The sequence below is a fragment of the Strix aluco genome, chromosome 7 (genome assembly GCF_031877795.1).
Source record: "Strix aluco isolate bStrAlu1 chromosome 7, bStrAlu1.hap1, whole genome shotgun sequence".
Classification (NCBI taxonomy): Eukaryota; Metazoa; Chordata; class Aves; order Strigiformes; family Strigidae; genus Strix; species Strix aluco.
Window position 1 is genome coordinate 11349722 of NC_133937.1, and position 144179 is coordinate 11493900.

The 144179-nt window shown below is 41.6% G+C and overlaps 3 protein-coding genes across 5 annotated transcripts; 1 reads left to right on the plus strand and 2 right to left on the minus strand.

The window, feature by feature from the left end:
- Positions 1 to 3040: 3040 nt before the first annotated feature.
- OGDHL (oxoglutarate dehydrogenase L) lies at positions 3041 to 58725 on the plus strand. 3 transcript variants are annotated; one of them, XM_074830479.1, is made up of 23 exons: positions 3041 to 3121; positions 6664 to 6898; positions 13113 to 13292; positions 16926 to 17028; positions 21472 to 21587; positions 23518 to 23672; positions 26628 to 26774; positions 27378 to 27468; positions 27980 to 28159; positions 28525 to 28653; positions 29028 to 29207; positions 29485 to 29637; positions 30988 to 31090; positions 31694 to 31822; positions 34113 to 34263; positions 37512 to 37639; positions 46676 to 46854; positions 49970 to 50041; positions 51363 to 51488; positions 52103 to 52175; positions 54236 to 54399; positions 55030 to 55184; positions 55944 to 58725. In XM_074830479.1, the coding sequence occupies exons 2-23, from the start codon at positions 6692 to 6694 to the stop codon at positions 56065 to 56067; spliced, it is 3045 nt and encodes a 1014-aa protein (XP_074686580.1). In that variant the 5' UTR covers positions 3041 to 3121; positions 6664 to 6691; the 3' UTR covers positions 56068 to 58725. The 3 variants fall into 3 exon arrangements, with proteins under 3 accessions (XP_074686580.1, XP_074686579.1, XP_074686582.1); XM_074830478.1 differs by lacking the exon at positions 3041 to 3121 and adding an exon at positions 3171 to 3261; XM_074830481.1 differs by lacking the exon at positions 3041 to 3121 and adding an exon at positions 6334 to 6436.
- Positions 58726 to 76282: 17557 nt separating this feature from the next.
- On the minus strand, positions 76283 to 108893 carry CHAT (choline O-acetyltransferase). The gene is made up of 15 exons (XM_074831627.1): positions 108826 to 108893; positions 105865 to 106009; positions 103565 to 103756; positions 101254 to 101372; positions 99761 to 99814; positions 96825 to 97005; positions 95667 to 95844; positions 90952 to 91121; positions 88781 to 88881; positions 88452 to 88580; positions 87164 to 87286; positions 85527 to 85668; positions 82384 to 82446; positions 78219 to 78356; positions 76283 to 76552 (listed from the first exon to the last, which is right to left on the minus strand). The coding sequence occupies exons 2-15, from the start codon at positions 105904 to 105906 to the stop codon at positions 76283 to 76285; spliced, it is 1902 nt and encodes a 633-aa protein (XP_074687728.1). The 5' UTR covers positions 105907 to 106009; positions 108826 to 108893.
- Positions 108894 to 111094: 2201 nt separating this feature from the next.
- SLC18A3 (solute carrier family 18 member A3) lies at positions 111095 to 112684 on the minus strand. The gene has a single exon (XM_074830023.1). It carries the CDS (start codon positions 112682 to 112684, stop codon positions 111095 to 111097), a length of 1590 nt encoding a protein of 529 aa, XP_074686124.1.
- Positions 112685 to 144179: the final 31495 nt, after the last annotated feature.

Here is a 144179-nt window from a genome sequence, read left to right on the forward strand (position 1 = left end):
CCCCAGTGGGCAACACGGTGTGTTTCCAAACACAGTTTGGTTCTAGTTTTGTTAAAACATGCTTTGGTTTATTCAAATAGGTTGGTTCTAGTTTTGTTAACTCATGCCCGAGTTAAGACATAAAAGAGACAGAAATAAGTAAGAAAGCACATCAGATTCACACTGACATGCTACAGAAAATGAAGATAAATATAAAAATAAATCATGGTGAGGCCGTGTGTCTTTCAGCACAATAGACAATTTCACATCTGTCTTCCATTTCAACAGTACTGTCATGACTATCCTGTGTTACATATTTTATCCAGTGCAAGACTTCTCTAACTTCTTCAGTGCAGAGCTGGCATGAGAATGATGCTAAGCAAGCTGTCAAACTTGGCTCTGTGTCTGCTATGAAATGCAATTTTTCTAAGTTTTCATTCCATCAATGGACTTTCATTCAGCCAATTTCAAAGTGTAATAGTTTAGCAGGAAGCAAAGCCAGTATGTATCTCCCTTTGGTGGGAGGGAGAGATAAGTATACAAGTGGACACATAAATGGGCAGGGAAATGTGAACTGTAATTGGAAATTGTAATAATTAAAACTAGAATAATGAGAAAATAGCTGATTGTCCGTCACAGGGGCTCACTGGAGAGCAAACAGGTGAGTGGCAAGAAGGTATGGCTTGGCAGGCGCAGACTGGAGACAAAGTGCCACCGAACGAAGGAAAGCCAGCAGCAATAAGGCAGAGCCTTAGTACAGCAACAGCTGGTGGGCCAGGCACCGAAAGCTGAGTGGGAAGGTGGGAGTGAAATCCAGTTACAATAAATATTGGAGAATTTGGGAGTTGCTCCAAAGCACAATAAACCAGAATTTTGCTGTTTTAAGCACACAGATTCTCATTGTGTGAAGAATAAAAAAAAAAAAAAAAAAGACAAACAAAAAAAAAACAGAAAAGAAAAAGAATAGAAATGTTGTGAATGTGTTTGATGGTGGGACTGGATGATCTTCAAGGTCTTTTCCAACCTAGACAATTCTGTGATTCTGTGAAATTGGGTAAAGGCTTCAGGGAACAACATAAGCACTTAAAACATACTGTAATATCTTAGTGTCTATCCAAGCATATTTATCCTCTTCACTGCAATGGTATTCAAAGTCAGATTTGACATGTGGGTTTCCCTCTGAAGTAGAGGGGAGGTCTGCTTGTCCTCACTGTAATTTTTAATTGAATTTATGTTCAGTGAGCATAACATGATTGCTCTAAAGATGGCTTCTGTCTGCTCATAATAAGGTTAAAACTCAATTAGTAGCTGCAGCATCTAACAATATTTCACCACTTGCCAGAAGGCTCAACCAGCATCTGGCCAGCTGCAAGTAACCGGTTCAGCACGCATTTCATTTCGCAGAGGTGATGGGCTCCCCCAGCCAGCGTGGCAGTTGCTCTCCCCGGCAGCATCATCCATGGGACGGCACGGTCCTTCCTGTGCCATCTCCCTGCACGATCTATTCCCTGAACTAAATACTGTATCACAAAAATGTTAACACAAAATCATTCACACCTTCTCTTTGCAGTATTTATTAATTCCTCAAAGACGTACAGCTGCTAGAAAAACTGCTGAGATGATAATGAGGCTTTTGATTTATTTATATGAGGATTAAGATTTTTTTTATCTAGAAGAAATTAATTTTACTCTAATCAACAATTCTAATAACCAATAAGCCTCACAAAAATCTGTATGACCGTTAGGTGACAAAGCCCAGGATGAAGCTTGCTGTGTTCCTTCCTAAGGTTTTTACTTTCCATGTCTGCCCACCTGACCCTGAAAAACTCATTTTTGCAGTATACCCTTAGCACAAAACAAATTATAGCTCTCTTTCTCTCCTTCCTTTTAAGGTGTGCCCAGTTTTCCCATTATTCATATCTTGTTATTTACTCAGAAAATTATCAAACATTGGTATTTATGTGATGGTGTCAATATCTACCTGAAATACCAATTTTAGTGTCTTTATAGATGATTGACCTTGGTTGTATGTACTGTGTAACTTGATTAAGAGCAGGTAAATGACAAGCATGTCATGTTCTGAATTATTACAGAAAATGGATAGACATTTGTAATTTGAAGACATCCAGGAGAAAAGAAGGCTTGGAAGATATAAATAAAAATTCTGCCAGCAAAAAAAGCACTTAAAATTGTATTGTCTTGCATTTTGTATTTGGCCACAAAACCTGGGACAATAACTCACTCAAAAAAAGGCCTCAAACACAGTCACAATCATTTTGTCAAGGTCTACTACTTTGTCTACTTAACATTAAAATTTTGTAGAGAAGGTGTAAGTGTCCTTGGAACACTTCACATCTCCTTTATAAAACTTCCAGTCATTTCTGTACAGGAATTGTCTCCTTTAGATGTGTTTCCCTTGCGTGTTCCCTTCATGGCTATTCATCTGATCGGGGCTTTCGTTTATACTTGCATTTGGAATGAAAACTGTTGGGCAGGGATCACCAAAGGACTTTCTATGTACACATGAAGTTTAATGGTGCCCTCTGCCATTAACGTCACGTGCAGTTCCTTCCTTTGCGCTGCTTTCTGTACAGGCCTGCGGAGCGAGGAAGGTGTAGCACACTGCAAGGCCGGGATAATTTCTGACGTCCCCATGATGCCTCATGCTGTGCAGCTGCAAAGCTGTCCGCATCTACCACCGGTTTTCTTGACAATCTGACAGAAATCTTGCAGATGGATGTTCATTTTCGCCTGCCAGGTAGATCTCCTGTTGGGGACACCCCATGGCGGGGTCCCATCCGGGGCAGCAATGCTTTCGCGGTATGCTGGGAGAGGTGACTGGCGCGACCACAGGCCTTCCAGGAGAGCCCGGCTCCTTGCTGGAGCACCCCAGCTCCGAGGGATCCCCCCGCCTCGCACCCAAAGGGGCCCGCGCCCTCCACTAACATGGCGGCGGAGACGAGGGGCACGGGGGCGTGGCCTCGGGCGGGGGCGTGGCCTCGGTGTGGGCGTGGGCGTGGCCTCGGGTGGGGTCTCAGCGACCGCGCCTGTCGGTGGCGGTGCGGGGGACAGCGCCCCGCGGCCCCGCCCCGCCGTGACCTCAGCGCGCGCACCGTTGCGGCGCGCGCCTCACGTGACGCAGGTAACGGTCCCCCGCCGCGCGCCGCCCCGCCCCGCCCCTCCCCCGGCGCGGCCTGTGTCCCGGGCGGCGGCGGAGGCGGCGCTGCTGCTGCTGCTGCTGCTGCTGCCCACCGGTGGGCCGGAGCCTCCCCGCCCCCGCAGGTCTGTCAGTGCCGGCGAGGGGCGCGGGGCGGTGGCGCCGGCGGCCCGGCCCGGCCCGGCCCAGCGAGGGGGCGGTGGCAGGCTGTGGGCGGCGCGGCGGAGCCAGGCCGGGGCCGGCCCGTGTGAGCATGCCGGGCGGTCGGGGTCGCCGTCCTCCGGGGCGGCGAGGGCCGCTTGCCGTGCGGTTGTGAGGGGTGGTGCCGCAGGGCCGGGCCGGGCCCCGGAGCGCGGCCTTCCGGCGGGGCGCCGCGACTCGGGGTGAGGGGGAAGGCGGCCGGCCCTCCTGGCCCCGCTCCAGCGGTACCTCAGCCCCGTCGTAGCCGAGGGAGCCTTGACAGCCTCGCTGGCTCGGGCCTCTGGTCGCGGCCGAGGCGAAGGGACGCTGGCGTGGCAAGGTTTTGCCGGGTGGCTGTGGAAGGACGTGTCCTGGCGTGGCGAGCAGGGGCAGAAGAATAAACCCGACCCCTCCCAGATATTTCCCCCCTGCTCTTTTGCAGCGTTTTAGTAGCCTAGAGTCTGTGGTGATGTTCCCTTTTGTACCCACTGAAGTCGATTTTTCTGAGGGGACAGTAATATATTGGGTAGTTTTATTGCATGGAGATACCTCCATTGGCCAAGACTCACGGTGCGTGCCTTGTGAACGCACGGCTTGTAAACTCCCTCCAGGTCAACTTTTTGAATGGTGAATTACACTTCTTTATACAGTGTGGTATAACAGTGCTGGAAGGAAAAGAAACATTTAGCATGTGGAGCTATATATTCCTAAAGTAACTTTATTTGATAAGGGTATTTCATGCCTCTCTAGTTTCAATTACCCATTTTTGGTTAATTGAAATTTTTTGATAATTGAATTGGCTTTTGGAGTTACTTCATTATCTTCATCCAATTTTTTCACTTGCCAGCCTTGGTTTATTAGAATTATTCAATCTTAAGAAGAGCTTTAGGAGTGAGTTGTATGGGAAATATAGGAGAAAATGACCATGATAGTGGATGAAGGAGCGTTTGTGTGAAATACGGACCAGATGTATTAATGACTACTTCTGCACAGCATAAAGAACGTTGGTAGCAGGACTTCACGTGTGTGTTAAGAAACTCAGTAAAGGTACTGGCAATACCAGGAGAATACTGATTCATATGATACTAGCCTGTGCAATGTATTTATGTTTAAAGCAATCTTGATAAAAGCTGGATAAACATTTCGCTATCAGAAATGGCTTGCTGTCTCTTCTTCATATGCTTCTATTACCCTCTAAAAACTGGGGTAGAATAATTCACAAGACTGTCCATGACGTTATGTCACTTCTAGAGTTGAAAGTGCCAAGGTGAAAACTACCTCATAGCTTGAGACACACATACCATACTGCAGAACAGCTGCAGAAATTTTCAGCTGCTTAGGGCTTTCATTTACTTCTACCATTTTAAGGGTGCTTTGGTGCATTAAATATCAGGTTGTTCTTTTGGTTCACTGCTTCTTTCTTATTTTTGACCTCCGGTAGAGATTTAATTAATATCTTCCTTTAGGTTGCTCTTAGCTCAGCTTGATTCCTTGCCAATTACTGTTTTCATTTCAGGGTTGATTTAGGAAACATAGCAGAGTGGAACAATCCTAACTGTTTCTGACTTCTGCCTGCTGTCCTGTGTGCTGATTTTTGACTGACAGTCTTAAGGCTGAGTGGGCTGGAATGGTCTATGATCATGCTGGTGGTCTCCGATTTGTTTAGCTGCTGACAGCTGACATCTGTGCTGAAGAGTGGTGTGTGCGAAAGGAAGAACTAGGAAGAAGTCAGTTTTGTTGAGTCAAATTAATCTGTAGCTGAAATCTGACTGGAATTGCATGTTTGGTGGCTTTGTCCATGTTTGTTTCATACATGCATAAAAATGGAGGCATTGCTTTTTCACGAGATGGGAATAATGTCTGTGATAAGTTTTCTTCACCTGTGATCTCTATATCTTCACAGGAGTGACATAGCCCATATCTGCTCTTGTAGTTTGCGTATTCAGTAGTTACAGCTTGAAGTATGGCTCTGACCCCATTTTGGAATTTTGAAACCTGGAGGGAAGTGACTGGTACCACTCATAAGCTCTTTGTTTCTATTATATAATATATAATTTGTATCTGTTTTCAAATCTCCCTGACAAACTTTTGTTATTTTGCTGTGTGTTCTTTGCTAACTGCTGGAAGAAAGATCTACACATTCTCCAGGGCGGATGTATTAGGAAGGAAGAATGTGAAATTACCTGTACTTAAAGCTTGCTGCTGTAGTATGATAAACTGAGAAAAATGTTCCTCTCATTCCCTTCTTTGCAATTCCCATTCCCATTCTTCTCATTCCCAGCTCTTTGCAAAGCAATTCAAGTGAAGGTAGGTAACATTTTAGGGAATGAGTGTCCACCTCTGAGGTATCTGTGCAGAAGTTTGGTAGCAGAGAGTGAGATTTGCATGGAATAAGATAGGTAGAATAATCTTTTCTGGCAGAATGGGCACAGACATAAAGTCCTAAGTGCCATGGTGACCTCTCAGTTCTTACTGTTATAACATGTTGTAATCTTACCAAGTTTAGCAAAATGACACGATGCATTCATAGTGGTTTTACTGCTGTTACATCTTAAAGAGAATTATGTATGCACACTATATATTAATTTGATGCCCTTTGCTAGCACTGGAGCTCATGGTGTTCAGCATTCCCAAGATCCACCCCTTATTGTTTTTCTCATTTGTGTTCAAAATTACAGAGAATCTGCTCTCCTTGTTAAAAAACTCCTAAGAGGTCATTGGAAGGACAAGATAAATGTTGCTAGTTAGGAAAGCAGACTAAACTGAGCCTTTTCTTAGTGTAACACTGTTTGATGTAAGGCTGATGTCAACATGAACACTTAACTAACACTTGAAGTATTTTGTCAGTTCCCTTATTGATAGCATAAATTTGAAGCAGCAGGCTTTTTTTCAGCCAGTGCGTTTGCGGTTGACGCTGCTCATTGAACCTACCCCAGGTTGGCTTGGTAAGAGGCCACAGCCTTCTACAATCGAGAGACAGCAGTTATGGTTGCCAAGAGCTCCGGACAAGTCAGGGATTAGCAGACTCATTTGTTCCCATGGAACCAGAGCTCAGGGGTCCTGTGGTACAAGCAATATCATGATTGCCAGGATGATGTTATCAGTTACAGAAGCTGTGAGGTGAGCTGATTTGATGTGGGGATGGCCATCAGCAGGCTTCTCCTGCGATAAGTGCAACTCCGCAATCAGTCACGGAGTGGCCTCTCCTGAAGAGAACTTCATGCCTAGGCCTGAGCTTTGTCGAGGAGCACTCTAGCCATAAACCTCAGTTTTCACTGTGAGGCTGAAATGTGTCTGCAATTCATTTGCTCTTTTTCTGATTAGGTTTATTTTGTCTTTATTAATAGACTTGGATCTTCTGTCTAATAGACAAACATGAGTCATCTGAAGTTGTTTGCAGCTACACTGAAGTGGCATGGCATTAAATTTCTGGAAAAGCAAGATACAGCCAGAAGGGTGTTTTTACATGGCCAACGGTATGTTTCATCAGGAACCTCAGAACCATTCCTGAGTGGGAGTAATTCAAATTATGTGGAGGAAATGTATTATGCATGGCTTGAGAACCCTAGAAGTGTACATAAGGTGAGTCTAAAACTTGACTGTAAGTGATAATATCAGGTTAATAGCGGAATTGATTTTTTTCTTTTTTAACTTGTTTTATATAAAGTCCAGAAAAAGGTCTCGTATGAAATGAAAAATGTGAAACTAATTTCCCACATATTGATTGTTGTAAGATGTGATATTGCAGCTAAAAAAGTACAGAGGAGCCACAGTCATGGTGAACTGAGTGAAAGGAATGAGAAGTCCAGACCAGAAATAGTAAGCTGCTCAGAAACTTTCAGCATTCCTCTGTGGAAATGCTGTTCAAGCAGTCTGTTAAGTAATTAGTTACATCTAGAATACCCAAGAAATAAAATACTTTTATTTTTTTTTGTTTATTGTAATAAGGTTGTATCAGAGGATATGTTATATTTAAACAGTATGTGTTGACATTGCTACTTCTAAACTGTCTGAAGATGAATGTTCAGTTTCCTTTAGGTAGCTGTGGAAGTTGTAACCTTAAAACTGAATCTGAAATTGTCAGAAAAGCCTTCTTAAGTATTGTGAAAAGTATTTTGTTCTGTCTCTCTCCCTCTCTCTCCAGGCGACATACATTTGTTTGCTTTTTTAAAATTTTAAATCTATTGCCTAAATCCTTTCTTGTGGGCAAAATACATAGACTTATTTTTTCACAAGCTTTCTGCTGACAAGGACGGCTCTCTTATGGTGATACATGCGTAGTAACTTAAGAAGCTGATGAGAAGTCTGATAAATTCTAAGACAGACAAGTAATTTTCTAGAGAAAGAATGCGAATTGTGCCCAAAATGTTTACCAAATTGGCTGTGTATTCCCTTATTCTTGAGGCACATATATCATAAATGTCACTTGGAAGTTGTTGTTCTAAGTTGGATAATCTATCTAGAGCATGAGGAAGTGACACATGTTGAGGGGAAAAAAAAAAGGAGACAAAGTAGTTTTGTAGCTTGGTGGTTTTTTTTTTTTTTTGGAAGTTGCATATGAATTTAGTCTTGTTGAAAGGTGACATATGCAGTGACAACTCTGAAGACTGAGTGTTATTCATATAGCATATAGATCCCAGGTCTTTTGTGTTATGCCTTAACTTGGAACTGGAGAGACCTTCTCCAGGAGTAGCTCCTTCTCCCATCCCATCGGTCTTTGATTCCTCGTTGTGTAACTGCCAGCTAAAGTTGCAGCCAGTGTAGAGCAGGGGGAGCACGTTGTGTGGATGCATTGAATGAATTCCTGAGAAGCCCTCGTGATGTGTTGGTGCTATAGGTCGATATTAACCCCTTATTTTGAGGACACTGAAGGGATAAACTCATGTGTAAGGAGTGTGCATGGTGACATCTTGTTTTCACTTGTTTTGTTTAAGCTCCAGCGATTCACAACGCCCTTCCTTACGAGGAATGAAATTTCCCATTCAGACCCGTTACAGCAGAGTGAATTTTGCTGCTGCGAAGTCTTGCAAATTTCTGATGGGGCACAAACCCCAGTAAATGAGCACAACCGTTAGGCAGGGAAATGAGCCGTGAGCAAGAGGCGGGAGCGCTGGGCTGCCCTCCGGCGGGGCGGGGCAGCTGTCCATGGTGCTGACGGGCCGGGCCCGCCCCGCAGCTCGGCCCGCGTAAAGCCCTCGGCGCGGGCGGGAAGCTTTGCCGACTCAGCCGCCCTAGCTAAGAGTAAAGGCTTCTGCTAAATTTAGACCTGCTCGTGGTTTTGCCCATACTTGGGGGTAGGCGGAAATGCTAGAAATCCTGCCGAAAGACTATCCAGTTCGCCTGACAATTCAGGCACAGTTGGGCAATGGATCTGGTGATGCAGTTTGTAGGTTGAACAGCGACCGATAAATTACCAGAAGTGAATTAACAGAGCAATGTAAATAGACTGGTGGAGTAGGGTGTGGCCTAGTGAGTGGATCTCATCTAATTCAAGATGCATTTTGAAAACGTGTGGATGCTTTTCTGGGTTAACTATATGTAATATACTTAAAACAGTAATGAACTGAAGTAAATTCACTGTGTGACTGGTTTATGAGGCTTAAAAGAATATGATTGATGGACATCATGGATTACTTTACAACTAATCTTGCCTAAATAATTAGGTTTTTCACAGCCTAGAAAAAAGGGGGGGAGGAGAATGATGCTGATTAATTTTACTTATTTCATCAACAAAATTGATTTTTGGTTTCTTGAAAACCATCTAATTTCATCAGCTGAAAGCTGTAAATACCTACCCAAGATTTTTGTCGACAGAAATTGTTCAATTTGGGCTTCACTAAAACAGGTTAAAAATGTTGAGAGTTGAACTCACCCTGTTTTGTTAAAAATACAAAAAAATTCATGTCAGAGTTGTATGACTGTAGGCAAGTTATGAATTTGTGGTGGAAGTGATGGAAAATAATGTCAAGAGACACCAACAACTTATGTGATGTTGGTTATGGTGTTGTTAATAATTTGATTCTCTCTGCAGGCCACTCATATTTCATTGTTTTATCCAGTATGTCCAGCATGGTTTAGAGAGCCACTTTGTGGTAGATGTTTAGACATTACAGTCTCTTTACTCTTTTTCCTCTTTATTTCCTACTTTTCCTTATGTTTCTTCTTGGATATCACCTCCTTATCAGAGGGGATGTACCTCCTTCTAGTTGATGAGATGAAAAAGCTTTATTTTTTCCTAGGCTTTAAAAATCATGCTCTATTCACTTTTACTTAGAAACTCCAGTTATTCAAGTCTCCTCAAGTTATTTACCTCTCAGAAAATTTGAGTGGACATGTCTTCCCATGTATGCTTATTTAAAACTTTGAAATATGGCTGTCATGTTCCAGTGAGCATATTCAGTGTTACCACCATTTTTCCTAAGAATCTCTCCTTTCTGTGTATACCATGGCTATATATCAAGGAATATGCATTTATATCCATAGGAGCTTTTATTCTTTGTGCAAATCCATTCCTGATGATTTCCTGCTTTTCCTTGCTTTCAGATTTCCTATCCTTAGAGTAGCCAAAACAACAATCAGAATAAAATGACGTGTGCTCTGAAAAAGGCATCATTATTTCTCCTTGAAGCACGGTGTCAGGGCCATAGATCATAAGGGAGAAGCTTGACAAGGCTCAGTTATTACTATCACAAGATTAATTACAAAATGGCATGGTTGGATATTGAGTACATAATGCCTGCCATGTTATCCTGTATGTAGCTGCTCTGCTGTGAGTGTGTAATCACTTCCTTGTTTTATGTACTTGGAGAAAGTGTGAGGTTTTTGTTTTGTTTTGGCTTCATATTTTTTCTTAAATGATGTAGTGATGCTCAGTGTGTGTCTTCTATGGCTTTACTGTCCTCACTGCAGTTGATAAATATTGTGATGTCACTAGAAAAAAAACAAACCATCAAGATAACTAATATGTTACTTGTTATTTTAAGTGTAACACTGTTTATTATATGAGAGTAGAATATTGCCACTGAATCACTTGAATTGTATTATATTACTTCAGAAAATAATGGTTAACTACAATATAAATTTGCTGACAGGGGAAAAAAAACAATGTATCATATATCACTATGGTAATTTATTTTTTACAGATGTATTTTTCTATTATAAGTCTTCTCTACCATTTTCTTGAAGAACTTTACTAATTTTGTTGAGAACCTGCAGGTTTGCTGTGAGACTAAGCTGGTCTTCTGTCTGTGCAGTCACATGGCAAATGCTGTTGCCAAAGACTGACATTGATACACAGGACTTGAAGACTATAATCTGGTATCAATCTTGAAAGACACTATAGAAATCTGTAAAGGCTTTGATGGATGTATATCTAGAAAAAACTAATTTTCTGTAGCCAAATGATGTATTTTCCCTCCCTTCTGATTAAATGTCAAGCCTGCCCAACAAATCAATAAGTTCAAAAATGTGATAGGAAAAAATAGTGTGGGTTCCTTCTGTCCCAGATGGCTGCGTCTTCAGATGTAAACGTTTTGAAGGTATTTCTTTCTGAGTTTGCATGAAGACAGGGTCTTATGCTTATTCTCCTTAAACAGGTAGCTTGTTGGGCAAGTCTATTTGGATTTTTTTAGCAGAGCACTTTTCTAAAAACAACTGTTTGTGGGACTGTGCTGTGATGTGCTTACATCTAAATGAAAAGCTTTTGACTCAACAAAGGAATAGTTATATTATTCTCATCATTGTATGTGTATCATGGTGTTGGAAAAAGTGAGGAAGGAACCTTAACATAAGGAAAGCATATTCTTTATTAAAATTTTGGATGAATACCAAATACCAGATTTGTCATGGATCCAAATGTGTGTTTGGAATTTCCTAATTTAATGAGGGTTAATAACTGTGTCTTGCCAGGATGATTCATCCAGTCTAAGTAGCCTTAGTTGTAACATGAGGGAATTGTATCTGTTTTTCCACTGTCAGGGATCTGCAAACTCTCAGATTAGGTGCAGTCTAGGCATGGAATAACAATACTGTTCTTAGTACAGAGTAAGAAGGTGTATAGAGAGAATACCAGAGGAAATGCAGTTACACTAATAGACTCTTATAGACCGTTTATAGGATGTTGTGTAATTCAAATTTCTAATCTCAGTGTGGCTAGCAAGGTGTCACGGTAAGAAGAATATAGGAGATGGGCATAAATGAGAGAAGGGAGGAGGAATGAATTCTTTCATCAGTGTGTCTGGAACTGACCAGCAAACATGATCTGTCTGCCTTAATTTGTCATGGCATATAAAAGTTAGACTGTGTTTAGATCGAGTCTGTGTAAGAGCAGGGTGATAAATTAAGTAAGCTTATCGTATTTGTATCAGTGCAGCTTTGTATTAATAAAGAAGTGAGAGGTGCATTAAAGCAGTGTTTCTCAGGCAGTAGCTTCATGCTAATGCTGAGGTTCCTGCCCACGGGTTCAGTGGGTCCTCCTGCTTCTGTAACTTGAGCTTGAAGGGTTGGGTGCTGTTTAGCTCTTGTATGCTGCCCCTCTCATAGTGTTTCTGAACACCTTAAAGCTTGTAGAAATTTCAATATGAAGACTTTTTGTTACTGAAAACAGAATTTTATAAATATTTTTCTGTCATGTAGTGTTGGTATTATATTATTTTGATTCTTTTGTGTATTCTGTAATGAATATATTAAGTAACGTTCTTATTAAAAATCAAATCTTTGGGCTACCTTTTGTTTTTTCTGGTTCCTTGAAATGCATTAATGCCAAGCTCACAGCCAGGGCAAATAACATGCACTGTACAAAATGATATTTAGCTTTTACAGTTCTTCTATTCCAATTACAAAGATTTTAAAGTTTTGAAATAGCTTTCTTTCCTTACTTAGCCGAATTGAGGAAAGTGTTTTATGACCTTCCATTACCTCTTATGGAACCTGTAAACTAAGGACAAGTATTGATTAGTCCCCTGCTAGTGCAGGCTTTCTTCTTTATTTGGTATAAGCATCTCAGATGTTTTATCCCTTTCTGCTGCTGTCTGTTGTCATTCATATATCTAATACCATTCTAACGTGGGACAGTGACCACCTCATCAGAATGGAAATAGTTCAGGAAAACCAGACTTGGGCAGATGTAGAGGAAGTGGCTTATGTGAAAGTGCAGATGGAAATAAAAGGATCTGTCATTGTCGTGGTTCAGTTTCTGAAATGTACTCTGCTAAAGTTATGACTTGCACCTGAAACCAGGTCTATAATTTCTTTTGTAGTAAGGTAACTGAAGCTAGTGAGGAAAGGATCTTAGACCAAGCGACTCACTCAGAAAAGCTGTAATTGCTTTTAAACCATTTCTTCAAGAAAGGCCCTTAAGGACTGATTCTGATTTAGCATATTCAGTGAGTGTCTTGAAGTATCATAAATTCTGTAAGTCTCATTAAAGGAATGGATTAATTTAATTCATTAAGGTTTTCCATTTTATAGGCTTGATACCTCTTTACCAGCAGCATAATATCATACCCATTACTGCTTGCCTGAATAAACATCTCAGTTAAAAAGAGCTGTGGGAATGAATAATGTACAAAGACGCTTTGCACTTGCATGTGCTGGAGAATTTTCTTCTGAACAAGCTTAGTGTAAGAAGTGAGATGAAAAGGGTTCTGTGTAAATGAAACGCTCTTTTTGCTGGCTGTTAGTGGTACTGTAATGGGGTCAGGTACCACTTGCAGCTTGAAGGAACTGCTTTTGGTTGAGGCTTTTGGTTGAGGTAATAAATTTTCCTCCTTCTTTCCTTCTCTCTACACATGTCCAGTCCTGGGATTTGTTTTTCCGAAATGCTAATGCTGGCCAACCATATGACCCCCACCTACCAGATCAGTTGGAAAGAAAGGCATCATTTCTTCAGAGCCATGGCCTGGCCCAGACACCAGGTAAAGCTGAAAAGCTTGTTGAAGATCACCTTGCTGTGCAGTCTTTGATAAGAGCATACCAAGTAAGTGTACTTTGGGGTTGGTGTGGGAGGGTCTCTTCTTTGCAAGCAGCCTTTTTTCTTCCAGTACAATGTTCTTTGTCTTCTGCCTTAACTCTTGCCTATTGTGTTGCTTCTGATCCAAAATGTCTGGAACTAGACAGTCTTTTCTTCCCTGCACAGCGTCTGCACACTGCAGTTCTGGATTCAGACTGGGATGCTCCTCTGGTTTAGCAAACTCAGGATTCAGATTACCCACAGCCCTGATGCTGGTCATCTGACAACCTGGAAGCTCTTTGTGGAGATAGTAATTTGTGAAAGGGAACATGAATCTTTTGGGGTTTTGCCTGTTTACCAGGAGCAGGAGCCAAACATGTCAATGCTTAGCCTTTGCTATTCTTTTGGCTCACTTGACAAAGATTTTCTTTCTCTGTGTGTGTGTGTCTGATTCAGTAAGTTACTTAACCAAATTGGAAAACTAAGTTATCTGAAATAGTTTTGCTTCATATGAAGGGAGTTGTCCTGGATATACTGGTACTAATGAATCTCCTGATGTGTGCAGTGAAATAAGAACTTTTCCCTCTCTTCAACAGCAAACTTTTCCATGGTCCAAGTCTGTCTTCACCTCTGGGAAAGTTTGTGTTACGGTTATAAATGTTACTACCTTTCTTTAAGAAGGGAGGAAATGTGCTTGCCTTCTCATGCATCTAGTGTGAATTTTGATATTCCTGATTTGAGCAGGATTATAGGTAAAAAGAGAGAGGAGAAATAACAAATTAACCAGAAGTTGAATTTTGGTACTAAGTTTGGGTCAGCTTTGATGAATATCTTTTAGAGAGCTGTTCATCAAATTGACTATGTTTCACAATCAGATTTTTTTAACCCTTTTATTAAATAAAGAAATTAAGTCTAATTTCCTTTTTTCCTCTAAAAGACAAAGGATTTTGGAAATAGGACAGTGGTTTTGGTTAGATGTTTTCTAAATATAAAACAAGTTTAAACATTTTTATTTAAACTTGTGTTTAATATCTTAATTTCAAGAAAAAGCATAAAAACAATGTGAAACAAAGAAGCACCCTGCTAAACATGTAGATCTATGTTGAGCAAAATATTCCAGTCTGATTTTTATTTTTTCCTTTTTTCCTTTTTTTTTTTTTTAAATAAGCATGTAACTTCCCAAGAAGTTGGCTACAGTTTGACTTGAGCAGATCTATTCTGCCCTGCACTAATAATTTTGACTCCTCTGCGCTATCATCAGAGGAATAGAGGAGGAACTTTTTTAGAAAACTTTTTTCTGTACACATTGCGTTGTCACCACTGATTCAGATATGAACCATGTTAATCCAGCTGTAGGAGAGGTGTTGTAAAAGAGTTGAAAGGTTTGTGAATATAAAGAATATATTAAATATGCTTAGAAATAGCTATGTAGAAAACAGCCACTTCAGCCCTGTCACTTTTACCTGCAGTAAAAATTTGTTGGAAGAATTAGAGAAAATCAGAGAATTTTAGACTGCTTTGACACCATTTATTTGAAAACAGTTCAGGGATTGCCATTTCATTTCCTGTATGTGAAAGAGTTTGCTGTCTGACTCAAGTGATGGAACAGAAATGTCTGTATAAATGGCAGGTACCCATGTGTCTGCAACAAACGATGAAAGAGGATTGCCTAAGGCAACTGTCTGTTTTTAAAAGGTATTTAATACCCTCTAAATTCAGTGTTGAAGGGATATGATCAATTTGACCTTCCTTTGCCTGATAATGAAATGAAATGGAGAAGGATACAGAATTTTTATTTTTCAAACCTGTCAGTATTTTATGGTTTTTGTGGTAAACTGCTTTGTGGTCTGTTAAGCTGGCCTTCTGAAAAGGCAGTTAATCTGTTGCTTTTTCTAATGCAGAGCACCGGATGCACTGAAAGAAGGATTTCCAGTGAAATGTGTGTGCTTAACAAAAATTAGTGTAGATAAATTAATTTATTGAGTCTTACTTTTATAATGTAGATTTTTGTTTTTCATCTGTGTCTAGCAAATACAATTTTAAAGTCTGGTTTCAGGTAGTCTGTACTTGCATTTAGTCAAATTTATGGCAATTGATGAAAATTTTCCATACATGTATTTTCACAAGGTTGATCTCTGATTTTTGCAGTTACTGTTTTATGTATCCAGTGAAAAAAGTGGAGTTATTAAAAAATAACTTGAAAATGAGGGAACTACTGTCTTATTTAAAGACCCAACTACTCCTGGAGTGTAATATGGCATAGCACCTTTTTAATTTGCTCTTCTGGGTTCTGGTGTTTGTGCTAATCCTCTTCCTCTTCCTCCTAATACTGCAGAGCAGATGTAGCTTGGGGAGGTGAATTCTTTCCTGTTGATGATGTTTGAGACAGAATTGTTTGCTTAGTTCCAGTCAGATAGACTTTGTGCTGCTGTAAACAATGAGGTGGCACAGATGTTGCCGTGGGCATCGTTTGGCCTGTCAGAGTTTTATTACTGGTGATTCATGAGATGCAAAGAATCTCAGAGGCCAGGATGAATTTATAGGACTGGTGATTCTAAAAAGGATGCCCTGTTTCTGTTTGCTTATGAGTGGAAAGCATTTTGCTATGAACAAATACAAATAGCAAATACAGAACATTTGTATAGTGTTTTTATAAGTCACTTCTTGATGAATCACACCCTGATTACACTCTATTACTGTGTGATGCAATTCATTGTTAATATTGCAGTTTATTAATTTTTTTTTCAGAGGCAATCAGGGTACTAGTACTGTGAATGAAATTCTACCCAAGTGATCTGAATTTCTCCTTAAAAAGAAAAATATTAAAGAAAAAATATTCAAATATTCATCTATAAAAAACTTTTAATGAGATAATTTGATACATGAGAATCACGCTCAAGAGACATTTAAAAAAATCTTTTATTTTTGGCTCTGAATCAGTTATTTATTCTGTAGCAATGTTATATGTTAATATAAGGCACTAGTTTACAGCAACTTGTGACATGCATTAACACCAGTCATATTGTAAACTGAAAGCTGCCTAAATTCCCCATTGATTTTGTGTTCTTTGGTGTCTTGAATGTCAATTTTATCATAGATTAATTTCTTGAAATTGCATGAATGTTATCTGATGTGGAACAGAGCTCATGAAGAGTAATCCCTTCACTTCTAATATAAACTTCTTCAGCACCAATCTATGTTTTAGGTCAACAATGCTATATTTTAGTATTCTGCAGATGCAGAAAGGAGGATTCAGGCAAAAATACAAAATGACTGAATTGGCAAACGATAGGATCTATAGACTAGTCATAGTTTCTTAATTTTACCCAGAGATTTAAAGTACTATCTTTAGTAGTTTTCTTTACTTAGACTTCAGTGTAATTCCAGTTTAAATTGTATGTCAGACAAAATAAAGGTTATGTTCTAATGTGTATTCAGCAATTTTTAATAGAGGTAGTATACATATTCAGAGTTAGAATGATTATTTCCTGTTCTTATGGGAAAACTTGGGAAAGATGACCCTCTCGTGACATTAATGGTGTTTAGTTATTTCACTTCGTGGCCAATATACATGCTATGGAGAGATATCAGTGACTTTTTCCCTTTGTCTGACTTCTGTTAGTGTGATTTCATTTTTGTCTCACTTCCATCCTTTTTCAGATCCGTGGCCATCATGTGGCTCAGCTGGATCCTCTTGGAATTCTGGATGCAGACTTGGATTCATTTGTTCCATCTGACTTAATCACTACAATCGATAAACTTGGTGTGTACACTGTATGCCTTGTTATTTGCCATGGCCATTTGTCTTTTTTGTCTCATTGGGCTGTGGTGAATAAGACCTTTCAGGGAAGCGTCTCCTCTGCTTGCTGGTATCATGAAATAGTTTCTTTGAGCATCTGTAAGGGGGCTCAAATGTCAGGATGATGGAATTTCTACTGTGAGATCACAGGTGAAGTTCCTGTGAATTCACCTTCTGATGAATGATTATGGTTTTGAGCCACACCAGAAATTCATACTAATCAATACATTAGGCCAAGATTCTGGTAATCTCAATTACTTTTATACCATTATGCTTGATACTTGTTTTGACTGAGAACATCTGAAGGCTAGTCAGTAGGGAAAACAGGCAATAAACAAAACACTGGATGGAGGAATTTAGGGTAAATTTCATACCAAATTTGGATTCTAGCCTCTGATACTTATTCCTTCTGTATAACTTGAAGAAGTCTGTTTGAAGGTATCATAAGAAAACACAGAAAGTGTAGAATTCTTGACTTGTGTATATAATCCAAGGGTGATAATTTTGGTTTACTGCTAGAACAGTGTAATACACTAGGGGCTGTTTTTCCAAAGGTTATGCTGGTTGCTAAGAGGGCATCCCTGAGAAATTGCACTGATCAATTTCTTTACTCCTCTCTACTTTAATAAAAGAACATCTGATTGATTTTTTTTCTCTACTCTTCAATCTGGCTGGTTTGTTTAAAAGGTGGTTTTCTTCTTGATAGGCACTGAATCAATTTTTCTTTGATATGTAGGGAAGCTTTTTGGACCAGACATAAAACATAGTGCAAGTAGTAGATAAAACACATTCTGCTTAATTTTACTGTTAAGTACACCTACTGCCTGTTTGCTGCTGTGCTTTCAGGTCTAACCCTTGATCATATGAAGGCAGTGGAGTGCTTAAGCCTGTAAATAGAGAGGTACTTACACAAATCAGGGGTACTCTTTGAAATTTGTCAGCTTTAATTAAAGGAAAGTACCTACTAGAAAATACATTAGATGTTTACTGAGTAAATATAATTTGTTTGGAGCATGGGTGACTGCTAGCATGTCAGTACAAATTTCTTTGAACTGTACAGATAGTTCAGTACAGAGTGTTGTGACTGATCAGAAGGCATCGTACTGAAGCTCTCATGAGCATAGGAAAAATATGCTAGACTTGTGAATGAGATGGGGGGGATGTGTCTGAGAGTGCAACTGAGGTGATACCTCAGTTAATGAGGGGAAACAAAATTTCTAACCTAGTCTTGACAAAGCAAAAAAGAGAAGGATCTCAAATGTTGCCTATCCTTGAATGTTCCAGGCAGGAAATTTATGAAAGGTCTCTGGTAGTACAGAAAGTATTTTAGTATTTGATTTTTATTTTTTTTGTGTGCATTTTCTTTGTTCCACCTTCTCGTTTCTTTTTTGAGAAACCTTCTGGTAGGAAGTTTCTTCTGGGAGTTGCTTCTGAAAATGCAGCTAGTTACAGCTGTACCTACTGCACAATTCAAGTTACATAATTGCCTTCAGGAACTCTTGGATTTTCATAAGGTTGTATCTCTTTAAACATGAGGTGATGCTTCAGTGAATATGCAGTGCTGCAGTACAAAGCACAGATGTTCTGTGTGTGCCCAAATCATTCCTGTACGTGTTCTGTTTTTTGCATGACAGAACATGAAGAGCCTGTGAAGTCTGAGAGAAAGTCAGCAAAGGAAAAATAAAGAGATGTTAGCACTGCTTTGTTTCAAATGACGCTAAAGACCCTGTCATCCCTGGTGTCCCTTCCCCCTCTTCCTTTTTTTCTCTTTTTTTTTTTTTTTTTTATGTTTTTACTATTATAGAATTAATTTGGTGCTGGAAAAACCTATTATGGTACAAAAAAGGAGAAATAGTGATGAAGACTTCTTTTGGTCACTCCAGTTTTGACATTTTAATATATTATTAAAATTAAAAATATTTTAAAATAATATATTTTTAAAACACAAAATATGTTATTACTGACGGTGCTGTATAGTTAAAGTGGTGGCAATGCAGTTCTATGGTCTGACTTCAACTCTAAATCATAGAATCACAGAATGGTTTGGGTTGGAAGGGACCTTAAGACCATCTAGTCCCAACCCCCTGCAATGGGCAGGGACACCTTCCACTAGACCAGGTTGCTCAAAGCCCCGTCCAACCTGGCCTTGAACACTGCCAAGGAGCGGGCAGACATAGCCTCTCTGGGTAACATGTTCCAGTGGCTCACCGCCCTCACAGCAAAGAATCTCTTCCTTATATCTAATCTACATCTACCCTTTTTCCATTTAAAACTGTTACCCCTCATCCTATCCCTACACCCCCTGATAAAGAGTCCCTCCCCAGCTTTCCTGTGGGCCCCCTTTAAGTACTGGAAGGCTGCTATAAGGTCTCCCCACAGCCTTCTCTTCTCCAGGCTGAACACCCCCAACTCTCTCATCCTGTCCTCATAAGGGAGGTGCTCCAGCCCCCTGATCATCTTCGTGGCTTCTGGACCCACTCAAGCAGGTCCGTGTCCTTCTCATGTTGGGGGCCCCAAAGCTGGACACAGCACTGCAGGTGGGGTCTCACGAGAGCAGAGGGGGAGAATCCCCTCCCTTGACCTGCTGGCCACACTCCTCTTGATGCAGGAGGCAGTTGGCTTTCTGGGCTGCGAGCGCACATTGCTGGCTCATAATTAGTTTTCCATCCACTACTACCCCCAAGTCCTTCTCCACAGGGCTGCTCTCAATCCACTCCTTGCCCAGCCTGTATTTGTGCTTGGGATTGCCCTGACCCATATGTAGGACCTTGCACTTGGCCTTGTTGAACTCCATGAGGTTTGCAGGGGCCCACCTCTCCAGCCTGTCCAGGTCCCCCTGGATGGCACATCCCTTCCCTCCAGTGTGTCGACCGCACCACACAGCTTGGTGTCAATCCCACTCAATCCCACTGTCCACGTCACCGGCAAAGATGTTAAACAGCGCTGGTCCCAACACTGACCCCTAAGGAACGCCACTCATCACTGCTCTCTGCTTGGACATTGAGTCATTGACTGCAAGTCTCTGAGTGCGACCATCCAGCCAATTCTTTATCCACCAAGTGGTCCATCCATCAAATCCATGTCTCTCCAGTTTAGAGACAAGGATGTTGTGCAGGACAGTGTCAAATGCTTTGCACAAGTCCAGGTAGATGATGTCAGTTGCTCTTCCCTCATCCACTAAGTTTCATTATTATTTCATCTTTAAATTGCTTCTTCACTTTCACCTTCAGAAAATTCATTTAACAGGGAATATGGTGCACTATTCTATACTGATTTAAGTTATATGCAGGCTTTCATATCAGTGTTAAAGTGGATGCCTGTAGCTTATCTGGAACCAAGATAAAGAGTTCATAATTAAAAATAGAGAAGCTATTTTTAGTTCTTAAAATATTTTTACATGTGCACACACACACATATAATTTTTATGTATATATAAGTTTCTACAACTCTATGTAATATGTTTTATAAGTTTTATACATTTGCTTCTTACTATTGTAAGAAGCTATTTTTCTGTTCTTCATTAAACAGGTCTAAGTTAAACTTTATCATCCAAAGCCTTCAAGTTGCATCAATATGAGTCTTTCAGTCTTTTCTGTTGTGTAGTTTGGCTTTTGAAACTGCATAAAAGTTAAATATTTTCTTAAACCATATTCTCAGCCAGAAAACATTTAGGTATGTCTAAATCAAAATGGGATGCTATGATTAAACAAGCTCTTGTTTTATTTGGGGTGCGGTGTGGAAATCTGTCTGTTTTGTAAGGGGTCGCCGACTGGGAAAGAGAGCTGTACAGGTCATTACATGGCCTGTACATTACATTTCAAACTAACTTCCTATAAAGAGAAAGAGGGTGAACAGAAATACCTTGGAAGTTTTACCAGAGCGTTTTCACAGCGTTATATTAAACATGTTCTGTATTTCCTCTTAGTCTATCTATAACTGTTGTATAAATTAATCCAGTATACTGCCAACCAACTGGTTCTGTCTGTGAAAAGTGATTCATTTTGTGTTTGTTGCTCATGATAGAGCAAGGAAGAAATCCCAGTCATTACAGTTATTTTATTAAACAGTGAAGTGCAAGATCTAATATGGAGAATTGATGGCATATGCTAAAATAGAAAAAGGTTTGGGTGATTGTAATTTCAGTTCTATCGAGCATTTAAGAAAGAATAGTTTGGTACTTCTAATCAAACAATAACTATTTAATTTAAACATTTCTTTTTAAAATCCACACTGAAGTGCATTGTGCTAATGGATGCCTTCAAAATATTTACACTTCCAATTTTTAATCTGGTACCTTCTTTGTTAATATTGCTTTACTAAACTTAACTTGTGGTCATTTGAAAAACAATGCTGGTTTCCTTTTTGTCTGCTGCCCTGCTTCACAAATTGATAATGTACCTGTTGTAGGGTTTTATGGTTTGCATGAATCGGATCTGGACAAAGTCTTTCAGCTGCCTACAACAACCTTCATAGGAGGAAATGAGAACAGTCTTTCTTTACGAGAGATCATCAAACGGCTGGAGGTCAGTGGGACATTTTTTGATTTGGAATTTTTTCCATCCAAACAGAGGTGAACTTTTTCCCGTTATCAGGCACAAAAAACTTACTGTTTTCAATTATTAATAGAGCATGTAAAGAGTTCAAATGGCATTAAAAAATAACCCTTGTGCTGTTTCTAGAGATGGCAGCACCATTAGTTTCATTGCCTTGATATCTGAAACATGCAGATTAAGGATGAGCATAAAAGAGGTGAATATGGTAGAATACTAATTCAGGCCCTAGTTCTGTAAAGAGCTGATGTTGTTTAAAAGGAGTAGAGCCTTTAGAACTTGTCTTTTAAGTGTCCTACCACAGATAAAACACTTTGCATACAGTACTTGGGAAGTGCAGGGGTTGCTCTCAGAGCCCCAGCTTTAGTGAGACTTTTACCTGAGTGAAAATATGAGAGTTGGGTACCAAATTCATGAAAGCCCAACTGTAGCTTGTAGATAGTGATGGCCCTTGTTTTCCATCCTCAATCCTTTTTCTAGAGTTTCATTGTCTGACAGGTGATATGGTTACACCCTGTGAAATCATCAAAGCAAAAATAATTTAAAGCAAAAATAATTTAAAGCAATAAATTTAATTAGAGGGGAACTCCAAATAGCAAAATGGCAAGTTCGAATGGTAGTGAATTTGTAAACTACTGAGTTAGTAAGTATTGGATATTCTTGATTGTGCTTTTTCCAGGATTTTTGGAATGCTAAAGTTGTAGAGATTTCTGTTGCGTGGTAATGAAATCCATTGGAGTAAAAAGGGGTAGGGGTGAGGAAATATTTTAAAGGGTGAAATAGAGAACTGAGTTACAAGAATGTAAAAATAAAATAATTACTGAGCATATAGGAGTTCCTGGCTTTGACTTGTTGCAAGTATGAGAGAATGTGTTGACTTGCATGTTTGACTATTACATTGGCTTAGCTGAAGCATGGTAAATTGTTAAGCCACAAGATATTGTGCATTTGAGCTCTTTATTTGCTTTTTGGTTTTTGCACTTCTAGCATGTCTGTGCAGCAATTTTCAAGAGATAATGCTTAAAATTGTGATGTGCAAATAAAGGGACAAAATCAATAGCAAAATCTAAAAGCCTCAAGGAACTGATTTGTGTTAAAGAGAAATAACTCTCTGGTTTTCCTATTCTCTCCAGAGCTTTGGATTTTTTTTAATTGAAGTCAACATTAAATTCCTTTTAGGAGGCAGTAGAGAGCACACGCTATGTATTCAGAGTGGTGTTGTCTCAAACTCACAATAGGTCTTACTTCTGTTGACTGGTATTTTGGACACATTTTTCTGGTGAAATATTCTTTTTAAGGTAGGAAAAAGAAAATTTTAAAAATGCAACAAAAAGATAAAATTTCTGAAGTGTCTTTACATTTTTTCCTTGTCCTTTCTGTTCTCAGCTGCTTGAATTATTTTTCAGATTTCCAGCCTTCTGAGACTTGACAGTTATCAGATAATTTGCATGAGGCTTCATAGCTGTCTTTTCATCATCTCTGTTGCTTGATTTCAGATGACATTTAAAAAAGACAGGGCAAATTTTGATAAATTACTTGAAATCTTTGCTGGTGCATCTAAAGAAAAGAGTCTATTATGCCTGTAAGCGAGATAGGTGAAATAAGCCAGTCAGTTTAAGACAGGTTTATTGGCCTACTTTGAATGTATTACCAAATGAGAATCTTCCAGATTCAAAATTTTGAAATGTTACTTTGTAGAGAAAGCTTTCTGGCACAAACCTAGATTCAGTAAAATGATTTATTCACTTATAGGATTACTGTGGGGAAGATAAGTGGAAGAGGAAGAAGACAAGATAGCTTTCAGAAGAGTAACATATACAGAAAACACAATTTAAAAGATGTATTTGTTTCTTCATGGCCCATTAACTCCTAAAGCTTCTGTGTTGGTGTTTTCACATCCTAGAATACCTACTGCCAACACATTGGCTTGGAGTTTATGTTCATCAATGATGTGGAGCAGTGCCAGTGGATCCGGCAGAAGTTTGAGACGCCAGGAGTTATGAAATTTACTAATGAGGAAAAAAGGACTTTGTTGGCAAGGCTGGTGCGCTCAATGAGGTACGCTGGGGTGGTGCTGGGAAGCTGATCTGTGACTGCTGGTGTGGGAAGCTGGTGCAGACTGTAAATTGCTGAGGTGGAGGTGAAGAGTCTTAAGTGAAATCTGGAGTACAGGTGGGTGTAGTTAACCTGGCTGTGACATCAAAGGAAAGCCCTGTGAGGTATGTCGGGGTCTGTGTAGTGACTTTTAGTATTCTATTTTCTTTAGAGGCAGGTTGTGTTCTGTAACACTTTGTGCAGCCTTAGTGGCATATCTGGCAATGTTTTCACTGGCTTGCAGAGATCAACTGGGAAAAAATTGTTTCAACAGATTAGTAATATGCACCTGTGTTAAAGATTCATAACCCGTTTCAGAAAATAGGTGCCAGAACAATGTTGGATACTGATCTTCTGCTATATTCTATCTACTGTGCATCTTTCTAGTAGCACATGATCAAGGGAAAGCATCCTAACAGTCAGCTTAAGGAGAATTTTTAGATGTGTGATATGTTGACATGAGCGTTGACTTGCTGGGATGCTAACAGTCTCTTTGGAAAGCTGTGCCAAGATGGGACTGGATTTGAGAGGCGTAATGTGATTTAAAGTCCTGGTTTTGCCCTTTTCCTTTTGACGTATGCCAAGATGTGCTGTAGTGTTGCATGACCTGGCAGCAGGAGTTTTGGTCTTTGCAATATGTGAAAGCATGTTTGGAAACAGCTTGTTGATAGCTCCCATTGGGACTATCTGTATGGAAATATGTGATCCCAGAGACTGAATTACCCTCTCACCCCTAAAACAAGACTGTCTTCTCAGGCGTAAGATTTATTTCGGTTCTTACAATCTGAAACAGTTTGCATATTCTTTGATAAACATGAGTTAGAGACTTATAAAGACATATTTTTTGGTTAAGCTTCCGTGTTCAAAGACTTAAATGAAGTGCTCATTGGAGATGTTGGAAGATATTTTTGCCAAGTGTTTTGTCAATATCATAGCAAGATTGTTTGTCTGGTTAAAAGTTTAATTTAAACAGAAATAAAAAAAAAAGTCACTTAATGGTCAAGTGAATATTGCACTTGAGTAAGTTTTTTTAACAAGCCCTCAGTATGAACCATCTCCATTTATCTTGAGACAAGAATTTGTGCTTTTATTCCTGCCTGTCTAAGCTGTGGAAAGATCTGGGGTTTCTAGTAGCATGAAGGAGCTGAATATTCATCTTCTGCCAAAGTAATTGTCTTCTGAAAATGGAAGAAGAAAGTTTTACATAAATTTCTACCTAGCTATCTCTAGCGTGTGACTTTTTTTTTTGTCTGAAAATGATAAAGAAAAAAATCTGCTTTTGTGGAAAACTGGTCATCCTCTTGAGATTTGGACTATATAAAGCAGATGGTCATCATTTTGCTCAAGAATACCATTTTCAAAAATGATCATTCCAAGTACTGCATATTTCAGGTACTTGAAACTGTATTTTAAAGTAGGATTTTTCATCCTTTGTGGTCTTCACTGATAGGTTATTGAACAGAGGGTCATTTTAAACTCTTCCTCATGTTAAATACTCACTGTGTATATGTTTGAGCTACTTTGTGTGCGCATTAGTAAACATGTTAGACCCTGATTATGTAGTCTGATCTGGGCATCTTCTTAAGCCTGTGCAGGGGCAAGCATTTCTAGATTATACCTTCTGAGAGCAACCATCTTTCCTAAGACTTGCTCCTCACTGGGTACTGAATACATGCAGTGACAGTGGATGAGTTGTCAGCCTTTGTGAACTCACAGTGGCATATATGGGACTTGAAAGATGTGACTCTGAAATATTGTAGTTTTGCACACTTAGTGGCAGTTTGCCTCAAGTAATGAACTTTCTGCTTGTCCACTACTGGCTTAACTTGCAGCTGTAAAGAGGAGGAAGACAGCATGTACACTACTTTGATTTGTCCTGTAGGACTTGCTGTTCGTATGGGGCCCCACTTTCAGTTTATATAAATTGGCATAGCCCTGCAGACTTCCCCGAGGAATTCTGGCAGCGTAGTTTAGCTCAGGGTCTGGCTTGTTGCTTAGATGACTGAATTGTGAGGGTATTGATGGGCGAGCTAACAAGAGTCTTTTGGCCACTCGTCATTTCACTGCTTTTAGGACTTCAATCGAAAGAGGTAAATGTCAGCATCCTAAGTGAGGAATAAGCTGAGTATTAATGGATTATGGCAGTGTTGTGAGTCGAGGCATTGCACAGATGATGTAACCAATACAGTTATTTTCATGAAGATGTATTTTCCTTGCCGGTTGTATCTCCAAGCTTTCCAACATGTAATCCTTTCAATGTTTGTTAAAAGGTACTTTTTAACCACTCACATTGCCGCTGGCCCAAATGCATTAAAGAATGAAAGAACATAGAGCTATCAAGGATTGAAATCTTTATCCCACTGAAGCTAAGGCAGAGCTACCAGTGCCCTAGTTCTTGGCACATTACCAACCGTTATATCACACAGTCTGAGGAGCCTTGCTGTTGAATAGGACCTATGAAATAGGCGTGTTTTCTACTGTGGTTTTCTACAAGTATTTTATCATTACTTTCAGAAGATACAGGTTCTCTGTTATGTTTTCTTCAATCCATAGAAGAGACTTTGCTGTCACTCTGCCTTCCCAGTGGTCAGTATACATTTTGTGTACGTGGAAAGGAGCAGAGTTTAACTTGGGGAAGTGAATTTTGTCTGAGGTGAAGACTCTTCTTCTTCCTGTCTGAATTTTTTCAAACTCCTGGTAAATACTTTTCAGATGGAGGAGAAAGATGACTTAATTGTCTCCTATGTCTGTCTCCCTACATGTGACTTACCTCTGGAGGCCTACAAACATGTCTTCACAGATGTTTTATAATGGTGTAATGTAATTTTATTTGCTAAAAGATGTTTGACAATAAGTATTTGCTACATCATCTTAATACAAGCACCCTCTCTTGGTTTTTTGGGTTTCTTTTTGTCACAGATTTGAAGACTTCCTTGCTCGCAAGTGGTCTTCTGAAAAGAGATTTGGTTTGGAAGGATGTGAAGTAATGATTCCTGCACTTAAGACAATAATTGATAAATCCAGTGAAATGGGAATTGAATATGTTATAATGGGGATGCCTCACAGGTAATGTCAGTGGAAAACCCCCCACAAATGGGTTTATTGTCTTAAGACAAGTTTTGGGTTCTAGAATTTAGTTAACGAAGTTGGTATTAGGGAAGCTAGGGTAGCAAGAGTCAGTCATAGTGAGTAATGGGAACACAGGACTGTAACAAATACCTGTCGGTGAGAGGCCACAGGTTTCGCGGGTCAATGCTAGTGAAACTCACTTCAGTGTACTTTGAAGCTGCAAGCAAATGTGACAGCAGCCATGGTATCTATCCCATTGCATAGAGTCTAGAACTGAGAAAGCTTGGCAAGCTAGTATCAAACTTGCTTTTGCAGTCTGCCTTAATGAATTAATTATTAATGTCATTATACTAAGACTGATAGCTACAAAAGTCATTGTGCATACTTGGATAACTGGGTGTTATAAAACATCTGTGGGAATGCGTTGGAGGAGCTTTGCAATGGGAATGAGAAGGGTAGAATGAAGGGTTTCAGGTTCAAAAGTTTGAAGTAAACCTCTTACTTGCAGATTTCTGACAGAGTGGCATGTTGATTTTACAAGTTTTATGCTGTTAACGCTGTTACTACCATTTTTGACACATAACTGTGGAATTTTTTTAGAGGTAGGCTGAATGTATTGGCTAATGTAATCCGAAAAGAACTGGAGCAGATCTTCTGTCAGTTTGATCCCAAACTTGAAGCAGCTGATGAGGTAAGACGCTTCTTCAACAAGTCTGTGTGGAGAGGTCAACGTTCAAGGTAGTTTTTGGTAATTTTGGTCATGCTTATTATGAAAATAGCATTATCAGCTGCTAAAATGCAGTGTTGTCTTTTCTGGTTTGAGGAATATGATTTGGTGAAATTTCTTAACAAATTCAAAGACTGTACCATGCCTCTAACATACAGAAGGTATCTCATGAATGATTGTAGATAAGTAAGCTCAGGGTCATTTGACTGAGTTCATAATCCCTCATAAGCATCTTCGTTTTATATAAATAAAATAACTATCAATATTCTGTAAATATTCATCCATTATTTGATAGTGACACTAAAATAATAAAATAAGAACAGTGTTCCAATTTGAAATTATGGTGTCATACCCATAGTGCATACTGATGTACTAGATGCATTTTTTAGATTGAAGCACAAATTTTAAGTGTAGTCAATCGGGTGCAGCTGATATGAATGACATTACTGAATCGTGACTACATCTTGCATGTTAGGGATCTGGAGATGTAAAATATCATCTGGGAATGTACCATGAGAGGATCAACCGAGCAACAAACAAGAAAATTACTCTGTCCCTGATGGCTAACCCTTCTCACTTGGAAGCAGTTGATCCCGTTGTGCAAGGAAAAACAAAAGCTGAACAGTTTTATCGAGGGGATACAGCAGGGAAAAAGGTAAAGATTATTTAATATCTTAACTCTTACTGCTAGTTTTTCATATTATTTTTAATAAAAATAGTTTACCAGCAGTTTTGTATCACAGAGTCTTCCTTTCTTCCTCCTTCACAAAAGGGATATATCACCTGTTGAACTAGATAAGGTACCTCAAAGGTAACTTCAGGAAGTAGGCTTAAAACTTTTTCATTTGTGAACTGAGCAGAGACAGCAGAATGCTGAGAAGTCTATGGTTTATTATAAAAATACAGTTCTATTTTATAAGTACTGCAGAAATATAGAGCAAAGAAATCCTGCTGAGAAGCTTAAATTGCAGTTCTGCTTTCTAACACGTGTGGATATGTGTGTATAATCCTCCCTCTTAGGTTATGTCCATATTATTACATGGGGATGCTGCCTTTGCAGGACAAGGAGTGGTTTATGAGACATTTCATCTTAGTGACCTGCCATCCTATACCACGAATGGTACTATTCATGTTGTGGTCAACAACCAGGTAACAGAGTGTTTTCCAATCGATTTGTCTGCTGAGTAGTTGCTAGTTTATTTTTTTTTATTCTTGTTTGTTATTATCTGGGTGCATTGACTGCTTTGTTTATTAGAATGGTTAGGATGTTCCTGAAAATGATCATAGTATCTGGCAATGCTGAGTGGATAATATTTTATCACCTACATTTATTTCGTTCAATTTGTAACACTTAATTGGATTAGGTTTGCTTTGTTTTATTTTTAAGGGAACAAAAAGAAGCTAGCTAGCCAAAATTAAAAGATGATACTACTGCTGCATAAATGACTATTAAATGGAAACCTCAAGCCTTCAAAACAATGAAATGCCCAAATTAGATTAATGGAAGTTTCTGGAATTTTTAGATTGGCTTCACCACAGACCCCCGTATGGCCCGTTCATCTCCATATCCTACTGATGTTGCTCGTGTGGTCAATGCTCCCATTTTTCATGTGAACGCTGATGACCCTGAAGCAGTGATGTATGTGTGCAGTGTAGCTGCAGAATGGCGAAACACATTCAATAAAGATGTGGTGGTTGACTTGGTAAGTCTTGATTTTCTTAATTTTTCGTTCTGTGTATTATGTACTACTCTTATTTTTCTGTGGCTTAGAAGACCCAGTCAAGAAACGTATTTTGATTTTAATGGTCTTTAGTTTCTTCATTAAAAAAACCTTAACAGATTACACCTAACAGATTACAAGACTCCATCAATGCTTTTATACCATAAACGTCCTAAAAAATCTCTGAAAAATTATGCAATTGAAAGATTTCATTTTACATTTTTTGTTACCAACAGAAACAGTCTTTCTCTCTTTGTAGGTTTGTTACCGTAGGAGAGGGCACAATGAAATGGATGAACCAATGTTCACCCAGCCTTTAATGTACAAGCAGATTCATAAGCAGGTGCCAGTGCTGAAGAAGTATGCTGACAAACTGATTGCAGATGGGACTGTAACACTGCAGGAGTTTGAGGTACATGTCAACAGGGTTAAAGGGAACTTAAGAAGCTGTCAGTAGGAAGACACAACTGTCACTGTATGCTGTCTGCTTAAAAACTTTCCTTTCATTACTGTGATAAGTCTTCACCCTTTGGCACTTTCTGATTCAATTTGGTTTGGGTTTTCATGTAAAATAGTGTTGTAACAAAAGGACTGAAAGTGCTGTCAAGTAATTAATGCATGTTGCACAGAAAAGAATTTGCTTCAATTCTGAGATTTGTAAAAGGTGATCAGATGTGAATGTTGGAGATGGAGGCATTTGTCAGCTGTTCTTCATCTCTAGACTCTTGATTCAGCAGTAAGACAGTATTTTAATGCTCATAGGTATAACTGTAGCTTCATATTGATAACCTTGGCAGGCGTGTATCTAGCAGTAATGCAATAAAATCAATTTAACCTTTTTATTTTCTTACAATAAATCAGCTAAGTTCAGGGATCATTTGAAATATTCCAGAATGATGAAGCGTAGCATCTGGTGCCTGCATTAAGCTGGTTAGGTCTTTATCTTAATCTTTTTGAAAGGTAGCATGCAGATGCAAAAAAGGACCTTCTGAGAAAGTGTGGCTAACTGTGTAGTGACACAATATTGCAGATCAACAACAAAGCAGTTTGTGTGGGTGCATTCTGTTATCCGCTAGAACAATCACAGCTCATGCGGTGCGAGCTCTCCTGAATTGTAACAGCGTGCCAGTAGTGGCATGGACTTTGGTGAGTGGATCCTGGATGGATATTTTGCTGTACAGACTGAGCTCAGCACTGCTGTTAATTACTTACTATTTAAGATTAGTTAACTCAATAATTTGAGTGTGGTTTTGGATTGAAACATAGATATTGTAGAGGCATTCTGCCTCCACAGAGTATGGCTCTGTATCTGTTGCCATTAACGGGTGTGGCCAGCAGATTCTTAGATAGGCTCTCCAAGCCAGACTAGTTTCCTAGGAGATTCTTTTCTAGTCTTTAGTGGCTTCTGTAGCCAGAAGTATGAGAGGTGAATAATGCTGATATTAGACATATGACTGTAAGCTGTATTTGGTACTTCAGAACTGTCTCATTCTAGAGTACTGCTTGCAACTTCAGTTCTTGGTACTCTCCTCTGTAACACCTGTCCAATAAACTAAATAAATTATTTAGTTTATGTGGGTAAGTATGTTTCTAGAATGCAATTTGATCCTAGATAAAATGAAATTGTTTTTTTGCATAATTGTAACTAAATGTTCTTCAGAAGTTAAATAAGTGTTTTTATCATACTGAACGATAGGTGTCATCTGTAAGATACAAGGCTGTTACTTTTATCTGTTTCAAACAGAAAGTTTTTGTTCTACAGGAGGAAATTGCAAAGTACGATAGGATATGTGAAGAAGCATATACTAGATCTAAGGATAATAAGATTCTACATATCAAGCACTGGCTTGATTCACCTTGGCCTGGTAAGAAGTGTCCCTTCACTTATCCTAGTGTTAATACTACTGTGCTTTTATTTTGAGCCCATATTCTAGGACTCAAATGGTTTTTATCAGACAGTGTTCCTTTCAAATAAAATGTGACCTTCAGTTTGCCCCTGTTAATAGTAAATAAAACATTCTACCAGACAACTTGAAAGAGATGATTTTCTTAAAAAGCATGCAAAGGTGTGACTTCGAAAAAGACATCTTTTCAGTTTAGCAGAGAAGTATTTTGCCTGTAGTGTTAACTGTCTGTGCCTTCAGGCACAGAGTATGTCTCATGCTCCTTTTGGGTTTTTTTAGGGATTGAGGTGCCAAATGCCTTTTATTGACTGTCTCTGCCCACATAGTTGGACTTCACAGGGAATGAAAGCAGAAACAAAACAGATCATTGTGTGTCTGTAAGATCAAGTTCCGTTGTCATACAGACAATCAAAATGATTGTGTCTCCCAGTGAAAGGTGAAGAACTAGATTTAGGCTGCTGTGTAGAATGTCTTTTAAGAGTTGTGAGTTTTAAAATAAATTGTAGATAGTGTAGACATCTCTTAACCAGTCCTTGAACATCTCACCAAATCTTTTACTTCCAGGATTCTTTAACATGGATGGAGAACCCAAGAGCATGTCTTGTCCTCCGACTGGCGTTTCAGAAGACCTGCTGACTCACATTGGCAATGTGGCTAGTTCAGTGCCAGTCAAAGACTTCAAAATACATGCAGGTCAGCTGGAGTCTTTGTTTCTCCTAGTGGCTACGTTTCTTGCTCAGATTTTATGTTTCTGCACACAAGTTGCTGTTGGGCCATTTCTCAAAGAGGAAAATGCTTGTGACTTTTATTTTAACTCTTCCACCCAATGGGCAAGGAGAATGTGACAGTTAAGGTCCTGCTGCTTGTTCTCAGCATAATGTTCTTTCAGTATCACGCCACTTCTGTTCCCTACCTCATTAAAATAGATTTTCCTCTGAGGGAGGTAAAAGTCTCTTTTTAATGTTAAGTTAATAGCTCCTTTCATTCTTCAAGTCCCTGTGGAAAATGCTTCCTCTATGCAGCACATCTGTGGGACTTACGAGGAAGCGAGACACCCATCTCAGGAAGCACTATTTAATGTTTGGGTTTTTTAATGCCAAAACCAGTGGTAACTTGAGGTCCGTTTAAAACACTTTTCCTGTAGTTAGATAACTTTCTACACAGGAATATAACTTGGCCTTTTCAGACCTGGCAACACTGCTGATATACTTAGGAGCCTAATTTTAGTACAGCTGAATGGACTCTATGTGGGCAAATTCAGATAGTTTCTCTTTCAGTTTACCATTTAGCGTTGATGATAGTACAAATCCAGCATTTTCTCAAACAGTCTTAACTTTTGGTCTGAAGAGATTCAGTTCTGAATTTGGCATCTATTCCAGTTAGAAGTTAAATGTGCTGGTCTCCCTGGGGAGCCCTGACACTGTGTCAAAGTCCTGAGTTAATTCTTTTGCTCCCTGGTCAGGTTGAAGTCTAGCAGCTCTACAGGGAGCAGTAACATGTTAATTCCATGGGGGAATGTGGAGACACTTTGTTTAGGGATCTTTTTTCTTCTGTTGGCTTGTAGGGAATGTACTTAAGATCAGGAGAAAGAGGGGTTTTTTTCTGTGTAAAATCTCTAGCTAATCTATCTTCTCCAGAGTCATCCATCAGGGAATAAAGTGTGTCTGCTGTGTTATATGTGTTTGTGTTCCTTTGGGACAATTAAACGCTGTTACAGGTAATGATGATAGGGTATTCCCAGTTATCAATTGCAAGCTTGTTGAGCAGATACAGTTAATTGATGAACTTTAAAACTCTTCTACACATTTGTGCACTTTGTTGTGACACTGATACATTTGAAATAATAGTCAGCCAATAAAATTTCATATTAGACATTTAATTAAAGAGGTGAGATAGTCTCTCTTTAGTGACTTGATTAACCATTGACACTATGTAATACTTGCCAGTATATAAGATAAATTTATGGTTCAAAGCAAACTTTGGTCTGGTAGATTCTTTTATGCAGTTTAAAAGACCATGAGAGAGAAAATTTTGGGAGAATTAGAAGGGGAAGAGCACCTTTGTCCTTCCACCAGAACAAAACAGCTTAATATCTTGCAGTCTTTCAGCAAACAATTGGAAGATTATTTCAGATTATCAAATGTTTAGTATATTCTAAAGAGAAAATTTTCAAGATTTTTTTTTTTTCTTAAAATGCAACAATTTTGATGAGACAATAGTTTTATGTGGAAAGCAAACAGGGCAATTTTTTTTTCAATGGGGAAAGTAGCAAAGGGAAATATGAGAAAATAACAAGAGCTTACTAAAAGCATCAGTGCAGATGTGAAAATAAGATGGTATCAAGTGACACTGAATACACTAGCCTTATAACCTGAAAGCTGGAAGCACCTGTGTGCATCTTTGAAGCTTTATTCCCTTTAAAAGTCACAGTATGTGACTTGTGTTTTGGCTTACCAAGTTATAAAATCTTCACTGTAAAAAAACAGCTATTGGTACTAACTGAAAATCCATTGGCAGCTGCTACAATTTCCTATTTATATGATATTCATATTATTGATTAAACCAGCCTGTTTCATTTTGTAACATCTCCAGAAGTCCAATAAGACAAATGCCAAGAAAAAATAAGAGAGAGAAGAAAAAAACATGAACCCAATAGCTGATATTTTCAGTCTCTGATAAAACAGTACTTAGAGATATGAAAATAAATCCTTAGGAGGAAGTATTTCACCATGAGGTTTTTTAATTGTCCTCAGTAGTTTGACACAGCTGATCTTATTTTCTTCTTCTAAAACAAGGTATGAACATCATGCATAATGCAAGTTATTTTACTTTGCTAGCAGTTCAGTTCTAGAAGAACAATTTGTAGACCCTATTAGGATCTGTGTTTAACTTAGCCAGTGGGGAAGGAGAGTGATGAATGTAATGTGAATATAAAATACCTCTGAAATAGGTCCATTGATTTCTGATCTTTATTCCAATGTAGGACTGTCTCGGATTTTGAGAGCCCGCTTGGAAATGACCAAGAACAGGGTTGTTGACTGGGCCTTAGCAGAATACATGGCTTTTGGCTCTTTTCTGAAAGAAGGAATCCATGTCCGACTAAGTGGACAGGATGTGGAGAGGGGTACGTTTAGGTGAGTACTGAGATAACTGTTAAATGCTGTCCCATACTTAAAGAAACATCTTGGCATTTTTTAAACAATATGGTCTTCTGTGGGGAAGGGGAAGCTGAGGCTATTCAGCATCAATCTGAATATTATAGATTCTGGCAGTCAAGAATAATCAAATCTCCTGTATCTCTGTAAACAACATCTTAAAGAATTGTATTTAAGGCAAAATAAATGTTCTTAGATACTTTCTTCCTTCTCTTGATGAAAAGCAGAAATTTTTTTTTCTGCTTTTTAACTAAAAATTCAGCTGCAATCTATCTGATTGCTGAGAAGTAAAAGAAGGGTATTTTGTTGCTGCAGATTCTGAAGTCTTAAATACCATTCCAGTGGTGGCTGCTTGGAACTTGGGTATCCTGTGCCCAAACGTGTTGCCAGTTGACAAGGCTTTTTTAAGTGAAATAAGGTTCATTGTACCAAGACTTTTAATGACTATGGAGCATGAATGAACGCTGAATCTGATCACTTGGTAAAATATATACAGTTCTGCTGCCTTACCTGATTCTCTGTGGAGTAAAATGTTAGTGATGTATTTAATTGAAGCCTTTGATGCAAAGTCCATTGCTGGGGGTGAATGAACTGGAAGCTGCACAGTGCTTCATTGTGAACGCTTGCAGAAAAGAGAGAGAAATCTTGGTGCCTGTCTTCTCTGATACAGTGCTCTGTTTCTGTGCTGAGCTTCATTTGGTATCCAGTCTTTTGGGCTTTCTTCTTTTTGCTCCCATTCTAATGGTGGTTTAATAAAATCCTTTAAACAAGACCTGAAAACAAAACTGAAAATTGGGAGATTTCCTCTCCAATTTCTCATCCTCCTTGATTTCAGTACCATGGTCTTGTAAAGTGGTGACCATCTCCAGGGAGAGGAACACACGTGCTCATTGTTTAGCAACCTACCCACCTGTTTCAGGTGAGTGCTTAGTCATGTCTAGCACATGCTTATAGACTTCTGTTGAGAATACTGATTCTCTGTTTTCCCAGTTCTCTCACTGGTGGAAGAGGATTTTCCACAAGTATTGTCCAGATTTTCTTTATGTTTAAGATAAAAATAATTGTTTTGCTCACAGTAATACAGGGAAAAAATAAAGAATGTGTTCAAATAAAAAGCTATTTAGACTGACAAAGACTAGCTAAGGATTCCTGTGCCATCTGGATTTTATTATTCAGCCTTTTAGAAAAGGAGTAAAAAGGTGTTCAAACAAATTCTTATGAAGTTTAGAACTGAAGCTGGTACTGCAGATGTTTGATTTATAGTAACCTGGTTCTGCTTTACCGTTGAGTTTTGAGTTTTCCTGATGGGTAGTGGAATGTACAAAATACTAGCCTATGGTGTGATTATGAATTCTTGTTATGGATGTGATGGGGCAGTTGGACAATAAAGGGTGAGATTAAGAAAAAAGCCTTGGACCTGAGGAAGTCAGAGAATACTCAACTACTTTGTTAAACAGAAGACAATGCTGTAGAAATATATAAGACAGCCTATTATTCTGTATTCAGGCTTATTTCATCAGAGGAATAGGTAAAAAAGTTAACATACTACAAGCACATCTAAGAGATACTGCAGTTTTCAGTAAAGCTGCTCTTTTTTAGCTGTGGTTGAGTTTGTCACTTATAATAAAGGTGAGCAAATTCCCTAACAGCTGAAGACATTTGCAAATGCTGGTGCATTTTTATTGGAAAAAACACATTGCAAACACATGGAAAGTATATGTCATGGTATCCTCTCTCTGTACTGAGAAGACCCTCCTTCACTGCCAAAAATCTTTGAAGTGCATAATGTCTCAAATCTCTGGGACTAATTGAAGAGGGAGTGTCGGCTAGAATTTGGGAAGAATTGAAGATAGTTCGTGGCCATCATGAAGACAGCATGATGGGAGTGCTTTCACTGTTTTGGAGCTTCTGAGGTGCTGTCTAGAAAATAGCCCTTTCTGACAGTATTCAGTGTGACAGCTTGCTTTCTTCCCATTTCAGTACTCAACATTACAAACAAATTACAACAGAAGCTAGATAAAGTTGCAGCTAGGAGGACTGGGTCCCTTCTCATGTTGGAGACACACTGTGGAGAAGGGAAGGAGGAGAGAGACTTGATTCTGTACTGGTTTGATGTCAGTAAACCTGACAACCGCACAACAGCAATATCTGACTTCTATGTCTGTGTATTTCTGGCTGTCCATCTATGCTCACTATAATCACCTTTTGCTGGGGAAACACAAAACTTTGTGCTAAAGAAGCTTATCACCTAGCTATGCCTTCTATCTTTGGCTGAATGACAAAAAGAAAATGACACTAGCAAAAATTATTTCTGCCTAACAGCTGTCTGGTGTGTGTACTTTCCCCTTTCTATCTACTTCCCTCCCTATGCTGTTCTTCAAAGATTCTGTCTTTTCCTGGCTTTATATTGTTGACTTCTAAATAAATTTCAGAGCCCTCTTGCTGGCATTCATTATAGCAAAGGGAAGTACAAAAAGATTCAGTCTTCAGTTCAGTGTTGGCAGCTATACAGCACACAGTAGTTGTTACCAGTATAATAACTGTCCTTATGTTAGCAGTTGTAAAGCTGGACATATTGGTGTGATTCACTCAGTTAGTCTGCTCAGAGAGTTAATGGATTACAGTAATTACTTCAGTCATCTATGTTTTGGTATTGTTCCTGGGTGCCCCATTCTAATGCTGATTAATGGTGTCCTAGAGAACTGTAAATGGTGCATGTGAGTGGAAATAGCAGAAAAGAGGATACAACTGCTTCAAGTCTTGTGCTGAGATTAGATTAGATTAAATTTTTGCATAAAAGACAAGAGTTAGTTTAAGGAAAAGATTAATAGAATTTGCCAGGGAGTCAGTGTGAAATGTTTTTAATAATTTTCTTCTTCTGTTGTTTGTTTTGGGTTTTTTTTTACTTTAATTGGTCTGTTTTATAGCAACAACCTCCCCACCCATTCCCTTCTCCCCAGTTCTTCTAGTGTTGAGGTATTTTTGGTTTTCACGAGTGCTTGAGAACAAGCCTGGATAGTCAGTGAAAGTCCTTACGGTGAAGCAATTGTATTTAGACATGTGATTCTTTTGCTAGGTTTCAACCAAACCAGGGTGTGGTGTAAAGCAAAGATAACTGTGTTGCTTGCATGCTTTCTGGAACATGGCTTTGATGGTTTATCTTTGAAAACAGCCCTTTTAAAGCCCAAAGTTATTCTTAGCTAATTTCTTGTAACAACTATTTGCAGCCATCGTCATCATGTGCTTCATGATCAAGAAGTTGACAAGAGAACGTGTGTTCCCATGAATCACCTCTGGGAGCAGCAGGCCCCCTATACTGTCTGCAACAGCTCCCTTTCCGAATATGGTGTCTTAGGTATGTCTCGGGGTAACTATCTGACAGATCTGCTTTTGTTTTAAGAGGTCTCAAACAAGATGTAGGAAATGATGAGTGCTAATTAAGAGGATTTTTTTTTTCAGATTTTGCTTTAATGGGGGTTAAGCCTTCTGGCTACAAAGTTTTACTTTGTTACTTGAGTTTGCCAAGCCTCTAAACAAACAAAAAAAAGTCTCCTCCTGCTAGTGGCATTTAATGATAAACAAACTCTGTATTTTTACGTTGTCATATTCATAACAGTTTTGTATCGGGTGGGAGCCAGGAATTGCAGAACAGGGAACTAAAATCCAATCAAAATGCCTAAACTGATTCTCCCTGACCCCCTGAAAAAAAGTAGCTCTATCAAGAGATTCAATAAATTTACCCTGTTCATTGTGAGATTTGTCCCTTATTGATTCTTTACCTTGAAGGGTTTTTAAGAAATCATGGTAGTATAAACTTTAAGCCAAACTCCTGGTTTTTTTTTTTTCCTACAGTGTGCTATCATGGGTCTCGGTTTTAATGTATTTAGTTTTAAAATTTTAGAATAAATTAAAAATTAAAGGGGAAAACTCTGAGTCTGTGTTTGTGTGGTTTTTGTTTCTTTTTTTTTTTTTTTAAATTTTTGAATGTGTTGCCTGTGGTATCAGGCATATTAATTTGCAGGTTTCAGTGTGCTTGCAGCGCAAAACTTTCTGCACTCTTCAAATGGTACACCTGCTTGTTTAGACTGCTTAGAACCTGCTTGTACTTCGACATAATAAACTGGGAGACTTAAGCAGCTTTTGGTGGAAAAGTCACAGAATATGCTAGCATTGGCGTCTTTAGTATTTCACAGGAAATTACATAGTAATGACAGAAGATGAATTTCAGAGAATAATGTAGCTATATAAGAAGCAGAGCTCAGCAAGAAAGAGAAAGTGGAGAAAAGCTGTAAAACAGTTATATGTGAAATGGATATCAAAGCTCTCCCTCTCAGGTTCTGGCATCTCTTAAACAAGCATCCCCACATTTTACAATTTTGGGCTTCAGTTGAAAGTATCCATCTGTTGTGGTTGTTCTTGGCCATGTTGGAACATGCACCTAATGCTTTCTCAAAAGCGGAGAAACTGTCAAATGTGAAAGTGACAAACTTCTGGGTATGGTTGAAATGTGGTTTTGTTCCAAAAATTACACGTTAATAGGTTTAGGAAGCCTAGTGTTAATAGGGTGTGAAGGGCAATTCTTATTGCCACAATTCTGTTCTTCAAAAAATTAACCAAATGGACTCTCTTTCTCTTTCCTGATCTCATCCTGCTCACTATTGCTATTCTACCTCCCCCGGCAACAGAAATGTGAAAGTTGATTTAAAAACTTTCATTGAATACAAGCAATAGGGCAAAATACAGATTTGTTCATATGCTGAAAATGAGTGTAATTTCTGTGCAATTCTGCTTCAGCAGATGGGATGACAGGTTCTTCAAAACTAGTAATATTGATGTTTTTAATTATTAAGAACTTTAAATCTCTTATGACTGAGATCTTTTCTAACAGTAAATTAGATTAAATTGATAGAAATAGTTGATAAGTGGTGATTTTTTTTTTAACTATTTTTTTTTTTACTACAAATGCCATGTTTCTGTGGTGAAGTGATTTTATAATTAAGTTTCCTCTCCTGTGGTAGCTTTTACATATCAACTTTTTCCAACATGTTTACTCTTGTGTATTGTATCCATAGAGAGGCAGCATTGGGATATGCAGCAGTGTGTGAATGTGTCTCTTCTAGTTAAGCATCTCAGTCAAAGAGGAGCTATTAGAATTGCTACCTGTTTGGCTGGTAGCATCACCGGGTCTCTTTTTTAGTACATGGAAGAATAAGTGAATGCTTGCAGTTCAAGGAGCTGATTCTTCAGGAGCAGCAAAAATCCCCAACACTTTATTTTCTCTAACTGCTATTTCTATTATATAAACCTGTTAAGTGAACAGTTTGGGATTAGTGCCCTAAAGTATTTGGTGGCGGGGTGGGAGGGTTGTGAGATGATATAAAGGGGGGGTGGGGAACCAAGTGTTAAGAATTTAATTTATGACTGTGTTAACATGCAGTACCTCAGAAGCATTTTGGGAATTCCCTTCATTTTGTTGAATTAGACCTAAGTAAACATGGATTGAATAACCCAGCATGATAAAACTACAGATTATTTCCTTGGCAGGCACATAAGCCAAGAGCTGGCATCTGTTCAGAGCTATGAGCTTTGCAGCAAGTTACTGTTGAGCTGGTTGAGAACACCTGGGGTGTAACTGCTCTGTTAAAATGATACTCTGACAAGACTGATTTCACTCAGAAATAAAACAAAAGCAGTCTTAACTTGTAGTTCAAACAATTGCTTATGTTTTGTATACAGGAAGCTGTGGAGTGTGTGTACTGGGGCATTAAATCAGGGTATTTAACAACCTCTGATAATTTTGTTTTACATCCTATGTCTACTATTTTTAGCTATATCCAGATTATTACAATTTAGTTGTGCATCCACTCGTCTAGCTGTAAATTTTCCCTTTTACTGAAACTGAATGTCTGGGAGTATAAGTGATGGATGTGTGAAGTCATTTAACCAAAAAAGTTTGAGTTTATTTGCTGATTGATCTAGAGGAGAAAAGCAGAAGTAACTTACAAGCACTCCGTGCTACCTCTTCACCATTCTTTAAATACTTGAAAGTATCTCCTGTCTTTCTTTACTGCCTTCAGAATGACTTGTGTGGTGATGATTCTCCATCCAGGAGATGTGATTCTCTCTGTCAGGTTCAGTACTGGCTTTGAGAGGTCTTGGGCTGTAGCATCCTGTACTGGGAACTTCAGGGAACATCCAGGCAAGATAGACTTGGAACTAGTGCGTAGTTCAGCCAATTCCTGAACCATGAGACCTAGAGTACAGCTTTTTCAAGGGGGAGGGTCGTGTTTTAAAGCAAAAGATGAAGGGAAGAGGACAGGTACTGATTTAAACTTTTTTTTGCAATACACTCCTAGAATGAAATATGTAGTATTACTACTCATTCAGACCAACATATTTTTAAGGTTAGGAGTAGCAAATACAATTACCTGTCAGAAACTGTGCTAAGAAATAGGATAGACTGCTGTAGTAACCAAGGACCAGGTTCTCAGTGGCGTCTGCGTGGAGCTTTAAGAAGGCATCAGTCTTTCTGTTTAATAGTCAGCCACCAGATGGGTATTAACTTCACTTCCTCTGGGCTGTGTTTGAGTTTGTGAAAGGATGCATGTCCTTCTGTTAGTCCCTATGCTTAGATTTTCTGTTAAACATAGCACAAATCTGTCTTTGTAACTCTCCTCATTCTGACATTAAATCCCTCACTGATAAGCCCTCTATAACCATTAGTTAACATTCATGCCTTAAGTCATATTGAATTAAGCTATAGTCTTATTAATTGAAAAACTGCAGTTCTTATAACAACGTGAAAAGTGCTGTGGGGAAAACCACAGCATAATATGCTGTGTAAGCTGCCATTTTGCTTGACAACACCTCTTTCTCTGCCACAGCGACAAAAAAACACTGAGAGCACAGCAGGAACTGGACTAATAGAAACAAGCATTTCTGCTATGCCTGTCATCTAGGGACCTTAATGAACTTCAGCAGTTAAAGCATTAGTTTTGCAACCTTAGTCAAGTGCTGTGTATTCGCCTTTCCTCTCTCCCCTCAGTTTGGAAGTTTACCGAACTGCTGCGCTGGGTCCTGGTCCCCTGTGCCCTGGTGTGCTCCGAGCCCTGAGTGGCTGCCTGGTGTTCAGGAGCTGGCTGGTGGCTCTCCGCCACCCTTTGGGTCTGCAGATTCTTTACCTGTCGTTCTTTGAAAGCTATGTCTTGTAGACTTGTTGTCTTGGCAGTGGATTTCCTCACAGCTTAAACCTGTTCTCTGTGTTTCTAGCTGTGTAAGAGTTAATCCTTTAAACTCATAATGTTTGCACAGCATTCTGAAGAAATGTTCAGTTCTTGTCTCTGCAAACACAAACAATAAAAGTTTGCAAGGTGTCTGCTGCAGTTTTTTTAACGCTTTACTCTGGTCTGAGGTTGAGCCCTCGTGAGAGGCCTGGGAAGGAGCCTGCTCTGCTGCAGTTCATGTCCCATCTCTAGAACTGTGGAGTCTTTCTAGCTTGGGTCACTGTCCTGACCTTGACTCATCTGGTGACCCAACAAATCCCTTTCAGGAGAAGCACCTCACCCTCTCCTGGGTTGTTCACCTTGCATCTGTCTAGATGTCTTTCCACCAATTTTATTTTTTTTTTAAATTTAACAGTTCAAATCTTGCTCTTTAAATGCCTTTTGTCCACATGCAGGTAAGGAGTAGTAATTCTTGACAGACTCCCTAGCAATTGCTATAATTGCTGGTGGAATAACTTTAATGTTAGGAACTCTCATTGTCGTTTGCCTGGTGGAAAAGGAGTTCTGGTATACCAAAGATGGGTATACCACAGACAGATGTTCCATGAAGTAGTAGTCTTGGCAGAATTAATTTCAAAATATTAATCAGAATGTATAGATTACATTTGGATATATTTTTCCAGATATTTTTATGGCTGTCAAAAAGTTTGCAAAAGGTATCTGTGTTAGGATCACACCTTTCAATGCAGCTTCACCTGGGACATTGTCACATTGTGGAGATTATTAGCATGAAGTGGGCAATCAGATAGGAAATGAGAAATGACACTTTTTTCCATGTGAATTTTAGGGGTGATTTTGGTATATGAAACAGAACTATGTGTGTGCTCTGACCATGTTTTAAATATGCGTAGAGCTCCATACTCTTTGAAAAGCACTATGTGATTATTGATAACTCCAAGTGGTCAAGACCTCAGTTTGTTCTTCTCTACAAGCTAGATTACCCCATCCTTACAGAGAGCAGCATATGCGCAAATAAGTCTTGAACATATTGCATATTTTCTCAACCATGTCACCCAATCAGTAGAAATGGTCTCTTAATGCTTGTGTAAAATTAGAATGGGAATCAAGCCTATCTAGGGAAATCTATTTTTCAGATACCTTTGGGAACACACACTGAAGGAGTTGTGTAATTTTTCCACTGTTTGCATTGTGTTAAAAACAATAGAATCACACAAATAAGGAGGACAGAGGTTTAAAATATGTTCTGAAAGAAAGGCCGTTCAGGCAGTCAGGCCAAAGGAATGGTCAGCAAAAGCTATCCTCTTTGGTAATGCACTGTCATGATGACTCACAGACAAAAGGCCCTCTATCTAACTTACCAGTCTCCTTTTGGCCTCTAACTTACCAGTTGCCTTTTGGTGTGAACATGATTATCTGCTGGAGTTATGGATGGACTGTTCAGAGTTCAGCAGTCCAGAAGCCAAGTGACTCAAAGATTTCTTGCCTTGGAGGTGGTAAACAAAAAGCTGGGTTGGAATTACCGAGGAGTAGACTATGAAGACACACTATTAAAAAGTATGTAAAACTTTTCTCTGGGAATAAACAATTTCACTTGAAGCTCTTGCTTTTTCTCTCATGGGGTTAATTTGTCCTGCAGTTGTCCTTCTCCTAACCTTCCAGGAAAGGTTGTGTACTGACGTTGACTGAACAGCCTGTTCCTGTAGCAGAAGAAAGAAATCCTGTAGTTCCAATTTAGCTGTAGTCATCGAATTAAGCTAAAGCAATTTCAGTTTCATGCATAGATAACCTATGTCAAAACTTAATGTCAAGTGTTGGAAGGATGTTCTTTTGATACATGACTAATCTCACCAGTTTTGTTGAGAGTTTTCCTTGTGGAACTGGACAAGTTAGTTTCAACTTTCTGTTAATTAGTTCTCAATTTTATTTCCTGTTCATTAGTTCTCAATTTTATAAGGTGGAAATGCTTGTCCTTCACTGTCTTTTTTTCTTTTTCTTTTTTTTTTGTTTTCCAGTTTGACAGTAAAACTTTCAAGGAAGGAACTACTCGTGTATGTTTGTGGCACCTGGCACACAAAGACCTCAGTTTTAGCTTAGAGCTCTGAGTATCTCTCTGACACTGAACATAAAGTAAAAGTTTAACAAAACCAAAAAATGACAAAGAAGGTTTGAATAGGTTTGACTTGATCCTGAAATCTTTCTCCATAGCTACGTCATCTACCTAGCACTGATAACATTAAAGTAACTCGTATGCTATATGTACTGCATGCTGTTCTCTTCTATCTCATAATATATTAAATTTTTTTTAATGCCTGGAATGCCAGGCCATCTTAAGGTAATTTAGGTATTTTTCTATTATTGCTTATATATTTTTTTGGTATTATAATTCTTTCTGAAGTAATTCTCTTACCCATTGAATTCCACAAAGGGAGGCTCTCCTATAGGGACTGCAGCCTCTAGTCACCAGGGTATAAATCACAAGTGGTAAGTATATGAGACATGTCAGCTGTCACTTGCTAGTGACTCCATAGCAGTAGCCTTCTGTGGGTGGAGAATGTCAAGATGGTAATCTCATCTCTTCCAGGAAGCCTGAGTTTTTTGAAGTTCCTGAAACTTTTCTAATTAAAAGAGTTGTATAGTGGGTTTGATCAGAGTCAGAAACCATGGTTCCAATGACTTTGGCTTTTGTCATGGCTTTGCGACAGTTTACTGTAGTTTACTAATTGCCAGTGGTCACAAAGCAGTATTGGATTTTGCTGATACACAATATTTAGGAGGCATACTAGGTACCTGACTTATGGTTGTATTTGGGCTCATAGCCACCTTTGGGTCTAGGAAATATTATCCACAACATGAGGTTTTACAGATGGATATTTTTATCCTGTACTCCTGAGAATGTCTGCAAGTTAAAAAAGGAGGAGGAACCCAAATAAATGCATAGTATCTAGATAGGTGTACCATCCTCTCAGATATGAAGGGATTTCTCTCTGCATCCCAAATGCCAGTCTTAGATGCATTTCTGTCTTAATTAAATGTATGCTACTCTTCTGACTGTTTGGAGGTGGGGGGAGGCTGGGGGCCAGTGGGACAAATTAAGCAGTATGGATATTTTGTTACCAGAACTTCATTTTTTGCCTAAGCTGGTTTTGCTCTCAAGCCTATATTGTAGAACAGCATTTGAGTGGCTACCATGTCACAGTAAGGAAAACAGGCAAAAATGGAAATTAGAGTGACTTCTACATAACAAGAACATGAAGCTGAGTTCAGTGTAAATCAATGGTAGAGGGATGGGACTCTCTGCAACTTAGTTACACGTGCAGATCTTAAGAAGCTGGAAAGAGATAAGAAATCCATATCAGTCTGTTAGCTCACTCTGAAGTTTTTAGTCTTGCAATTACGCAGGAAAGAGTTGCAACTCATTATCGTAGGTTTTTTAATAAAATTTGTTGTTGTGCTGGGGTAACTGTCAATGAGAGTCTTCCCATGTTGCAATTCTGTGTTTGAAAGCAGATCTTTGTGTTCTGTTCAGAACTTTGAAAATTCGACATAAAACATTTATCCATCAAATGTTTATTCTCTATGTGTATTGAATCAGTTTTCCCTCAGTCAGAACCTCTAAATCCAGAGCAGTGCTACATAGCACTGTTTTTTACTGAGAGCTTTAAATTTTTGGTTTAAATCATTCCATACTATAGGTGTAGAATATGAGTAGAGGTATTTACTCAACACTCCAGGCTCAGCAATATCGAAGTGTCAAAGAAAAATATGAGCAGAGATCAAATATATATTTTTATATTATTAGAAACATTTAGGTGTTCGCTATAGAATGTGGTGTAGAAAAATACTTTAAATTTAAGTGTAGTCATTGAACTGAGACAGACACATTGCATATAGCTAGGTTTTCATGTTCTGACTTGACACAAAATTCTGCATTTTTTTTTTTTTAAAGCTACACAGCAGAGGCCATGTAGCACATGCAAACACCCCTGTAGTTTTCTGTCTTTTGCCTTTGCAGAGCTACTAGAAATCAATTACCTAGCTTACACTGCAGTAGCAGTTTAGGTTTCTTTTCTCTCTTTGCCAATCATCTCCCCAGGTCCTGTTGAAGAGCTGGGACTTTATCATACTGCAGCAGGGCTCTGCAACAATTTGTTTCTGCCTTTAAGAGCTATTCATGGAGCCTGTCAAGAGCCTTCAGTTATGTTTGGGCCTTGACAAGTTTTAAGAGCAGACAACAAGCTGCCTGGCTTGCTCAGTGCACAACACCTGAGCTGCTGTCAGCTGGGCTGCTGCAGGGCATTTGTCCTGCTGTGTTAACCTTCCATGGCTGAGTAAGTGGGAATGTGTGGCCCTTCTGCTCTGTATGGAGTTGATGGATTTCCAGTTCAAACAGCAGAAGTTTAGGGAAATTTCTGCATTTACCTGCTACTTTAAACCACATGAAATCTTTGATGCAGAGTGGAGAGAGAGAAGGTTATGTCCTTCTGTTTTCATTAGCTGAAGTAGTGATGTCCTTCCTATGAAGAGCACTTCTGGTCTCTCCTCTGCCTCTGAGGCAGACCCCTAAAGGGTCCTTAACCCTGTCAAAGAAAGTCCCAGATGTCTCCCATGCACGTACTATGTTCAAGTTTTTTTGAAGATCCAAAGACTACGATCCTGCCTATAGACTGAAGGTTGATGTCACCAATAATTTTGTTCAGCGTGTGCGTATGAGAGGGGGAAGAAAATAAAGAGAATGTTGTGCAGGGCTGTACAACTAATAAAATTAACAAGTAGCTGCTTGAACTAATAATGGGCTGTAAGTGGATTTTTACAGGAAAAGATGGTGCCTACTTTAGTGAGCTCTCGAAAATGTCACATGAAAGTCTGAGCTGAGGGTGGGGTTTTAGTTGTTCATTTAAAAACTCCTATGATATTTAAATGTTTGAGAAAAAGTTTGAAGGATTGGAGTCAGGATTGGGAAAATGTTATTTGCTAATATTTCTGATGGAAATGGTACTACTGAAAACTGCATAATTTATAACAGGGCTACAAGAATCTAGTTCAGGCTCGAATTTTGTTTTTTTGTTTTTTTTTTTTTTTTTAATGAGAAATTAACAGAATTCTCAGCAAGTCTGTTTCTTTGCTAATTCTGTTTGTTTGGTTCTCAGGTTTTGAACTTGGCTTCGCTATGGCAAGTCCCAATGCCCTGGTGTGCTGGGAGGCCCAGTTTGGTGACTTCCACAACACAGCGCAGTGTATCATAGACCAGTTCATCAGCTCTGGCCAGGCTAAGTGGGTTCGTCACAATGGGATCGTCCTGCTCTTGCCACATGGAATGGAAGGAATGGTGAGGGCCACTGGCTGATGCATGCAGGAGGGAAATGCTGGCTACTGTGACTTCTGCTGCTGTAAGAGCAAAAGGTGTCTTGGAGATCCAATGGTGATACAAAGCCAGGGGGAGGAAGGCACTGTCTAGCATGTTGGACTGCTTCAGTGCTACAGAAAAGAATGTGGATAGATTGATTGGTGAGAACCAAAAAATCCTGATAAATATTTCTGGATTCTTAGTGTTCAGTAAGAAAGAGATCATTAGGGTCTAGCAGTACTTGCTTGGTTTTATTTTGCATGAAGTATGTCTCTGTAAACTCTGCACTAAATTATCTTGCAATGAAATGATATGAAACAACTTTAAAACATCTTCAAAAATCATTGACATTTGGTAACTTTGATATAATAAGAAATCTCCCTCTTTCTGAAAAGGAAAATGTTTGCATTAGCTCTTTTCTGACTCTCTTTTCTTTGGTGGCTAGTAGGAGGAACTAGACAGCATCTTAGAGGGAAAGGGCACGGGCACGCTCTGTATGTAAAGTTATATGAAGTTCATATCAGCAGTAGAATTGTTCTTCAGCTCTTTTAAATTATTTTTAAAGGTTACATGAACATCATGTCAGGCTAGGTCAATTTTCTCCTTTTCAAATGCATTAACATTCATGAATTGATGCATGTATGTTTTTAGTTTTCAATTAAGAAAAGCATAGTATGTGCCACAGTGGCAATCTCCATCTGTATAAATACTCTAGACCCTTTCACTACAAACTGCGTCATTTCCATTCTCACAAACAATTTAGTTTATTTCCATCCAATTATAATCCTGTCCTGATATACTGGGGTGTATTCATATCTTATGAATGGCTTTCCATATCCATTTGTGTGTAAAGAATAAAGGGTCTGATGCTGTTCACAAGAGTTTTGATAAATTAATTTCATTTTAAATGAATCCTGAAGGACAGCCTGAATGTGCCCTCAGCAGGAGGTGTGGTCCTCTGCAGGGAAACACTCAGCTGAAGGGAGCTGATTCTCTGCTACTTACAATACAGTTAATCTTTCTTTTCTCTTAGCCACTTGGCAGCTAAGATTTGCCCAGATCTTCTGAAACATGCTTGTTTTGCTACTAGTGTCAGGTGTTTTTGCAATATTTAAGAATCCCACCAGGCTGTTGAAATCCGTTATCTTCCCAGAGGAGCTTTCCACTACAGGAGTGTTATTCTCTCTAACTACAGTGTTGGGGACAGAATGATTTGGGGAAGGATTTGTAACGAGATATGGATCCCTTCACCTCTAGGTCATGCACTCACAGGCAAGTTGGCTGTGATTGAAAGACTCTGCTGCCTAATGGCTCTTTGGGGACTCATCTGAAAGTAGCTAATGGATTCAGTACAGGTCTCGCTGGATAGGTGGTCACAGTAGAGACAAACCCTATCCCATCCCACGCAGCAGTTGCTGGCAATCTGACTGGCGGTGTCAGCAGAAAAATCAAAGATGGATGTGAACATCAGGCTCTGGATTGAGGTTGTTGCTGGGGCAGTGTATGCATGTGTTAGGGAAGCCTCGCATGCTCTCCTACAACTGTTTGCTAGTAGCATCTCTGTCTCCAGCATACTGAATTCAGTGTGCTTAGGAAGCACTATGTTTGTGCATGCCTAGGTTGTACTTAGTGTAGGATTTGATTTACAGCAAATAGATGTTTACAGCAGAGGTACTGCAATATTGGACTGTTACTGTGCACCATAGTTTTGTGTGGCTTTGCTTCTTGTTCTCAAGCACTTACCTATCTATGACCAGATTACTTGGCACCTCAAAAGTGGAGACAGACTTCAAAAGAGTAATTATGCAAGGCACAGTTCTTGGCTGTTTGTGTTGCTCCTTTGTTGCCAGTGGAGTGTTTTTTCCTTTGAATTCTCTTAGTCCATGGAGTAGAGTGAATCCTGCACTTGGAATCAGGGAGGATGATGTGTTGAAACAAGGTGGATGACTAGCTGTCAAAATAATGAGTGATTTTGGAGATCACATGTTAAGGTTTCAACAGAAGAAGTTATGATCTGAGACGGCCATATAAAGAAAAAAGCTCTTTATCAACATCATTAGCTTAGGAGCCACAGAGAAATTTGAGAGGTATAATAGTTTGTGTCTACTTTGCAACTGTCTCCAAAATTAAAGTCCTTCCTAACAGTAACTGTCACTTGAACAAGCAAAGGCTGCCAGCATTAGCAATAAATAAAAAGCACACTGCCTTCTCGTACTTCTTATAGCTTTCTCTCATCCTTTATAAACAAGGACATGAGAGGGAAGATGACAGATTCTGTTACACTCCTTATTCCTGATATTGTCTGTGACCAGCATGAATCTTTTGCTAGTGTAAAATGGATCTAATGACGTTTGAGCACTAGAAGGAACTACCTTAGGTACTGCTTGTGAGACAGCAGATGTGAGTGTTCAGTACTTTTACAGAATGTAAAACTTACCTCCTGAGGAGGCAGAAATTAATCATAGGTTAGTCTGGTAGATAACATGTACATGTATTTTGACCCATTTTAGCTGGAGCATTCATCTAGACTATTTTGTCCTGTGCTGAACAGTGAACAACGGTAGGAGAGGGATCCTGAGTCTGCCTTTGTTGCTAACACAGCAAAGGTAGTTGATGGTTAACTTTGCGTTTGCTCCTGTTCAGCATGCAAGTGTGGTTTGGCCCAAAGAAGTGTGAGTCACTGCAGTACAGGGAGGCATGCAGTGTTTCTCTTCCTGACATTCCTCCTGCTCCTTTTTGCCCTGCGTTAGCAAGGTCGTTCTTGTGCCCACAGGGACTTACTGCCCTTTCACCAGTCTTCATTCTGCAGCAGTACTGAGGCTAGAAATTACTTGCAGCTGGTAAAAGCATTGGAAATCCATGTGAAACCTAATCTTCTACTGTGAAAACAGTTTATGGAAGACAAAGAATTCCAGTCCTGCAGTGTGTCCTCTCTTCTCACTGCTGCTGCTGTTGATGCCTTTGGCTGGGGGGGCAGGTGTGCAACCTGGTGCAGAGCTGCCAGGGTGACAAGAGGTACTTATGCAGTGAGTGACCTAGGCTGATATCTAACTGCTGATTTGGCTTTTCATGTTGTTTTACATGATACCTTTACCAGGGTCCAGAGCATTCATCAGCCAGGCCTGAGAGGTTTCTGCAGATGAGCAATGATGACTCTGATGCTTATCCAGTAAGTAGATTTGTCAAAGGCCATGTCCTTTTTTAGCTCTTCATGTCTCAGAGATTTTTTTTTTTTTTGTAAGAAGCATCCTTTTAGCTAACTATAGAGGTTTAAGATTTAGCTTCAAGACTTGATGTAACATTAACTTGATCCCAGTAAAAGTAATGGAAGTATGCAGTATGTGCTGCTTCATTGCAAATCTGAGGTCATAAACAATTAATCTCTGGCATCATGATCTCTTTATGGCTGTTCCTCAGGGCCACTGATCCTGCTTGTTTATACTGCTGGGCGTACTGCAAATAGGTGTCTCTAGCTAATTTCTAAAGGAGGCCAAGTGAGACTACTCATGGCTTTTTGCAGTGGAGCTAAATTGTACTGTGGGGAGCATGAAAATAAGCAGATTCTAAATTTGATTCAGGTAAGACCATACTTTGGTCATTCATTTCTACAGATAAAAGTACATTGCTCTACAGGATACTGGGTATCCACTTCCCCACATCAGATTTCCTAAGAAACACTGCTATACATTAATTGGAAAGCCCACCAATTAAAGCAAAGTAAAATGAATGTTTTGGTTTTGGCCCTGAGTTTGTTACCCTTGGGGCAACAATTGTTCCAAAGTCATGTTCTTCCTTATCTAAAAGTGATTTTTGTCAGTGTGCTGGCAGACCAAAGACCTGTTTGATTGACTACATTTAAGCACTGTCAATGGCACATAGTTATAAATTTTATCATAGAAGGTAGGAGCTCAAACCATGGACCAGGAAATCATGTTAGGTGCTGTACCAATCTGCAATGAGATTACTGTACCTATACCTATATACATGCTTACTTAATATATATGTATGTAGACATGGATTTAAAAAACCTATATTTGTAAAACACATACATACAAAACATATGACATTTATGTATTAAAATAGTATAAGAGGACAGGACACCTCCCAAAAAGTGGGAGAGAGAAAGAGTTAACTATACATTCAAAAAATTAATTACAGTTTTAAGATTCTTTCAGAGGGGTTCTATTTTGTGTCTTCCACCTACTGAAGTCCTAGTCCTCCTCACCCTTCCTTCCTGGACTTCCCAGCTTGCTGAAATGAATGGAAGCTTTTTGCATTTATTTACATATATTTTTATGAAAAATTAGAAACAGAAGAGAATGATTTGCAGGGATGCTTCCCTACCTAATAATATAATCTCAGCAGAGATCTGCTAATTATGTTTTTTTGAGGAAGGGAGTTGCTGAGAGTCAGAAATAGAAGAATGGCTTTCAAAGCCTTTTTTTCTGATCTTTTAGACATTTTTCTAATGCCTTTAATATCTCTCTCAGGAGTTCAGTGAGCAGTTTGAAGTTTCCCAGCTGTATGAATGCAACTGGATTGTGGTGAATTGTTCAACTCCAGCCAACTATTTTCATGTCCTCAGAAGACAGATCTTGCTGCCATTCAGAAAACCGGTAAAGTTACTGTAATGGACTTGATTATTCTAGGTATATTAACCCTCACATAAAGAGGGGTCTTTGTTTGTATATGACATACTGCTGAAAAGAACAAGAATCATTGGTGAAAAACCTTAATTGAACACAGGTTGAAGTCGCTGATTTCATGGAATGAAATCAGCTCTGACTTACTACGATTCTAAAACTTGATTTTCAGCTTTACTTCCTTCTGGCTGTGCAGACCTTCAGATGAGCTTGTCAAGACACTATGTAGCTAAGAGGCATAGCTATAATCTGCATGTCTAATTGCTGGGACTTCAAAAACCTAAGATACAACTGTTGGATGTGTTACTGGTTCATAGCCTGTGATTTGATTTTGTTCTCAAAAAGAAGCATAAGCAGTGACTTTTGAGAACCTTTTAAGGGAGTGGACTACCCAAATCTTTTGAATAATTTTGAAACTTCCGAGGCTTTCAAAACAGGAAAAAATAATTTACTGTGTTTGCTATTCACATTAATTTTATCTATACCATATTCAGTTTGTGGTTTTTGTTTGAACAGTGTTACAAATGTTGCATGTAATAATGTAGATAAAGCAGCTCCTGAGTGTTGGAAAAATTTCTGTCTTACAGCTGATTGTTTTGACACCCAAGTCACTGCTGAGGCATCCAGAAGCTAAATCCAGTTTTGATGAAATGGTGTCTGGTAGGTCATGTTAAAGTATTACGGAAAAATAATTAGCTATACCAAGTCACGTGTCAGACTGTGAAGAAGAGAATCTGCTCTGGAGAGTTTGCCTTTTCCTTTGGTGTAATTTCTGTGGAGCTGTCGTAGTGAGATCTACCATGGACTTTTGCTGAAAAGTCTGCTTTCAAGTATGGCTTCTTATTTTAACAGGCTTATCTTGTAGTCAACTATTAATCAGTGGAAAGTGCATTCCCCTCTCTGCGGGGATGTTCCCCTCAATGGGCTATTAGGTCCCTCTGCTCTTTTTCTCTTCATATAAAAATTGAATTGTTCTTTGTACTGCCTCCCTGCCCCCAACATGTGATGGATAGGTTGTAATCACACTGTGCCCATTTGGAAGAATGAGGGGCTCATTTCTTCTTACAATACTCAGTTCTGGGGCTGCCATGTCACACCAGTGTTCTCAAGTGAGATCAGTGAGTTCAGAGCTGTAGGCTACCACCCTAGCTGTTGTTGGCATGCCATCAGCACCAAGAGAGATGTAGCAACTGCAGAAGTAATACCAAAAACTGGAGTGATTTGCCTTGCCATGCACTGGTTAGAGCATGTTAGAGTGGCATCAGGAAATGCAATGAAATGTAGTGAGTGATTAAAGCAATTGTTCAGAGTTGAGAGTGTGAATAAGTGTGGTGGTCTCTAGTGGGTGTCTTGACTGCTTTCAGAAAAGAATTTTTAAAAGCAGATTAGAGTGTATAAACATGCTTAAATATATATTGCATTATCTCCTTTTTGTAGGTGAGTAAAGTTTGCTTTTCAAGCAAAGCATTTGCTGTTTTGGATTACTGTTTAAAATCTTTGTAGAATGAGTCAGATTAGAAATTCTGTAGGGATTGTGATTTTTGTCTTGGGAGTCTCTTCTACTTCAGGCTAACCCTCGACAGTGGCCAAACTCCTAATCAACATTGAATTCTGACATAGTTTCGTGTTCCTGCTGAAGAGGACAGCAAGTAGTAAAGTATTGATGACTCTGAGCTAACTCTTTTTGCTCTATTTTTAATGGAAAGCTGAGAAGGAGAGGAAGACTGACTCCAGCTGACCCAGTGAAGTGCAGATTCAGTCTTTTTTAATGATGAATTCTACTGTTCAGTGAGACAGGATAATTCTGACATAAATCAGTTCCTCTTTCATATGTTTGTGCTGCTGCTTTTCTTTCCCCAAGATAAATGGTTCAAACAGAAGCTTATTCTCCTGGTAAGTGGGTGTGCTGATTCAGACTGGGAGGTCATGCTGCTGTCTGCTACCTTGCAGTTGGTTAATGTGGGAATAGTTCTAATCAATCATATAAGAGAGCAAAGAAAAGAATCTTTTAGACCATCAAGTCCCTCTTCCAGTTTCATGTATCCCAAGCAAATTGTTCTCCTGGGGGATGATGTCACAGGGGAAAAGATACCTAGCAGTGAGGATATGCATCTGAAATTGTATCGTATCACTTATACATATGGCTCAGTACTGTGCTAATTCTTGCTTTGGCTAATGTCATTTTAGGTCTCAGAAGGTTAAATCACATAAAGATTTGGCAGTAATGTGTGTGCTTGTGTAAATATTTCTGCAGTTGCCAGATTTAGTTGCATTATGAATATGTGCTACGCTTTTATACAAAAATGTTCTTAAATTTTCTAAACCTGTATTAATGTTACATGGCTGAGTTCATCTTGGAAAGAAGAAACAACATTTCAGGTAAGTCTTGAAAAAAAAAATGGAAGCAAAGGTGAACTATCCAATCAGTTTAAAATTAGAGGCGTAATGCACAGCATAAAGCTAAAAAATGATTTACTGTTAACATGTTTCTGTCTATTACATGTGAAAGAGTGGATTACTGACAATCTTTTAACTTCTTGAAACTAAACTGCTGAAAGTCACTTTAACAGAAATACTGGTCTGAAAAGTAGGAATAGAGAGGCAGCAGAACCCCATGACCATTGCAACTGCTGCTTGGTCAGTAAAGGAATGTTTCTCGGGCTGCCTTATTACAATGTCAGTTCCACTGAGAGCACTTTTCTAATTTGTGCTCTAACTAGGTACCACTTTTCAACGTGTGATTCCTGAGAATGGGCTGGCAGCTCATGCACCACATGAGGTCAAGCGAGTGATTTTCTGCACAGGAAAAGTATACTATGATCTTGTGAAAGAGAGAAAGAATCAAGACCTGGAGAAACAAGTAGCTATAACCAGACTTGAACAGGTGAGCTCTGTGATCCTCGGAAGACAGGGTCCTTGAGGAGACTTTCAGCAAAGGGTTCCTGTGCTTTTAAATAGATAATACTTGCCAGAAAGGATGGTGATAGCATTTTTATAGCACTTTGCGTCTTACAGGACATTATCTAATCCTTCATGGCCTTGTGGAGAAGGAACACATCAATAGTAGACTGGACAATGAGATCCAGAAAGCTTGATGACTTTTCCAGAACAACGTCACAAAGTGATGGTTGCAGTATGATGGCCCTTTAAATTTGTATATCCAATCTGCTAGATTTAAATGTTGTGAATAGTACACTTTGCCACTGTACCATCATTCACTAATTAAGGACTTGTATTGTTGCAGCTACTTCACTAGAAAAACTGTAGGAATGCAGGAGATCTGGTCTATGACCTACTTCTGGTGCAGCTATAAAATATGTGTATATTCACTTCTGACAGCATGAAATCAATTAAAGAAATATGAGTAATTTTAAAGAACATATAGCCTTTATATTAGGTACTAAATGGTTAATTACAATGGTTGGTTGTAATACCCAATAGGTAAAAGACTTTCCTACCATGGGCTAACAGCATGAAGGAGAAAGCTTTGCCACTTACTACCCTTTCTTTCCAGATCTCACCATTCCCCTTTGACTTGCTGAAAGAAGAACTTGAGAAGTATCCAGGTGCTGATCTAGTTTGGTGTCAGGAGGAACACAAAAACAGTGGATATTATGATTATGTCAAACCTCGTTTCCGCACTATTGTGAACCACACTCGACCTATATGGTATGAGACTTTAAACAATTGCTCTATCTCCTGCGCTGATTTGCTTGCTTTTAAATTTGGTTGTTTTTCTTTTAAATTTGTTTTTGATTTAAGGATGTTATTCATGGGGAAGTCAGCTTCTTCACAAATCAAAACCTCTGAGTTTGGGTTCTTGGGTGAAGGAGGGAAAAGTCTAGATGACTGTTTCTCAAATACATCATGTATTATCTTGCTCCTCCTTGTAGTTCTAAAAGAAAATCATTAGCAACTAGCTCTATATTTATTGCCACTAGCACAGAACTTAGCTCTCCTGGATCTTCCTCCCTTGTTGTCTAAGATTCTGTCTTTTTTAAGAATTTCACTCCAAATATTAGGTTTCTGGAGGAAACAGTTGTTGTAAGAGCTCAGTCTGGTTACCTTTGCATTTGTTTTAGGTGATTGACTCTTGGATTTGCCCATGCAGCTGTTGCAGGAATGAGAGTCTTCATGCCAAAAGCAAGTTATCTAATTATGAGACAGTGTAGCTGATTGCCCTGGGAACGATGGGGGAGAAGACACAGCTTAATATTGATGGCAGGGGGAAAAGAGGGGGAAGCTGACTAGACAGTATAACTGATGGTGGAACTTAGATTGATTTTTATTTAAGAAAGATTGATGATCAAATGTCCAAATATGCCAAGCTGACTTGAATGAATTTAGCAGCATGTTCTCATGCTTGTTAGTGTCAAAATAGTGTCTCTTCTCACCTCATTTGTCTGCCCAATTCCTTTTGTCACACAGGTATGTTGGCCGAGAGCCTGCTGCTGCAGCTGCCACAGGCAACAAGAACACGCATCTGGTGTCGCTCAGAAGGTTCTTGGATACAGCTTTCAACCTGGAGGCCTTTGAGGGAAAGACATTCTAACTGCAGGGCACCTACCCATCTCTGACTAGTAGTCTCTCAAATCACGGCATCCAAAAGAGGAAATAAAAGTGGGAGAAATACTGGAAATTATGGAAACTATGTATTTTTGCTTTACCAGATAAAACAATCCAGCAGCTGACTTCATCAATCTGCACCTTGCTCTCCAGTTTGCAAGGGGAAAAAAAAAAGAATTCCTACTTAGCTTCCACCATTTTTTGTCACTTGTCTATTTAGATTGGGACCTCTTTGGCCAAGGAGAGTCTCCTATCCTAGGATGCAGTGTCTAGCTCAGTCAGGCTCCAATCTCAGTCTGTAGGCACTTACTATAAGTAAGTAGAGTAGGCATGGACAGCATGATAGTTATGCACATCCCTGAAAAAGAAGAGAGTACGTTTGGGAGCCACTAAGGAAACAAAATGCATTGTTACAAGGAAGATGGTTGACAGTTATTTTTAGATATATTGAAGAAGAGTCATGACACCGACAAGCAAAGAGTTGACAGATGACTTTGGTAGAGAAATGTCCTGGCTGTGGATGTTGGAAGGAGATGGTAAGGTAGCCTCGTGATGTGAGGAGGAGGCTGGAAATAGGGAGTCAGATTACAAAGTTTCTAAACTATGGGTGATAACAAAAGTGGTGTGGACCACTTAGGTATAAGGTGGAGGAGGTTGATGAAGGCAGAAATAAAAGGGACCAAGAAGAGTTTTGTTGGGGTAGCTGAGGAGGGAAGAAGTCTACACAAGACGAGCAGTGGGTGATCAGCAGGAGAATTCAGCATTAAATGACTTCAAAAGTAAGAGGTGACAGTACCAATTGCTCCCACTCCTTGGGCTGCCTGCTTTGATGCTCTGTGGCATTAGGGAGCTATGGGGTCCTGTGAACATCCTCATTTTGGATGAACACTCTTTCCCTCACCACACTACTAGGATCTGCTTTTCTTTGACCTGGTAGCACTTGTGTTTGGATGAGAAATCTGTGTTTGTGCAACAAGTAGTGGGCTCTCTGCTTTGCCCAGTGCTAATCCCTGCCTCACATCTCCTTGCTGATACTAATTCAACTCTGAAGTGGCAATTCCTGATTTAGTCACCCTTTTTTATGTTAAGAGGAAGGTGGGCAAGCAACAGTTGCTGATTGACCAAAGGCACGTGCTGTGGTTTTGTACAAGTAGTGATTGATTTTTTTTTTTTTTTTTTTGTCCCTTGTGTTTGTCAATTAGGATATCAATTGCCATGTACTTTCAGTGTGGATATAAAAGTGAACCTCTTGGAGAGCTGGCTCTGTGTAAGGTGGCTAACGTACAGCAGGCGCTGGAGGGGAGAGAACAGCGGGGGCTGTTTCTCTTCCTGGGCCGTAGTGCTTGGCTTCCTGGGAGGCACTGCATGGCAGGGTGGTCTGAGTGCCGCTGCCTGTGCTTCCTCCACAGTGCTGGAAGGCCCGTGGGCACTGCTTTCCTCTCCCCTCTTAATATAAGAGCTAGTGTTGTCAGAAGTCCTCTTCCCTTTGCCCCAGGAGAACTTGGGTCTGGGTGAACCTTGTGACTGCAGGTTTCTGGAGTGGACTGTAGTGGCCAGAGACTTCTTCCCTTCTTTCTGCTGGCTGGCATAGGAAATTGCTCAATTAACAGAGTAAGTGGTGTAGTAGAACGCAGAGGGATGGCCATGCCTGAGTTGAAGCAGGAAGCAGTAACTAGCTGTACAAAGGCCCTGTCCCCCTGCAGTGCCTGGAGGGTTATGCTGGATCTGCGGAGCAGCCACTTCAATACATCACAACAAGTGACTGAAAAACATATAGATGAGACTTCATCCCCACCTCCTGAGCGTGACCTGAGACATACTTGTGTTCTTGGGAGTAAGTTTTACCCAGCTGCTGCTGTATTGGCTGTGACATAATAAGACTTGACAGTCGATGCCCGATTTATAGTCAGGTGATGCTGGAAAGCTGCTTGTCTCGTCAAAATAAAAGCTGTATCAAAAACTTTTTGCTGTGATCAGGTGCTACGTGTCCAAGCAGGTTATCAGAAAGGGATGTGTGCCTTAGGCTGTCCCTTTATTTGGCCTGGAGACAACATGATGGTGAAAAAAATAATCCTGTCAGAGCATAAAATTGATGTGGTAAGGTATTTACCATGGGATCCAGAACCAAACTTAGTGTAATGTCCGTGAAACTCAGTAGCATCCTTTTAAATCAGGCTGGTTGCCTTGAGCTTTTTCTCTCGTTGAAACATTGAAGCTAATTCAGTGTTTTGAAACCTAATGAACTTGGAAAGTACTGCAGTTGACAGCTGCAAATACTGTCTTCTGTCCATTTCTATAGCTCAAAACATTAAGCTGATAGACAGTAACCATTACCCAAAGTATATTTAATGCTTTTATGAATACTTGTTTCTGTGGCAAGAATTGAGTGCATCTAAATGTTGCTGGCACCGTTTATTGTATTCTCAGTTTGCATAAGGCAGGTCAGTGCTGCATGAAATATGATAAATGCACTTATGCCACAGTATATGCAGAGGTAGAAAACAAAATTAACATAGAAATGTAAGTGGTAAATGACAGGTTTCCATTTTCATTGTGTATCTTAGATTGTGGCATAATAGTTGCATAAAAATTCCATCAAAGAATGTAAAAAAACCCAATAAAATAAAAATATGTAAGAACTAAATTCTCAGTTATAGCTGTTCTTTTTGACAGTTTCTCCTTTGAGTGCTGGCATTAGCATCCTGTTTGTAAGGGTACTAGGGCAGCTCATTTTTCTGTTTGTTTCCTCAATAGTAGCTTATTTAAATGTAGTAGCAGTGAGGGAGACAGTGTTTGGACTAGAAAAAGGTAATTATTCAAAACCATTGGGTTAAAAGTAGTAATAGCATTGAGATTATATTAGAATATTCTGGTTTATGCTATTCTAATTTTTTAAAGTAATAAGTGAACACATTTCTATTTCAAGCAGAATTTTTAAAATACTGGAACTAGACTGGAATTAACTTCACTAATTTCTAAACACTGAAATTCATTTCCCTAAACATGTTGGCTCAACATATGTTTCTATTGAATTACTCTTCCTGTTGCCTGCACTTTCAGATAGTAAATGTTCAAAGGCTTACTAAAGCATTATAAATTGCTAAATGCATAGATTATACTTATTTGCAGAATTCTGCTGCTTTTCTTCACCAAGGCCCCTTGAATAAAAAAATTCTTACAGAGAGTTCTTAAATAGATGCGCATTAAATAGGCGCATTATCAACAATGAATGCCAGTTTCTGTAATGGCAGCTTTAAACCAGGTTAAGAATAACTCTCTGATCTCAAAGAAAACAAATACTTTGTTAGAACTAGCTGACAAGTCAAATACTTTTTACATAACAAATAGGAATCAATCTTTGGAGAATGTTTGAAAAGGGCTGAAGTATTACATAGGCCTCTTCTGCAAGTAGTCTGCACTGAAATTCAAATCACAGCTTTGCAACTCACAAGGAAGAAACAGCAAAGGTGAGAATCAATTGACTTCATTGTATTGGTGGGTGAGATACAATGTCATATATGCTCACAACATGCTAAGACAAACAGTTTCTGTCACAGAACTATTTTCATTTCCTAATAGCTACCTGATGAACTGCACTAACAGCAGGAGTGTGCGTGGTGGAAACCTTTGCTCTGCCCGTGGTGCAGTTGGAGTCAGTCTGCTAGAGCAGAGTAGCCGCCTGTTCTCCGGAAAGGGAACCATCCTGCTTGTTCTAGGAGATGAATATTAATGTATGAGACTAGACAAGAAACAGGAATGTGTGTGCATTGGTTGAACTGAGTAGATAAAAGTGTGTGTGTTGGGGGGGGGAGGTGTTTGTGTGTCTTTTTTTTTTTTTTTTTAAGAATGGCTTGGCTAGGCTCTCAGGCTCCTGTCTCAAGAGCTCTGGTAGCTCTTACCTTGGTACACAAACAGCAGGCCTGCTGCCTCTGATACAGAGCTGGGAATAACCATTGCTGCTAGTAATAACGAAATGAAAGCTTGGGAACCTCTGCTCTATGCACCCACACGCACATACTTATATATACATATATATTTAAAAAAAGACTTTTTGATTGCTGTTAACTTTACACAAGTGTCACAGCCTATTGTTGCTTGACCTATCTTTTTGCCAGTGGCACAGATTACTTTGAACATTTTTTTAAAACATGAAATAGAGGTGTACTCAAAAATCATAAAGCCAGAAAATCCCTAAAAGCAGATGAAATCTCTTTGTAAAGTTACTGTCTGGTCAAAGGTGGAAGAAAAATGTCTGCTATTGTCTTATGTATTGGTTCAGTGAATGAACTTAATGTTTTTAATTTTACAAGCAGCTCCTCAGGTTGGTACTGGGCTATGGGATGCTACTGGGGGGGGGTGTCAGGGCACCTGCCAGGCTAATGAGTTACCCAGCAAAAGTGACCACTTAATTATGGCTGATGAGACTGGCCTGTGTAGGGGTGGCCAAGCAAATGCCACCTGCAGTTAGCTGCTTAAAGCCCAGGTTTTGGTCCCAGCTGGCCCATCTCTAGCTCCTTTGCCGTTGTCCCCTAAATACTTCAAATTCTTCACCTTGTTTTCCCAGAATGGAGGGCTGCAGCCTGCATGGGCCCCTGTGGGGCACTGCTGCCCATTTCTGCAGTAGGAAGGCCTACAGCTAAACTATGGTGAAGGAGGGTGAGGATGGCTGCTGGGAAAGGCTCAGGAGGGAGGGGGGGCTGCAGGCTCCCAGCTGCTTGTACCTTCTGTGGGCAGGTAAGAGACCTGGCTGGTGGGAACTGGGTAGGGGTGCCTCATCCTGACCTGGGGTGGAGGGAACACCATCCCTGGAATTATCATCAGAACTTCTGAGGGCTTCAAGGCCTAGAGAAAAACCCATAGTGTGGCCGTGGATTTCTGATGCGAGCCATTGGCAAAAGCTGCTCAGGATATAAAGTTCTGCCACTGCCCAACAAACCATGAGGTTTGTTAGGAAAAGGTGACAAAACCTTTGAGTGAAAGGTGATAGAGAAATGCATGTTTTTTTTTCAAAAAAAACCCCCAACAAAACCCTTTAAGAATCAATTCTCCTTCCTTGGGTGGAGGTGAAGAACGACGTGCATTTTGCCAGGCTGCAGCCATCATTCCCAGGCAAGGTGTGCTGGGATGGTCAGACACTGGACCACTGCTCTTCCCTCTCTCATGTTCTGTGGACAAGATTGCAGGTCCTGGAGCTTGGATCAGTATCTGTCATACAACGTTTGTGTGCTGATGAAAACACGGACCATTATAGCACACCAAAAAAAGTCTTTGTGGATGAGGGTAATTTTGCATATGTCTTTCTGCCCTTGTCCTTGAGTAGTAAAAGTTACTGAGTAAAATAACTACAACGTGAAACTTCAAATGGCAAAAGGCATTCAAGATTTCTATTAGCTCTGATCAAAACATTTTGTGTATTTTTTTGTTCCCTTTGGTCATTTAGTAGTTCTGTGAAGTCCACTTGTGTAGCAATAGGGGTCTTGATTTGATGGACTCTACTGATTAAAAAATTATTATTGAAAGTTTTTCTTCATGTTTATGCAGAACAAGGACAGAGATTAAGTGGGTACATTTTCTTCATCATTAGTGTAAGATATCAGGAAACAGCATGCATACTGAAATAGAAATTCAACATACTTGCAAGAAGGAAACGGATTAATAGTGGCTCTTCTCTAATTCTTGCTGCTTTTTAAACTGTTGAAACCACTTCTGATTTTAGATAATTCTCAACTCTTATTTCAGCTTGTGCTTTTCTTATTGCCATTATTTACAATGTAGCCTATTATCCAAAAGGAATAGAAGAACAAAATAAAATTTATTTGGGAAAAATAATATTTTAGAAATGTATTAGCTTTGATTGAAAAGGTTTCACAGACTTCTACGAAGTTGCCAGTTAGTAATAAGCACACCAGGCAGTTCCTTTGTGATATTTAAGTGATGCCGTCATTAATGGCAAATGGAGATCTAATTTGTTTAGAGGGGAAAGCATTGTAGTTATCACTAAAGATGCTGCGTGAAACAGTGAAATATAATTTCTGTTGCAGAAATCTTTACTTCCTATTCAATAGTCCATAAATTCACTGATACTGTCATATGGGAGCACAGAGAAACTTTCTGTCCATGTCGTACCCAGCCAGCTTTATATTCTCCTCCCTTCAGGACGGAGGATGTGCTCAGACTATCACAAGTGAAGAAGCTCTATGTAAGAGCTCAGCTTGGCTCTGGATTATTTTCCTTGGATTATTTTCCTTGGATGGACATTAAACATTATCAGTATAATGGGTTTGGTTTAGTAGTGGTTTAATTGACTGCATTTCAGTTGGCCTTGCAGTGGAATAGCAGCTGTCTGCACAGGGACTTGGTGGAAGGGCAGTGATGTTTTGTGCTCTCACAGATTTCTCCCTGCACCTGCGACACTACCTGGGGTAAAGGAAAAAGTGCAAGTCAATGTTAGAAGGTGCCTGAAAACACACCCCTAGTATCCTCTGTCCAGAGCTTAGCTGTGCCATAGAAGAGAGCTCGGTTCTTCTCTCTAGTCTCCCAAAATGACCTTGCCCAGATTGTGAGGTCACTTATGCAGTGATGCCTTGGGTAGGCTTGCTGGGGTTTCCAGTAAAGCTTCTGTATCTGTAGTAAGTCAATTCCACAGGAGCAGGAGAGGCCATTGAGTGAATGAGAACGGTCACTGTGTGCTGGCCAGGACTTTGCAATGGTAAATTTAATTAGTAAAAAGCAAAACACGTTTAAAGAAAGAGTATGTTTCTCCACGTTTGAGGAAATAGTGTATTTCCCCAAATGAGTGTCTCCGCTGCTGTGGATAAAATAAAGAGGATAAAATAAAATTGTCTAGTACAGAACATGATAAAATGACTGTATATAATTCCCCGTGACTAGAAATAAATGTTTAACAAACTGCTCCCAATAGGCTTGTTAAAGATGAAATATTTATTACTATATGTTAATTACAGGGTTTAAGCAGTACTTAAGTAATTTAAAGGGATTGGCTTCATCTTGCTTTCAAGAATTGTATGTGATTAAATCCTTCTTCATCAGTTGTTCTTTGTGCTAGAGTGGTTTGCACAAACATATCCTTAATGACAGTGTTTGCAATGATGATTATGTTGCATAGGATGAATAGTGGACAGTTTTCTTCATGAATTTCATGGCCCAAGCAAAATCGAAGTCCATCAGAATTAATGTTTTTGCACGTAGACTGAAACACAATAGCTTTTCAAGTCTAGAAAAGTCTTATTAATATAGTAAAGTTGTATGTTACTCCTGGGATATTAGTCTCTGACACTAACAATCAGTTTTGAAGAAGTCTGCGTATACTTTCTTTTTTTGGGGGTGCAATATATTAGAGAAATACATGCTTACCATGGAAATCATCTTCCTTCCCCTGAACAGCTTAAGATATCAAAAGAACCATGAAATATTTTGCATCTTTACATCTTAAATACTGTTTTGTGCCAGCATATTTTGCACAAAATTACCTTGAGGAAAATTTTTGGTTTATCAGAACTTCAAACTATTGTTGACAAAACTCTGTCCTCTTGGAGTTGATGAAGAGCTGAAGCTTTGTGTTGTTTAGAGACTCTTCATTGCAACAACCTACTGCCTATTCAGAAGGAAAGATAAACAGAAATAAAGCAACCTAATCTCCAGTGATTCTAAACGGTTCCTAGTTACACTCTTAGATAATTAACTTCTCCTGTGATGTGCTCATTTAATAGATACCTGGTCATATGTGACCATGTTTATTTAATGTGCTCTGCAATATTTATACCACAATACACCCTTCTCATTATAAAACAAACATTCTTTAATTTATTTACACACACACATTCTGAAGCTCTTGCTTAGACAAAACTCTACAGGCTTCAGGAAAATATATCTGAGGATGCATGTCAGTATATGACTGCTCATAAATAGCTTCTGCAGGGATTGTCAGAAAAAAAAATAAATAATCTTTTTCCTTCTCTTCAGCATCACTGTTCTGATATTTATGTGCATTAAAAAATTAGGGATGTGCTACATGAAGCGTGATTATTATTTTTTTTCTTTTTTTTTTCTGAGGCCTTTATCACAGCCCTCAGGCCGCTCATCAGACTTATCAGTAAAACTGTATTTTTCATAATGAGCACAATATTGCACAGCTCATGAACTCAATAGATTTATGCAGAACTTTGTAACTTTGTGGTACCTGTCTCTGTAACAATGCCCAAAGGGAAGTAAACAGAGATCTTGGTAGCATATTCTGTTCCCCAGAATTAATTCCAAAGCCTATGACAAAGACTACTAATTTGTAATGTTTCCATCTATACTTCATATGACCTTGGTGTGGATGCCTCCCAGGGTACACTTACACATACACATGTATGTGAGCAAATATTTATGTTTCTGAATAGTGCCTCGATGCAGAACAAGCTGTCTTTTCTTAAAACAAAATTGATCAAAACTGAAAGTTGTAAGCAAGTAAATGGCCACATTTCAAATTCATCTTAAATTAGTAATGCATCTTGTCTCTCACTTGAATGAGCCTATACTGAGTTATGGGTCTTGTAAATATGTGCCTTGACAGAGCAGAAGGATCTGGCATGTGTTCTCTTGGGCTGTTTTCCACTCATAACATGTGGGCATTGATAGGGAATGTTCTCAATATTTTAAACAAAAATACCTTAAAATAACCAAAAGAAATCTGGACAGTTTAAAGCAACTGTTAGAAGTATTACTTTGTTCCCTCTCTTTTAACCTGAAAAAGAAATTATTTTAAAAAATAATTTACCAGAATAAAGCACTTCCCTGCACTAATTGTGAAGTGCCATACAACTAGTACAGCACTTTTTACTGGAGAACTGGAAAATGTTTTAGGGAACACAAGATCTCTGTGACTCAAAGTTGTTACTTCCATTTCAGAGGAAGGAGATGGAGAAGTGATTTCCTACAGACTGCAAAGCGAATCTGTCACAGACTTTCTCTTAATATGTAAAAATGATGCATGGAAGTTCTTTGTGCTGCCATGTTTTATATCATGTTACTGGATAGCAAATACATAAAATTAACAGGAAGGAAATTTAACTATGTATAGTGTCATTGATTTTTTTTTTTACTTATTAAAAAAACCCCAACTATTAAAATAATTCAACTTTGTTCCTCTAATGAAGTTTAAACTTTTCTGAGAACTGTGCTGATATCAGCTGTATGTTGTTTTATTTTTCTAAGTACACGATCAGAAGTGCACCCAGGGGAAGTTGATGATTACCACTGCACTGTCACTTTAAAACAAGCAAAACATGCCCGAGAATAAATTGGATCTTTTAAACTCATCTTGAGTAACTGCATGGAGTGATTTCCTTCCCATGCACCACTTCCATCTCCACAAAAGTGCTCCTAGGACTTTTTTTTTAATCAGGCTGGTCACCATGAAAGTGTACATGTCTCCCAGCAATAGCTGTGCCACTTTTGCATTAGGCTTCTGAAAATAAGCTAATTGAAAATTAAGTGGCTGCTGTCTTTAATATGATAATGTATAGAATAAACACCTACAACTCTGGTAAGGGGAGAGGTCTTGTTGCAAGTATGGCTTGTGCAACCACTGGGAGTGATGATGACCAAGAGCAAAATCTTCCTGTTTGCTGAGAATGTAAAGAGCATGTCAGTAGTGTGTTGAAAAATGACAGCTTGCTCCTTTTGAAATGTGCTCTTCACGTGAGGAGGAAACTTCATCCCTTTTAATATTGTTTAAAACCAAACACCAAAAAAGTGCCTAAATTAGGAGCCTAGAGATCCTACAGTCCCCATCAGTTACAAGACAGCTCCTAAATTAAATGCTTCAATAAAGTGTCTGCAGTTAAATGTGACAAACTCGGGTTTTGGAGGTGCATTCTGCAAGGGGGAGTGGACTGAGTGCCACACAACCATGCTGCTGCGTAGCCCATGCTTTGTGCAGTTGTTTCAATCTTTTTTTAATGTATCAAGTGTTGTTAATTGGTTTCTTGATAGCTAATGATTTTTTTATTTTCCCTCCCCTTTTGAAGAAATTACTGGAAAAACTGTCAGAATTTTCTGAGCCATTTGCAAAACATAAAGAAACGCGTATGATAGAGCTTAATCATGTTATAAGAGATTGTTACTCTAAAAGGCAAACTATTTTAGTTATATTGTGTTATTGTGCCATTAGTACCGTTTGACTGCCAACTGTGGAGCAGCGGGGCTCCAATCAACGGGAGCCTTTGTGTGCTTTCCATCGCAACTAGTGCCAAGGATAGGAGGGAGAGAGGCTCTTAGTGGTACAATTTTTTCAGTGATTAATAATACTTGAGATCCATTTCAGTGATCAGAAATGTGTCTTAATGAGACAATTAGTCAAACCATAAAAGCTGCATAGCAATTTAGTTGGTGTTACTACTGGAATAATTTGCTTCTGCTGTTTTCTTCCTCCTTGATTTGACTTCATCACAATAGTCTGGATGAAAGTCACTGTAGAGAGGACTTGCACGCTAGGTTTGGTTTTCAAATGGCTATGATTATCTGTGGGGCAGATAATCCCCTTAAAATTGAGGGAGACTTTGAGGGAAAAAGTGGTTATTTCACACATAAAAAAATTAAATGCCTATGTCCAAGTGGCTAGTACAGTGCCTTCAAATATCCAGCTGCCTGCTAGTGCCATGGTAACTAATCACAGGTAGTGTTTGGGGACAGGTACCAAACTGAAAGGGCTACTTCAAATTTGTATTTATTTTTCCCTTCTGTTACAAATGCACAATAATGGGGCCTGAGCTCTCTTTATGCATTCTAGCTGGCTGCGTTCAAAATGTCTGATGGAGCTAATTTTTTGTCTCGCTGGAAGATATCTCACTGTCGTATTAAAAATCTTCTAATCCATCTCTGGTCTTTCACAATTTGGTCACAATATTACTCTAAAGCAAAGTCAGAGCTGTTGTTCTCAACCCATACTTGTCTTGAAGTTTGCTCCTTCTCTTTCAGACCTGAAGTCCTGTGTTCCTCAAAGCCTGTTCGTATTTATTCCAGCTAAACATGTAGATCTATTAAGGCTTAGTATTTCCCTACAAAACTCTTGTCATTCTAACTTGGAGGTATGTCAGAAATGTCCTTAGAGTGATGTTACAGAGGGCGCTGAACACAGCAAAACTAAAACTTTAAAAATAAAACCAGAACTAGTCACACTGGTGAGTTCATCTGCCTGGAGCATTTCCATTGATGTTCATGGTGCTCCATGCTCACGAGGTCTGCGGAATTTAGTCTTCTCTTTTGGGGAGTAAATTCTGCCCAGAACTAGTGTTATTTAAACTAACTTAGACTAATTAATTTGCATTTACCTAAGAGGCCAATAACCAGTTTACTGCCAGAGCTGAAAGCCATTTGTTGGCATCCCACTGACAAATGCAGTAGGGTGGGTTTTTTTGAAGCCCCTCCCTGTGCTGGGAGCTGGCTGCTCTGGAGCTGTGGTGCAGGACTGCCTGCTCGTAGTTACAGGGTCAGTGTCACGGCAAGGGGTGAACTAACTCATTGATCTCAGGAGCAGAACTAGAGCGGGGCAGATGCTGAAACCCCAGTCTACTGTCTGTGTGAATGTCTGCTGCAGAAAGCGCCTTTGTTATCTGTGCCAAGCTTAATTGTATTGATCTTCTCGATATGGTTCAGTCTGAATGTTCTTACTTTCTAATCTTGTTATATCGGAGCTGTAGAAAGCAGAAATATTCATCTTCTAAAGGGACAATTAAGTTTCTGCTTCACTCAACTTTGAGTATTTTTTTCTCACTAAAGAATATTGTTTCAATGCCTCCGTCATCTACAGGTCATTGGAAAGGGACTGTATTTGGACACAGCCATAGTGTTATTTTGACGAGACTTTTGTGTTGGATCAGTATCACTGTAAATGTGGTTCGGTTACTTGTAACTGCAGCTATCTCCCTGCAGGTTACAGCTGATAGGTGATACAGGGTGATAGGATTTCTTTGTCTTTGGTTTTATGCTGGGCAGCCTGTCTCTCCTGCAGCTGCACTAGAATCTGCAGCTTTGCTGCCTAGGGCTCCTGAGCCTCAGCAAATGCAGTGTTTCTTTGTTCACACCACTCTGTTAGGATGCAAAGGCTAACCACTTTTCTTTCATAACTAATTATGGGCCAAACTGAAAATTGCTCAGGGTACCAACATTCTGGCATATGATTATTTGCAAACTGCTGAATTTACCTCAGTCAGAAGTGTTTTAAAAATGAAGTTGAGGTTGAGAGTATGTGTTGACAAATCAGGAGCAAAAAAAAGGTTCATGCTCTAGTTACTGGCAAGGGTGGGGGACATGGAAAATAGAGAGGAAAAGGCAGCATTACTTTTGAGATACCTGGAATATCAGTTGTGGTAACACCCAGCCAGCTTTAATTCTGTCCTTATGCTATGCCAACTTCTTTCTCTCTGTACCTTTGGGCTGTATCTAAGGATGCACAAATGTTTTCTGAGACATTTGTGGCCAAGAGAAGAGCAGAACTGGCACATCTGTATGAATATGTATGGGTTGATCATCAGCTATGAATGACTTTGAAATTATTATCTTTCACACAGGAAACTTTCTAGAAGCTGAAAGAATGAAAGATATCCAGGAGTTACATTCTTCTTTTAATTAAAATCAAATTATTAGAACTACATGCAAATCACAGTTCTACATGAATTTGTAATATTCAGGTAACATATGAGTGGTTCTGGAAAAGGCAGTATATTCTTATTTGGTTGATCCATGGGTGTAGCAAGTAAGATTATCTAGAGCTTCATTAAGAGACCTAGAAATGTAAAGAATCAGCTGTATCCTGACATTTCAAATACCTTTGTAATGCAAGTAAATTGCCTAACAGAAAACCAAGGTAAAAGGGAATGTGTCCCTGTGAATCAGTAAGCACTTAACACTGCTTTTCTGGCTCCATCACAAAGTGGATCCAACTCGCCATCAATTCCTGAAGGAGAAAACCACAAATTACAAAGTATATACAAGTAAATTTATTATAATTTTACATTTCTACTTCTTACCCTAGCATCTATATGCCTTTGCATTCTTCCTCACAGTACTTGGACCCAGGTTGGCTCTACCCTGGTTAGCTGTATAATGAGACTGATTCAGGTTTGATCTGGGTTTGAAACAGAGCAAAAAGTGAATGCAGCAGTGCAGGTGGCTCAGCAGACAGTAGCATGGCCTATTAGCCAGTACTGCACTGTTTAGTGTAGGTCTAGGATTGGGACAAAAAAAAAAGATGTATTTTGTTGGAAGAAATTTCCAACCGGAATCTCCCAGTTCCTGGCCTGTGTGCCTTCCTTGCAGAAAGGTGAAACCAACCAAGCAGTGGTGCTGGAAATGCCCTTATCCTCGGTCAGTTTTCTGGTTTTGCTCCACAAGTCCTGTCCCCAGCCCTAGAAAGGCTGTTGAAAAGTGGGGAGGTGAGAAGCAGTGGCTTTCAGCCTTTCTCTGGAAGCCACTTGCACAGGAGATGAGAAAACTCGAGCCCTGAACTCCTTGTCTTGCCTGCAGCAAAAAATGATAAAAAAATTACTCATTGCAAGGCACTGAAATGGTATTACCTATGTTTTGCTGGGGGCAGACGAGGGGAAGAAAAAAAGCCAAAGAAACTAAGGCCCAAGCAAAGAAAAATATTCGCTATTTTGAAAGCAAAAGGATGCCTTAATACCTCTGTGGACTAAACCTAGCAGGTCTTCTTGTGATTGTGTGCTGGTGCATGCGGGAAGACCCTGAACGGTGTTCTCCCAAGCATGGCCTTAACTCCTAAACCATCCTCTCTTCCTGACTGTGCCCTTCAAACTGCCTCAAATATAAAGGAGTGCAGAGCTTAAAAGTGTTAATGTTGACAGAACCTGGACTGTTTATGCCTTAGGAAGCACTCATTTCAAAATGTAAGTGCTTTCAGCAAGAGACTGTGATGAGTAAAACTGTACTTACCAAAATCCAGGTCATTGATGTTGCAGTGAAATACAGTCTCCGCGCTGATCACCAGCTCTACAGCATTCCAGTCCGGTATCTCTTCCAGAATAAGCTGATGTCCATCTGCCTGCAGGACAGCTGGAAAAGGGCAAAGAAGCAGTGGCCAGTACTGTATTTGCTTGGTTTCCTTTGAACTCTTGAGTATATCTAAGTTTTAGCACTTATGAGGGCAAGGAGCAAAAAACAGTATTAATGGAGTTAAGTGCTGTACAAAACTCCCCACAAATCCTATCAGCTTTAAATCTGTCTTCACTATTACTACATTAATGGATCTCCTTTGAATGAAGCCTTCACCCTCTGTCATTTCTAGCTCTAGCAGTAAAAGGCAAGAAATTCATTATGTACTTGTATTTGCTATTAACTGGCACAGCAGCTGTAAGGAATGCAATGTATTTATTCGTAAGTACCATGGAATAAGACTAAATTCAAAAGAAATCTCCAATAAACGTTAAGATGGTGCTACAGAACAGCTGGAACATTAAGTGAACAACCTTGATAACCCAATTGTTCATTGATGCATAATTTATTTCGCTTCTGCTGAAAGAGTAATTCCTCGGGATGTTAAAGACTCGAGATTTTTTGAAGCTGAGAATCAAACCAGAAGGGACAAAATCCTCTCTCAACCCACATATTTGTTTAGATGAATTAGGTGCTTTTTGGGTTTGTTACGATACATTGTGTAGTATTGTAAATTAATGACAACTGGGGAAATAAGAGATCTGGCTGATAATGCAATCCTAGCAACACAGAAATGCCATGTGCTTCTGCCTTGACCCCCAGAGATTTTTTTTTTTTTAATTTATCTTATTCTACTGACTTGTTTTACAAAGCAGAAGCAGAATCTTGTATAGCCAAACATTCAGGGTCTCACCTTCCCAGGTTTTTACCAGCTATGTGTTAAGGCTGAGACAGGATGCTGACCAATACACATCAGTTATTTTGGCAGCTGGAGGTACCACTCCCTCTATCCTGGCTCCCCTGTGGCTGTATGACTTGAAAGGGTTGGCATTTCTCAAACAGTTAACCTAACCGTGTCCACCTGTGACAGCTGTTTGCAGCATCTTAATTCAATTTATTTAAAAACTACAGAAAAAGGCTGAGGAACGAGTCTGGTTCATAGAGCAGCATGCTTTCAGCTTCTGCTGCTGTTTTGTCATCCTCATCAGACAGCTCTCCCTGATTTCTAGGAAATTTTAATGGCAACCTCTGACAATTAATTTACATTTATAAAATGAATGAAAGAGATGACATCTCTATACCGCTGGCTCTAAATTAGAAAAAAAACCCTTACTAGTTTCCCTAGGTTAAGGCCAGGTCTCTCTTGGTGCATGTCAGGTACGTTGCAATGATCTAGCAACCTCAGTAAGAAAACGTGAATGAGTTCCCAGTAGCTTTGATATTGCATTAACTCACGCTCGTTGTAAGTGTCCAGTGTTAACCAGTGATTTGTCTGATACTGAGTTTATCTTTCTTTTTGGACGCATTGATGTGATCTAAAGCCCTTATAATTACAAAATTTTACTTATTTGAATACTTTACATCACACGTGTACAATTTTATCTTGCAACTTTAGCTAGGCAGAAATTTTTATGACGTATTCTCTTACAGCTGGAAAGCATTAGAATAGCGGGAAAATGTTGCTCATCCCCTAATAAACAGAAAATAGGCTACACCAATCCTTACGCGTGATGAATCGGAAGAAACCGAGCTGCACCTTCTGCTGTGGGCGGTGCGTCACGGTCACCCCGGGGCGGACGGTGACCTTCTGCCGTGCGAGCTGGCGGGCCAAGGCCCCCGGTAGCGGCTCCGCGCCCGCCCCGCCGCGGGGCTCCGGGCCGCGGGCCCCGGCCGGCCCTGCCCGCCGCAGCCGTGCCGCGGGGCTGCCCCGGGGCCGGCGGGAGCTGCCGGCCGTTCAGCGCTGGGCCTCACACCCGAGCCCTGGGCGGCAGGGGTGCTCTGCGCTCCCAAGTCCTTCGCTTTGCAGCGAAATCTGAGCGTAGACGTTGTCATCTTTATGAGTTTACTTGGGACTGTGTCTGTCCTGACACCTGTGTAACTGGGAAAGAAACACCCGCGCACGCCGGTACACGCTGCCTCTCGCAGCCCTGAACGAGGGCAGCGCTGGTTCGCGCCCGCGCAGGGACCCGCTCTCCTCCGCCGCGCACACAGCGCCATGGCACTGCTCCTCCCGCAGCCCGCCGGCTGGCCCCGGCACCACGACACCGCCGGAGCACCGGCCGGCGGGGAACCAGGCGGGCGGTGCCGGGGCCGCTGGGGGCCTCCGCTGGTGCTGCCGAGAGAACCGGCGGCTGCACGGCGGGCGGGCGGACATCCCCGCGCAGATACCGGCCCCCCGCAGATACGGCCCCCCCAGCTCCCGCCGCGGCCCTCGGGCGCGGTTGGCGGCGCGGCCCCGCCTCCCTCTCCCCCGGGGACGCCGGGGCCCGGCCCGGAGGGTGCCCCGCGGCTGGCGGCGGGGGCTTGCACGGGCTGGGGGCTGCCTGGCACAAAAAGGCGACGGCGAGATCTTTCCTTGGTGGTTTTTATTTGCGGTGCGGATCTGCGTCTTTAAATAAGCTGAATTCGCGTTAGCAGCGTACACTTCAGGTCGTATATATTGATATAGACAGATAAATATACTTCAGTAGAGCACACAACATAACAGAAACAAATGTGCTATAAATACACATTTACATTTGTCATAAATCTGTACTATTTTATAAAAATAAAGGTATCACTAAAATATTTTTATGTCTTCTGCAGCTGGTACGCCAGAAGCAGTTCAGCTGTGGGGTCACGACCGCGGCCTGCTCAGTCACAGACGGCCTTTGACAGCGCTCACAGGAGTGAGGTCAGGTTCTTACACCCTTGAAACACCACTGCTTTGGAGTCAAGTTTCTTTAACTTTTGCTCACTGTGAATATAGGAGTTCACAAAAATTGGCTTTTTAATTTCTACATCCCCGTACTGCAAGTATGTGGGTGTACACCCACGGAGAGAGTGAAACAATTACCTTCTTAAAATTCTCTTGCAGGGGGTTTGTATGTCCCAGGTCCCACCAAGAGGTCTCATTAAATCATTGCCACTTCTTACGTTAATGTAATTACACTTAGTTTGTCAATCAAGATTTTCTCCCTTTTTATAATGAACAATCTGTTCCATAGTTTTCTGGCTGGAAACATGTTAAAAGGTTCACGTTTGATTTCCATAAGTGCATGTACACAGACTGTGTATTTTTAAACTTCAGAAGAGAACTTCATTTGTATAATACAAATAATTTTAAATAAGAACCAAAGAAAACTACCTATTTCCTGAAATCCTTAATAGATGTGGCTGCAGCATGAGATCATACCACATAGGTGTAGTGGATTCTGTTAATTGAGAAGAAGCACAGCCCCTTATGAAGCTCCTGCTGGCAAACTGAGAAGTTTGTAATGCCCTATGCCATGAATTTTACCCATCTGTAATTTAATCAGGAACACCGGTTTGAACATACCTGAACTGAGGCTGAAATTTCTTGAACAAAGTGAGGTACTTTGCAGATACTACTTTTAGCGTGGGTAATAACTAAGGTAAGCATGTATGCAAATGCCTTCCTCCGGAGGGACTGAGTTCACTGGAGCTGCTCGTTTCAGGTATTCAGGCCGAATCCTAAAACCAGATCAGTAAGTATCTAAGATACAAGTATGGAATGGTTAGCTAAATAAATCAGAAGTATGGGTGGTCACTGGTTTCTTCCTCAAGTAAAAATAATGGTGTCAGTCTTTTCCACCACCAGTATTTTCAAGTATTGGAGAATCCAAAACACCTGTTATGGCAGCTGTAGACAAGTAAGGGGCTCTTAAGGATAAATTGGTTTAAAATTTCAGGTGTGGCTGTAGTTTCTGCTTGAATTCTCAGTGACTGTGTGTTGAGTACAGTTTCTGAGCTACTGTTAAAATTCCAGCCAAAAAACTAAAATGAAAACACAGGTAATATTTGCAATTAAATATCAGTACCTGTGGAACTAGGAATACAAAATCAAATTATACATTTCATTAGAAGCACATTAATAAATAAATAACTATTCACAGCACTTTTATACTCTTAAAATCTGGTTATAATTTTAAACATACAATTCTATGAAAAAAATCTTGAGATTGTAGTGCCACATTTATGTTAAAAATGCAGAATGCCTTTGTGGTGACATGAGACAGAAAAAGCAAAATTACCGGGAATGTTTCAAAATAATTTTCATAATTATAGTAGAGGAACAATTTAAAGTCATATTTTGAACAGTATATTCATTAGGTGAATATTTGGTTTGACAAACAGTTTTCTTGATTTTTTTTTTTTTTTTTATTTTACATTTTAACTTTGGGGCAGCTTTTATGCCATAATATTATTTACATAATCTAAAAATAGATTTCATCTTTGGTTTGAACCACAGCTCATGGAGTAACAAAACATAGATATTTTTAAATGAATGCATTAACTTTAAAAAAATGAGCCCAGCTCTCAATCACTGTAAATCATCATAGTTGATTCGCTCCAACATAGCTGACTTGTTCCAACTGATTATCAGGCCCACTGTGCTTTCATATATGGGGTTGTGGATAGCCTTTATCCAGCAGAGTGCTTAATTGCATGTATGCAACTCCAAAGAGACAGTAAAATAAGAATGGACATACATAATCTACTGAATCCGTATCTAGAGTTCTTAGACAGAAACATATCTGCACTCTAGTTTACTGTAATAAATCTGTTCTCCTGCTTTTAGGCTTGAGAGTGTGAGTATGTGATTGTTCAGTCTACAAAGGAAGAAGAAACATCTTGACTTCTCCACAGGCAAATAAGCAGTCCCTGGCCAGGCTTCTGAGCGTGCTCCAGTTTGCCTAGCAAGGGGCCTGCGCTGGAGTTAGTAAGGGAGTGTCTTTAGTCAGTGGGTGAGTTGTATTCTAACAATGATGACTGAACACCTCTAAGCAAGGCAACATATTTCAGCTTGAGAGAAAGTAACTGAAAATATTAGTGCTTGGAAGGATCTGTAGGGAATGAAAGAGATAATGGAAAACCCTCAGGATAACATTCACAGAATATGGGAATTACCAGATACTATATTATTTTCCTGATTGAATTTACTGTAGATTGCAAAATATGAAGCCTTACATCTACTATTAAAAAATATAAAATATAAATCCCTCCCAAGTGGGATGATGCAAAGCTGATATGAGTACCAGTACTCTTAAACTGGTATTTATAGCTCTAGCTTGGAGACTTCCTTATATTGCAAGTTTGCCTCTTCATTCTAGTTATTTATTGCTCTTTGATTGTGTATGGTTGCATACACTCTGCTGCTAGTCACAGTGACTAAACTCATTCTTGTGCAAACAAAAAAGGTCTTAAGTAGGATTGAATTGCACTTATGCTTTGCCTCTCTGTCAGACTGGATTTTCCTCACTGATAGAAATAATTAATTCATTACAGACAAAATTCTCCCAGTTCTCTGTGATGGATCTTATCTCCAATATGCTGCTTTCAAAATGGGACTGTGCTTGAGGCCAGTGCAAACCAGAATAAAGGCTAAATTATTTCTGCAGCATTTTTGAATTGGGGGAACTTGCAAACACTAGTATAATCTTCCTGAAATCTGTTTGTGAAAATACACAGCGGCTACTCTTAAAAATGATCTGTTTTTCTCATATAGTAAATAGCATGGTGGTATTAAATACTCTTCATGCAAATTTTCAAGATGGCATCAGCCTATTATTTATAACATTATTCTGAACTTTTCCAATATAGGAAATTTCTTTTTTTTTTCTTTACATGCAAATCTTGCAGGAATAGATGTGAATATTTTAGAACTACTTGCAGGGAATATTAATTAATTGGTGTGCTTTAGTATTTAATTCATGTCATATAGAAACTTACTAAATTTTTCAGGTGATAAAATGGCATAAGTTAATTATGGTTAGAAATGGTAGTACGACACATACTCGTATTACTTCCTACTTCATTTCAGCCAGCGAGACCAAACCTTTTTTGCTGACTCTCAAGCAAGCAATGGTAGATTTAGTACGTACAGGGGTTTGAATGTTGACAACAATGTAAAACAAATGACATTTTTGTTCTACATGAGTATATTACTAGTACTATTTTGCCTTTAAACAACTATGTCATTGTTTCTTCATAAGGTGGATTCAGGAGAATAATTCCCACAGCTCTTAGCGTCTGTAGTCGCTCTGTGGCTGTGTGGCTGCTCCGTGTTTAGCAAGTGACTTTGCCATAGTAGAATTGCATTTGCTGCACAGATCTCTCATTTCTAGGAGGCTTTCTTCCACAGCTTTTGCAAACGCATCTGAGGAGGTTTCTTTACAGTCTTTAAAGCTTGAGATGCAGAATAATATATGCTCTGGCTGAGGGTTATAACATGCCCCATAACCATTAGCCACCACAGGCCCATAGCAGCAGAACATTTCCATGGTGGTTGGAACCTGGTTGCAGGGAGAAAGTAAGGAGTGATCTCTGATTAATCAGGGCACCTGAAATCAGCTGGTTTGGAATGAGGAAAAAGATAAACAAATGTTGGAAATGTGGTGAATTCCCCTTGTAGAATATCACTTCCTTCAGAAGTTCAGACCTCGAGCTGACACTTGGAAGGTAAAAACTGATCTCAGTACAGAGTTTGGTGGCTCTGTTTGCCACCATTTGAAAACTGGTATCATTTGAAGTGGATATAATGCATTCCTTTGCTCACTTTATATAGATCTTTAACAGCTGTAAGCTTTGTTACTGATAGATAGGGAATTTTAATTCTGATACATAAAGCTTCTCTAAGGTTTTTAATTTCTTAAGGTTATGTTAAACTTGTAATGTGAAGCCTGTAATCAATTATAGAAAGTAGTATTGGCCATTTCTAATAATCATTTATAGTTGTGACGCTGTATAAAAATGTATTTTAATGCATCTAGGTGCTATCTTTCTATTACACCTCAGTTTAATCATGGCATAACACAGGAGTGAAACACTTTCTCCTGCGGGAAAGAAAAGATGTGTTAGAGATGTATATGTTTCAGACTTTGTGTACATGGGCCTCCACAAATGACATTTGGCTTTTTAATGGTGTAGAACAAGCCATTAGTCCTGCTAATAGAGCCATAGAATTGTCAGATAAATTTGCTGTGCAACAGCCGAAGGCCATAAAGCTATTCAGAAGCACTCTTTGCTCATGGATAGTTTCTTGGAGAATTTATGTAGTAGTATGTTGGTTGCATTCACTCGTGTCTGAAAGCCTACAGACATTATGACAAGATCGAATTACTTATTAAGGTTTTATGCTGTAGCATGATATTATAAGGGTCTTTTGCTGCATAGTTCTAATCTGTGCAGTTGGGTTAGTGTTTCAGTAAATGAATTCCTACGTAGATGTCTTCTTTCATTAGGACTGCTACTACATGCAATGAAACGTTTAATTTTTAGGCTGTATGCTATAAAGATGTTTCCTTATTCAGAACATTAAATGTAGGAAGCGTTGACTCTTTAGAGTATCTTAGTATAGTTGCAAATAACTGTAAATCCATAAATGTCTAAAATGTCTATAAATCCAAGATGCATGCCTGCACAGGTTGTAGTCTTACTCTGAACAGCTGAAGGCTCTTGAAGATTTCAAACACAGATACTTTTAAGAGTAAAATTTCCTCATGGCCTTTGGCCTTTGTTTCTCAGAGTGGCAGCCTGCCTGGCCTGTGGCTGTACATCTGGAGTAAAGAATTCCCACTAGAGCTGTCACCTTAGGGTAAGGAGGAGAATAAAGGGAATGGAAAGATAGGTAGTTTGGAAAGTGAGGAAACACTAAGCCCTCATGTGAATTTTACTGAGTTTTTTTGCATGCATTTCCAGAATTTCCGGGGAGGGCTTTGGGGTGTTGCAAGGAAAGTGATAACTTCAGTCAGCATTTACTGTGCGGATTTTGCGGAATGAACCAAAACTGGATTAAAAATATGGAGAATTTTGCAGGCTTCTTGATGGTTCTTCATGGTACCAGCTTTTTTTTTGCTTTTTTTTTTTTTTAACATCATTCTCACTGTGAGCTACAAGGTCTGGCAGAGCACAACTGAATTGGCCTTTGATTAGCAACACCAGTGAACAGGAGAAACTCACCTGGCTGGTCGAGAGGATGAATCGATTGCTTGTCAAATACGTCTCATCTGTAAATATCTCTGGCAGTTCCTTCAAGTGTTCCCGTGCCACCTCTCTGAGCCCTAGCAGATGATTGTCTATTGCCATTCCAGTAATAGCCTGTGTACAACATGATAAGACACCAGCATTTAACTGACTATAGAGACATTTTCTTGGCTGTTACTGCCTTGTTTTCTGGTCAGAATTGATGAACTTGGTTTGAGTGATGTAATGCCTCTAACATTCAGATAGTATTCCTGAGTATGTACTTTGCTGATGGTCAGTAACTAGAAATTCATATGATGCTCTGAAGATATAAAAATTAGGAAGGAGATGGTCTTGAGATGTAATATGTACTGGTGTTGTCTGGTGTTCTGGGTGTTCATCATCTCTCAGAGCTGAATTTCATGGGCTTCCAAAGCTGCTGAGGGGAGCATATGGGACACCAGAAATCTCTAAGTGTGTTTTGGAATTTCCTGTGCATGACTTGGATTATATTTCAAGATAGGAGGCTCCAAAACACCTCCAAATTGGAACAAATGAATCTTTCATTGCCTTGCTGCCTGCATCACACTCTGGCAGGTAAAGCATGTGTCAGTCCACAGAATTTAGATCCAGAGATCTGGTAGATGTCTGCAACAGATGTAACAGTGATCACAGAATAACAGAGATTTGCCAGTGGTCTATCACAGATCTACTAGCCTCCCCCACCACTTGAGAAGACTGCGGTTAGGGACACAGATGCCTTCTCAATTTAATTCACTGCCCAAATATCCCAATTCTTTCCACCACTCCCTGTGCTGGTTTAATTGCAGAGCTGGATTATCTCGGGGGCAGTCATTACTTTAACCCTCACTCTAATGATGTAATTGAAAACAGTAAGTGTAGGACAGCATAGTTGGATTGTACCATAGGCCAGGTACTGTGAGTCTAGAATCAAATTAAACAGGGTTTAACAAAGAAGAATAATGTGCTTGACAAGCAAGAGACCTAGAGCAGTTCTACTTGCCATGATGCTCACCCGTGTCTCTGCTCACCATCATTCCCGGTGCAGAACCAGCTGTGCATGCCCCTAAACCCTGCTCCCAAGTGTCCCCAATTTCCTCTCCTGTCTCGTGGTTACAGGCGAGGCGATGGGCAGCGTGTGCAGTGGCTGAACGTTAGCAGCAGGGGCACGCTGGTGGCCAGCTAGCCAGCTCACAAGAACTACTGCCAAGCCTGCAGTAAGTCTGCCATCAGCTTGCTGTGCTTGGGTCTCTCTGCTCTATCCAGCTACCTAATGCTATAGACTTAAGGAATTTATTAGCATTAAGATCTTTGCCCTGATAGCAAATGTGATTGAAGATAGCTAACAGGATCAAAAGTCAGTAGCGGGAGATGGGCAGACAGGATAGTTACAGAGTTTTGTTTCTTTAGGAAACCAAATCAAAATTTGTTCCAACCAGGCAGGAATTGCCTCAGATTAAAAAGTGCATTTAAAATCCTTCAGTCTAAGTTTATTCTGGCCGGTGAAGAGCATTGATCATGAGGACTGAGCTGTAGCTCAACCCCGGTCGCAGGCTGAAGTCATATAGGAAGGGAGTGTTGAACAAGGGACATTGAGCTACACTGATAGCAGAACTGGTATCCCTGTGGCACAGGCCCCTTGTAATGAGGGAAACAAGCAACCTGAGAGAAGGCAGGGTTTTAAAAAGAGCACAAGCTTGGTTTTCCTCTTAAGGGGAGAAAAAAAAAAAAAAGCACGTTTGCTTTTTCTCTTAAGAGAAGAATCCTTTTAACCACTAATAAGTGCCTGAAGCGGGGGGGCTGGGAGTGTGTAATCTTGTTTGGTTTATTAAGGAGTAGGCACCCATGGGTAAAGGGGCTATTTGTTCATCAGCCCAGACAGAGCAAGGATGCTTGCAAAAAAGTAGCATACATCAGGGTAGTATTTATGTTATTTTTCCCATAGAGGGGAACTGACTTGATAATCAAAGGAAATATTTTGCTATCACACAAGATTTATAAGGCTGTTAGCAATGACATTTTTGCAACATAGATCAATGTCATGTCTGAAGAGAGGCCGAGACGGGCTAACGAAATAAACTGTGAGTCAACGCATAGGAAAAAACTGTGCCAAATTGAATTTTAGAGCTCCACATTTAAGATAGCAATGCTACTAGTAAGCCCTAACAAGGGGAAATAAAATCATTAAATTGCTTTTTGTTTTATGAAGTAGATTTCTTTGTTTTTCTTAGGAGCTATTACATTTCAGTCTGTTACACACGGTTTAGTCAGACCGTGTAAGTCTTGCCCATAGTTTAAAGGCACAACAATTACATTCTGTTATTCTGAGAAAGCAAGGGGAGCTTAGTGAGTAGAAATACCTGGAGACCTTTTTAAATTTAAAGATAAATTAATTTTTCAATTGTGATCTTAATATTTTCCCATGAGCTACACTGGAGGCTGAATTTTATAACGGTTTCTGGAACTGAAATGACTCAGAGGGGCTTTTTATGGAAATCTTTTTTTTTTTTTTTAAAGAGATGTTGTACAGAAATTCCATTGGTTGTGACCTAGTAGACTTACAGTATGTTGTGTTCATTGTGAAGTTAACCTTGAGATGGTTCAGGTGAGACAGTTGCCCTGAAATAAGTCTTGCCTCTGCTTTACAGACCATGTGGAGTCTCAGCTTCTAAGAAGTGGGTTCTCAGCACAAGGCTTGAAACACAGAAGTGTTTTTCTTCCCTGCTTCTTTTGTTTCACAGTCTTAGGAACAAATCCTGCCTGAAAGCAACACTTCTCCAGTGCTCTGAGTATACCTTTGAAACCACCTCTGGAAATGAATGATTTCTTTAATATTAGGAATATTTAAACAGTAATCATCAATGTGGGTTTGTTAGGCAATGGTCTGAGGCAAAACCATAGGTAGCAAATTCACTTAACATAGCTGGTTATTAACATTTATCAATTTCATGAGTACTTTGACTTAAGTTGTTTATAGAGTAAGTCTGTGCTTTGTCTTGGCACAGTGGGATGTAGAGTGTTACCCAGGCTGAATTGTCTCATTTTTAGTCAACAGAAAATAAATTGTATTTGATACTAAACTGATTTCTTCACTGGAGGGCATCTCTTGCTTTTATTAGACACTGCATTCAGGTCTCTAAAAGAGAACTTACTATAATAATTCTATTATTGTTAATGACCTTTATTAGAAATGGCACTTTGGAACACCAGAATACACTGGAATACCAGCTCCTCTGAGGATCAGGTCCCAGATAGGGACCTCTCTTCTCTGGGGAAAGGAAACAAGAAAATGCATAAATGATTAGTTTGGGGGGGGTGGGGAGGTGGTGGTGTTCCTCACGTGTTACGACTGTCTTAAGCTTATCTGTAACGTTATAGCTTATGGGTCTAAATACCTGTAAATTTGGGGGATCTGGATTTTGCAGTTGGAGTTTTATTTCTCATGCATGTTACACAGCAGTTAAGCTGGTTGCTTTTAAGCCTTGCTTACTTCTCATCCTGATAAGGTGATCAGCTGCCCACTTGCCATACCCTATTAGAATACCCCATTGCCACTTTTCTTGGCTATCTTCATGGCTAACATTTCATATTGATCACAGAGCACACAGAATAAAGGCTTATTTCATCTGGCTACTGTTCTCCCTTGCAAACCTTTCAATATTTATTAAAAAAATCCCTTTATTAAATTTTGATTGCAAGCTCTTTTTGAATTGTTAATTTGTATACCACCAAGCTTAGTGGAATCCTGATTTGTGGCTGGGACACCTAATAATGACACAGAGATAAATAATAAATTTTTCACAGATGCACATTCCCTGTGAATATGTTGAATACAGCGTCATGTTCCGTGACAGTTCTAGATAAGAGACCTAATGCCCAAGAATGACGGTCTTGCCACTGATATCTAATGCAGAATTTTATTATCTTGATTTCCAGGAACTAATTTTTAAGTTGAAGTTAGTTGAATATGGCTATTTGGAGGGTGTTTGGGTCACTAGAAATTTTTGTGTGACATAGAAGGTACTTTCCTATTTAGAGATGCCTATGTTTTCTGGTGTTTAAATAGTTAATGATTGTATCTTTGTATTTTTCTTGAAAAAACTAACTAGTCCTTATTCAGAGAAAGAAGTGTTTTACTTACCAGAATAGTGTAATTAGTCTGAGCTGCAATCGCATCCTTAAATCTCTGCATCTTCTCAGAATCCTGTTGGGGGAATCAAAATATATCTGTTATTGAATAAACTCTCAAAGAAATAGCATCTTCTATCAATTATCCAGCAGCCAAACAACAAGCACTCCAAATGTCCTTTGCCTCTGGCTCAGGTGTAACTACTCTTTATAAATGAAAAGCCATAGAGATTCAATGTCCTGATCAGCAGTGGTGCCTGGTTGTGCAAGGGTTGAACAGGTTTAGTAGTGGTGGTTGGTCTGAAGTGAAGGAAGGACTTGAAGTCCCTTTTGTGGATTCCTTCCATGAATTTTGGAGGTGTAGATTATTACTAATTGAATTTCTCCATTTGAAGTAGGGAAAATAATTGCCTAGTGTAATTCAGTGTTTTCAAAACAGCCAGGCAGTATATCTTCTCCAGAATGGTTTATCTAGACAATGACAGGGATGTTAATGAAAGCCATTACTGATATTTTACTTGACAGTCAAAAAACTACTCCCCCATGTGAATCTATGGGCATCTAGAATTTTCCAAGGCTGCTCTACCCTCCTCAGATGCCTTGCATTTCAGATAACAAGCTAGTAAATTTTGACTCCTGTCAAATGGCAGCCTTTTATATTAAGGGAACGATCCTCAGAAGTGCTGCCATGCTGTACATCAAGTCCGACACTGCAACTTTGGGAGACCCTGAAACAGCCAGAAATGACTGGTCTCCAGATAAACAGGGAACCTTCAGCTCCTATGGACGATGAATGATCTTTTGAACAAAGAATTCATTTTAGAAGCAATTCAAGGCCACCATCAGGGACCTTCAAAGTAGAGTCTGTTGTTTGGTTTTTTTTTCATAGGGCTTAGAGCTAGGCCTTAGTTCCCTTATACAGATTAAATTACCAAATGCAGTCTTTAAGTCTGATTAATTTACAGCTATTCAAGCAATCTCTGCAGTGTCAGTTGCTGCTTCTTTAACAGCAACTGTCAAATGCATGAGATATTTCTCCTGCTAGAGAATCAATCTGACTCGATCAATCTTTGGTGACTGTGCATGCTATCGTTTGAAGATTATTTTTATTAGCATCAGATAGAAAATTGTTTTAAATTTGATTTGGATTAATAGCTATTAACAAACAATATTTTGGGGAGTTCAAGTCTCCTTAAACCAAGTGATGCATCTGTTTGTCCAAAAAATAGAATTAACACCTTCACATCCAGAGGCAATCTGTAGGTCTAAAGGAATCCCCTTGAAATAGGGTTGTGTTAAGTGAATTTTGTTTCTAATGATTCTGTGATAATACTATATATAGTTTTGAACTGAAAGATAAAGATGTTCACATTAAAACAAAGATTTCTAGAACTTTGTGCGAAAGAACAATCACAGATCAGTTTAAATGTTCTTTGCATCTCTCAGTGGACAAAAATCCAGGAAAACTATTGGTGGATTGGTTTGCATTATGCTTTTAGGTTTTTCAGGGGGAGTGAAACCATTATTCTCCCTATTCAGTACTGCCAAGGCATGCAATATAAAGATTTGGGGGCTGAGACTGACCTCACTCTAGACATGCATGGTATTATTCTGCTTGCTTGTGTGAAGCAGTACAGTTTAGGATGCTGTGAAAGGTGGGCACAATCTCAGATTTAGGTGGTAAAGTGGTGAGAAATGCTGAAGCTTTGGAAGAGCTGCTGAAGTCAGTAAGTGTTGGAATAAGGAAGGTAGGAAGAGATTGTTGGAGGGAACAAGAAGGATCTGGCTAGGAGCAGGCTGGCTCCTCCTAGGGGTACAGTCAACCTGCAGCAATGTGTGGTAGGGCTGGGGGTATGCTGAGTGCCCAAGTGTAGAGAGGAAGGTGTGCACAGATGACAGCAGCTTCTGATGAAATACAATTAAGAACCATGTTGACTTCAGCACAGGGAATTACTTCAGGTTTCCTCTGAGTTATCATTTTAACACGGAACTCATTTGAGTCTTGTTCATCATGAGCTAAGTTCTGGACATGGTAACTTTAAGGAGACTGAAGAAGCAGTGAAGGAACAGAGCACTTCTCTGGGCAAATTTTCCTCATCCTCTGGGACATTAGAGCTTGGTTTACAATATTTCATTAATTTTTTAAAATTAATTTTCATTAATTAATTACACTCAATCTACAGCCCAGCAATACTTCTAGCGATGCTATACTAGATTCTAAAGAACAGCCATGAGGGCTGTTGCCACTGGAGTGGGCTTACTGTGCAAAATAATCTATATTGTGGCAGCGTTTTGCATCTAAACAGCCACCTGGAAATTCCCTGTACAGCAGCGAAGTGCAGTGGGTGGAAGCAGCACACAGAGAGACGTTGAGGGAGGCTCTCCAGGGACAGTGCACGGGACAGTGCACAAAGCTGTTTGTGCAGCTATCGTCTCAGCTCTCTCAGCTGTACCTCTTTTCATCCCCATCTACTATGTACAGTACTCATGCTTCTGGCAAACAGATGGTGGTGTCTCAAAGAAAAGCAATTTAATTTTTCTTTTTGCAAGATGATGTCAGGACAGTTTGGAGAGTTCTTTTATTAGCTTGATGGAGATTTTTCATTATGAATGTTCAGCTCCCTTGAGGATCCTATAAAACTAACTCTATTTGGTAGAAACATACCTTTAAAATAAAAAGGATCAGCCAGAACATATCCACCTTATCAAGGAAATCAAAGCATGTGAATTATATCACCTCACACATTGCAGTCTGCAGCAGAGCTATCTACTGCAGGGGACCTGCCAGGCAGTTTCCCTGGTGTAACAGTATAATGATCCTGAACTTTGCATGTTCAGCCTAGATCTCTTCGGGGAGCTGAATTTGGATCTGATGATAGATCATTCAGAAGACGGTACTAAGTCTAAAATCAGATGTTTTGTTTCTTATAAGGTCATGTTTAGGCACTTCTGAATCTTTTGGAAGCTTAAATAAAAATGAGAAAATATTTATATTTAGCTTAATAGTTGGTTTGCACAAAAACCAAAATCCTGAAAGGCTTGCTACCCTGCCCTATGCCTTTATGTTCTTAGTTAACAGTTAAAAAGTGAGAGTTTTGGGATCATGAATGCGTTAGTGTTTTGCCAAAGAAGGCAGAGGGAGCCAGACCAACATACCGATAGAGCTGTCTTGTCATCAGTCATTGCTTTTACAAAAGCAAATGCTTCCGAGGTAGCAGACCTAATATTGTCGACTCTGCCCTCATCAAATCGGCGTATAGAAGCACTTTCATAGGTAGGGACAAGTCTCCTGTGGCGTCTGAGAGAATGAAGGAAGAAAAACAAGGAATAATTATTTTCAAGGAGTCATAAAGACTAAAAGAAATATGGGCTTGGTACGTTTTATTGTTACAGACATGATTTTATTTTTTTGCATAGTATTCGTCTTAATGTTGATAGAATTCTATAAGAAACTTAAAAAAGATGGATGCTCACTCCTTTGTAATATGAGGAGCTGCATACAGCTGTGTACATTTTAGTTATGCATTGCCAATAAAAAATGACTTGCTGTATAAAAACAAGGCTAGTAAAACTAAAATTTACTGAAAGATCTCAAGGAATGTTTTATTTGTACTGCATCATAAAATAATTGTGTAATTAATCATTTACTTATGGGTTTGAAATATGTTTTATTTAAAACAAGAAAAAATGCACTCTGTGTGTGAATGAAAAATAGAAAACTAAAAGGGAAAAAGGGTACTATTTGAGACTGTGAGCCAGAATAAAAACCCACATAGCAAACAGAACAGAGTATGAAGACTATTGTTTAATTTGGGTCCAGGCATATAGCGACTGTTCCTTGCTTCAGGAGACCTACTGTGCCTTCCAGTTGAAGCAGGGGTCTCAGAACATGACTGTCCCCTAAGGTTTTTATTGCACGCATGGGATTTATATCACAGCTGGGATCCAGATGAAAATCTTGGACCAGGTCATTGTTGGAGTTTGGTTAATGGAATATGCAAAATGCACATTTAACAGATGTTAATAGAGTACGCAAAATGTGTTAGGCATCTCTGGTTTTGACTAGGTAAAGACCACTTCAGGATTTAATTTGACATAATAAAGAAGGAAACCATGCAACTGATCTCTACCCTGGAGCATTAGCTGTTCTGGCAATGTACAAACAAGCTTCTAACTTTGATAATACCATGGAAGTTAGAGGATATTATCAAATCTTGGGTTGTCTGTGAAGAAGGAAGCAGCAGTAGTTACTATGATGTGTAGGAACTCTGATCTGATATACTGCTGTAGTATTTGTCCCTGTGAATGCTTTTCATCCTGCGGAGCAAGGGATGTGTATGTGGTGAGCTATGGGCTACTGCCACGATTCCTCCCAAGCTACCCGCAGCGGCAAGGCAGTGTTTCTGCCCCAAGGACTTGGGACTGCCTAGCTGCTTCTGCTGCTGTGGGTGGCAGGGCTGTCTGCCACACCCTGCACATCCCCTCACCTCTTTGCTGTGCCAGCACAGGGGCAGCTGTGGGGACGGTACTGGCTGGGAATGGTGTGTGGGGGGGACAGGGATGGGAAGCTAGAGCAAGGAGAGGGAAAGGGAGTGAAGGAAAGGAGTGCGGTGTTTTAGAACCGGGTGCCAATTTCTATCATGTCTGATTTACAGTCATTAGGCAAGATCACTCCTTTTCATGCAGGAGGCATTTGTTTGGATGCTGAGTGAAAAAATGGACCCTCTCTATAAAAGACAAATTGTGAATCTCCTCTTGTGCTACCTTGTTCCTATGATTTGAATTAACCTTACCTGTAAAATGCCAGCTGAAGGGCTACTTGAATGTAGGCATCTGGGCTAAACTTTTGTTTCTTAATAAATTCCTTTCCATAGCTCTCAAACTTGTAGGCGATAAAGTCCAGATTTTCTACTATCCTGGAAAACAAGCAGAGGCAGTTACTGTGGGGGGAGATGCAAGAATCTCATGTTCCATTTTCATTTGCAAATAAAACCCAGAGATCATTTTCTGCCTGTACCCACTTGGAGGTGAGTGGGCTCCTGTTCCACTGAGAGTCCTGGCCTTTGGTAACTTTTTCCTAGTCAGTAACTTCTATTCATACAGGTTCTAGACTGGGCTTGTTATCTGCAGTCTTAACATAAGCTGTGCACTCAGGTCATTCTGTTCATCTGTGTAAAGCACTTTTTTTTTTTTTTAAACTTAGTATTTCCACTCCTGAAGCCTAAGCCAGGGCCTTCTTTGTTCTCAACAAATTTTGAGATTTACTAGTGTGAGGAATGAGTGAATTTAAAACCTGATGAAGGCTGTAAGCTCCTTGCAAGTTTCAATTTAGAGGACTACTACCTTTATTTAAAAACAAAAAGGAATTACTCTGCATCCTGTATGTTTTCATACTGTCATGTATGCTTCTAGCCACTTTGAGGTCTCATCTAATGCAGTCTTATGTTACTGCTTACATACTTATAGTTGATCATGCAGACAATGTGTTAATTCTCTATGGAGAGATCACAGGCCTGAATGTTGAGATGAAATAATTTGAAAAAAAAGATCTCTTATTGCCATCCCCACCCCCAAAGATCATGCAAATCCTTTACAGTCTGGAAACACAGTCAGAAGAACTAACCTTTGTAGGAGCAATAAGGATGTAAACAAATTACAGTCCTGAATTCAAATTGTTTATTCAAACCAGTTGTATTCTACTGTCCCATATATGTATCCCCATTGCCCTGACTTCAGCTTTAGTCAGGTCAAACCCATAAAGTCCATCCACAAAAACAGAGGACCTGCACTGTTTGCATCCCGTGCAAATAGGACTCAACCATTTTTCCAGTGGTCTTTGGCTTTCACAATATTTACATGGAAGGAAAACAATGGTAATGCAATTCCTGAATACAGTGAAGTAGCTCCAGCCCACAAGGCTGCCATCATGCAAAGAGTTGCTAGGTATGTCCAGCTTGGGAGGATGAGGACGAGCAGGAGGGCAGGGAGAGCACCCTAGGAGGAAACCCATGCCTGCACACAATATGCTGGGTAGTTCCCAGCTTGCAGTCATTGTTGAGAAAAATGAGGCATCTGTTCTACCTTTGGAGTTTTTCTGCTGATGATGCCAAATGTGACTGAATTTCAGGGGAACATTTCCATCTTAGTCTTCGTGGAGCAGGAAGCTCACTCACTGAATCAGCTCGGACTAATTTCTTGGAGCTTTCTTTCCTGTTAGTATGTGAGAGAAAAGTGATTAAGGTCACAGGAATAATCTAGTTGTTAAACACTGCTTTTTTTAGCAGGTAAATGACTGGTTCCCAACAGTTGTATGGGTCTTAGTGGCCCTATGCACCAGGGGGAATTTGCCACTGGCAGTGGTTTCCCAGGGTCCGGAGCGGGTACAGTAGCTGTACTGAAAGGGGACTCACATGTGCTTGAGCAAGTGTTCAGTGCACTGCACCAGCACGATGCCGTCGAAAGGGGAATGTTCACAGACGGTACCACAGACTCCATCTCTTCCTACCACAAACTAAGCAAGGAAAAGAACAAGTGCAAGATACATAGTGAATAAATCATGTTGTGGATAAGTTACCCGTGATGGCAACCTAACAAAAGATGTTGTCTCCTGTAGTTTTCTTATTGCTCACATCAGGAAAGACCTTGACTTACAGATCAGTGGGTGACTTACAGATTTACAGACTTTATTGTCCTGTGAGTGGTGTTGCATTGGATCCCTTTCATGCTGCTATTTTGGACTGAGTCCTGTGAGAATGTAAATTTCAGCATTTCCCATTGGAGTCCAGAAATTGGATTTACCATCTGCTTTATGGTAGAGGAAACCTGTCACTGGAAAGACAGGCCAGGGTTCTTCTTCCACATTTGGGGGCAGTGCAACTTCTGTATCTGGAAAGTCCCTTAGGATCACACTTTATTACAAATATCATATCAAATGAGCAAGCTCATCCTTATTTGATAACTTTCTCATAGCTTGGTTTACTGTCCTGCTTCCTCTTTACCTTTCATTTGTGGTGTTTTCTTCATTTCCCTCTTACTTGTCTTCATTCCTGATTTCATTGCATATACATGGTATAACTGGTGACACTTAAGCTGTGACACTGTAGTTCTATGATACCCCCATGCAGTTGGTTACTTCTGCATCTCAAAAAAAAGCAGATGTCCAGGACCAAGATGCAACTTGTCTCACATGTTTTCTGTCCTTTTTCTGGACTTTTTCCCCCACTTCTTTTGTAGTGTCCTTAACTGGACTTCTCCCACTCAGCTCACTCTCTGGGTTTATATCACACATACTCATCTTGCCTCCCTGGTTCCCATGAGGTTTTCACAAAGTAAGCATGATACAAAAGGTTTACCTGGATGTTTTCTGATGCCTTCCTGCAAAGTTGGAGAAGAATATGGAGAGAAAGAACAAGTCCTACTGTGAGAATAGCTTACTAAATAATCTGTGTTTGCATGAAAGAAAATGGGATCTTTTTTCCCTAAGAATTTCTCTTTGCCTTTAAACTACTTCTGGCCTGAATATATCTGGACAGATGAAGCTCTCCCATATACTATGCAAATTTATTCACTTTCTGCTACCTTCTGATAGTAAACAAAAAGAAAATCTTGTTTATTCTCATCTGCTTGAAACATCTCAACTAGTGGCCCTGCAAATAACAGAGGATTCTAACTAAAGACAAATGATCTTTAAAAACACAGCACTGAAGTCTGCTAATAATGTCATTTGCAGTGGCATAAATCAGGAATGACTACTGAAATATATTTGCACTGGGGTAAGTCAGTGCAAGTGAAATTAGTTTAGTGCTTTCTTTTTTCATTTTGCTGTTCTTAGACATGGCAAGAGCAACAAGCATTGTGCAAGCAATGTATCAGGTTTTTTTTTCAATTTTTCATGAGGTGTCAACATTGTTGACAGTTGGAGATTAAAACATTGCTTCACCCTGGGTCTGTTGCAAAATGTGAAAATAACAGTGCAAGACTTTCAAATATGACAATCAAAATCTGATTGGGAAAAAGGCTGGAGAAATCAATACTTCCAGGAAAGCCTCAAGAAAGATGTCATTAAATGAGTAAACAGTCTGTTAAGAGAGAACTTAATACTAACTTAAACACATGCTAAATTATAAGCAGTAGTATTTCTAGAACATCAGGAAAATGTATGAGAAGAGAAAACAGAGAAAGCCGTTGTGCTTTTCCTCTTTGTTCTGGCATGCTAGTCCAATGTTTTTATTTCATTTGATAGAATGTAATTAAATGCGTACTGTGGTTGTTGGGTTTTTTTATCGGATGTCTACCTATCTGTATGTCTGTGTATCTGTCTACCTCCTCAAGTGCAAAGGGTAACTTCAGGGAAGGTGAAAGCGTACTTGTGTTGGAGAAGCCCCCTCCACTGCCAGCAAGGCAGTAGGTGTGCTTCCCCTGCCTTGCAAGGAACAGGGCTGCTCCCACCAACCCTGCCTTGGCAGATGCTAACACCACCTCCCCCTCTTTCTCCCACTTGATTCTAAGTGGTCCCTACCACAAGGGTAGCTGGAGTCCCTTGCCACGTGCAAGTAATATCATAGTACTGTAAGATTTTTACCTGCATAGGTTTGTCATACCAACGATTGGCCCCGTTTTTATGGTAGCCTCCCCCATGTAGCAGTTGCAATGCCATGTTTGTATCATTGAGTTCCACCCCGCTTGGGCTGTCCAGGCACACCAGGCATATGCACCGTTCAATCATATCAAGAGAGTCGCGGTTAGTAGAGTCTGGGGATAAAAGAGGGAAATGTTCACATTCTCTTACCTGTAGTGCAGGACTGGCTGGGGAACCTTGCTGCCTTGGGGAGCACTGAAAATCTGACCCTGACTCTGCAGTGAGCTGGTGTTTGCAGAGCTCTCAACAGCAGAACATCTCAGTGCAAGGAAATGTTACACCAAGGCATTCATTCATGTGTTAACTTTTGCAATATCTCTGTGTATCTTTCATATGATTCAATAATATCCACTTTCTTTTTCTGCCTTTCATTTCCTGAAGTAATTATATTACAAAATAAATCCATTTTACTCTTAAAGCCAGCAATGCTTACTTATTTTATATATAACGGTTACAGAGACGACAGGGAAAACAGAGGATTTCAGAGCTCACGCTACTGGTGCAGTATTCTGCTCTGGAACAGCAGGTCCTGTACTGGTTTTGTGCTGTTCTCCCATTAAAACCCTTTTCTGGACAAGGAACAGCAGGGCCCATGTTGGTTTTGTGTTCTAGTATTAAAATCCTCTTCTCTCTCCTGACCCTGGTCATTTCTTGTACTGCACAGAAATAAGCCCTGGACTGGGTACATTGCCTACATCACATGAGGAGACATCTGTGGATGAGGTTGTGATCATGTGGCAACGTGGCACATGTGGCAACATGGTATGGCCAAAAACATGGGTTGCCACATTCCACTTCCCTTCTATCAGTAGGGTACTGTTGAATAAAATGTGCTTTTTCTGGCTCTCTTTCTCTGTTTCTTTTCCCTATCCTGTCACTCTTGCTTCTACAGGTGGACTACCTTGTCCTCAGTGCTTTCCTCCTAATTTATAGTGTATTTATGCGGGTTTTTTTTCTCAGTTTCTTTAACTCAGAAATATTATGAAGGTAAAGGTTTGTTTGCTTCTGAGGGCCAGTTTGAGGCATAGGAAATATTTAATTGTGAGCACTTAATATAGCTCTTAATTGAAAAAATTGTGGAACCTATAACAAGAACTTGTTTTATTCAAAAGCTTATAACATCATTAATTGCTGTTAAATGATTGTTAACAAGATCAAAGGAAAAAGGGCTTTCAAAAATCAACTTAAAATTCCTTCCGTTCTTAACAGATCAGCTCTCATCTGCTGGTATTGTTAGATTTTGGTGAAAATGTTTTTCCTTTCAGAATGTTCTTAACTAAATATACGATTTAGTTAACTAAATATATGATTTCAGATTGATCAAAAATTCTTGCAAGTCTGTGCTAAGTTCAACAAATCTGTGCTCAATTCAGGGGATGATTTTAGCTGAAAGAATGGAAAAAATATTTAAAATTAAACAATTCTGATTTGCATTTGAAATATAGACCCATTTCAAAATGTGCATGTTTTTAATGTTTGCAAAAATGAAAAGTAGCTTGATCCTCTGAAAGAACAGCATTTTTCAAAATAAGAAAAAAATGTACTTTCCCAAAATGAGCAACATAGGCTAGTGAGGAGCTAGAAAAAAAACAGATGCTTGTTATCATCCAGGTTCATTCTCCAGATGCTGTGTAGTAAAAAAGACCGCAAATACGCAAGAAACAAAAAGGTGCTAAGAAAAGGAGACGCAAGTGATGGCGACGGCTGAGAAGGAAGAGGGGGAGCTGTGACCTCTTGCAAGTTATGGTAAGGTACTATCTACTGCTGTCTGGTGGCTCCTGCGAGGGAGTGTTGGCAGCCATGGGCCCGAGTGACAGGGGTGGCCAGCCTGGCTTCTTGTAAGGCTGCATGGGGACCTGGTGGAGTACGTAGTGTGTTGTCTTCCCTTGCCCACAGAAGCAGAGTCCTAGGGAAGGCACCTGGCATTCCTCCCAGCTCCTACAAAGACTTGAGACAGGAGATTGTAATTGGTGGAGCACACAGGTTGACCTTTCTGCCAGTGATCTGTGCCACCCTACAACATGTAAAACACTGATATGCCTATGAATTGTCTTCAGAAACATTCAGAAGCTTTATAAGGGAGAAGACATGTCCCTGTCCACTTGGTTGTAGAGCTCTTCTAGTATCTGGCACTTGTAGGGCTGACTGTAATTGCGGTATTTATTCCATTGATGGTCTGGGTATATCAATGCAAAGGTTGAAAAGATCCTTGTGAATGGAAGTTGCTCCGTATACATCAGCTGCTGGTATTTGTGGACAGGCACCTTCAAGGAAAAACTGCTTGGATAGTGATTTACAAACTGCTCACAGCTTGCTCAGCATTCTGCTTTATGTTGTCTGATAGGTTTCTATATATTTCATTGTGGCTGCTGCCCACACATCTTTGACAGATATGAAGCCTTTATTCTGACATATGGCTTCAGGGTATCTTGAGTCTAGGTATTAGAGTGAATAAAATTAAGCTCTGCTAGAAACAGGGAAAGATGCCCTTACAGAAAGAAACAGACATGTTCAGAGAGCTGATCAAACACTGAAAAAATTATCATGTAAAGCAGGCAATGAACTGCACAAGAACTCATGAACCATGACTTTGGATGGAAAATAAGTATTTCCAGAAAGAGCTGAAACAGGGGAAAAGTGTGAGAACAAGCCTAAAGCCCTGCAGGACATTTCTTGTCGTTCTTCCTTTCTAATGTACACAATTGCATTGAATTGGCCAGTCAGCTTTTGTTTAGTTGGGTTTTTTGATTTTTAGAAGACAGTTCTGAATCAAATTCAGATATAGTATGCATGGGACAGCACCCCCTATAGCAGTAAGAATTAACTTCCTGTACTTAGGAGAGAGAGTTTTGCAGCCTGAATGCAGTTAAAATACTGATTGAGTTTGTAAGTCAGTGATGGCTGGGTTTATAAGTCAGTGATGGCTGGGTTTATAAGTCAGTGATGGCTGGGTTTATTACAATTTCTTTGAAATTTTCTCACCTAGAAGACCTATTCTCTACTTGTAGGTCTATGCAGGCCCATGTGTGTATTTCCTTCATAACCTCTGCAAAGCTTTGTATGGGTCCCCTCTGTCCCAAAGCATCCTCTCTTTCCCTGCCCAGTACAGAACAATTGTGGAGTGACCCCTTCCACCTCACAGTGCTTCACTAGAGGCTTTTCTCTTCCTCTGTTAATTATTGTTGCGTGAACATTTCACCACAGATAAGAGAGAAGAAAGGGCTGTTAATAATCATGTATTATGTGTAACAGCAATGGAGTATACCATATAGAGGAGATGTGCTAATACGAGTGGTATAGGATGGGATTCCTGCTTAGATTAGAGAAGGCTGACATCACAGTGCTGTGATATTTGCTAGTGCAGAAGCTGGTTTTTTTCAGCTGCATAACTGAGTTGGTTTGCTTCCTCATTAAAATTAGTATTTTGGCAAATGCCAGGCAATCAAAAAACACTATAGAGATAGTTCTGCTAGTTTTTGTTGATTTATCTTTTGTTCTTTGGATGACGTAGGTTTACAAAGATTATTTTGCTGCAGGTTTCAAGGTATTCACTATTTTACTTAAAAGTGTGGCATGAAAATAAATGATTAGGTGTTTATCTCTGTTCTCATTAAAATAAGGAATGTTTTTTTTCTCCTGCTTTAAAAAGAAAAGACGGGGGGGGAGGGGAAAGCCTGAAGATGAGACTGGTACCACATAATAATGCTGTAATAATGGCCAGGACTCTGTGTGTGCATGTTTATAAAGTTATTATAAGCACAGGTAAATTTGAATAACAAAAGTGAGGATCTTCCTTGGGATGGTAAACATATTTTGAGACTATTGGCAACTCTCGTATATTCCAGGACATTGGTAAAATAGCAATATTTTCTGTGGCATTGCTGAACGGAGGATAAAGAGATGAATTAACATTTTTTTCAGGAGGGAAAAATTAATACCTAAGTCATCTAAAATGTCAAAAAGAGGGTGTTTACATCACTTAGCTTCAGGGTAAAATATATAAGGTGTGAAGTGATAGAGATGACTAATCCCACCCTTTATTTTCATCTGTTTCAAAGTCAGGCATTTGAGTTCAGAATCCAAGACAGCTAAATGCTGCCTGTTGTGGGAAGAGAGAGAACTATCCCCAGACAACGTGGTGTCACCTTTCCTAGATACTTACTTAAGACTTGGATGAATCAGCCCTGGTACCTCCTCTTTTTCTCCACTGACTAGAGAGAGTACACATCTAGATTCAATAGGTGTTTAACTTGTCAATGCTTTTGTTAGATGAGATGAAAAATGTCTAATAGTTGCCAAAAGCTAAGAGGATGCGTCATTCCTACTGGTACAAAATGGATGTGAAGAAAGAGACAAATCACAAAATCTGATGTAATGTAATTTATGTGATGAAGAACAGAATGGAGTGAGAGCTATTTACATGACGTAACACTTAAACATACAAAGCCAAAGGGTCAAACCATATCTGCTGCTTCCCTGGAAACACGCATCTGAACACTTACAGGTATTGAGTTTCCTCCTGCTAGAAAAATTCAGCAGTGAAGTTGCACATTCAGTCCTATATTTGCTGTAATGTTCACTCCCAGCAAAGAAAGGCAATGATGGTGAGGAGGAAGAGGAGGAAGATGATGGAGAAAGCTGGGATTGCTGCTGCTAACCTTTCATAAGGATCGTCCTGGCCTCTGCCCACTCTGTCCTTCCGTCTGTTGTCAGCAGGCCAATTGGAGGCAGCATTTCCTCTTCATTCTCTGCCATTTTGGCTATCTTTCGTAACTGAGTGAAAAGATCTCCCTCACTGAGACGACGGAAATTAATGACAACATCCAAAACAAAAAACTGCAAAAAAATGACAGAAGTCAGACGAACAGTCACAGGTGGGTTGGACCCTTACTGGTCCAACATTTTGCTTTCGCCTGGGTGGGTGTTGAGATGTGGAAGTCCTGCTTGGAGAGCCAGGCCTGCATGCAATGGAGCACAAAACCACAGGGCTCACCCCTCCTGTGTTTTTACACCAGTGTAATTCCAGTTGCTATAGGGGACTTATATTGTGTGTTGGGCTCAAATAAAAGATATGCTATTTGAATAAGAATAAAAAAAACCCTGAAGAGATAAAATCAGGAAGTATGTAAATAATTTCCATGGTCTTATTTGTTTAAAAATAACCTAGAGAATCTAGAGAACTTCCTGTTGAGGTGAAGAACAGAATTCCTGGAAAAGGGACCACTGGGATCTACCCCTTCATTCCAAGGGGGCCTGCAGGCACAGGTCCAGGACTAGAAATACTCAAGCTGGGCTGTAAGGTACTCTGCCCAGCCAATATACTCTGCTGCTTGACAGCATTTATTGGTTGGGGCAGATTCACTCTAATGCTTCAGTATTTCTGCCTGCGCCTGTGCTGATTTCTTCAAGCATAGTGTAGGCCCCCTACATGGGATGGTGATATATATGCCATGCGTTGTGTGCCAATACTTGACTGTCAAGAGAAGAGCATTTCCAGCAAATGCACTCTAATAAGACTTTTTTTCTCTGTGGTTTCATCTCTGTTTAATAAACATTTTTGTTTGAATGAGAAAGCAAATGAATTCTGCCACATTCCTCCTTTCTGCATCACTGTACTTGGAACATAATGTGGGCTAAGGACAAAAATGCTGCAGAAGCATCTTTTGGAAATATCGACAGTGAATGCTTGGTAAGACGTGAGCTCATACATAGCACGCTAATTGTGTTTTTGAACAGTGATTATATTAGGCTTTTCTTGAGTGAATTTAAGCAAACTAAGAAATATAGAAAGGTATAAAAAAAGAACACTCATTTACCTGATTGTTACAAGCAACAATAATGTGCTCTGGTTCTGGCATTACACTGCTTTTCTGGGCCACGAGGGTATCTTTGGTATGTCCTGGAAGACGATAGGAAGAAAAGAGTCCATAGTACTGCTTCATACAGAGGGGATGACCGGACAGCTGTCCATGAGCAAAATCAACAGGTAAAGCATGGCTGGAGAGAGAGAAGAAAAACAAAGCCAGAGGAAGAGAGGAGAGAGAGAGAGACAGAAAGGAAAAGAAATCTAATCTGTCCTTTGTTCTGTTACAATTAGATCAGGTATAACACAAATTGAATAATAAAACAAGATTACGGTATAAAGGAAATAAATGAATTCCCATGCCAAAGTTAAATACATCATTCCTGGCAGCTTCATGCATATTCATTAAGCAATTGCATTATCATCTAGTGGAAATGGAAAGAATAGCAGGTCACAAGCCGCTTCGCAATGTGTGTGGGAAGCCTGCTTAGATGGGACCCCAGAAACTTGCCAGGACGGAAGTTAGCCGAACAGCTGGAGAAGACACAGCATCTTGGAAAAAAGTACTGATGAAATTCACTGCAAATCACAGTGGCCCTGTATGGGTGGAGAGTGTGTGAGAGGGCCTTGCCTGATGAACAGGAATGACTGGGGCAATACAGAGGGCATTTCTGTTTTCCATGGAGCCTCACTTATGTGCTAATCCTTACTTAGACCTAGGGGGGAATAAGTGCTGAAAACCTATTCTCTTTTTATTGGAAGGCATGTGGAAACAACACCTCCTAAAGGCTTCTTTAGCAGTCAGGGAAAAAAAAAAAAAAAAAAAAGTAGTTATCACAATTATGATTATGGATTGTAAAATATCCCACTGACACTGCAGCTGAAAGTAATGGTGTTGTCGCTCAGGAGAGGCTGCAGAGACCACAGGAGGAAGCAGATCTTGTGGTGCAAAGGTTTTCCCTCAGCAAGAGAAGACTAAGCTTTCAGCTGTCAGAGAAGGGCAGGGGCAAAGAAGCACACAAGGAGGGTTACTGTCATGCAGCTGATATGGGGAAATGTTTTATACTAGTTTATCTTGTTTAACTGTCTCTTTAGAACTGTTGCAGTTCTAAACCAGGGATATTCACTTTACTTCGTGGCTCTCAAACTCTCTGTATCACTTATTTCCTTGTACAGGTGCTTAACTTTTTTGTTCCTTATCAGTAAAACAGGTTCTCCTTCTCCCTCATTTTGCATAATGCAGAAATCTGCTTATATTTAACAGTTTTAAAGAGCATCTATGATGATCAAAAATAGTGTATAATAATAATGATGATAAAAAAATTCTGTGATCAAAAATAGTGGAATAGCATCATAGATTTAGACAAGACAATCTGTAATTATAGCAGTTAAGAAAGGGGTTATTAACTCTGATGGCACCAGAAAATCTTGTACTGAATTAGGTCTGTGTAAGATCTTATAACTCTTTTATGTGAGCAAGTTAGGCTTTGTTTGAAATATTTAGTCCTGGCCACTGCGTGGAATGAAAATGGAGTGGAATGGAAAACTGTACAGTTAAAAATAAATGCCTGGGTTTGGGCTGGAATATTGTGCATCTGTGTGTGGGATGATCCAAGAGAAGCTAGCAGTACACTCACTGGTAGCAGTCCTTAACAGCAACGAGGAACTGAAAATGTTACCGTTATGGTGTCCTCATAACTAAACAGGAGGGGTGATAAGCAAACATTAATAACAATATGAGGACACAGTGGTGAGGATTTAAATGATTATTGATTTAAGGCAAGCAAATCTGATCACAGGAGTCTTTGGATCTAGACTAGCGAGGTCAAAATAACAAGAATTTAAATTAGCCTTTGTTTGAGCAATGTGGTTTCTTTCTCTCAGATGCTGTCATATAAAGATGCAACGAACTACATCAGTATGCAATAGTACTTCACAGCATGCCAGTGGTCGTGTATGCAGTTGCATGGCATATCTTGGACAAAAGCACGTGTCCTTAAATAAGTACCTCTTCTATACTTTCTGAGTAGCTGTCAGATTTTTGAAATGAAAAATCAAACAGCCTCTTCCTCTTTCTTTTATCTGATTCATGGATGATAGGGACTTTGTTTTTTGAATATGGACTTTGCCTTCCTCATCCAAATGAGCGTTAGTTAAAGCGTATCACATAGGCCTCTTGTATTTCCATACAGAAAAATGACCCCTTCCCTACTATGGTGTAGTGTCCGTTGAGCTTGGCTCTCCACTGTTTCTATTTTTTGGGGAGCAGTGATTTCAGCAGTAAACTTGGAACATACTAGGTAAGGTTAAGAAGTGCTGTGTAAAGTGCTGTTATGAGCTACCTCGTACATGACTTAAAGAAGCATGGATTTCCCCTGTGTTTATATACCGAAAGTAACAATGGCATAAGTAACTTCTTATTTTTACTCGCTACTGAACCAGCCTGTCTGTGATGAGGCTTCCTTCGCCTGGTGGGATGTGATATTTCTTTTTCGGGGGGAGGGAGGCAGTGGGGCTGATGTTCTAAATGGAGGGTGCAGTCCATGGAGGGGGTGCAGCACCCTGACAGGTAGCTGGTGCCAGGGAGGGTGTGCAGCTGTGTAACCGCAGTGCTGCTGCTCTTTGGATCTGGGGAGCACAGACTTCCTGCTGTGTCCTCAATAGCTCTGTTAGACAGATTGTGTGTGTCCTTTGGGCTGCACTGCACATGCTAGAGTTATGACTACCAGGCATCAAAAAGGATCCTTCTCCAACCCGCTAGATTGCAGTAATAAAGCGGAAAGTGCATTAAAAAAATTGCTGAAGCGCTTGCCCCGAAACATGCTGGAGCCCCAGCCCTTCCAAATGGTGGAGAGGTGCAATGCAGCCTGACTTCGGGCATGTTAGAGCACCCTTGAATCAGAAGCCCTGCGGATACTCAAGCAGCAGCTCTCCTTCCAAGCTACTTACGTGTCCAGTAAAGCTTTATAGTCTTGCACTCCTGAAATGAGATTGGCGGCAAACCTGCAAGTAGCAGATAGAAGTGACATCAGTCTTTTGACATTTGGCAACGCTGGGCTGTTGTTTCTGAGAGACAGAGGAGAGTCTGAATGATTGATGGCACAGCATAAGGAGAGAAGGTCTTCTGGCTTGGCAAGAAGAGCCCCTGCCCCCACCCAAAACCTAAACTAATTCATCCCAAAACCTAAACTAATTCATGTCACGAGAAATATGAAATCCTAGAGATGGTCCCTTCAAATGGTTAAACAGACTACCACAGGAGGAAGCCTGAAAGCATTTATTTAGAGAATGGGAGCAGAGGCTGAATATTTAATAGAATCCTTAACATGGGTTTCAATATCAATACTCATAAGCTGTCCAATTTATTAGAGTACTTCCTGTCCTAAGCAGATATTTTTTCTGCACAGCTGTGGACAGGTATATTATTTCCTGACACTGCCCATTTGCACTGTGTGTGAATGGGAGACTCTGAGAAAAATATTTCCTTGTTAAAGCACGGGCAAAGTGGAGATTTTTCGAAAGCTGTGTGCACAATAAACTTAGACAGTAATGAATAGAAGCATTTATAATTACGTTTAAAGTAAAGTAAAAAGATACATTGGGTGTCTGTGCAAAATGTTAAAATAACACATATCAGCTTCAAGGTTCTGGCTGTTTTATAATAGCATAAATTCACATGCTCAGTAATGAGCAGCTAGAGAGTGCTAAAAGCAAAGAGGAAAATTGCACTATATGAAGGTAGATTTGATCTGGTTTACTGTTTTAAAAGGAGAAAATGTTTTGGCAAAAGCTGAAGAATGGAATCCTGTTTTAAGGGTGTCTGGAGAGGTATATTCCCTGCTTGGCTACTTGCTTACCTTTTCACTTTTTAAATGATTGTAATTGCCCACAACAGCTCAAAGGGTCAGTTCAGGGCTAGGAAGGATGGGCCTGAAGGAAGCAGTGTTCTTGAGGAGGAATGATTTCTGAATTGTTATTCTTGCATTCCCTGTGTTTCTGGTGCCCTTTTGGGCACCTGAGAGGGACAATTTAATGCCAGCATGGCCTTTTCAGTTTGCAGGGTGGCTATGAGTCATAGCCATGGCATGTTAAAGACTGTTTTCCTTTAAACAATGTGTCAGAAATTAGTATTTCTTTTTTTCCATCGCAAAATGGTTCACTTGCATTATACAATGAAAAGCTTTGCAAATATTCCTTTAAAAAATGATAATTCCCATGGCAATTTTTTTTCATGCAATCAGTATAATAGTAATGACACTTTCATTTCTGAATATCAGTATGAGTAACCCCAGAAACACTGCCCTCAGTCAGCAGGCCTAGTAGGAAATCATTTAATGGTTACAGCCCTTATTTTTTAATGAAAGTTGATTGTTCTTTTGCAAAAGCAGTACATTTAAAATATCCTTTCATTTAGCAAAAGCTGCAAAGTCGTAGTACATTACCTCAGCTGGTCATTTACATCCTTGAAATTCTGACGAGCAAAGATAATTGCTGGGCTGGAATTGACTGGAAGAGCTAGCCGGTTGTTGAGGTACATGTCATCCAGCCAGTAGTTAAACACCTAAGGGAAGGGGACATGAAATTTTAAAGCTATGAACAACACGTGGAAAGGCAGTCTGGGGGTGAGAGGAGAGTGCTTGGTGCTCCTGGTGTCAGGCATGGGCTCTGATTAATGGAGCTGCTGAGCATTTTCAGTCTGGGCTCTGTGACCTCAGCTCAGCTGAAATCAGCCGCAATTCCATAATCCTATTTTTCAATCAATGGCAATTTACAGTGTGTTCCATTAAAAAGTAAACAAGCTCCATATTGTGGTGGTTTGGGTATTTTGTTGTTTGCTTCTCTCTACATCAAAAAATTGTTTGAGTACAACATGCTAACTGCTGACTCTTGAATAGTGATTGAGATATATTTAAGAGATGGACAGAATTTTACTAGTGATGGTTTTCCTTATGGGGGTTCAAATATTTGTCAGTGATGCCAAGATGCTCTGTTCTTAGCCGTCAGATACTGTCCTGCAGCAAGACAGAGAGGGAAGACAATTTCCCGAGCCTAATGGTTTGGTCCTGCAGATACTGGCATGTGGATAGGGCCCCTAGAGAAATCCCTCTGTGTCCACTGACACAAATGCAGATTACTGATGCTTGACCCAGACAGACACATATATTAAATTTCTAACCATTTTTATTGAAAATACAGATGTACGGTAATTACGCATTCCTTTATGTCTGAGTAGAGTTTGAAGAATCATTATTTGGAAAATGGAGGCTTTCATAAAAAGATCAAATGGTCTTTCTTAATTTAGCGGGCATGCTTTGCAGATAGTAACTATAAACAACAACGAAATTATGCAAAAAAAAATTACGAATGCATGCATCAGTTGAAAAAGTTTTCCTCTGAGATATTTCATTGCTGTTAGAACAGATGCTTCCCCCCAGTCTCTGGAGTCTTCAGGAGAACAGGCCAGAGCTATACTCCTGGCAAGTTAAATTCCAAATAAAAACATTTCTAGTTTAGCTTAAGAATCAGGTATTTAAATGTAACAACCAGTACTTAAAGTTGAGACATTTCAGAAAATGCTTATACATCCTTCCTCTGTAATTTTCATGATATAAGTGATTAAGTGAACAGTTGTCTCCTGGAACACTATTTGTTATCAGGAACACTATTTAAGCGATGGTTAATTTAGCCACCAAAACCATGAAGTTCTACAATCAGAATAACAAAACGACATTGGGTGGCATTTAGTGGAACCCTCAGACTGTGGCAACAAGCAGAAATTAAGCACTGCTTTTAAGATAAAAGCCCTGCCAGTACTGTAGTTTTTTTTCTGACTATAGCAACAATTTGATAGAGTATTCTTGTGGGTCACACAACTGAAAAATTAAGGGAGAACCACACTTCACTGACATCAGTAGCAAGCCTGCACACTTTCACTGAATCTATGAAACCATTCAGTGTCTCTCGTCCTTGCTGGGATGGAAGGACTTCAATAAAATCAGTGTTTCTAGTTTTCAGCTGCCATATTCTAACATGGTTGATGCAGGCAGGATGAACTGTGACTCTACTGAACTATTTTATCTACAACTTATTTAATTTTCCTGTCTTGGGAAGCAGAAAGCTGTACTTTTTTAAAGGCTGAGGTTTCAGCATGGTTTATGTCATAGACAGATATGTGTATACATGTGTGTGTATATGCAGCAAAGGAAATACTTCAGGATAACTACATTGGTATGGTGTGACAATGAATGGCAAATAATAATTTAATTTAAAAAAGAGTAATTCCTATCCTAAAGTATTCCATTCCAGAATAATTTGACTGGATCAGAGCTTTGGGTAGATGCATATACAAGGAACTTTCTACAGCCTTATCAGAAAGCATTTTTTATTTTAACAAAAACTCAATTGTGTTATTAAAGGAAAAGGTAGAAATTACATACAAAAAGGATGTAATATAGTGCTTCCTACAAGTAGAGCTGACACCTGTGTGCATGCACCTGAGATGCATGAATTCCCTCATTTGTGTCAAAAAACCTGTTGATTTGAAAACATAATAATGACATGGATTTTGACATAGTTTGAAGATTCTAGCCTAATATGTCTGAAATATTCATTCCCTTTGATAGGATCTGATGTGACCCCTGATTGCATTGACCCACTGAAAGAAAGCAGTGATCACCTATAGAATATCACAAATAGTTTGTAAATGAGCATCATTCAACACAGCAATTATTTTTCTCATCTGCATTTGCTTACCCAGTTTGTTGTCTTTTCCCTTCTTTCCTCGAGGATTTGCTGCAAAGATTCCCCCAGACCTCCTGCAATTCCAAACTGCTCCACAATGACCTTGGTCTTTCTAAATTGCTCCTCTGGAACCAAGTGTTTCATGCACTGTAGGTACATGCATAAGGTCTGTTGCAGTGGTGGGACTGGAAGTTTTGGCACTGCCTAATCATAAAAGAAAAAAGATATTAGCAAATAATTCTATTTGTTCCCAAACTGTCCTCTTTTTTTTTTTTTTTCTGTTGCTGATGAATATATTGTATCCCTTTTTAAATCCATTTATTCTGCTTTAGCAGTTGAGATGCCTGATTACTGCAAATGTAATTGTGTGACTTCAGAGGACTTTCATTAAGTCTTAAAGTACCTGGATTTTAGGACATAGTATATGCAGTTGTATGCAATACTGAAGCAGTGGAACCTTTCCAGTAGCTCTATTTGTAGGCCTTTGGCCAATGAGGATTTCAAATGAAGAGGTCGGGAAACTAGTGGAAAACAGGAGAATATTCCTTGGTAAAAATTCTAGAAATCCTACTGCAAACAGGCATGATGCAAGCATATCGTCTGAGCTAGACTCTAGGAAATCTTCAAATACATTAAAGCATAATAAAATAATGCATTAGGAGAAGGTATTTTATTAGTAAAGAAGTGCTCTTAGCTTGTGATCAGTAAAACCATGGGTTAGTACTTGTCTGATTGGTAATACGACTGGTTACAAAACTGCAGAAATATGAAACATGCAGGTCTACCTGTTCATTAGCACTGACCACATACAATCCACAATAAACCTGTGTTTTACTCTCCAAACCTCTGCTATCAGCCAGTCTGGAACCCTCCTAGAAGGCTTGACAAAACATTTCTGTTTATACTTGCTTTATCCTTATCCTGTTTGGAGCAGGAAACCGATAGTATCTGGGAAGAAAACAATCTCATGCTGTCCATGCAATTAAGCTTCCTTTGTTTTTTAATGTAGAATTAACCAAGTGAAGTGTAATTAGTCATTTAAAAGCCAGATGAATTATGGGGACAGTGGGAAAACCAAGCAAGGAGGTAATCCATGAAAGACTGGGAAATTGCAAGAGGCTGAGATGCTCTAAGCATAGTTCCTCAGGGAGGTGGATGTGTCTCCCAGTTGAAAAACGGTCATCTAATTCAGCTGTGCTTGTCTGCTAGTGGTTAGTGTAGACCATAAACTTTTGGAGGGTTTATTTGTCTATTTTGATTTTTGCCTGTCTCCTGAAGCAGGTAAAGTTCAGATTTTTTTACTAGCTCTTGATCAATAGATGTTCATTTTCACAGGATCGCAGGACTGTGGTGTGATTTCGGTTGGAAGGGATGTCTGGCAGTCACCTAGTCCCACCTGCTGCTCAGAGCAAGGCTAGCTGCAAACTCCTTTGCCAGTGCGTGCAGGGAGGGAGGGAGTGGAGGAAATGCTCTGAACAGAAGGCAGGGAATGGGTGTCCTCTGAGCTCAAATACCAGCTCTGCCTTTTGACCTCCACAGAAAAGTCAGTGCTGCGTTATGTTTCCCTATCTAGAAATGAAAGATTTCAGATACTCATAAAAAGTGCCATAGGATTACCTGTTAGTAATGGAAATGCAAATCCAATCTAGCCTGTAATGCACCCTGAATCTCAGAAATAAAAGCATGGTAATTCTACGGTTTCAAGCTATCTCTTCTGTCATTGATTACTTGGTCAGTGGAAATAGATGTGCCAAACAGTATTTCTTTTTGATACCTGTCTTTGGCCCTATCTGGGTAAGGTTACTATATGTGCCAAACAGTATTTCTTTTTGATACCTGTCTTTGGCCCTATCTGGGTAAGGTTACTATACAGTTCATGAGTCTGCTTAGGAAAAAAGCTTTAAACCCAAGGGGTTGATTACTTCTAGGCATATGCATCCGGCATCTTTTAAAACAGCTTGAAAATTAATCATATGTGATAGTGTGACAGTTCTGTACTATCAAGAAATAATTATATGCCATCTCTGACTGTGTAGTAATGCATCTGCTGTTGTGTAATAGTATTTCACTTACTGGAATTATTCACAGATGTTGGGAGGAAGACCGTCTTTGCCTATGAGAAGCACTAATGTTAGATCAAAGTTCCTGATTAAAAACTGCTGCAGGGTAACTAGTGTTCCCCGAAATCAAGAAATCAGCTCTGGAACAGAGCTTAGTTTACAATTACTATATTAATTTACAGCATTAAAAGCTGTTAAGTCATCTATCTTCAACCTTTTTTTCATTTTGTTTTCCCGGAAACAGTCACTTACTGTCTCATCTTTACGGCATGTATCTTTCTCTTTCTTCTGCATGTTTTTTTCTAGGACAGGCGTTCCTGCATTTCTTTTGATATCTTTTGTTGAGGACAGAAATTGAAGCCACTTGGGGGCACTTATGGAGCCTCACGCCTCCGTTCTGGAAATAGAAAAGATTTAAAGTCCAGTCAGTACCCGTTATTTATAACTAAAACGTACATGGGGAGTATTCCCTGCGCAAGCATACATAGAAGCTTCAGAATGCAAAACTGAAGAGAAATAGAAGTACAACATTCAAAAGCAGCTGAACCGAGCCCTGTGGAGATTGCTCTGACATTCTGTTTGTCTCATTTTGCTATAAATTTCTTTATCCAGAACTATCTGATGCACATAAATGGTCCCTTCTCCGCGTGGTTTATTTTGTCACTCTAATTTACGTCCCAATGCATTGTTCCATGATCTGCACACCTTGTATTACTGTTATATGTTAGCTGGAGGAAAGAGGTGACTTTTCTTTGAATGTACTTATGTCGACACAGGTAATAGTAAGGTTGCAGTTTTCTGTCTAAGGATCTTATATGTCCTCCCTTTACCATTTTATATGAAAGCACCACATTCTTTAAACTTGATGGAGACGTGCCTTTGCCCCTGCAGGCTAGAAGCTTGCAGGGTGCCAGCACTTTGAGGCATAGCTTTGGGCTGGGGGACCCTGTAAGCCTGGCTAGCCTGGCTGTAGGAGGACTGGGAGGGGTGGCATACACTGCATTTGAACTGCTTCACACGGCAGTCTTTCCAAATAGCATACACCATCCAGGGAGATGCCTTAACCTGTCAAAAGTCACAGAAATAATCTGTGACAGCGCAAATACTTCTGCTTGTGTCTCTCTGGTGTTGTGCTTATCCTGGTTTTCACTTCCAAAGATGCCTCTTATTCCTTTTCTGTCCAAGAATAAGCTATATGGCTCACGTATGATATAATAGTGCTCACACCAAGCAGTTGTCCTTCAACTACAGTGGTACAACTGCAGCAGAGTAAGTTCTATATGTTCAGTCAGGTCTTGACAGATCAGTTTTCTTGGGTTTTTTAAATTACTTTGCACTGTGTGTATGCAAAATATAAAAGACAATGTGTATTGGCTAAGTTGAAAAGATGTCACATTTCCTTTCTGAAACCCTTGAGACTATACATTCAGGGCACTTGAATTATTTCTACAACAGCTTTTAAAACCACTTTGGATAATAAGCTACAGTGTATGAAAATGAGATGAAGAGTTTTGGTTCACAATGTGCAGGGGTGGCTGTGCATTAGTTCTCTCCTGAGGAACTGGCTTGGCTGTTCCAGGCCTGAGCTCCAGCATGGCTCTGCCAATGTGTATGTGGTCACCAACGCCCTGTGTTGATCCTGTCCTCTCCCTGTCCTGCACTGGCTGCCAGTGGGGTCATGTGCTGTGAAGTAGGTTGTATAAGGTTGAGAGAAGTCCCTGGGGCCCTGCAACGAGCCACACAGCAAACTCACGTCGATCCGTCATCTGCTCACAATTTCAACCCAGGTGAGAGACGATTTCCCTCATGGAAAGGCCACATTAACGCGCTGTGCTGCTCCGCTCCCTCTTGTGTGCTACACAGGTCTCATTACTTAGCTGTGCGCTCTATTCCTAGCAACACATGTTCAAAGCATTTCAAATAACCGACACGTCCTGTAACTCTTGGAAGACCGTGGCTTGCCCAGTTGTTTATGGGCTGATCTCAGCTCCCCACTTGTGTTCAAATACGGAACAGCCATTTTGTCTTCAGAGCCCCTGAAACTGTCTTCTGCTAAAGGAAAAATCCTGTTGGTATTCTTCTTACTGGGACTTTTGTTCTTTCTTTCCTTATGTTTTTTGTCAAACTGCAATGTGGAGTCATACTGACTGCAAGTCCATACCGGCGCTCTGTCTGTGGGAAATGCTACTAATAATAGACACACATATCTGCCAAATCAGTGTGATAAAGAGTTTGGGGGTGGTAGCCTGAACTGTACTTTTCTCTGTCACGGGGATGAACTGAGGCTTTGTCTCTGGTTAGAGTGCTGACAGCTTAGCATCACGCCCAATCCTGTATTTGCTTAATAAAGGACAAGGAAACTGCCACAAGAGAAAATCCTGCAGAAATTCAAGATGACTTCAAAGTTGCTCACTCGGATGGCTGTGAGGTGCATTGTCAAAGTTATTAGGCAAAAAAAATAATCCTAGCTGTTTTTATTTACAGCTGGCTTAACGGAAGGGCCAGGGTGAGCAGCTTAGCAGGGTGGCTGTGAGTCCCGGCAGGCTGGGGAGCCGGGTGGCCTTCCCCGCAGCTCAAAGCAGCGGCTCAAACCCACAACAAAAGGAGCTGATCTCTCCGTTAGCAGATAGCAGGGAAGGGCTGAAATAAGCCCATGTGCTTATACTTGAGTTCTCCGCACGCTGTGGGCTGGGGAGGCAGTGTGCAGTATATAACCTTGTCGGGGCATTTCCCTCAGCCCCCATCTATTCATCCTCGCTCTCAGTGTGACCAGAAAGATGAGCTTAAAGTTCTCAGGATCTATGCTTAAAGTTGAGAGGAGCGTACGCGTTACCGGGAGTACCCGTGCGGAGGGCGCACTGCCGCGGCTGGTGGCGTTCCGAGAGGGGCCGGGAGCCGCCCTGTCGCCCGCCGGGAGCTCCCTGCGGGTCGCAGCAGCGGCGGGACCCGTCGGGGAGCGCTCGGGCTCCGCCGGAGGCTGCCGGCGCGCCCCGAGACCTTCCCACGCCTCGGCCCCGGCGGAGCCCCTTCCCCCCCGCACCGCCCGTCGCGGCGGGATCCGCGGGCGGCGGCAGCGGGGCGGCCCCGTGGGAGCCGCCGGCGCCGCGGGGTTTGGCGAGGGGACCCCTCCCGGCCCCGCTCCGCGCCGCGGGACCCGCCGCCCCCCGCGCCCCCGCCCCGCGGCTCGGCCCGGCCCGCGCCGCCCGCCCGTACCTGCTGGTCGGGGCGCTCCGGCGGCGGCTCTGGCTCTGTCCAAGGTACCGCCGCCTCCTCCACGGCCGGGTCCCCTCTGGGCGGGGGCGGCGGAGCGCGGCTCGTCCCCGCCGCCGCCTGGCTCCTCCCCGCCCCGCGCCCCCGGCACCGCCCGGCACCGCCCGGCCCGGCCCGGCCCGGCCCGGCTCGGCCCAGCCCTGCCCGCCCCGCCCGCCGCGCGCAACAGGCGCTGCCGCCCGCCCGCCCGCCCCCCGCGCCCGGGCCGCGCCGCTCCTGTTCCGGCCCTTCCGTGGGCCGCGCCCGGCGGCGGCACCGGCGCCGGCTCGCACCGCGCCGGCCGTGTCCCGGCGGGGCGGGCGGCGGCAGCCGGGCAGAGGGGGGCTCGCCCGCGCCCTTAGCGCCGTCGGGGCGAGCCGAGCGGCTCCCCGGCGGCGGCGGCGGCGGCAAGGGGAGCCCCGGCGGGCGCCGCGGGGGCTGTCGCCAGCGCCAAGCAGCGCCGTCGCGGGGCATCTGCCGCTCCCGAAAGCTCCGTGGCTGAACGGGGCGGGCGGCGCTGCCGGCGCCACGGCCGGGGGCGGCAGCCCGCGACGGAGCGGCAGCGGCCCCGGGAGCGGGCCCGGGCCCTGCGGGAGCGGCCCCGGGGCGGCGGCAGCAGCGGCCCGTGCGGGGCGGGAGCGGAGCCGGCCCCGGGGCGGCGGGCCAGGGGCGGCGCGGCTGCTGCCGCTTACCGCAGAGAGAGCGGCTGCGGTTTCGGGCAGCGGGGCTCGGCTCCTACCGCGGTGGCCATCGCTCCTGCGCCAACCCCGCCGTTTCCATGAGTTTTGCGCCGCCTGAGCGGCGACGGGACCGGCCCGGCGGGAGCTGCGGCACGGCGGGGCCCCGCGGCCCGCGCAGCTGAGCGGAACCGACGAGCGGCTGCTCCGCGTCTCCCTGCGGGCGCCCAGCTCCCCGGGGGCGGGTGGGAGCCCCTCGAGAGATGCCGTGGCCGCTTAAGCCATTTTTTCCCCCCTCTTGCCATTGTAAGTCATTTACTTTGTTTCCTAACGAGCTAGGAATTTAAATAAACGATTTTATTTTATCTCGAGATAAATTTACAGGGCAGAATACGCACTCTGGTTTCACTGCGGTCGAATCGAAGCTTCCCACTTTTTGCAAAGGTTTGAATGAAGCACTTCACCTTTCTTTTGTTTTGTTTAATCCCTGTACACTGAGGTGGACACGTTGCGGCTGAGGCAGCATTCAGCACCAAGAAAGGCGTTTTCCAGTGTTGCGTCTCTAACTGCTGCTACTGTAATTTTTGGAATATCCGAAAATTGAAATTCATGATTGTGAGAATTAAAATTAAATTCGCATGAGACTACGAGGAGCTGTTTTTAGGTGGTCGATAGGATGTTTGCGGGGCAGTGCTGTTTGCTCAGACCCGTTAATGTACGTTGTGAAGAATGAGTGAGAACACTTTGTACTGGGGTTTTCTCCTGGGCAATTTTGGTAACCGATGAGGTTTGCGTTATGAGGAATTGTTACCGAAGCGGTTACACTGAGCACAACCAGCTCCCTCCCTCAAGCAGCCCTCAACAACGAAACAATGACAATCGATCCCCTTCAGTTCTGTTTATTCAGGTCGTATTATTCGTGTAGTTTGGACTTCAACATAATACAGCATATTGCACTTACCAGAGAGCAGCACAAGAGAGAAAAAAAAAGTACAATACTTCAGTTTATTCCCGAGGAAGAATAAGACATTGTGATAGTTGTTGCTCTTCTTAAATATATGAAACCAACAGAAAATCTAAGTATATGTACACAAGATTTACTAAGTCCCTGAATATGCCATTCGAAATTTTACACAGGCTTTTTTGCTTTTCTTATATTTTTTACAGAGATATACAGTATGTCACACACAGTTTCAGCTTGAGAAAACTTTGCACAATTATACCCCAGCTATGAGGCTGTTGGGTTTTTTGTTTTGTTTTTATTGGTGGTGGGTTTTTTGGAAGGATCCCCCGCCCTCCCCCGATTTATGCCAGTCATTATTCAGACCCTTTTCTTTGGGACCGTCCCCCCATTCCCCTCCACCTTGTCAGAACGCTGAAGGAAATACCGGTTAAAAATAAGTCTAGAAGAAGAAAGCCATTACATCATGACAAAGGTTAAACTGTATATATTGCACGTCAGTACAGGAACATAATGCAGTAACGCTTTCATCCCTCCCTTTCCCTCTCTCCCATGCGCCCCCCCTTGCTGCCGGGGCTGGGCCATGTGGGGGAACCTAACTGTACTCGTAGTCTGACGAGTCCTCCTCGGACACCCCTGTCAGGTCTCTGCGGTAAGAGTCCACGCCGTTCTCCTCTGTCTCGCCCGCTGGCCGGAGGCTTTTGCCCATGCCTTTGCGCTCCTCCATTTTGATGGTGTCGTAGAGTCCCTTAGGTCCTTCTTCAAGGAGGATGTTCCTCTCCGAGTGAGAGGGTTTCATTTGGCAGACGTTTTTGAGGAAGAGGAGGACAGGGGCGTAAAGCACGTTGGCGAGCCCCATGCCCAGGTTGAGCTGCGCGAAGCCCATGGTGTGCACAATCTGCCCAGCCACGATGGGCCCCAGGGCGTACGCCACGGAGTAGGAGATGTCTGCGATGGCGTAGACGCTGCCATAGACGGAGACGTGGCGCACGTCCACCAGGAAGGCCAGGGTGGGCAGCAGGGCCGTGTCCACCAGGGCGATGCCGAAGCAGATGCCGCAGAGGGGAACAATGACCTGCCCGAAATTCCTGCAGGCTGGCACCAGGCAGGAGCTGGCGCCGATGATGGCCATGCCCAGGGCCCCATAAAACCACTGGAGGTGGGGGTACGCGGCGGCCAGCCGGACGGTGACGTAGACGCCCAGCACGTGGGGGAAGAAGGCGGGCAGCCAGGTGAGGCCCACCTCCCACTCGCTGGCCCCCATGGACTCCTTCATCCAGTTGGCGATGGTGGGCTCCAGGAAGGCCAGGGGGATGTTGCAGGTGGCCAGGGCCCCCGCCACCACGGCGACGTAGGGGTCGACCATGAGGCGGTGGATGGGGGTGCCGACAGGCATGTTGGCCCGCGCCCCGGTGGCGCAGGGCGGCGCCAGGGCCAGCAGCAGCAGCCCGTCGAGGAGGCAGACGCAGGCCAGCACCAGGAAGGGCACCCGCTTGCCGGCGAACTCGTAGAGGACGCCGCCGAAGGGGGGGGCGGCCAGGCTGCCGAAGGAGATGCAGGCCAGCGCCGTGCCCAGGGCGCGGCTCCGCGCCGGCTCCTCGGCGTAGCGGTCGGCGATGAGGGCGATGCCGGCGGTGTCGGCGAAGGCCGAGCCCAGCCCCTGCAGGCTGCGCGCCGCGAACAGCGTCGCGTAGTTCTCCGCGAAGGCGAAGGTGGCGGTGGAGAGGAAGAGGACGGCCAGCCCGGCCAGCAGCGGCGCCTCGTAGCCCACGCGGTCGATGAGGGTGCCGCTGAGCGGGTTCACCAGCAGCTGCAGCATGGCCTTGGAGGCGAACAGCACCCCGATCTGCACGTCCTCGTTGCCCCCCGATGCCGGCGGATACCGCGCCGGCAGGAGGCTCCGGTTGCCGCCGCCGCCGGTCTCGTTGCCCCCCGCGGGCGCGGACGGGCCGGCGGCGCCCCCCCCGCCGCGCATGGCCTCGATGTAGTCGGGGATGATGGGCACGATGACCATGTAGAGCATGTTGTCCAGCAGCAGCGCCACGCACACCACCAGCAGCAGCAGCCGCCGCTGCCGCCGCGCCTCCCCCATGGCGCTGCCCAGCCGCCGCCGCCGCTCGCCCACCGCCTCCGACAGCCGCGCCACGGCGGCCCGCGCCCGGCCCGCGCCCCCCGCCTCCGCCATCGCCCTCAGCGCCGCCGCCGCCCCGCCGCCGCCCGCATGGGGCACGGGGGGGCGGCCCCGCCGCCGCCGCCTCCTCCGCCGCCGCCGCCCGAGCCGCCGCCGCCGCTCACCTCCCGGCGGCCGCCGCCAGCCCGCGCCGCCGCTGCGAGGCGGCTCCGAGGGGCCGGCCCTCCATCACCACACTAATAAGCGCCGCGCACGGAAACCCCACCCGCCCCCGCCACCGCGCCGGCCCCGTTCCCCCCCCCCGCCGGCCCGGCCCCGCCGCCCGCCCGCCCCCCGCGCCCCGCCCCGCCGTACCGCGCCGGCGGCCCTGCCCGGCCGCGGTAAGGGGGCTGCGGGGCGGGGGTGCCGCCGGCCCCTGCCCGCCCCGGAGGCTGTGCCTGGCGGGGGGCGGCGGGGAGCCGGCCCCGCCCCGAGGCGAGGGCCCGCCGGCGGCTCTTGCCGCCCCGACGGCGCGGCTGCCCGCGGAGTCCCGGGCGGCCCTGGAAGCGGCCCCGGCTGCCCCGGCAGCCTCCCGGAGCCCTCGCTCCGTCGTTGCCTTCTGGGCCCGGGCGGCGCAGGGGCGGCGGGCCGGGCCCGACGTGCGCCCGCCGGTGCTGCGGGCAGCGGGCCCGTGCCCTCGCGGCCCTGCACCGCAGTTGCCCCGGAGGGGCGGGCCGGAGCCCGGCTCGTCTGCGGGGGTCGGCGATTACCGTCTCGGCCCCTGTGAGGTGCGAGCCGCAAAGGCCCCCTCTTGCCCCCGCGCCGGGGCCGCGAGGAACCGCCGCCCCCCTCCTCCCCCGGGCGCCCTGTGCCTCCGCGGCGCAGCCCGGACCCAGCGGCTGCCGCCGTCTAACCCCGACGCTACTCGCCGGGACTGGCCGCCAATACCCGGCGCAGCTCCGCCGCCCGGGACGCGCCCCCGACGGCGTGGCCAGGCCAGGGCACAGCGCAGGAGCGCCCGGGGGGACACGGGCTAACCGGGAACGGGGCTAGAGAGGGCCGGCTGAGCCCTGCCCGTCCTCAGGGGGTGTGCGCCCCCCCGGGGACCGCGGTCCCGCTTAGGAGAGCGCTGAAGCTGCACTGGGAGGCAGAGAGCAGCACCGTAACCGTCTTCCTGCGTGCGGGCGTGTGTGTCGAACACTCAGACCGACGGCAGGGACACAACCTTCAAGTGCCGTGGTATTACATACCCCCCTCACTTTGCCGCTGGAAGCCCTGCGGAGCAAGGAGCCTCACTCAGTGCAGAGGCTTTGCTATTAGGAAGATGCTCCTGGCATAAAGCAGAGGATAAATATATATATATGCATTCCTGTATATATTAATATATTCCTGTAGCAGAAATGACACGTGGGCTGATCCGAGGAGGGTCTCTGCAGAAGGCTGTATGAAATAACTGGATCTCTCAGCCGAGCGGTTCCTGAGCAGATGTGGAGTTTGGGCGCCTTCATTTGCTTGCGTAGCTGAGCTTCCGTGGCTGAAAGGGGGATGATTTATCTGTCAGTTGTTGTATCTTGCAAGAAAACTGTCTGGATGGCCAGAAAGACTTTAAGACGATCCCTGCATGGAGTGGCATACAGATCCGATTGTGCTTACACAGAAGTGGAGTCTTAAAGCATGCTTAAAATAACAATACCCCTAGACATCCGTATTGTCATTGTTATCATTATTTGTTATTCATCTACTACTCCCACTGTAAAACTGCAGAAATGCACTGCTGACAATAGGGACAAAGCTCCTGACCTGGTACTCTGAACAAGCTAGTATCCTAAATGCTCCAAAAGATCATTTCAGAGAGTGGAAGGAAAGTGTCTGAGAGAATAGAGGAGTCTTGTTGGGGGGGTACTGAGCTAAAGGCCACGGCTGCTGCACTTGGCTGCATGGCTCAGGCTACTTGTCACTTGCGAGACTGATTTAGTTGGGGAAAAAACCCCCCAAGCACCGCAAAGTCCATCCTCCTCTGGTTCCTCAAACACACCCTGGGGTAGCAGCCTGAGAACACGGTTCTGCAAGGGACTGTGGGCACAGGAGGAGCAGCTCCCAAGATGGTAAGGAAACTGCTGAAGGATGCAACTCCTGTTTGGGATGGATATCACGTTTGCAGTAAGCAGTAATGGGTTGGGGGCAGATATGACTTTGGATCATTGCTGTGCTGCAGTCAGGAGTATTGGAATCTTGGCTCTTGCTTGATGAGGCACTTTATTTGATTAAAGTTTCCCTTTTAATCAGAGATATGGTCATTTCCCGTCTCTAAAATGGAATCTGGCTCTGGGGGTCATGTCTGGATAATAAAGGGACTGGTTCTCTTGTCTCAGGGGAGCTGATATCGAATTTATTACCATCAAGGGAAAGCAGAATTATACTTGTAAAATGTTGCATAATAAATTTAGCCTTCTTAGTAAATCAAATCAGCGGATACCCTTATCTGCAAGAGATGCGTCATCGGTACGTGAGCTTCTTTGACTAGACAGAACTAATGGGGAGAAAATGTACCTTCAAAGGTGGTCAAAGTTGATGGACCCACAGTAAATTAAAGGAAAAAAAAAAAGTCTCCCTGGTGTTTGGCTTAGAAATTCGTAATTATATTTGGAAAGGGACTTCAGGGTGAGATGATATGACTTTTAAAATTTTGTACTTTTATCCCAAAGCCTGGAAGATGTGATACTTATTTGATTTCAAGAGGAGGAATGTGGAGGAGGTGATGTACTTCATTTGTCCTCCGGTGCAGAACATGCGGTTTTGGAAAGCCACTGTTAATGTCAAGAAGATGAAGAAGATTTTAGGTCTGTATAAAGAATAGAGTTGACTGCACCAGGACTTCTTACCCATTTCTTTGTTCTAGAGGCTGTAGATGAAGGAAAATGCAGCTCATGAGGACTGTTTTGCCAGAAAGAGGAATTTATTCTTGAGTCAAAAAAAGCCCAGGGCCCAGGAAGGGAAATTACGTTTAGGATCGTCAAGATTTTAGAAACAACAGAAAATATATAGCACACATATAAGCACATAAACCTACACGTCTGATGACTGTATCAGTTCAAGTTGAATGTGAGGGGAAAGTGGGGTTTGGCATGACCAGTTGGTCACACTTCTAACACTCACTTTAGTTTAAAAAGAAAGACCTACCTATGTTGGGAATTTTGGAAAAATGCGAAAGGTTTCTCTCCAAACATAAAAATAAATATCCGAGTAGTTAAACAGAAAAAAAATGACTTGTGTACAATCTGCGCTTGCTTGTCCTGCTACCTACTGGATTGATAGTCCTTGCACTTTGGAATGACAGTTGTTTTTGATGCTGTATCAGGGTGATCTTACAGAGGGAGAGAGAGAAGCAGCCACTGCTGTGATGCACTCTGCTGTCAGGAATGGACTTAAGTTAATCGTGCATCCTTAGGAGTCTTTCTTCCATGGGAGAAAAACATTTTGCTATGAGGAGTCCAAACACAATGAGTCAGAGAGTTAGAGTTCCTCATGTCTGCAAAATATTAATTTTCTTAATAGCCTGAGTACTTACTTAATGTCTGCAATAGTAAGCTTGTCCTCTTAAGGATATGGCAATACTTTTTAGCACTTAGTGCTAAACTATTTATGTGTTTCTTTTCTAATTTTAATTTCTGATTAAAAGACCTGCTAATCGGATCGTGCCAGATAGGAGAGGCTCACCTAGTTTGGCAAGTATGTTATAGTCTTTAGAAGTGTGGTGGAAGAAAAAGGAGGAGATAGAAGGTAAAGTCCATTTTCAACAGCTTCATTTCAAAAGCATTTTTGTGCACAAAATGGTCGGGCTGTCAAACAGAAACCAAGAAATTATTGCCCTGAATGTAATTATTGAGAAAACACTGGGTATTTTGCCTTTGCCATTAACATATTCCTGTATGTCAGTGGTAGTTGAGCTTCCTGCCCTTCCTGTTGGGCACTAAAATCTTTGTTCCCGAGGCAGACAGACACATGGGTGCAGGCAGAGGCACACAGAGGCACACACAGGAGCTTTGGAGAGCAAAGAGGGAGTCCTGGCAGGGGCTGGCAAATCCCCTGGCTGGTGGCACCATGTGGTGACACCGGGCAGGAGGAGGCCAGGCAGGGCTCAGAGCCCCTGGTCCTGCTTTGGGTTCCTGCTGGGCAGGGCTGGTTGGCAGCACTGGCTGGACAAGCCTGATCCCCTTCAGCCAGTGGGGCTTTTGGCGTTAGGGGGAACAGCCACCAGGCACAGCCTTCTGGGGGGACCGTGTCTGTTGTAATTCTCTGTCAAAACTGCATGCGTGATAGGTGTGACAAGGGATGGGGACTATACGTGAAAGTGTGCCCATCCATTTCTGTGAAAGCTGTGTTCAATAAGCAAAACTGCTCTTTATAAATGGTTGTCATAACCCTTTTTTTTTTTTTTTTTTGAGGAATGGTAAATGATCTGTTTGGGGTTTTTTTAATGTTGCACCCATACTTCATGCTGCTTTACTCTTTGACAATAATGTTTAGAGAGAGACAGAAAAACGGATGAGAAAGAGAGGAGAGAAAGTAATTCAAGGGTTTGCGATTAAGCTTATGTTAGCTCTAGCAATAGTTGATGTTCTTGTTAGTTGTAATAGACAGTTGTTCAGTTAGAGTTAAAAGACAGCTACTAAATTATAGTGTGTCTTCCAACTCTAAAAGTACAGGGTATTCTTGATGATAAAGTCACGTCTCTACTTCTAAATGGCCGAGCAAATGGAGTTTCCACTTCCCCCCTTGGAGAATACTTAGCTGTCCAATAAAATTCATGGCTTGAGTAGTCTCCTAACGTGCAGTTTGAAATTTCTTTTCCTGTTCTGTTCCCGCAATGCCTATGTCTACTGTGCGTGTCACCTTAAACCACCCTTTCTCTTTTTTACATCCTTCAAACATTTGCTCTGTCAGTCCCAGACTAGATGAGGATGACAAATGGTGTCCATCTTTGAGAAGCAAGAAGCAGCTATAAGATCTGGGAAGATCCTGCTCCTCCCAACGACTGCTTCTCTTCCTAGTACTTTAACATCATTTCTGTCTTATCATGTCTGTCTTTGCTCTGTTGAGGAAGCCTGTCAAAATGTTCTCCAACCAACCATAAAAATACTGCTTTTTTTCCAAAGTTATCCTGTTTTTCAGCTTTTCAATTGTAAAAATACAGAATCTGTCCTTGCTCCAAAACCCCTCAAGTTCATGCATGCACTCATTTCTCATCCAGTTTTGCAGGGAGCAGGAGCTGAGGAAATGTTTTGATGCTACTGATTCTTAAGGTGCTTCTCCACTAGCCACTCATGTCTGCTCACCTTCTGGGGCTTTGCTGTAGCCCAAATCAAATTCCTCGTTAGCTCCTCATTGCTTAACAGCCTTTCAGAACCAAGACAGCAGGAAACACATCTTCCACAGGCTCATGAATAGTTTCTGTGGCTTTAAAAGTGGCATAGGCTTGGCAGGCTGATTTGCTGACAATTTAAATGTAGGTTTCCATCATGCTGGGCATTCTCCTTGTGTTGGCTACAGGAAAAGGGTATTTCAAATAACCTGTCAGACATTTTGGGTTGGTACCTTGTAAAGTGATCAACATTGTCCCAAGCAGAATGAATTGAATATGAATGTTTTGCTTAAATGGGGAGGCAAATATCTTGGCAAAGAAATAAAAAAGCGTTTGCAGGATATATTGTATGTGACATACCTCAGGGACAGGATACACGTCACCTTGTATCTTCATACTATTTAAGTGAAATTTCACTGTCAAGACAAGCTCTGGCATCTGGCAATTTTGTAATGCCTTTTTACAAAATTATTGCAAAGGAGACAATTCTGAGTAAAGTATGAAATAGATGTTAGTGTCTGAAGACAGACAACATAATGTTGTAGTGGATCCCACTTTTCCACCTGACTTATGAAAGTCAGAAGAGATAAACCTAGAGAATTACTCAGTGCCTTAGATATTTACTCATGTGCATACATAGGCATGTTAGATGTGGCTGTGGCAGAATTTATCACTGGTCTTGCCCATCTCTTCTCATTGCATTCTTTTGTTCAAAAGAGGTTACATTTCTCTGGCTTTCATCCTTTGCCTTAACATTTTGAAAGGCTGTGGCATTTCAAAGTATTGAAAACACCTGAGAACGAGGGGAGAAAATGCTCTTTGCAGCATAGATAAAATCAGTGGAGACTGAAGCCACCTTGTAGGCACTTGCAGGTGTGTAGGATTAGCATCCACACAAATTTAGGAAGGGACATTAGGAGTACATCAGCAGGTTACTCAGCAAGGAGTAAGTCAGAGTCTTACCCCATGAGGGGCGATGGACTCAGGCAACAGGTAAGGCCACTTGTGGGTTGGGACAAGCCAGTGTTGGTTTGAAGCTGCTGTTGGAGTGAGGGCCTGGGATAGATTGTGGGTAGAGGCAGAAGAGTGAAAGTAGTGATTTCGTGGTGCTTTCTGTCACTTGGAGTATTTGCTGAGATCTCTGTTGCTGGTGCTGCTTCAGAGCAGCATATGGTCCATGTGGTCCTTGTCAGCTGGGGGCCCTTCTTAGCAAGGTACAAAGGGCAGTGGCTCCTGCTGGTGCTTTTAGATCTATCAAAGCAGCCTTTGGTATTTTTGAATGGAGCTGAATAATAATCCATACTTAATAATAGATAAGGATTTTTTGGTCTTTGTTCATGAATCATCTGAAGATACTTTTACAGCTGTCTCATTTTGTTTAAAGATGTTGTTAGTTACTCTCAGCATGAAGGTTGTTCTCAAAGAACTTGCTGTAAATGTGAGACACCTGATGTTAAAAACCTGGACTGCGCTGACTGGCCCTCAGGGGCTGTGTACCTCCTGTTGCCCCCCTGTCTGGGCTGGAAGCATGTGGAGTTAGTGCCCCTCTCCTTCCCAACGTCTCATCCTTAGCATGTCTATGCCGATTCAGGGCTTTGGGAAATTCTTCTTGGGGTTGATGCTTCTGGAGATGCTGGCTGGGCGACAGCTGGGCTTGGCAGCAGAGCGGCAGGCAGTGCTGGCCTGGCTGGTGCTGTGGGCTGTATGCCCAGGGGCTGCACGGCTGCTGCTAGCAGGCTTCAGGCTGCACGGCACTGGTGGAGAAGCATTGCTGACTGTGGCCTGGCTGCAGTAAAAGTCAGATGAGATGGAAAAAAAACCTGTGAAAAGGCAGATGTATTATTGTTACTTAGTTCTAGAAGCGTGTCCCTACTTCGACTGTGTGAATGTTTCTCCTCCCCAAAGCCTCTACTGCTGCCACCAATTTGGTCACTTCTAGGCCTTGCTGTATTTGCTTTTCTCTTTTCTTGGTTATGCCCAAATCAGCTTTCCCTCTGCTGTGTTTAAAGGCTCTGGGATGGTTCTGGAACTCAGTTCAAGAGATCACTCCTGCAATTTTTAATACATTTTTATATAAGTTCCTCCCCCCCTTGAATCTGAGAAGAGTAGGCTGTAAGTAGAATAAATTTCTTAAGAAGGGCTGAGATTTGTCAGCACATCCAGTAACTTTGTGTTTAGAAATTGAGCTGAAAACTCTCTGGAGGATTTGCAAATCTGAGGAGATGAGGTCCATTTGCTAACTGAGGCAGGACCAGCTGGGTAGCAGGAGGAGCACCTGGGAGAATCAGCTGAGAGAGCTCCTGCTCTGAGCTCTCTTCCTGGTGGGAAAATGCATGGGATTTGCTGTCAAAATGTGATGGGACTGGTGGTGTCCTAGTTGTAATCCCAAAGAGTGTCTGGTTATGTAGGTTAGAGACAGAATCAGAACTTCAGTTTTCTTTAGCAGTTTGACACAGTGGATGTGTAGGAGGTTTTTTTTTTTTTTTTCCTAGAAGCACAAAGTTAGAGGCAAGTCTTCTTTGACTTTTAGGGAGATGGTGGCACCTGCAGATGAGCTTCATTCTTACTGAATGTATCTAATTGATTTAATTTTGAACACAGCAATAGAATGAAGAGTACCTTGGATCTGCAGGGTGTCCTATTTTTTCCAAAGACTTTTCAGTTTTTTTTATTGATACTATTAAGAACTCTGTTTTTCAACTATCTCCATAGTATCTGAACTTAATGTCTTCTGTGCATTGCGTGACCTAAACGGTATGTATGGAAAAGAAGGCTGTTCTATTCAGGCTTCTGCACTATGCATATCACTTCAGCAAAAGGGAAACACAGGGAACATGCAGCAGTGAGCTAAAGGATGTTGAACATACACTGTGAAGGAAAGTGCCTCTTTAATTGGAGACAAATGAGGTTGCATTTGAAGGATACCCTTTACCTCCTGGCAAGGTTTTAGGATTTCAGTGGGCTCCAATAATTTCCGAACAGCGAACTTTTAAAGAGATTTTCCATTTCCTTGATTGCAGCTATATTTAAAGAAGATGACACTTGAGAATTGAGAGCAGGGGGCAATGACCTTGCCTTACCCGCAACACTGGTGGAAGCCACCAATTCTTAGTTTGGTGTAATTCTGCTCTCACTGTGAGGCTGCCTTTGATTTCAAGGCAAAAGGCTGGAGCTCCCATATGGGAGACTGTTGTCCTGCATCTCTTGCAGAGTGTGCATTAACTGGAGAGCAGGCATCTGATTAACATCCTTAGTGCTGTCATAAATCAATCTGTGTATGCTTAAACAAGTTACATCAGCCTAATAGGAAAAGATGCGGTGAGACAATTAAAAGAATTAACCCAGAGCAGGGGGGTCGATACCATGGAATAATCTGTTGCTGGAGTGTGGCAAACAGGCGCCGTGGTGGTTCTGGCAGCCAGTCCCTGCAGGAACCGAGCCCCAATCTCTCTTGCGAGGAGGCTGATGCATTTTCAGAGGATCTGGTGATGGGGCTCTGGGGCTTCCAAATGCTTGAAGGCTGATGAGGTTTAATTATTTTTATTATTAATTTTTATTGCTCTGAGGTGGAAAGCAGCTGTGTGTGAATGAATTCACTAGTGTGTGTGAATAAGCCAGCTCATACCTTTCCTGCCAGTGGAATCGAAACATAAGCAATAGGGTGCAATCAATTTTAGTGATTTTAATACTGTCTAGGTAAGCTTTTCTTCTTACCCACTGGCTCAAGAAGGTTGTCTTGCAATATTTTTTTTTTTTATGTTTTAGTGAGTTGCCTAGATAAAGCAGTGCAAACGGCTACCACTAGAAGACAGAAATTCAGACTTCTTATTGCGTTTAGATTGCAGTGGTTATTATGGTGAATTTAATTAAAAAAAAAAAAAGATGGGGGGGGTTTCTAAAAAAGAAATGGGTTGGTTTTCCTTAGCTCCTTTTTTTCCCCTCATCATTTGTGAAAAGTCAAATTGACAATGTGTGTCTATCAGGCATATATCCTTAGAGCATGTATTGCAAGCTCCTATTAAAGTTCAAGACAAGTGCACAGGAGTCCTTGAAAAATGAACCCGTGTCTTCCCCAGCTCGTATTCATTACCTGAATCCAGTTTAACCAAGCACTGTGCAAATTAATGAAAGCCTCTGGTCCTCCATCTCCCTTGAGCCTGCTTGAGGTTTCCCTGTTTTCTTTTCAGTGAGGCTACTTATAGCTGGAAAACACAGTCAGTGTAATGCACCTGGGACCAACAGAAATCCCCTCCTTTCCTGCCAGTTCAAGTAAAGAAAGTCAAACTGTGTGCTGAAACTCAGTGAATCGTGGGAGTCTGACACATGGGTATGTTTGGAGAAAGGCAGGAGGGCCAAGATAGCAAGAGCTGGTGCAAAGGGACACAAAGGGTTGTGTACTCGATCCTCTTTTTTTGTTGCAGCTCTGTTATCTTCCTCAGGCAGAGCAACCTGTGCTTGCAGGTCACCTTCTCTTCAGCTTATCCACAAGAAACAACAGTCAAGTGCTACTGGGGCCATAAGGGGTGACATAAGGACCACCCCTCTGGAAGCATGGAGGGAACTCCACCATTTATCTTGGAGTGTGTGGGGTTGACGTTGTAAGTCCACCAAAGTCTAAAGGGTGAGGTTAAAATTCTGTTGGTGTTTCCAAGAAACGAAGTTATCAGCTGTCTGACCCTTTGTTTGCTAAGTGCTTCTCTTGGGTCAGGGCAAATCAGCTATAGCTGGGACTTGCTTTGCTGCTGCATTATGGGGAGGCAAGCAGGGAAACAGCTAAGGGTGCAGTGTCCTCTGATTCCAGAGAGGCTGCAGCAATGGTTGTGAGGGAGCTGCCTGCTGGTGCTGCTCTGGGGGCTGGGGTGCTCAGAGGGAGGCTGGCTGGCTGCAGAGCTACCCCTGGCTCAGGAACAGGCATCTGCTACTACTTCCCATGGGGGAATGAGTCTGGTCCACAGCTTTCTTTAGCAGCAGACAGTTAGGTTCCGTTTTAAGCCCCATAAGGATACCTTCAAGACCAGATCTGTGTTTGTACCTGGAAAATGGGTGTCCTGCTGTGTAGTGGGCAAGCAGTGGGTCTTGAAATGTGTACAAGGGTCTCAACTGCAGTGCAGGCACCACTGTGGAGAGAGCAAGAGTGTGTATGCTGACTTGTTTCAAGAGGGAGTATTTGCACTCTCTCTGTTAGGCACTGGCTAATTTAAAGTGCTCTAGTTAGCCCTTCTCTATGGACGTACCTTTCCCTGACAGCTGATAGGGGAGATAGCTATCCTTCCCCCTCCCTCATATGACTTCATTTTTGTTTGTGCTGTACTTAGCGTGTCCTCCAAAAACGTATCTGAAGAAGGCCTGGGGCAAAGAAAGGCTCTTTCTGGCCCAGGAGACTGCCAGCATGGGAAGGCTACTGGGAGATGCAAAATGAATGCTGGCCCTACTTGCTCTGCTTCCTCTTTGCTGTTTTGAAGCATCCTGTCAGGGTGGTAATGTTCAAGATAAGCTTTGTGGCTGTTTTTCAGAGTGCTAGTTAATTATATAATGGATCTCAACTGGGAAACCCTACCAGGACAGAGCAGGGGTAAGGGTTAGTGCAAACCTGGTTCTGACCCTCCCCTAGCAGCTATCCAGATGCCTCTTCTAGCACAATGCATTTAGCAAAGATCTATAATCATCGAACTTTTGACCCCAGTCTCTGAAGTAATGCCAAGTATGTTTAGCACACATACAAATGAAGTGGAAATCATTATTGGCTTGCTCATGACCTGCTGAAAAATGCTTCCCCCCCAGGGGCTCCGTTTGCATTTCCCTCTGTCTCTCTGAGCACTCAATCTTTTGGCAGTTTCACGTGTTACAAACTGAGCATCACTGTGCTTTTGATCAGAGCTGCCTGCCATTGCCGGCTCACTCCAAACCTTTCCCTGCCTTACATTTTCTCAGGCAGCAGTAATAGGGCTCATACATAAACACTACCCCCCCACCCCCCAGTTTTTATTGTGGGTCCAGGTATGGCTCTTGACCACATCTAACTTGTGTCATGCTGAGAGTTGGTCTCAGTCTGTCCTCCCTGTCCCTCTACCACCAAGTCCTAGGCAAAGAAAATGCAGATTTGTGGGCTGTCAGAAGGCTGTGCTGATCCAGATGACTGGCAACCCAAATGGCAAGGCTTCTTCCAACCCTGAATTTTATTTCTCTTCATGCACGTCGTGTCACACATACTTGTCGTGTCTGGGCTGCCACATGGGTATTGGCAAAACCGATATCTTCTTTGAACATCCATCACTGGAGTCCCTTCCTTCTATTCAAAACAGAGAAACCTTCAAACACACAATCTTCTGAATTATTTATCTGAAAGACGGGAATAAAAATATTATATTTTGCTCTTTATTTCTTTCCCAAGCAAAGCTACAAATAAACTGAGATAAGGGCAAAGCTCACTGAGAGAATTCCTACTTATTCTGTGTAAATACAGAGTAATCTCAACACCTGGATTCCTCCTTGCTGGAGTCTCCTTTTGTGTTTGTGTGGAAACAACCACAGAAAGAAAGTCCCAGAATTCACCTTGTCATCTTATCCTGCATTAGAGTTGAAATATCCTGGGTGTTGATCCTTCCATTTTGCAACTTCGGATGCCTACTTATTTTTTGCTGTTGTGCTTTTTAGTAAATGGCAATTTCTTCTCTCAAATGTGGTCTTTATGGTGGGGTATGGTAACACTAGAATAAAATAAGACAAGACTTCACTAAAAATTGATAATGACCAACTCATTAAAAATGGAAAATGAAATAACCATGTTGAGCTATCTTAGTACAAATCTTTTTCTTTTAAAGTTCTTTTCTGACAGTACACTAGAGATTGTGTTGAGATGGGAACTGTTCATGGGCAGAGCACCATGCGTTTGCATGCTGTTAGCTGTCTGATTGGCAGCTAGCCTGGTGGCAGCAAAGGATTCAAATAGGATGGCGTGGCTGTGACTTGGTGCAGGGATGTGGCAGGCCAACGGGAGCAGGACCCTGGCTCTCCTTCACTGCCTGCTCTGCTGTTTGCTGCAGTCTGATTGGAAATCTCTCGCACCAAGGGGTGGCTTGGAACCAGGCAAGCTGTGCCTGTGCATGTCTCTAGTGCTGTTCAAACACCCTGCTGTTCACTTCACGAGCAGTGCAGGGGTGAGTGTTGCTCTGTGACAGCAGATTTACCAGGATATTCCCAGCATCCCTTCGACGCCTTCAGTTTATGTCACGGGACAGCTCTTTGGCATCCTGGCAGACAGCTGGTGGTACAGCCGGAGCAGTGCCTGCCCCAGGGTGTCCCACTGCTCAGGAGTGTGTATTGGCCCTGGGGCCGAGGGGAGCAGTGCAGATCTGGAGCAGTGCAGGAGGGGATTGAGCCTCCTGCTCAAATGAACCATGTGGAGGAAACTTAGTGTCGGTGCGCAGGTGTGCATGCGTGGGTTTTTCTTCCTGAAACTTCAACCTTCTGTGCATTCAGAGTGCTTTCCACTGTACTTGGGTAGGGTTTCAGGTTGTGGACCAGTTACTGAGATAACTTCTCTCTCAGAGAAAGCCTCTGCTTGGACAATCAATACAAACACATCCCTGAAGTTATACAGAAACACTTAGGAGAGGCAAGGTGGCAGTGTGGCCCTCAGACTTGCTGGAAACCAAGAGAAGATCCAGCCAAATCCCCAGTTTCCATAGTGTGATGTTTTCATTGGAGATGATGTGAGTAAGTGGTAAGGATCATGGGAACCTGTTCCTCTGAAACTCCCCTGAGTTTTTGAGGTTCTACTCCACTGCTGACATCATAGAATCACAGAATGGTTTGGGTTGGAAGGAACCTTAAAGATCATCTAGTTCTTCCCCCACAGGCAGGGACACCTTCCACTAGCCCAGGTTGCTCAAAGCCCCGTCCAACCTGGCCTTGAACACTGCCAGGGAGGGGGCAGCCACAGCTTCTCTGAGCAACCTCTTCCAGTGTCTCACCACCCTCACAGGAAAGAATTTCTTCCATCTATCTATTCTGAATCTACCCTCTTCCAGTTGAAAACCGTTACCTCTCATCCTATCCCTACACTCCCTGATAAAGAGTCCCTCCCCAGCTTTCCTGTAGCCCCTTTAAGTACTGGAAGGCCACTATAAGGTCTCCCTGCAGCCTTTTCTTCTCCAGGCTGAACAACCCCAACTCTCTCAGCCTGTCCTCATGAGGGAGGTGCTCCAGCCCCCTGATCATGTTTGTGCCCCTCCTCTGGATGCTCTTGAGCAGGTCCTTGTCCTTCTTGTGTTGGGGGTCCAGAGCTGGACACAGCACTGCAGGTGGGGTCTCATGAGAACAGAGAATCCCCTCCCTGTACCTGCTGGCCACACTTCTCTTGATGCAGCCCAGGAGACGGTTGGCTTGCTGGGCTGTGAGTGCACATTGCTGGGTCATAGTCAGTTTTCCATCCACTACTACTCCCAAGTCCTTCTCCACAGGGTTGCTCTCAATCCACTCAATCCAATGCTTGGGATTGCCCCAACCCATGTGCAGGACCTTGCACTTGGCCTTGTTGAACTTCATGATGCTTTCAGGGTGCCACCTCTCCAGCCTGTCCAGGTCCCTCTGGATGGCACATCCCTTCCCTCCAGTGTGTCGACTGCACCACACAGCTTGGTCTCAATCCCACTGTCCATGTCTCCACCAAAGATGTTAAACAGCGCTGGTCCCAACACTGACCCCTGAGGAATGCCACTCATCACTGCTCTCTGCTTGGACATTGAGTCATTGACTGCAAGTCTCTGAGTGCGACCATCCAGCCAATTCCTTATCCACCAAGTGGTCCATCCATCAAATCCATGTCTCTCCAGTTTAGAGACAAGGATGTTGTGCAGGACAGTATCAAATGCTTTGCACGAGTCCAGATAGGTGATGTCAGATGCTCTTCCCTTATCCACCAGCTCTGTAACCCCATCATAGAAGGCCACCAAATTTGTCAGGCACGATTTGCCCTTAGTGAAGCCCTGCTGGCTGTCACCAGTCACCTCCTTATCTTCCACGTGCCCTAGCACAGTTTTTGGGAGGATTCGCTCCATGATCTTGCTGGGATCAGAGATGAGACTGGCTGACCTGTAGTTCCCTGGGTCTTATTTTTTTCCCTTTTCAAAAATGGGGACTATGTTTCCCTTTATCCAGTCAGCAGGAACTTCACCAGACTGCTGCTACTTCTCAGTGGCGAGAACACGAGACAGTGTCGTATGTGTTGTATACACTAAGGGACATGGGGTCCTTCTGAGTCCTGTAGTTTCAGTGGTCTTTCAGAAAAACCAGGGCAGATGTGCCAGAGGCTGGTTGCATGGAGGGAGCAGACAGGAGGAAAGAAACAATGCATTTTTGTTGCCAGTGTAGCATGAGTTAGTTACTGGCTATATTGCTCTAATTCCAGGGAGTTTACCCAAGTGGTAGCTTAAATGACAGATTTGTAGCTGTGTGAAGTGCCCAGGACTCTTCCCTGCTAGGCTATGGCAGGCAGCAGTTAAGGACACTTGTAGCAGATTTGTGGCAATTTAATGCCACCTTCTGGTTATAAATATAACAGCAGAGATGCTCTTTAAAAATGGGTTTATTATCTTTGTTTGATAAGAAGTTAGGTATTTGGTTATTCCAGTTTTAGTAGCTTTCTTGAATACCTTTTTTTTTTGAACGCATTTTCTACCGAGTAACGTGAATGTTTTCCCTTGGATTACTATTTAAATTAATAAAAAACACTGATAAGAGTAAAGTAATTGTAGTGTGATCTGCTGCTGCTGACCTTAAAGGGAGAGCGTCAAGGTTGCAGAAGAGAGCTTGCCATCCCTGCTACAGAGAGTCTGCCACGATGATTTCAGTATCTCAATAGCAAAGGCCTGGTTTCAGGAGCTAGCAAATGTTTGTCCTCCCGACACATTATTTAATGATATATTGCTACTTAACAGTTTTTTGGTATTAATATGGCTTTTCTACCCAGCACAAGAGGTCGTCTTGTTTTCAAAAAGCAAAGAATTGAGTCACCTTACAAGAACGTGATCATAAACCAAGGAATTTTCATGAGCTTCCCTTATTAATTCATTAATCCTATGTGTAAACTTTTCACTAAGTGCAACTAAAGTCAGTAGAGACTATTAATAGCATCGAATTGATATCACGGGGTTAAAAGAAATAAATGTTTTAGATGAAACCCAGCCGTCAGTAGTTAAATGTAGGTGACAGGCGGGGGAGCCGCTCTCCGCAGCAGGACTCCCCGGGCTGCTCGCTCGGGACTCTCCCCAGCAGGGGGTGCAAAGGTATCGCGTACTTTGGGGGAAAAAAACCCTTTTTCATCTCGGTCCCAGATCTGGTTATCTACTGCCTAGTATTTAGGGCAGTCTTTGACAGCAAAGGAAAAAGAGTGTGTAGAGGAAGAGTAGTGTAAGCAGATGGAGACGCTTTATTTGATAGAAATTCATTTCATTTTACACATACGCCAGTTGCTGTAGGAAATGCAGCCTGTCAAGGAATTGGGTTCCTTCTCTTTACTGTAACTCACATCTATTTACTAGATAATATATTATTGTTACTGACAGCACAGCATTTCTGCATATCCTTTTGGTGTGAAAAAATATTTTATTTTCATATTTGAGCTATGGAGCAACTGCTGCTTTTTCAATCCTTAGCACAAAGATCTGATGCCACCTTTTGCATGTGAAAAAGACTTGCTTTTCTGAAGTGAGAAGGAACTTAGTTATCGGGGCATACCAAGAAATTAATTCCACCTTCAGGACGACAGAGCTCACTTATTTAATATTTCCTCTTGCATCTTAGAGTGTTTGATATATAAACTTCATTCAGTATAAGTCCTGATTTGCTGCTTTAACAAGTATTGTTCTTGGCTAGTGTATGCTGACACCAGATTCTGCACAGAAACATCAAGTCTCTGATTTCATGCCTCAGACTCTGATGGCTGTTGTGTATGTTTAGAAAATTTGTGAATAGATGTTATATATTTTCACTAGATTCTGTATAGGGTAATGGTATGTGCTTAGTGGTAGAATTATTTGAAAGGAATTAAGAATTACAAGACAGCATTTTTGTGGTAAGTAATGCATTCCTTGACAAATGTTGGTGTCTTTGTGCTTGATAGAGCATTTAACGACTTCTTCCTCACATAAGAATTGCCTTAAAGTTATTGGTTTCAACAGGAGTTTTGTATGAGGAAGTCCTAGTTTTGTATGCTCTAAATATTCATCATAAAGTTTTCCTCTCTCTGAGGATGGGTACACTATGTTTTATAATCAAAGGAGAGACTAATTTGGTTGTGACATTGTCTTTTTTCTTTCTATTGTAACATCAGTAATGCATTAGGATGATGTCAGTAAAGATGTGTCACAATGTAGGAGATGAATGTTATTCAGATGATGTTTGATGAACAGCAAACAAATACATGAATCTTAAAAATTTTCTTAGAGAAACAAATTTCTTTCTGGCAGTTTGTTTCCATTGAGGGCAATCTGTTCAGATGCTTGGGTATCATCATCAGCTGTCTTTATTTGCTCACAGTTTGCCAAATCCAGATTTCACAGTAAAATCCGCAGCATTTATGCAAGAGCACAAAGCAAACGGCAGCTGCTCTGCCTGGGCTGCTTACCATAGATTAAGCTGCAGTGAGGTGTGCTGCCAGTGGCCATTGGCCTGAAGAGACTGGACAATGAACATCCTTCTGACTCGTTATAGTCAGCTCTGTCCTGTAAGTCTAAAATAAAGCAAAAGCTGAGCTGTGGCTGGGCTTCTTAGACAGGTAGCTGAATGGAGGGGCCAGCCAGGGCCTTAGAGGTTCACCTGTTTTGTAACTACGATCTGAGATGCACCTCTGTATCTTGGCATTCTTTGAAAGAATATTTTCTATGTTTTCAGACATCCTTCTGGTGCCATCTTTGAGCTTAAACACTCCTTTGGTTCTGTTCTTCCTTATCCAACCTCCCTTTTCTGGATGGGTGCTGAGAGAGGACACCCTTATTTCTGCAGGAAATCGTACAGTCCACTTCTCTAATTCAAAATCTAACAGGAACAGCCCACGCCTCTACTGTAGCTTCAGCAAAGACTGAAGGAAATGTTAGTTACCCCCCCTTGAGTGCTCATCAAAGCAATTTCTAAAACTGAAGAAATAGTTATCACAGAGACCTGTGGCTTTCCCTTCTCCTTGCTCAGCTTTCTGCCACTTTCTGCCATCAGTCTTGGACGATCTATATTCAGTAGCTTTCTTCCACATAATGTTATTTTTTGAGAGGAGGCACAGCACTGAATGACCTTTCCATCTCCCAGCTGTGCATGCAGGTATCTAGTCAGCAAATATTTGATGCGGTGTGTTTGGAGATGACCTTGTGACAGACCTTTGAGCTGGCAGTGGCAGAAGAGAGCTGTTTTCTGCACTTGACCCAAAAGAAGGCATGAGCTGACCCCCCGGGAAAGTACAACTCCTTGTTTATGCATCACTGTTGTTTTCTGCCACTGATAAGCCACAATAGGGTGTGTATTTTGGCGATTATCACACTTCTTGGGTGATTAAAGTCTAGAGGCAACCTGAGGTATGTGATAATTACTCAGAAATCCACGACCAGGTGAATCTTGTGATTTAAGTCGATCATGCTGTTTTCTTCTGTAGTTTTTGGAAGCTGCAGCAACAGTCAGGTGCTGCCATTGCCGTGGGATGCCCAGAAAAGTGGAGACCCCTGCCCAGAGCATGGCTCCAGACACCCAGGACTGGAGGTAGCTTTGATAAAGAGCTGGGCTGGCCACATGACGCTGCGTCTGCTTCTCAGATCTGCAGCGTCTGCCAGGCTGAGCTAACTTGATTATCCCCAGGATGAGATTACCCAAAGGTGATTTTTTTCTTTTCTTGCTGTGACAGGTGATGGCAACTGACTGTTCACCTTTGGAGTCATGCCGATGAAATAGGGTTTTCTTCAGGAAACTAAAGACGGTGTTTATTACCCAGGAACAATAATTGTGTTTGCGTTATGTATCCCTTCCGGGCTCATTTTCCTATATTTATATCTCAGATCACCAACTCCCTGCTCTGAGCAGGGGCTCTCAAACTGTGCTGCTTGACTGTTGTGAGTGCAGTGGGACAGTAACAGGGGATCTGTGACTGTGAGAGCAGCCCTGGCTCTGTGGGGGTTGTGCAGGTAGATTGTGTTTCACAGAATCGTCTAGGTTGGAAAAGACCTTGAAGACCATCCAGTCCAACCATTAACCTAACATTGACAGTTCCCACCTACACCATATCCCTCAGCGCTATGTCAACCCGACTCTTAAACACCTCCAGGGATGGGGACTCCACCACCTCCCTGGGCAGCCCATTCCAATGCCTAACAACCCCTTCTGGAAAGAAATGCTTCCTAATATCCAGTCTAAACCTTCCCTGGCGCAACTTGAGGCCATTACCTCTTGTTCTATTGCTTATTACTTGGTTCAAGAGACTCATCCCCAGCTCTCTGCAACCTCCTTTCAGGCAGTTGTAGAGGACGATGAGGTCTCCCCTCAGCCTCCTCTTCTCCAGACTAAACAACCCCAGTTCCCTCAGCCGCTCCTCGTACGACATGTGCTCCAGACCCTTCACCACCTTCGTTGCCCTTCTCTGGACACGCTCGAGTCATTCAATGTCCTTTTTGCAGTGAGGGGCCCAAAACTGAACACAGTCATCGAGGTGCAGCCTCACCAGTTTGATGGGGTGGGCAGCACCAGTCCCCTCAGAGGAGAATGTCTTGGACTGGGTTTTTTTGTCTCTAATTTTGAAGCAGTGTCTGTACCAGTGTTGGTAAGAATATATCAGTATCAGAACAGCAGGCTTAGACAATGCTAATTTTTGAACTTTATGTCAATTTATTGATCATATTTAAAAGAGCAGTGGCAATTCCTAGAAGAGGACCTGTGAAGGAGGTGTGGGTTACGTATGATACCTAAATGTGGTCCTGTGTTGTGTGAAGTTCTGCAGCATGGTGGGCAGGTGAGCCTGCAGCACAAAAGCGGGGGAAGTCATCAGAAGGTCACATGTGACACATTAGAAGTAAATCTAATGATTACTGTTGTAAAGGCTGTTTTCTGTCCTTTGATTAGCTTTTCCTATCATATGCTGAAACAACATGAGTTGTGTGATGTGTTGGGGATAAATATGATTTTGCACTGATTTGATTTTTGGTGTGGCATGCTTAATTACTATAAAAAGGTGTGGAAGACCTTAAAAAGGAAAATAGTATGATAGACATATTTAGTAACAGATCTTAGTGTTTTGTAGGAGATCAACAATATTTTCTCTAAGGGAAAATGGCACAAAGAGACTTCCACCATACAGTGACACAGAATATTACACCTGCTCAATAAATCAGGTAATCTGTGATCAGAGCCAGTCTCTGCACATTGCAGCAGGCCCTTAAAACTGTCTTTCAGTGACCAATGCTCCTGTTGCTTCAGTGCTTAATGACAGTAAAACCCTTGAGAGAGAGCACAGGGGAATGAGCCACCTGGCTGGGCCTCTCCTCTCAACTGGACATATCCCCTTTCTCCCTGAGGAAAGCATCTGGTAGGGGAATTTTGTATTTTCTGCTTCGGAGGATGAAATTAATTTTGTAAAGTGCAGCCTGTTCAGGGCTTGTCTGAGATCTGCTCACAGAGAGTGTGCATATGCCTCTAGTCAGGTGGCCTTTAGAAATGCTCAGCTGTGGGGAAAGTAGACTAGTGGTAATGAAGGAGCCACAAATCCGCCTGTGTAATTGCATGTGCTGTGGCCACATCATACCATTTTCAGTGTCTGTCAGTGGAAGTTTTGCCCCAGTTTCTTGTCTGTTTCCCTTTCAAACAGTCATTCCACAAATGACTGTATGGAAAAGCTAGATTAAAAAGTCACATAAGCTGCTTTAGCAGCCATTACTTTAAATACACTCAGAGTAAACATTCATATGGTGAATCAATTCAGTAAATGGAGGCACTGTATTAAATGGACTAACGGATGCTCAGGACAACAGATCTCCTCAGCAAGTGGTGCAGGGACTGTTCTCTCTCCAGCACTTTGCTCTTACTAGCATTTCTTACTGAAAACAGTCTATTGGGAAAATGATTTTTTTTTTTTTTTTTTATCATTACTTGGAAGTGGTTCCTCTGGTTAGAGAGATTTAACATATCTCCAGGACTGAGAGGACAGTGCTCCCTTCTGGGGAAGGAAGGTACCCTGGGAGTTGGGAATAGCTGGGTGGGTACAGCTCCCTGTCTTTGGCTCACATCCCTGTGTGAGCGTGCTTCTAGAGTGAGGGACAGCCTGGAAAGCTAATAGCAAGAGAAGCTGTCAATGCCTTTCCCCTCCAGAGTATGACATGGTAGGAGAGAAGGGCTTTTCTCTTGGCATACTTGGCCAATGCTGCTCAGCTGGTTGTGCTAAATAAACAATGATGGTCAAACAGCAGTACAGGCAATCGGGTGCCCTGCCATCCTTGGGAGAAGCATCTGTCTCTGCTGTGGCATGTGGATACTAATCCCAAATCCTTTTACCAGGTATGGTAAACCTGTCCTGGTGGCCTATAGGAGAGGCCTTGCTAACACCTTTGGTACATCTGAATATGCACCCTGGAGTGCTCTATGCACATGCTGGGTGAATGGAAGTTGTGGGTTCTGTGAATCTCCTTACTGTAACAAGAGAGAAAAAATAATATGGTAGGAATGTTGACTTTTCAGAAAAAACAAAACTGAGAGATGCCAAGTGATTTTTTTTTTTTTTCTTTTTTTTCCAGCTGTGACACTGCCATTGGTCAGGCTGAGCAGAGGGCCGCACATCCTTAGGTCTCTGTCATGTATGCTTCCGCCACTGATTCTTCCCTCAGCAACACTTATTGGGTAGTAGATTGGGTTCAACATGATTAATATGGATAAACTGTGTGCTCTTCATGGTTGGTCGTAGTGGGAATGTGCCTCCCCAGCCCTCCCAGCAGCTACCTCCAGGCCTCTGGAAAAGTCAGCCTGAAGAGGTGTTAGGCTGTGATCTGCCAGTGGGGCCTTGAAAAAATGAAGAAATTTCTCTTTTAAATATGTGATTCTACCACTGTGTCCTTGTCCTTCATCTTTGTACCACCCATCCTCTCTATGGTGCTGCTTCTTTCCTCGTGTCTCAGGGAGACCAAGTGCCCCAAAGGCAGTGATGCCCTTGTTGGGTCCAGGAGGTGCTCAGACTAGCTTCAGAAGGCTCAAAATAAATACCTGGACCTTATATTTCCTCCTGGTATTTCCCTTATTGATTACTATCTTACTGCTCCTTGGTTTTGTATCCAGGAGTAGGAAATATTTTGTTTACTCTTCTACTATACAACTTGTCTGGAAAATAAAAGAAATTTGATGCTTCTTAAGGAAAAACATTCTGGAAGCAGCATGAGGGCTGTGTTTGTTACTATGGGCTCTGGATTTCATGCTTACAGCCAGTTTGATTCTGCTTTTGATGTAGAACCCTAATACCATTTTTTTCAATGTGTTTGTTTATTTTGCTGGGATTTCACAGCTTTTTAAACAGAAGCTCGCAGAATGTTTCGGTGGTGGTCATGGCAGTTCACAAGAACATTTTCTGATTCATTATTTCTCCTTTGACCAGCTCTATCCTCTCCTTCCAATCTGTATTTAACAGATGAGTGTATCTCAGTAATGAACAATTGAGAATATCACAATCTGTGTGTGTGGCGGTCCTCCAAGCGAAGGAGGAAAACTCTGTGGGAAGAGCTCCTGGGTCCTCATTTTACTGCTCAGCTTTAGGCATCTGTTTTATTGTTCCTAACAAGCTGAAGCAAAATGGACAGACAGACACAATATATTTTAATTTGCATTTGTATGACATTTCCCATGCCAGGGTAGAGTTTGGCGGTCATTCTCTCCCTGGAGTATGAGAAAATGCCAGGCTTGCTGAAGCGGGACTTCCCTTCTCTCCATTGTGGTGCCTGAAAAGGGCAAAGGTAAGATATGGAGAAACTTGCAGCCTTATTAAATCCAGTACTAAGTCTTGAGATGAACCTGTAACTTTAAGGGTGTTGCACCTGATGGTTGTTTACTTCAGGATGATTTGGTTATTGGGATTCATTTGCTGTTATACTCCTCAGGCAAACTGGCTGATGAAGAAGCATACTTGGTCCAGAATAAGTGCTGCAGTGGAGACAGAAACAGAACATACAGGTTAATGAGTAAGCATGTAACCTGTAAATGTCTAAGTTGTTTTACTGAAGTCATTCCTGTTCTAGGTTTTGAGCCTGTTCTAGCTCTTACTAGTGACCATCATCTAGTGATGGTCCTCCCCTAGTTAAAGGGTATATCAGCTTTCCTTGTGAAGGTCTCAGGGCACCTACAAAGGGCTGTCCTGGAAAAACTAGTGGGAGTTTGATTCACAAAAATGCTTCTATGTTTAGTGTTAACCATTTGCAAATCTAGCCAGGATAAAGGAGCTGCATGAGCAGCCCCAGTTCCTTATGCTTTTTGGGATGGCTGTTTGTAAGAGTAAGTACTGTAACCAATCCACCTGTGTGTGCAGACTAATGGCTTGCAAGTCCTAGGTTTCCAAAAAACTCTTGGAGAATTCACCACTGTTGAGGTGATCTCTTTATATGCACTGTGAACAGCTTAATACCATCTTTATTTTTAAAGTGTGGGGATACTTCTAGCTTTTTTTTGGGGGGTGGTGTTTTGTTTTGTTTTTATTAAATGACTGTTCCTGCATAGTTAACTGCAGTCAACTTGAGGTTAAAGCTAATTTAAACTGGATGCTATATTTAGCATTTATGGTGCTAAAAGGATTATAGGAAAATAGATACTACATAAGTGGCCATAATCTTCTCACTGTTTGTGATACTTGAGTGGCAGAGAATGGGGTGCCAATCTGAGATTAAAAATCTAATTTTAGGGAGCTAACAAGAGTCACATTGAAGCAAAAAGGTAGAGATGGATTAAATTTTGTGGACTTCATTTTTTTTAATTGGGCTTCAGACCTGCTTAAAACCTTGCAATCAGAGCTTTAACCAAAGCCTGTGATTCTAAATTATGTACTATTTCCATACACCAATTTAATAAAATAAAACTAGACACTTCAGTTATACCCTTGATGGAACAGCCAGGATACGTTGTCAGAGGTCAATTTTTTCCACTGCTTGAAGTTTGACAAGCCACCTCCTTGCCATTATCTTTGATTGCTGGAGGCAGTACTTAACCAGCTCCTCTTCTGTGTTACTTCCAACATAACAGTGACAAGGAGGCGCAGCCTGGGATGCGAGGAACCAATGCAGATTACAGCTCTACTCCAGAACTGCTCCTTGGTCACAGTACAGTCACCTTGCCTGAAAAGAACTCCCAGTTAATTCCTTTTCCATCACTTGGAGGGGAGAAAAAAAAAAAGGTAGATGTATGAATAGTAATGCCATTTGCAGCCCTGGCCTTATGGCTCTGTCAGGAGGGTGGGTTACTTCTGAAAAGAGATGCAAATAAATTTTAAACCGGGAAAATCCCATCACTGCATTATAGATGAACCAGCTTCTCTGAGTTAAGTTGTCAATGCAACTGTGAAAGGACTGGCTGCTAGCAGATAAACACTGCAGGAGCCTGGTGACTCAATGAGAGGTAACGCGCAGCACTGGCTTACTGGTGTTTGCTAACAGTAATTGGGAGTTATTCCACCTTCTTTCAGTCATATTTAATGGATGCCAGCAGGAGGAGGGTTGGATCTTGCATTCTCAGTGTGTCCAAAATATAAGCAAAATCAGCATCTGAATATCTGGACTGGGATTCCTTTTAGTCTTGCTTGTCTGTAGGCTTTAAAATAACAATTAAACCCTCTTAATGGGATTTGTGTACCATATGGCACCTTCTCCACAGGATGACTCTTTCTTATTGTTATCTTGTCATTTGTCCATATCTACAAATAGTTTTCAGCCATCACCGTTTAAAGACACCCAAGGAGAGATCACCATCTCTTTGGGTAATTCTTTATTTGTATACCCTGAGGCATAGTGTTCTCATGTGATGATAAGTCAGCGGAATAGACTTCAGTGGCAGACCCAGGCCTCTGGAAAGTTACAGCAAGAAGACGTTAATAAATGCTCAGTGCAGGATAGGCAATAGGATGCTGACATGCTTCTAGTCCTGAATTCCTTTGTTTTGTTTGTAATGCTCTTATTTCTGCTGGTAATGAATTCTCAGAAAGAACTGCAAAAGGACACCAATAAACCTGTTTTATTATTTGGTCACTACAGTACAAGACACACTAAGGTATTGCTTGTCCTGCTGATGCTTGTGATGCTTGCTTTTCCTTTCATTTCATCCTAATCCCACTTCAAAGCACTGAGGTTCAGCCAGCAGTAGTTACACAGCTGTTTGCTGGTAGATGGAGCCTTTAATTCTGGGCAGTGCCACAGGATTAAAGTTTCTAATTTCAGCTGCTGAGTGGGTTTTCACTGGAGTCAAGAACCTTGTTTTTTTCCACTGATGTTTCTGGTCTAAACTCATTGCTGCTTCATGTGTTGCATTTGTAAGTATTGCTGCAATATACCTTTAATTTCAAATGCCATCTTTAGGTGATAGGGGTGGAGGTGCTGGTACCTGCTGTGGGATAGACACATGGGGAGAGCAGAGTGTGTCTGCAGTGCCCTCCAGTGTGCAGTTTTCTCTGGAGAGTCGTGCCTCTGAATGAGCAGAGGGACCGTACAAGACCTGGTGCCTCCTAACTTCTTAGGCAAGTGAAGCTGAGCAGTGTGACTCCCTTCAGCAAGCACATTGGGGTCAGATCTGACCATGCCTGTGATGTGTTCCACTTTCTAACTGTTCTGTGGGTAAATTTGAAGAAAGCAGTGGGACATTTCAAAACAGTTTTGGGCTGCATGTAAGGGAAAACTTTCTTACCTTCATAAGGGTTGAGCAGTCTCTGCTGCTATTCAAGAACAAAATTTTACACTGCGTGTGCTTTTTTGTTTGTTTTTATCCTGTCCCAGATACTGTATTGCCTTTTTTTTTTTCCCTCGTCTGCAAAATAGAGTTGTTAATGGCCATCCTGCTGCTGTGGCAATTGCTCATTGCTACGTTAGGAATAGATCACGATCTCTCAAACACTTGCTATCAAAATCCTAACTGATTGTCAGGGCTGACTGCCTGTATCAGAAGAGGACATAAGAGTGGAGGAAGCTGGAGTTCACAGACAAGCAATTTTGCTTGACTGACAGGGTTTCATTTTGTCATGCTTACCTTATGTAGCCTGGAAGTCACTGCATTCACTCGGTTACTCCCAGGGGACACCAGGTTAAAACCGCATTCCAAGTGAGTACTTTATCTTCCCTCTTTTTATACGTTTGCTCCAGTGAACTGTGAAAGGAAGAAAAAGCATACTTGGAGTAATACAAGAAAAAGAAACAACTTCAGGGACTGTAAGATTGTGTAGTCTGACCTCCCATGTATGGCAGGCTAATTTGTTTAAAGTTCCCGTGGGATGTCTGTCACTACACATAGCTGTTTCTGGGACTGCAACATAGATGCATCTGTTAGAACATGCAAGGTAGAAAGAAAAAGAGATCTTTTCTTGTTGAGAAGAAGCAATGGTTCATCCACCTGATGCATTTCTCTGGTTCCAGTCTCATGCATGTCAGTCAGGAACACTTTCCCTCTATCCCACACCTTCTCCCTGACCATGAGGCCAGTGTGGCCCCACAATGCTAACTCTGCATCCTTGCTGGTCATAACCCCTGTAGTGTCATTCAAGCCATCATGGAAACATTGCAAGCATATTGACTACAGTGTAGGCAGTCCTGTTTCACCAAGGGCTGAGGAAATAAAGGTATGCATAGGGAACTAAGGGTTCATAGCTTACAGAGCTAGGGAGGACAACCATAATCATCTAGTCTGAAACTAGGCGAAAGGTGCATCTTCAGAGCTATCTGCCTTTGTCTAAAAGGCTGCAAGTAATGGTGGTTTTGCTAGTTCCCCTGATAAGTGGTTTCTGTCTTTCATTACTGCTGGGAAATTTTCCCTTATTTCAAGGTTGAATTTATCTAGCTTCAACTTTTATTCATTGGATCTTTGTCAGCCAGATTGGAAAGCTCCTCACGTATATCTTCCCCGAGTGCAATTACCTACACAGTGTGATGAAGGTATGTCTGTGCTTTCTCTTCAGTGAGCTGAATATGTTGAGCTCCTTACCCGTCACGTCAGAAGGCTTGGACTTTTTTTGTTAAAGCCAGAGAATTCATTTGTGACACTCACTTGAACTCTGTCCAATGTCTTCAAATCCTCCTTAAAATGCGGACGCCAGGACAGGATTCAGTAACCTAGTAGGGGTCTTGGCAGTGCTGCCCAGAGTTGCTCAAATCCTTCATTATTTCTGTTTCATACTCTTCCCCCCCCCCCCCCCCCCCCCATATTCAAGAATCTAATTAGTCCTTTTTGCTACAGCATTGCCCAGACAGCTTACGCTGAGGCGATTATCTATAATGACCCCTAAATCCTTTTCTGAGCTCTGTTTTTCAAAGCAGTCTTCCATCATGTAAATATAAGCAACTGCCATTCTTGGATCTCGAACACTTGGTCTTACCAAAATACATTTTGTCATGTTACAACTATTCATCCTGGTGGCTCAGGTAATCCTGTAATGATAACCCATCTATCTCTTCATTACTGCTCCACAAATTTGTATGTCACCTAAACATGTGACTATAGCATAGAGAAGCAAACAACATTGGATCAGGAAAAAGTGTCTCTGGCTTAAAAATGGCCCCGATCAGTAGTATCTGCCTACCAACTGTATTTTAGGATCTGGCAGTAGCCTAGTTTTTAGTCCATAGAATATATTATGTGCTAATTCCCTAGGAGGTGTAATCTGTCATATTTCACTCATCCTCAAAGTATCTTGGAGAAATTCAAGCATTCATTAGCAACACAGGAGCCTTTGCATTTTTGTCGTGGAAGCAAACATTATGATCCAAACTTCTTCCGTTCTAGTCAAGTCAAATCAATCCCAAATTACTTGTTCTCATTTTCTACTTCTTCAGCTGGCAAAACCTTGTATTTTTTTTCTGCAAAGGGTATAGTGTCAATAGGGAAATGGAAGAGTTTTGCAACAGCCTGGTGGGTCTTTTGGGTGAGAGGACATGTGTGTTTGACTGCCATCAGGTTAAGGACAAATGGATTTGAATCCCTCCATTCCCAGGTGAGTGCTATTGCATAAAGGCATCTCTTTTGGCCATAATAGTGGTTTCTTGTTTGTTATATGAAAAGATACACTTCAAGTTGCCTAGTCCCAGGTTTTGAATCTTTGATGAAAACAGGCTGCAGGGAAGTGGCTCAACATGGTGCCAAAGTCCAAGCAGGCAGTGTATGAAACAAAACCTCCTCTTTTCAAATTTATAGTCTGTTTGAGATGCTTTTCCTTACATTATGTGTGGATCCCACTTTGAGAGAGAGCTTATGTACCAAACTCAGGCTTGGGGACTAGCCTTCAGGAACTGGATCTATTGCCTGTCTGTGCCAAGTATCTCGATATGTAGTCTGTAGATAAAGGGCTAACTCAGCAAATCAGTCCACTGTCTTGTTTCCATTAAGATTTTTCTTTGTTAGCTATTTCAAGAAAGTTGAAACCTTTGCAGTGAAGGAAAGGCTGCAGAGCCCTCTGGGAAATACAGCACTTGATCCATACATCAGAGGTGCCATTCAATGGGATATCTAGGACATGCTGCCACTCAACGTATTGCTGGCCCAGAAGCATAACTGCAGATCAGCTTTGAGGTTCAAACTGACTCTGGTTCAGTAGTGAAAGAGCTGACAAATATTGCCATTAAAGCAATGGTTTTGTCTTCCCTCTCTTGGTTTAATGGCATTTTCCCTGCCCTATCTGTAGTTAATAGCATCCTTAAGCTTCTGCTTGTACAGCTGCTTTTCAGCACAACAACCTCTCATCTAATGTGATATAATTTGCTTGCAAAACTGCCTGTATTTAAATGATGGCTCTGCTTATGGAGTGAGACGTCAAGAATGCTGCCATAGCACCTCCTTGTGTAGTTCAATGGAACAAATCTTGGGGCAGTGGATGCAAATCATTGAACACCATGAGGGAAAAAATCTGTTATCTCGCTGTTCACCAAGAAAATTCAAATAGTGACTTCCCCAGCAATTAGAGCCTCCAACTGTTGTCTGCCAAAATACAGTTTGTTTTCACTGTCAAGATTTAAAACATATTGAAAATTTAGCACTCTTGTTGTTAATACTTGAAAGCTTGCTCTCTGCTTCCAATTATGTGATTTTCTTTGCTAGTTTTCACATGTAAGTGAACTATTGCTGTCACAATTTCAGTCCTTTCTTTAAAAATAAGGTATATGTGTTTGTAGGGCACAAATATTTGTCTTCCTACAGTCACAGTCTTGTACTACCAGTTAGAAAGACTTATTTTTAAAACTTGAGCTATGACACCACTGTATTAAGATATTGGACCTTGCTTTTTAACTACAGAATTATTTTTCTGATTCTTCAAAACAAATTGTTATTAAAGGAGGCACATTTCCTACCATTAGAGATTTACTGAATTAAGTGTTGTCCTCTGAAGCATATTTCTAAACAGTGTTTAATTAGTTTACATTAATTTAAAACCTGGGTTAATTAAAATTAGATACCTTTAAAGCAGGTAATTGAATCTGCATCTGAAATACCTCTCAACATGAAATCAATATTTAGATGCAAATTCTTAGTTGTATTGACTATTTCTGTGGGCCAGAGTCTCAAAGGAGGTAGCAGCTCACTTCAGCAACCTTTGCCTCCTCTCTCTGGCATAGTTCAGGGGAGTCATCTCTAACCAGTGTGCAGGAGGCTGAACCCTGAGCTTGTCTCCTGCTTCTTCTGAAACCAGGAAAATCTGTAGCCCAGCACAGCTCCTTTACTCAGCCCTAGCTCTCCTCTTCTGACAGTTCTATGATCTGATGTTGTGTTCTGAACAAAGCCTGCTTTGAAAAATTTCATACATGTCTAACACAGGAAAAAATCCCGCCTGTGGAAATCCAAGGGTCTTAAAGTGTAAAAAAAAAAAAAAAAAAAATTTTAAGTCTTGAATGTACGATTTTAATTGTATTCGTAATCATTCAAGCTCACATCTTATTGAGATGATCTTAGAATTTTTGTGCTTTCTGCTGTGGTTATTATTGAATCTTTTTGTCTTTTAGTGATACTCAAGAGATTACTTTAAATTAGCAAATTTTGAAACAACACCTAAAAACTCTTATTTTACATAATCTTAATGCAACTAGTTCATCCTCCCTTTTTCTCTGCAGAAAGTGGAATGCCTGTTTTTATAACAAAACACCTTCTGAGTGTAGTCTATCTAGGGTAGCTCATACAGACCATAGATTGTAATTCTCTCTGATGAATAATCTCTAAGTGTAAATATGTATACAAGGCAGATAGTACCAAATATTTTTGCATTTTGACTCCAAAATCCAAACTCTCAATATCATAGGCTGAGGTGTTAGTCTCTGCTTAGCCATCCTCACAGGTGAAACATGAACAGAAGTTTAAGTGAGACATGACAGGAAGGATAAGTACTTGTGACTAACACTTGCTGTCACCATACTATAAGGATCTTACATTATACTTTTAGTCTCTGTATCCCAACTTGTTGAACCAAACCAATCATTAGCACTTGGGTCCATGTTTAGGAATTTGGCAATCCTTTTTCCCCTGTGGTGACAAAACCAGCTAATTTCACTGTTTTACAGTAATGCAATTCAAAGTAGTACGATGATAGACTGGGAACGGTGCAAATTCTTCCCCTGACCCTATTCCTAAATTGGATTGTAGTGCCCTGATCAGATGTACAAGAGGTGCTAGGAAAAATACATCAGAAAGTGTATGGAACACATGAAGAATGTGCACTGCAGAAAAACTTAACTCCCTTTTATTGAACTGTAGGGTGTTTGTAGGTGTGGGCAGTGCAGGGAAGCTGAGTCGGCAAGACCTTGATTTTGCAGTATTATTGAGAACACAGTAACTTCATTTGGAGTTGTGGGTGTTTAATAGCCTTAAAAATAGGACTGCAAGAGATGCTGTTTAAGGTGTGAGGCGTTTCTGTCTGCTGAAAGAAAACCTGAAGAAATTATGCTGTTTGTGTCTAGGAATAAGAAGGAAAGACTCCCTTCTATTTTTCTTCAGAAGTCTGTTTTTCATCAATGCGTCAAAATATTCACTCTGACACAAATGAACAAAACAAGCAGAATTAGACTGCCTGTAAGAGGGATAATATTGGTATATAATACCAATTAATAGGTAATATTGGATATAATACTGCAGATCACTGTGTGTTAAGAGTGGTTGGATATTGAATCAGGTCACTGAACCCTAATGAGGGGTGCACTTTCCTCTTCTAGTTTGATTGTGAACAATTGTCCAAATCCTCCCCAACGAAGGGCTGCAATAGCTAATGTGAAGTAACCTGGAGTGCTCTCTAATTATTTTTAAAAGCGGGTTGATTGTAGCCACTCTTATCTTTAGTGACAGGACAGGTATTAATCACTGATGTTCAGATTTGCTGTTCCGACTTAAGCTGAGTTGCTGAATGCATCCAAAGGTTGCACTTTTCTCCTTTTTTGTTCTCATGGGGCTTTTTTTGGATAGTAGGTGAGATACTACCTGTATGGGAGTGTTTTGCAGCCCCTGTATAATCCCCTGGGCTGTACTTTGGTTAGGGTAGAATCCTGGTTTTGGCCATCTGGGATTCTCCAGAATGTGAAAACATGGTGGGATTTTACATGCTTTGGCATAACCTACTCAAGACATGGGACCTTGTTGTGACAGGCTTTATCAGGATAGTGGCAGATATTGACAAGATCTGGACAACCAGCAATGCCAGAGGACACTGGGCCAGCACTGTTGTGGTGAAGGCTGACTCTGCTACAGATAAACTGTGTAATTGACTGGGAGCATGTTTTGGGCTTCTTGATGCACTGCAGTTTCCTTTCAAACATTTGTCTGAAAGAAACACAACACACTTGTTGGTGCACTTGTTTGTGGTTGTCAGCCAGCTCCTCTTAATGTGGATAAATTAGTGGTGAGAACTAGTTATAGCTAGAAGAGGATTTTTGCCTTGGTGACCAGTTCCTGGAAACTTACATTTGTTTCTGTCTCTTTTTTTGTTTGTTTCCATTTTTTTTTTTTTGTGGAGAGAGTGAGATTATCCACAATCCAATAAATGAGCCA

Coding starts and splice junctions, on each gene's coding strand:
- CHAT (XM_074831627.1), bottom strand. CDS start 105,906: ATGCAGAAGAAAGAGAAAGATACATGCCGTAAAGATGAGACA. Junction 103,757..105,864: donor CATGCCGTAAAGATGAGACA/GTAAGTGACTGT, acceptor TTTTATGATTAG/GCAGTGCCAAAACTTCCAGT. Junction 88,882..90,951: donor GGTATGACAAACCTATGCAG/GTAAAAATCTTA, acceptor TTCCTTGCTTAG/TTTGTGGTAGGAAGAGATGG.
- OGDHL (XM_074830479.1), top strand. CDS start 6,692: ATGAGTCATCTGAAGTTGTTTGCAGCTACACTGAAGTGGCATGGCATT. Junction 29,208..29,484: donor AAGATGTGGTGGTTGACTTG/GTAAGTCTTGAT, acceptor CTCTCTTTGTAG/GTTTGTTACCGTAGGAGAGG. Junction 31,091..31,693: donor GCTTGATTCACCTTGGCCTG/GTAAGAAGTGTC, acceptor TTTTACTTCCAG/GATTCTTTAACATGGATGGA.
- SLC18A3 (XM_074830023.1), bottom strand. CDS start 112,684: ATGGCGGAGGCGGGGGGCGCGGGCCGGGCGCGGGCCGCCGTGGCGCGG.